The 144179-nt window shown below is 45.0% G+C and overlaps 4 protein-coding genes and 1 long non-coding RNA gene across 8 annotated transcripts in view; 2 read left to right on the top strand and 3 right to left on the bottom strand.

Annotated features, from left to right (window-relative positions):
* The window catches only part of GJA5 (gap junction protein alpha 5), a 26220-nt gene extending 21726 nt beyond the window's left edge, over positions 1-4494 (top strand). For 2 of the 4 annotated variants that reach the window (XM_050960436.1, XM_050960445.1), the window contains exon 2: positions 1268-4494. In XM_050960436.1, the coding sequence (XP_050816393.1) occupies positions 1292-2401 (1110 nt within the window). In that variant the 5' untranslated portion in view covers positions 1268-1291 and the 3' untranslated portion in view covers positions 2402-4494. The remainder of the gene's footprint in view (positions 1-1267) is intronic. The other 2 variants (XM_050960463.1, XM_050960454.1) reach the window with 2 other exon arrangements.
* Positions 4495-17060: 12566 nt separating this feature from the next.
* Positions 17061-19092, bottom strand: LOC127055138 (uncharacterized). The gene is made up of 2 exons (XM_050961786.1): positions 18695-19092; positions 17061-17675 (listed from the first exon to the last, which is right to left on the bottom strand). The coding sequence occupies exons 1-2, from the start codon at positions 19089-19091 to the stop codon at positions 17374-17376; spliced, it is 699 nt and encodes a 232-aa protein (XP_050817743.1). The 5' UTR covers position 19092; the 3' UTR covers positions 17061-17373.
* A 15451-nt stretch (positions 19093-34543) lies between these two features.
* Positions 34544-40267, bottom strand: LOC127055743 (uncharacterized). The gene is made up of 3 exons (XR_007775602.1): positions 40004-40267; positions 38166-39705; positions 34544-34814 (listed from the first exon to the last, which is right to left on the bottom strand). It is a non-coding gene; the product is annotated as an uncharacterized LOC127055743 (long non-coding RNA).
* Positions 40268-41063: 796 nt separating this feature from the next.
* Positions 41064-62869, top strand: ACP6 (acid phosphatase 6, lysophosphatidic). The gene is made up of 10 exons (XM_050959889.1): positions 41064-41708; positions 49526-49654; positions 49739-49869; positions 50393-50472; positions 51465-51552; positions 53156-53288; positions 61096-61196; positions 61883-61978; positions 62211-62376; positions 62696-62869. Exons 1-10 carry the CDS (start codon positions 41511-41513, stop codon positions 62831-62833), a joined length of 1260 nt encoding a protein of 419 aa, XP_050815846.1. The 5' UTR covers positions 41064-41510; the 3' UTR covers positions 62834-62869.
* Positions 62870-68565: 5696 nt separating this feature from the next.
* Positions 68566-142665, bottom strand: BCL9 (BCL9 transcription coactivator). The gene is made up of 9 exons (XM_050956605.1): positions 142333-142665; positions 83389-83471; positions 80275-80575; positions 78686-79002; positions 77337-77526; positions 76752-76851; positions 74049-76287; positions 71740-72000; positions 68566-70744 (listed from the first exon to the last, which is right to left on the bottom strand). Exons 3-9 carry the CDS (start codon positions 80325-80327, stop codon positions 69630-69632), a joined length of 4275 nt encoding a protein of 1424 aa, XP_050812562.1. The 5' UTR covers positions 80328-80575; positions 83389-83471; positions 142333-142665; the 3' UTR covers positions 68566-69629.
* Between the last annotated feature and the right edge of the window lie 1514 nt (positions 142666-144179).

Raw genomic sequence — 144179 nt, 5'->3', positions numbered from 1 at the left:
TTCCGGACTTTGGGACTCCGTTCGCAACCACTTTCGTGCGAGATGGATGAGGTCATACAATTGGGACCGCGGGGTTTTGTTTTCCTGGTACCTCTACTCGTGATACCGCTGGGCCCATACTGCAGTTGTTACCCCAGATCTGGCCAGGATCTCTGCTTTCAGCTGGGGGTAGTCTGCTGCAGCCTCTTCAGGCAGATCATAGTAGGCCTTCTGGGCCTCCCCACACAGGAATGGGGAAAGGATGCCAGACCACTGATCTCGAGGCCAGGTCTCCCGTAGGGCTGTCCTCTCAAAGGCCAGAAGGTATGCCTCTACATCATCCTCCCACATCATTTTCTGCAGCCAATGGCTGGCCCATATGATCTGCATCCCATCATGGCCGCGGTTCAGCTCTGTAAGGGTCTTTACCTGGTTTACCAGTTCCTGCAACATAGCTCGGTCTTGCGAAGCCTGGTCCATCAGCAGGCGATTAGTCTCTTGCTGCAGCCGCACTGCCTGAAAATGTTAGAATTAACTACACATAGCAACAACAAAATGAAATCTTAGAGCTTGGTTTAGGGAAGGGGGGGTTCCCTACACATTTATTTTAATGGTGGCACTCAATTCTGAAATGAAACCCAGCAGAATAAGAAGATGCTGCATGCATTTCAAACATCTAGCACATCTGTGCCACTGATGTATCCATTTAAAATAGGCTAGAGCAGAGGGCCAGCATATGCAAGAGGAAGTGAAAGGATACTGCTCAGTCCTATCTTTGGATTCAAATCTCACCTCTCAAAGTATCAGTACATTTGGGGAATCCCAGGAGAACAGTTCTGCTATCCATACAGCAGAAGGAGAACTATCTTAGATGCAGATTCCACAGAGGATAAATTTAAGCTCAGACCACAGAGTAAATATTTCCTGAACCAAGAATAAAGTCGGGTACATCTCAAATAGTTTAGCAGCCCAGTTAACACTCTGTAGTCTTTATACTAATGTACACTTTATAGAAGCTACCACAACCAGAACAGATCAATGAACCATCTAATTTTGTGTTCTGTCTTCAGCAGTGAGGCTCAAAGCCAGATGCTGAACTTACATAGCTATACTACCCTACTGAAGTAGGAGTAGGGAGAGTTTCTTTCACAAGGGTGTTTCAGTACACACATTCACAGCAGATTCCTGACAGACTCTCAGTGCCTTTCAAATGCAGCATTTTCTGATATAAGGAATGAGTTCCTCTCACCTGTTTCAGAACCTCTCTCTCACCATCCTTTCTCCACAGAGGCTGTGGCTCCACTGAGCAGAGATGGATAACTGGACCTTCCTGGGAGAGTTCCTTGAAGAGGTCCACAAGCATTCCACCGTGGTGGGGAAAGTCTGGCTGACTGTGCTTTTCATCTTCCGAATGCTGGTCCTGGGCACAGCGGCGGAGTCCTCATGGGGAGATGAGCAGTCTGACTTCATGTGTGACACCCGGCAGCCTGGCTGCGAGAACGTTTGCTATGATAAGGCTTTCCCCATCTCCCACATCAGGTACTGGGTCCTTCAGGTCATCTTCGTCTCCACCCCGTCCCTGGTGTACATGGGGCATGCGATGCACACGGTGCGCATAGAGGAGAAGAGAAAAATGAAGGAGGCAGAAATGAGGCCAAAGGGGATTAGAAGCAGTGGCGACTCTTACCACCAACAGGAGTACCCTGTGGCAGAGAAGGCAGAGCTTGCCAGTGGGGAGGAATCAAGTGGGAAAATAATACTCCAGGGTAGCTTGCTGAACACCTATGTCTACAGCATTTTGATCCGCATCACAATGGAAGTGGCCTTCATCGTTGGACAATACATCCTCTACGGGATCTTCCTGCAGACCCTGTATACCTGTCACCGGGACCCCTGCCCTCACCCCGTGAACTGCTACGTCTCGCGGCCCACAGAGAAGAATGTCTTCATCATCTTCATGCTGTCCGTGGCGGTGTTGTCACTCTTGTTGAGCCTGGCCGAGCTGTACCACCTGGGGTGGAAAAAAGCCAAGCAGAAGTGTGCTAAATCTTACAAACCCAGCCCCACTATGGCTGCTGGCAAACTGGAGCCTGCACCCCAAGTGGAGATGGCTCAAAGTTGCACTCCCCCTCCAGATTTTAATCAGTGTTTGGTCAATTCCAATGGGAAATTCATCAGCCCTTTCAGCAATAAAATGGCCTCTCAGCAGAACACGGACAACTTTGCCACTGAGAGGGTCCACAGTCAAGACAATGCAGCTGGAGAAGGCCAATTTATCCAGATCAGTTATGCACAGAGTCCTGAGGCACCCAATGACTCTACCCCGCACCAGGTCTCCAATGGCTATTTCAATGAGAAACGCAGGCTCAGCAAGACCAGCCGCGCCAGCAGTAAGGCTAGGTCAGATGACCTGTCCGTGTGACCTGTTGCCAGGTGGGGCAAGGAGGGAGGGAAAGCCTCAATGCTAAGCAAAACTTCTGCAGTGCGGCCTTTGAACTCCTACCATTCTGCTCTCTGTTTTATGTCCCTCTGCTCCTTTTTAGTGAATGGCACTTCCCTACTCCAGATAGCACTTCTTTTTAAAACAGGGAGGGGCAAACTTTCCCAATAGAGGGCAGACTGGCAACTTGCCAGGAGCCTGAACACAGCACTTAAATTGCAGAAAATACAGCAGATGGTAGCCAACCTCATATTTAATGGAGAGGCGCCACCTACAGGGACCACAGGACCTGCCATTCCTAGTCAGATAGAGATGGAACATTGGCTAGCAGGACCTGTAATCTCCAGAGATTGCATCTCCCCTTTAAAAATGAGGCTGGCCATGAGCTGCAATATTGAACTCACCAAGCCATACACTGGATACCTCACTGTTGCTTTGGAATTACTTTAACATGGAGCTAAATCCACTTTGCAAGCACACGAAGTTACAACTTTTCTCTCCTGAGAAAAACAGAAATAAAACACTAGGCCTTTGAATAAAATGCTTTATATTTTGCTCTCTCTTTTCACTTTTCTCTGCCTGGGCCCAGACACATTATCAGGGGTGGCTCCAGGCACCAGCGCACCAAGCATGTGCCTGGAGCGGCAGGACATGGGGAGAGGCTTGCCGGTCGCCGTGAGGGCAGCAGTCAGGCTGCCTTCGGCAGCATGCCTGCAGGAGGTCTGCCAGTCCCGCGGTTTCAGCGGCAATTTGGTGGCGGGTATGCCGAAGGCATGGGACTGGCAGACCTCCCGCAGGCATGCCGCCGAAAGCCGCCTGACTGCCGTGCTTGGGGCGGCAAAATACATAGAACCGCTCCTGCACATTATACCACCTTGCCTTACTTATACCACGTAAATGTGCAATGAATTCTACTTGAATTTTTGATACTATGTATGTAGCCCCTTCAAGATTTGACTAGTAGTTAAGAATTGTCTATTTTCCTCAAAAAAATAAAGTGCCTTAGTGTCCAGCTATGAAAATACCTTCATCCCAGGGTCAGGCCAACAGACAGACCCTGGCATCCCTGAGATATTATTCAGACTACCTGTTGAAGGGGCCTAAAGAATTTTCCCAAGATACATATTAGACTAGTTTCAAGAGAAATGTCCACTTAACCAAAATAAATAGATTTTCCCATGGATGAAAATATGTCACTGGAAAAAGGAGGGACTATGGTGTGGAAAGACATGATTTTTTTTTCTCTTTAACAAATGTTTTAAGTACATTTAGTTCTTTCGAAAGGGTGCTAGACTGACAGCCCTGGAGAGTGATGTCCTCTGTTCATCCTCAGAAGAGTTACAGCACAGGCAGTGGTTGTGCCAGCTTCCTCCACCTGACTAATGAACCCATTGCCCGGCCAATGAACCACAACTTCATTCTAGAGTGAGAGTACTCTCTGGCCTCCATGACTCAGTCAGTCCTTGGCCGCTCTGCTGAGTCTGCCAGTTCTTATGATAGGCAACTATTCATTAAGAAATTGACAAACACACCGATTCTTTTCACCATGCAGGTCACCCTGAGCCCTCATCAGATGGCAACACTGGCAATGAGATAAACAAGGATCCCAAAGCAAGGCTGTTCAAGCACCACATAGGATGGTTCCTAGTCCCCAAACCCAACCTTGACCTCCATTCATTTGGTCATTGCAGAACTGAAACAATTAAGTTTATCTTTCCATCTTTGGAGGATAAACTAGCCTAGTCCAACCTACTCCCTTGCATTTACCTTGCCCTTTTGAACATGTGCAGCTGCTTATAAATTGTTGAATTGTGTGTGTATGGGCTTGGAGTGATTTAAGACAGGACTGATCTATTCCTTCTGATACCTGCTGTTGAAAGTGATTGTCACTCCTTGAGTCCAATGCAGTGCATGGTTTGGTACAATTGCCTGCACATGAACCAGGAGGAAAACATTTTAATTTGTAAGTGATTTATGTACATGTATTTTTGAATCCGGAAAAGACGTATGCTTCCTTGAACAAGAGATTTTAAACAACTGTGCCTCGTTTGTCCTAATAAAGTTTTGATTCCATCTCTTGTTCATGTATCATCTCTTATGCGTCCAAGAATGAAAGCATGAGCTGCTAACATCTATGGGTTTCCATCCCAACTTCTGCCTGTCAACTATCACAGAGTTTCCCAAAACAAACGTGAGCCAATGCTTGGAATTCTGTGTGTTTGAGGGGTGGGGATGGGAGGAAATATATGTCAACTATAAATGTTGAAAAACTATTGTTTTACCAGCTGGTGGAGTCAAAGGAACACTCCATGCCCATTGGTTTATCAGAAAAGGGAAGGAACACAGGAAGCCAGCTAGGGACAAACAGCACTGGTTGTAGCTGTGCAAGGTGTTCTCAGAGGGATCAAAGGTAGCAAAATCCAGCCTGAAGACTTCAATTGTGCTTCCATCAAAATCAGTCAGTCAGGAAGAGGGCCTTAAGAGGCTCCTCTAGGCACCTGATCCTGAGAGGAATAGACCACTCACACTCATTGCTGTCTTCAAAGAGCAGTTCGGGGCACTCATCTCTCACAAGCTGGGCTGTCTGACCTACAAACTCCCCTTCTCTCCCCTGTCCAAACAGCTGACTTCTCTCCTTTCCAAATCAAACTCAGAGGTTCTTGGCCTTCCCTTGCTGCCACCTCTCAGCCCACAAGCTTCTTTTCTCCCCTGCTCCATCTGTCAAACTCAAGGGGTCTCCCCTCCTACCACCATCCCAACTTCATCTCCCAACCCATGGGACCTAGAAGGCTGGAAAGCAGAAATAAGGGGGATCATTGTATCCTGTTGAAAATGAAAGGAAAATTTAGGGAGCACATAATTACCCAAGCTGGAATTAAGTGAGGACACCAGGGCTACGACCTCCACCCTTCAGGAAAGATTTACGGTGTCTTTAAGACCACAAGTGGTCAGAACCTTGATTTGGCGACTCATCTGAAAGACTGCACCTTCTGCAGTGTCCCCCAGCACCATGCAGGAAGGACGAGTTCTAGTGCTCTGCATTTTCAAAGCAGTTCACAGGCATTTCTGAGTGTGCCCATCCGGAGCATGCAAACTGCCATTATGCACATGCATCGGGAGCTCTGTGTGCCTAAGTCAGGCTAATGCAAAAGTGCACACGTGCACTTGAGCAGTCACCTCTTTGAAAATTGGACCACTGAGTTATCACACCATGCCCTCAGTTTTCTCTGGAGATCTTCCATCCAAGCATTAAACCAGGCCCGACTAATCTTAAATTTATGAGAGGGAATGAATGCAAAGTGTAAAAGCCCCACTCTAATCAAATGCATCCCCAAACACATGGGAGTATTTGATCCTACTCATTATAAATATGGAGTAGAGCTGAGAAATTAAGATATGGATACATACTAAGATTTCAACCCTCCTAAATTCAGGGATGTTCACACCTGAGGACATGGTTCATGCCCATCTCTTTGACAAGATCACACCTCAACCATTCCCTAGAAAACATGCATTAAAGCCAAGTACCGAGCATATATTCTCCTGCTCCCATTCTCTTCTGCATGCCTCCCTGGCTGTCTCCTGGATATCACAGATGGAGGATGTGTGATGGATGGATGTTTGCATTTGCTGACAGTTCATATGCTTATGATGCTTGGAATCCATTGTAAAGACTGCCTGTCACATCATATCACAAAGTGAGTATTTAGTTCTAACTGCCAGTGAGCAGGGGAGCAAGAGCTGTCTTTTCAGGCAGATTTCTTGCACACTGTATTGGACTGGAAGGAAGGGAAGATGGCATTAAGGGTGTGAGCTAAGTTGATAATACTTACAAAATTCAGCATTGGAGCTGGCACTCAATCTTTGTCTTTCTCATAGCATAAGTCAAGGTACAGTTGTCATTTACTTTACAAAGCATTCAGAATAAAAGAACAATAGGATATAGATTTTCATTCTGCATCAATGCTAATTTACTGGTGCTTTCTCCATATTGTAGTTTCCTGTTCCCAATAACTCAGATTCCTGGAGCATCAGCTAGAGTTCATGGTTAATTTAATTAGAATGGACCAGCTCCGTGATGTCTTCTCCTCCTGTTGCGCTTCAAACCAAATCAGCATCTCCTCCTCTCTGACATACCATGTCAAATAAAGGGGCTGTCTCAACAATCCAGCAGTAAACCTCATTCTACAGTCTTTTGCTGCACAGCTGTTTGAGGTCTGAATTGCTGACTCTGAGCTATGTGCAGCCAGGCTCTTAAAGCAAAAGTACTTAATCCTATAAAAAGAAAATCTATATTTAAAAACTGTTTAAAAAGTTTCTAATGCCAAAACTAACAAAACAAGATAGTGATACCAGGACGAATTCAAGACTACAGTCTGCTCCTCTGCCTCCATCCAAACAGCAGAGAATGGGAGACAAATGAGAGAGGACCCGTGAGAGGTTCACAAAATAATGAATGGCCTAGACAAGGCAAGTTGAGAATTCCGCTTTCCCCTCTCATGAGAACAAGAGTCTAGGGTAAGGAATGGTGTCCCTAGCCTCTGATTGTCAGCGGATGAAGAAGGATGGCAGGAGAGCGATCACATGATCATTACCTGTTAGGTTCACTCCCTCTGGGGCAACTGCATTGGCCCCTGTCAGAAGACAGGATACTGGGCTGGATGGACCTTTGGTCTGACAAAGTATGGCCGTTCTTATGTTCTTAGGCAACAAAATTGAAAGACAACACATTTCAAAGTGATAAACTGGAAACAAAACACTGTTTCCCATGGAACTCGTTGCCAAGAGTTTAGTAAGAGGTCAAAAAAGAGCAGACATTTATCTAGATGAGAACATTACAGTTGCATAGGACACATACAAGGAAAATAAACCTCATGTTTCAAGACATTAGCCAACCACTAAGGCCCAGATTTTCAAAGTTGCTGAGCACTCACAATATCAGCTAAAGTCAGTGGGTGCTGTGAGTGCTCAGTACCTCTGAAAAGCAGTCTCGACTAGCCTACGATTAGGAAGATGCTTCCACTTTAAGTCACTTCATAATTGCATCTTTCTCTGAAGTTCCTGGTGCTGGTCAGTGTTGGAGACAGGGTATCAGATTAGGTGGGTGTGATGGCTTTGGGCCCTTTGGGGTGTCACCTGATATGCTGGGATGCCACTGAGTCAGCCTATTTTGCCAGCCTAGGTCCCCTTTACCTGGCCTTGCTGGGTTAGGCTCACATGCTTCTTCCAGCCAAGCATACAGGCAGGGCCACACCCAGCTGCAGAGAGAGACAGAGATCCTCTCTGGAAAGATTCAGCCTTAGGGGCTCCTCCCAACATTGTGGTGCCTACTCCCTTTGAGGGGTACAAACCCAAAGCTTTTATGAAATTTGCCCCCTCTCTAAATGTGGAAGGAGATATGCACATCTTGCCCCCTGCCTCAGTTAGAAATTATGTAAACTGGGTTATATTATAAACAAGAAATAAGTTTATTAACTACAAAAGGTGAATTTTAAGTGAATATAAGAGATAACAGACAGAGCACAGCAGATTACTGACCAAATACAGCAAAACACACAAACTAAGCTCAAAATGCTTAAGAAACAGGTTACAAAATGGAAATTCTCACCCTAAATGTTATTTTAGGCAGGTTGCAAAGTTTCTGTGGTTCAGAGTTCCAGTTATATTCCTTTTCAGACTAGACCCATGTCTCAGTTTGGACACTCCCCCTGCCTTCCCTTCAGGTGGCTTTAGCAGTCTTTCTTCTTGGGCAAACAGGCCATGAAGAGGAGTCGTCCGCTTGTCTTCCTCCCCACCCTTAAACAGGTTTTACATAAGGCGAAAATCCTTTGCTTTCCAAACTTGACCTCCTTCCAGTGGAAAGTTACAAGAAGTCCCAGGTAATGATTAGTATCAGGTGACAAGACCACCTGACTCTGTAGTATTACAGCATCCATGAATCAGTGGCCATATGGAAGTCCAAGCCTTTCCACAGTCCATTGTCCTCACTGATGGGCCATCAGCCCTGTCTGGCTTTTCCACTGTTGTACCCGATGTGTTAGCAGTGGGCATCACCCAAAGTAGCATAGCTGAAATACAGATACATAGTCAATATTTCTAACTTCAGATACAGAAATGATACAGGCATACAAATTGGATAATCACATTCAGTAAATTATAACCTGTCCAATGATATCTTACAAGACCTATCTTGCATAAAGTACATCTCAGTTATGTCATATTGATATCATAAGCATATTTCATAAATAATATAGAGTGAAACATCACAGTGGGCCACTGCCCTGATCCAGAAAGGTGACTCCTATGTTCCTGCTGGACTTCAAGCAGGCATTGGATGCAGCTGGTCATAGTGGTTAGAGTTTTCTGAGGTAATATCTTAGCCTTAACTATCTGACAACTTGTACTGCCATGATGATTGAAGTTCCTTGTGAGTCCATGGAAATTTCAATGACTGGATGTGTTTAAATTTTCCTCTGAACACCATGGTTTCAGCATCTCCATGGTGAATAGGGTGAAAGGAAACAGGTCAAATGAATTTACACCTCTCGTTAGTAGATCTGGGAAATTGATGTAAAAATATATCTTTTTTCTCCAATGAATATTTGTTCACATTTTTAGATTAATTTGATTTAACCTCTTGCACACCCATTTCTTTTCTACCCACGAATGTTTGAGAAATTGGATTTGACTGTCAAAAACGTTGATGAAAAGGAAATTTCCATCACATCTGAGCGTTCATTGAAGCCAAATTTTAAATTAATGTATGCAAACATTCACACTAGAGGTGTTCATCCATTTAGGAGACAGAAACACCACCGTGTGACTTATATGACCAATCACAACTAAACACCATAGCTCAAATTTTGAATATCTGCAATAAATCCAACAATAACATATTTGAAAAGACAGCTGTTGATTAAACTGGAATAGCAAATACACCTCTACCTTGATATAACGCTGTCCTCGGGAGCCAAAAAATCTTACCGTGTTATAGGTGAAACACCGTTATATCGAACTTGCTTTGATCCACCGGAGTGCTCAGCCCCGCCCCTCCAGAGCACTGCTTTACCACGTTATATCAAAATTCGTGTTATATCAGGTCACGTTATATCGAGGCAGAGGTGTACTTCTGAGGGACTCGTGATCTGCTTGCAGATATTCTACTTGCAGTAAAGTGGCTACATTTAACAAATTATTAGTTGCAAATTATTTACTCAGCCCTAATTACTAGTTCAGATAGTGGCCAGGAATCCCCTAAGTCTACCCAAGACTCACATGGAAGGATGAAATTAAGGGGAACACAGCACTCCTGCTCTCTCGGCTAGTTTGATCAGAGCTCCCTGCGACCCATGCTGCTTCCCACAGCTCCCAATGGCTGGGAACAAATATAAACAAAATGTTTCACAGCCTGCCAGCGGATTACCCTGATGGGCTGCGTGCTGAGGGTTGCTGACCCGTGATATAGAAGCACTTCCCATAAAAATAATAAAAACAATGATATTGTGCCTGCAGTTAAAAAAAACCACCTCACAGAGGGAATGTAGAAATCTGAAAGGCTGCAATATACTTTTCTTTTTTTTGCTTCCTGTCTGCAGTTGTGTAGTGCTGCTACATGCCATCTGCCCTGCTCCACCTCAGAGCTGACTGCATTTCAGTGGCACATGAGGTGATCCCTTTCTATTCTGTATGTTATATAGGCCTCAATCATGTAAAAACTCAAGCACATGGGTAACTTTACTCACGTAAGTAGTACTAATGACTCCAGGTGGATAAACTACACACAAGCTTAAGTGTTTGCATGATTAGAATTGACAGAAGAGGAAAAAGACTTGGATGTATTTTTTGATCACAGCATGACTTTGAGCCACCAACGTGATGCAGCCAAGAAAATGGCTAATGCAATCCTAGGATACATCAGGCGAGGTATTTCCAGTAGAGATAGGGAAGTATTATTGCCATTATACAAGGCACTAGCGAGACCTCATCTGGAATAGTGTGTGCAATTCTGGTCTCCCATGTTTAAGAAAGATAAATTCAAACTGAAACAGGTGCAGAGAAGAGCTACTGGGATGATCAGAGGAATGAAAATCTATTTTAAGAAAGGAGACTCAAGGAGCTTGGTTTGTTTAGCCTAACCAAACGCAGGCTGAGGGGAGATATGACTGCGCTATCTAAATACATCAGAGGGTTAAATGCTAGGGAAGGAGCGGAGTTATTTAAGTTAAGGGTCAATGTGGACACATGAACAAAAGGATATAAACTGGCCACCAACAAATTTAGGCTTGAAATACACAAAGGTTTCTAACCATCAGAGAAGTTCTGGAACAATCTTCCAAGGGGAGCAGTGGGGAGCAACAAACCTAACTGGCTTTAAGACTCAGCTTGATAAGTTTATGGAGAGGATGTTATAATGAGACTGTCTACAATGGCACGTAGTCCATCCGCGACTGCTAACATCAAAAAAATCACCAATGGCTAGAGATCGGATACTAAATGGGGAGGACTCTGAGTTACTACAGAGAATTCTTTCCCAGGTGTCCAGCTGGTGGGTCTTGCCCACATACTCATGGTTTAACTGATCACCATATTTTGGGTCGGGGAGGAATTTTCCCCAGGTCAGATTGGCAGAGACCCTGGGGGGATTTTCACCTTGCTCTGAACCATGGAGCACAGGTCACTTGCTGGATTAAAGTAGAGTAAATGATGGATTCTCTGTAGCTTGAAGTCCTTTAAATCATCACTTAAGCACTTCAGTAACTCAGCCAGAGGTCTATTACAGGAGTGGGTGGGTGAAGGTCTATGGCCTGCGATAGACTAGATGACCATGATAGTTCCTCTTGGCCTTAAAGTCCATGATTGGGGCCAGAGTTTGTAAATCAGTTTGTTAAGCACTTTATGATCCTCCAGAAGGAAAGGTGCTCTACAAAAGAAAGAGCATTATCACTAACTACTTCCAAAAATACAGTGGATTTTCATTCTTGGCTTCCCACAGAATAAAGACGATGCTCCATCTCCTCCAGACCTGCTTTGTTCTCCTTCTGCTATAGTTCCCCTCTCAAGCCAAAACAAATTCTCAAAACATGTGCAATTCCCGCTGATGTTAATGGGAATCTTTTGCACAAAAATGAGGATGGAATTTGGCCCATCAGTACTTGCTGTTTCCAGAACCATCAGTCTCCAGTACCTGGACTTCTCATGTCTCATCGATAGAGCAGGAATGGGTGGATGAGGAATATCTTAACTAGAAAATGGAGTTGCTCTGAGCCCAGAAAGAGAGGAAAGTAGAAGAGGACAAAACCCCAACAGTTCCTCAGCTTATTATCTGCAACAAGAACTATGTTATAAAATCAAAAGAAAACTATACAAAGGTGAAAAGGGGGTAACAGTGTGGCAAAGTTGCAACATGGGGAACTCCCTTTGCCTTCCACCCAGACCCCTTACTGCTCTAATCTTAGATTACATTAAAAATATGTTTAAAAGATTGAGGCAGGGGACTGCAGGAAAAGAAAGGACAGTCTCATGGCTAAGGCAGTTGATTGCTGCTCTCGTGAACTGGAATCCATCCCTGCCTTTGCCGGAGAGTTCCTGTGTGATGCTGGGCAAGTCACTCAAAGCAAACTTCTCCCAGATGGTCACTAATTGTGTGTTCCTCATTTTTTGGGTGCCCAATCTGAGACCCTAGGGTCTGGTTCGCGGAAGTGCTGAGCATTCACAGCTGCAACTAAAGCCAATGGCTGCTGTGCTTTGGACATATGAAGTGCCATATAATGTTAAATGCTCTGAAAAATCAGACCTTAGGAGTCTCAAATTGGGCACCTAAAATTAGCAAACATTTTTGACCTGAATGTCTTTGTGCCTCAGCTCCCCATCTGTAAAATGGAGATAAGCGCACTCCCTCATCTCACAGTGTGTTGTGAAAATAAATCCATGTTTATGAAGCATGCAGATATTATAGTGATGAGCACCACAGAAAAACCCATGAGGAAATTAATAATTCTGCATTCAGAGCACGGTCCGAATACTGTGCAGTAAATAAGGTCTGGGGCCACATATTGTATAAAGATGATAAAATAAAATATCAATTAGCTGCTTATTCAGTGAGCACCATCCATCCTGTGCACTGAATGAGGCAGCAGTGCTGTAGAAAAAACACTATGTGATCATGGAATTAAAGACTCATACACACAAAGTGGCTAAATGACAGTTGCACAACCTTAAATCTGGTATTCCCTAACTTTAAAGTGCTTGACTTTGCAACCTTAATGTTCTTTTAACATAGTTTGTGTGTGTAATTTCCTAGGGTTTAAAAAAGCAAACTGAAAACATTCATAGATTCCAAGGGCAAAAGGGACCATTGCGATCATCTAGTCTGACCTGTATAACACAGGCCATAGAACTTCCCCAAAATAATTCCTGGAGTAGATTGTCTCAAAACACATCCAGTCTTGATTTTAAAATTGTCAGTGATGGAGAATCTACCACGACCGGGGCCGTCCTTAGGCATACGCAGCGTACACAGCTGCGTAGGGCACCCGGAAATTTGAGGCACCATTCCCCTCGCTGGTCGCAGCTGGAATCCTATCTTCTCCGGCCCCTCCCCCATGCTGGGCCAGCGGGCTTCTCCCCGCTCCAACCCCGCTGGCTGAGGGCTCCAGCCTCCTGCTCTGCTGCCCCAGCCCCGGGGAGCCCAGAGCGGCACGGATGGTCACTGGAGGCCCAGTTTACTGCTGCCCGGAGTGGAGTCCCTCCCTGGATCCTGCCTGCCTGTGCCGCCAGGGGGCCAGGACATGAGGAGTGGAACTTCCACATGAGTCAGCATAGGAGGAGGAGGAGGGGGAGAGGCGGGCCAAGGGGAGAGGGAAGTGATAGTGTGCTCACTGTACCTCACACTTCCCTCACACACACACTGTCTTTCACACACAGACTGACTCTGACATCCACATACACTCTGCCTCTCACGAGTCAGAGTTCTGCAATACAGATTGTCGCATACACAGTCTCACACTCCTCAACACATACACTGTCATACAGTCACACACACACACAGGCGCTCTCTCCGTCTCTCTCACAAGCACTGGCTCTCTCTCACACTCACACATACACCTGTATTATTGTTGCTGTTATTATTGCTTGGTACCTCCTGTCAAAATGCCTGTGGTGAGCCTGGAGTGGCGAGGGCCTGCAGGAGGGCCATGGGCTCTGGCAAGATGCAGCCCCCATGTGACAGTGTGAAGTCTGCCTTGAGCCACTGTCACAGCGTCTGCTGCGTACAAAGCTTGGTGTGTGTCAGCAATGAGGAGGGTTCTGGGGGTCTGCGGGAAGAGGTGGTGGCTGTGCCCCCTCGACACACTGGGGTCAGCGGCGCTGGCTGGGGACTGCCTTCGGTGGAGCATTGGGGTATCAGTTTAATAATACTGCGTAGGGCCCCACAAAACCTAAGGACAGCCCTGACCACGGCACCTGGTAAACTGTTCAAATGGTTCATTATTCGCACCATTAAAAACTTATGCTGCATTTCCAGTATGAATTTGGCTAGGCTCAACTTCCAGCCATTGGATTATGTTACACCTTTCGCTGTTAGCTTAAAGAACCTATTATTAAATATTTTTCCACATGTAAGTACTTACAAACAGTAATCAAGTCACCTCTTAACCTTCTCTTTGTTAAACTAAACAGATTGAGCTCCTTTGGTATAATCCATGTTTCCTAATCCTTTAATCATTCTCGTGATTCTTCTCTGAACCCTCTCCAACTTATCAACATGCTTCTTGAACTATGAGCGCCAGAACTGGACACAGTATTCCAGCAGCAGTGCCACACACAGAGGTAAAATAACCTCTCAACTCCTACTTGAGATTCCCCTGTTTAAGGATCCTGGGCTTGCATTAGTACTTTTGGCCACAGCATCGCACTGGGAGCTCATGTTCAGCTGACTGTGCCTCACTATTCCAAAAATCTTTTTCAGAATCACTGCTTCCCAGGTTGGGGCTCCTATCGTATAAGTATGACCTACATTATTTGTTCCTAGATGTATACTTTTAGCCATATTAAAATGCATATTGTTTGCTGGCGCCTAGTTTATATCAAGTGCTCCACATTGCTCTCAAGCAGTGACCTCTCCTCTTCATTATTTACAATTCCCCCAATTTTTGTGTCATCCACAAACTTTATCAGTGATGATTTTATGTCTTCTTCCAGATTCATTGATAAAAAATGTTAAATAGTATAGGGCTAAGAATCAGTCCCAGAGGGGACCTGATAGAAACATACCCACTTAATGATGATTCCCCATTTACAATTATGTTTTGAGTAAACAGTTAGCCAGTTTTAATTTATTTAAAGCTTGCCATATTGATTTTATCTTTTTAAAATCAAAATATCAGGCAGTACCAAGTCAAATGCCTTATAAAAGTCTAAGAACATTACAAAATCCCATTATCTTTATCAACCAAACTTATCTCATCAAAAAAGATATCAAGCTAGTCCGACAGCATCTATTTTCCATAAACCCATGTTGATTGGCATAAATTATATTACCCTCCTTTAATTCTTTATTAATTGAGTCCCATATCAGCTGCTCCATTATCTTGCATGGGATCAATGTCAGGCTGATTGGCCTATAACTACTTGGATCATCCCATTTACCCTTTTCAAAAATTGGCACATTAGTTTTCTTCTAGTCTTCTGGAACTTGCCCAGCACTCTAAGACTTATTGAAAATCAATAGTCCAGCAAACTCCTCAGTCACATACTCCCGAGATACTTGTGGACTATAAAAAATGTTATCATCCTATGATGAGACTAGAACATCTCTTTTTCCACAGTCCACTCCTGACTTTTTGCACCACAAAGGGTATGTCTACACTATGGGATTATTCCGATTTTACATGAACTGGTTTTGTAAAACAGATTGTATAAAGTTGAGTGCACGCGGCCACACTAAGCACATTAATTAGGCAGTGTGCGTCCATGTACCGAGGCTAGCGTCGATTTCCTGAGCGTTGCACTGTGGGTAGCTATTCCGTAGCTATCCCATAGTTCCCGCAGTCTCCTCCGCCCCTTGGAATTCTGGGTTGAGATCCCAGTGCCTGATGGGGCAAAAAACATTGTCGCAGGTGGTTCTGGGTACAGCCTCACCCCTCCCTCCGTGAAAGCAGCGGACAACCGTTTCACGCCTTTTTTCCTGGGTGAACTGTGCAGACGCCATTCCACAGCAAGCATGGACCCTGCTCAGATTAAGACCGCAATCGTGGACGTTGTAAACACCTCGTGCATTCTCGCGCAGTCTATGCTGAACCAGGACCTGCAAAGCCAGGCGAAGAGGAGGCGGCTACGGCAGAGCGGCGACGAGAGTGATGAGGACATGGACACAGAATTCTCTCAAACTGCGGGCCCCTGCACTTTGGAGATCCTGCTGGTAATGGGGCATGTTCTAGCCATTGAACGTCGATTCTGGGCCCGGGAAACAAGCACAGACTGGTGGGACCGCATAGTTTTGCAGGTTTGGGACGATTTGCAGTAGCTGCGAAACTTTCGGATGCGTAAGGGCACTTTCATGGAACTTTGTGACTTGCTTTCCCCTGCCCTGAAACGCCAGAATACAAAGATGAGAGCAACCCTCACAGTTGAGAAGTGAGTGGCAATAGCCCTCTGGAAGCTTGCAATGCCAGGCAGCTACCGGTCAGTTAGGAATCAGTTTGGAGTGGGCAAATCTACTGTGGGGGCTGCTGTGATGCAAGTAGCCAAAGCAAACATTAAGCTGCTGCTACGAAAGGCTGTGACTCTGGGAAACGTGCAGGTCATAGTGGATGGCTTTGCTGCAATGGGATTCCCTAACTGGGGGTGGGGGAGGTGGCAACAGATGGAACCCATATCCCTATCTTGGCACCGGAGCCCCAGGGCACCCACTACATAAACTGCAAGGGATACTTTACTTTTCCATGGTGCTGCAAGCACTGGTGGATCACAAGGGACGTTTCACCAACATCCACATGGAATGGCCAGGATGGGTTCATGACGCTCGCATCTTCAGGAACACTACTCTGTTTAAACGGCTGCAGCAAGAGAATTACTTCCTAGACCTGAAAATAACAGTTGGGGATGTTGAAATGCCTGTAGTTATCCTGGGGGACCCAGCCTATCCCTTGATGCCATGGCTTATGAAGCCATACACAGCCAGCCCGGACAGTAGTCAGGAGCTGTTCAACTACAGGCTGAGCAAGTGCAGAATGGTGGTAGAATGTGCATTTGGCTGTTTAAGGCACACTGGTGCACATTACTGACTCGCTCAGACCTCAGCCAAACCAATGTCCCCATTGTTATTGCTGCTTGCTGTGTGCTCCACAATCTCTGTGAGAGTAAGTGGAAGACCATTATGGCGGGGTGGGAGGCTGAGGCAAATCACCTGGCTGCTGATTACGCACAGCCAGACACCCGGGCGATTAGAAGAGCACACCACGAAGCAGTGCGCATCAGAGAAGCTTTGAAAAAGAGTTTCATCACAAGCCAGGGTATGGTGTGACTGTTGTGTTTGTTTCCCCTTGATGAACCCCTCCCCCCACCTCCGATTGACTCATTCCCTGTAAGCAACCCACCCTCCCACTTCGATTACAGCTTGCTTAAGGAAATAAAGTCACTATCGTTTAAAAATCATGTATTCTTTATTAAAAAATCATTATAAAAAGAGAGAGAGAACTGACAAGGTATCCCGGGTGTGGTTTGGGAGGAGGATAGGAGGGAAGGAAAAGGCCACTAAAAATATTTCAAAGTAATGACAGCCTTTTGGTTCGGCTGTCCACGGGTATGGAGTGGGCGGGTGCACGAAGCCTTCCCCCACGTGTTCTTACATGTCTGGGTGAGGAAGACATGGAACGTGGTGAGTGGTGAGGGTGGTTACACAGGGGCTGCAGTGGCACTCTCTGACCCTACTGCTGTTCCTGAAGCTCCACCAGACGTCAGAGGATGTCAGTTTGATCACACAGCAGCCCCAGAGTTGCATCCCGCCACCGCTGATCTTCCTGCCTACACCTCTCATCTCGAGCATGTCTCCTGTCCTCACGTTGGTCCCTCCTGTCCTCATGTTCACTGGCATCTTTCCTGTAATTTGATACCATGGCCTTCCACTCATTCAGATGAGCTCTTTCATTGCGGGTTACTTCCATGATTTCTGAGAACATTTCGTCTCGCATCTTTTTTTTCCTCCGCCTTATCTGAGATAGCCTTAGGGATGGAGTAGGGAGGCTTGAAAAATTTGCAGCTGCAGGAGGGAGGGAAAAAAGGGAGAGAAGTATTTTAAAAGATACATTTTACAGAACAATGCTTATACTCTTTCACAGTGAACAACACTATTCACCTTACACGGTACATGTGATTTCACTACAAGGTCGCATTTTGCATCTTAATATTGAGCGCCTGTGGTTCTGGTGTTAGAGATCTCACAGACGCAGGTCTGGGCAGCAGAATTCAGCTTGCATGTGGCCATGGTAAGCTATTGTCTTTCGGTTTCTGCAGCCTTCATATACACAGTGCCCTCCTTTCCCAAATACCAAGCAAATCCCGTTCAGTGATGCTTCTTTCCTGTTAACATGCAGCAGCAGAAACCACCCCCTCATCCAATTCTGTGGGATGATCGCTTTACCCCTCCCCCCACCGCGTGGCTGGTATCATGGAAGATCACTGCTAATCACCCCCCTTCCCCTCCTACTGCGTGGCTGTTAGCAGGGAAGATCCCTGCTAGCCAAACGTGAAAAAGCTTAGCACCATTACCCCCCACCCCGCTTGGCTACCTGCAAGGAAGGATTTATTTTAAGCAACAGGCAAACAGCCCAGTAGGAATGGCCATCTCTGTCCCCTTAATTAAATTCCTGAATTTCAGCCAGGTTACCATGAATGATATCACTCTCCTGAGGATAACACAGCGAGCTAAAGAACAGATGTTGCTTGAATGCCAGCAATCACCGGGACCATATGCAGCTAGGCTTTGTCATGCAACGATACCAGATTACTTGCTACATGCATGGTGTGGTCAAGTGTCCTACCATGGTGGACGGAATAAGGCTGCCTTGCCCAGAAACCTTCTGCAAAGGCTTTTGGAGTACCTCCAGGAGAGCTTCATGGAGATGTTCCTGGAGGATTTCCGCTCCATCCCCAGACATATTAACAAACTTTTCCAATAACTGTACTGGCTGCGAATGCATCCCAAGTCCTCAGGGCAAATCAATCATTAAAAAACGCTTGCTTTTAAACCATGTCTTATATTTACAAAGGTACACTCACCAGAGGTCACTTCCATGGCTTCATTGTCTGGGCTACTGGCTTGGGAGGGCTGGGATGGTAATTCTGTCTGGGTGAGAAAAAGCTCCTGGCTGTTGGGGAGAACTGAGTGCTGTGTGCTCTCTGCAAGCTCGTTCTTCTCTTCCTCCTCCCCATCTTCCCCGTCTGCAGAATCTTCAGCCATGGCTGAGATTACCACCCCCACCTCGGAATCCACAGACAGGGGTGGGGTAGTGGTGGCGCAGCCCCCTAAAATTGCATGCAGCTCAGTGTAGAAGCGGCATGTTTTCGGCCCTGCCCCAGACTTTCCGTTTGGTTCTTTGGTTTTCTGGTAGGCTTGTCTGAGCTCCTTAACTTTCACTCTGCACTGCACTGAGTCCCTGGTGTGGCCTTTCTCCATCATAGCCTTGGAAATTTTTTCATATGTTTTTTCATTTCATCTTTTGGAACGGAGTTCTGTTAGCACAGAATCCTCTCCCCATATAGCGATCAAATCCAGTACCTCCCATGCGGTCCATGCTGGAGCTCTTTTTCGATTCTCAGGAGACTGCATTGTTACCTGTGCTGATGAGCTTTGCGTGGTCACCTCTGCTGATCAGCTCTCCACACAGGGCAAACAGGAAATGAAATTCAAAAGTTTGCGGGGCTTTTCCTGCCTACCTGGCCAGTGCATCCGACTCCAGATGGCTTTCCAGAGCGGTCACAATGGTGCAGTGTGGGATACCGCCTGGAGGCCAATACCGTTGATTTGCAGCCACACTAACTCTAATCCGATATGGTAATACCGATTTCAGCGCTACTCCTCTTGTCTGGGAGGAGTACAGAAACCGGTTTAAAGAGCCCTTTATATCGCTATAAAGGGCCTCCTTGTGTGGACGGGTGCAGCGTTAAATCAGTTTAACTCTGCTAAAATCAGTATAAACACATAGTGTAGACCAGGCCAGAAACCTGTTCAGACTCCATTAACTGGATCTCCACACTGTGCTGCTTTTAGGTTTCTTCCACCAACACCTTTGGGTTTGCGCAGAAATACTAGGTACAATGTCCCTTGTCTTGTATCCTCAGATCTTTTCCCAGGACCCAAGAGGAGGAGGGGATAGGTTTCCCTTCCTGAAGATCTCTCTGGCTCTGGACTCAGTTAGCCTGCTCCTCCCCCTTGCATTGCCTTCCTGTGCCTTATCAGTACTCATCTGATGGCTAATAAATCCCTTAGTTTACCCAGCCTGCTATCCTGATTCGTTTCAATCCCCAACCAGACCTCTCTGAGGGAGCTTTCTAGTGTCAGCGTGATCAGAGTGCAGGGAATTAACAGGTGAGCCTGCACTCTGTCACATTCTGTTCTGTATTTCTAAAAGCAGCAAAGAATCCTGTGGCACCTTATAGACTAACAGACGTATGTTAGTCTATAAGGTGCCACAGGATTCTTTGCTGCTTTTACAGATCCAGACTAACATGGCTACCCCTCTGATACTGTTCTGTATTTGGGGACATATTTATTGAACTCTTCTGCCTTATTATTGGTAACTCTACCATTTCCATCTAGTAATGAACTGTGATGCTCTGTACCTCAGAGGAACCCTCTATATCCCCATGTTCATCTTTATAAAAAAATTGTGTGGCATCCAATGCAAAGTTTGTCATGTTGGGTGTCTTCAGACGGCTCATGACGCACTAAGCACGGTTGTTACAGTGATGTTATAGTAACTGTTACAGTAATTGTTATAGTAATGTTATAGGTTATAATTTCATGTATGTAGTTATGAAGCTGAAATGTATCCTCATGGTTTAAAATAAGCCCAGGCAAAAACTCTCCAAGAGCAGAGAGGCAGTTCACACCTCATCAGGGCAGGTATGGGACAAACCCAGCCCAGCGTCACAGGAACAAAGGATGCTGGCCTAGACAGCAACAAAAGAATCTGTTGGACTCTCGAGGGAGTCACCCCCCTTCCTTTGGTCAGTTTGGAACTGCGATGAGGTGATGCTCATCTGACTCTGAAGCGGCGTGGGGCAAAGCCAAGAGGGAAAAAAGAACATGATAAAAGGGAGAGACATTTGCCATGCTCTTCCTCTCTCTTCCACCTACACCTACACACACCACACCAAGCAACTGAAGTGCTGATCAAAGGGAAGAGCCTGGCTGAAGAGCAACCAGATAGCCTGTGGCGAGAAGCATCTAAATTTGTAAGGGCATTGAAAGTGTTAAGATCACCGTAGAATGCATTTTGCTTTTATTTCATTTGACCAAATCTGACTTGTTATGTTTTGACTTATAATTACTTAAAATCTATCTTTATAGTTAATAAATTTGTTTATTCTACCTGAAGCAGTGCATTTGGTTTGAAGCATGTCAGAGGCTCCCCTTGAGATAACATGCCTGGTACATATCAATTTCTTTGTTAAATTGACAAACTCATATAAGCTTGCAGAGTCCAGTGGGCATAACTGGACACTGTAAGACAGAGGTTTTTAGGGTTCTGTCTGGGACCAGAGATATTGGCTAGTGTCATTTGCTTGCAAGCATCTGGGAGCAGCTTACATGCCAGAGGCTGAGCGTGAACAGCCCAGGAGTGGGGGTTCTCACAGCAGAGCAGGGTAAGGCTGGCTCCCAGAGTCAAGGTTTGGAGTCACCTAGCAGATCTGGTGTCCAGATAACACCAGAAGGGAATGTCACATGAACCAATGCCATTGTCAGGATTCTTTTTGTTCCTAATATATTTTAAAAACTCCTTGTTGTCCTTAACTCTGCTGGGCATAGATTTTACCTTGTATCCCTTGGCTTCCCCAAATCCATTTTCTACAATTCTTAACTTCTGATTTATATTCTTGACTATCAACTACCCCTTTGTTATATATAATTTTTATTTTTTACAGCTGCCTTCACTTCCCCTCTAAACCAGGTTGGCTTTTAACAAGAACAGCCTTCTTCCTTGATTGTGGTTTTTTGGGTCTCTAGTAAAGTGTTCTTAAATTATTCCAAATTATTATTCACATTTTTCTGATTAAATTCTTCCTCCCAGCTGATTTGACTCATAATTATTTTCATCTTTGTGAAACTGATACTTTTAAAGCACACATATATATTATTGGTCTGGATTTTATTCTGCTTGCACTTTATAAATGTGACCAAGTCATGATCACTTGTACCTAAGCTACCATTAATTTTTAGTTCTGTGATCAGCTTTTCTTTATCTGTTAGGCTAAAGTCTAACATAGAATTCCCCCATGGTGGTTGCAACACCTTTTGAGTTAGGAAATTGTCATCTATTGTGTTTAGAAATTCCAAGGATGTTTTCCTGCATGAGACCTCCAGTACATATAATTCAAACAGAAGTCCCCATGATCATAAAGCCTTTTTTTCCTGCATATCACAGATAGGTACGTAAAGAAGTGGTCATCCTGTTCCCTAGTGTGATTTGGTGGTCAGTAACAGACACCAGCTGATACCCTCATCTTGTGCTTTTGTGTTAGGATATTGATCCTTAAGCATTCAAGATGATTTTCTTCTGAGTCATCAGTGACTCAGAAACAGGTAATGCCATTTTTGATCTAGAGTACCATTCCACCACCCTTTTTGCCTACCCAATCCTTCCTAATAGGTTATAGCCATTAATTTTAACATTCCAGTTGTGCGAATTCTCCCATCAGGTTTCAGTAATACCAACTAGATTGAATTTATGCTCATAAATGAGCAATTGCAATTCCTCTTGTTTGTTACCCAGGCTCCTGGGACTGGTGTATAGGCAATTCAGGATTTTTTTCTCTTCATGTCATGTAACTTGGCTCCTTGATTAATTTTATTTTCAACACCTTGATTTTGTGCTGACTGAGAGCTCATATCTGCCCTCTTTTTACCCTCCCCTTTCGTTATTTGTTTTACCCCCTTTTGACTATTCTAGCCAGCCTGTCTCCAAGGAGATTGGTCCCTCTTCTACTGAGGTGGAGGCCATCCAAACTATGTAGCCCCTTCTCCCCACAGAAGGTGGACAAGTGTTCCACAAAACCAAAGTCCTCCATCCTACAAGACTAATTAGTCAACAGTTCACTTTCAGAATCTTCTGCCTTCTGTTTTTCTTTGCTTGAAGGACAGGAAGGATCTCAGAGAAGATGGCTTGGGCATTCTCTCTCTTCAGCATGCGGCACCAGATTGACACCCACATGAATCATCAGCAGGGCAGGAACCTTTAAATTCACTGCATAGAACTCTGCTGCTCGAACTAACAGAGGAACTGATAGCAGTAGTAGGTCTGGAGACTCTCACTAATAACCAAACTTCTATACAAACGGACTTCACTAGAATAAGACAGGAGATCTACATTACTCACTTCACCTCTCTACAAAGGAAAAAGGACTGTAAGCTGTCTAAACTCCTACCTGCCACATGGGGCCACAACCGTGGTACCCCTAACCCACCCAGCAATATCGTCAATCTATCCAACTACACACTCAGCCCAGAAGAAAAGTCTGTCCTATCTCGGGGACTCTCTTTCTGCCCTGCCACCCCCACCAACATGATACAGTTCTGTGGCGATCTGGAAGCTTACTTTCGCCGTCTCCGACTCAAAGAATACTTCCAGGACAACACTGAACAGTGCACTGATACACGGCTGCCCTCCCACCAACAGCACAAGAAGAAGAAGTCCACCTGGACTCCTCCTGAGGGTCGAAATGACAGCCTGGACCTATACATTGAATGCTTCCGCCAGCGTGCACAGGCAGAAATCGTGGAACAACAACATCGCTTGCCTCACAACCTAAGTCGTGCAGAACGCAATGCCATCCACAGCCTCAGAAACCACCCTGACATTATCATCAAAGAGGCTGATAAAGGAGGTGCCGTTGTCATCATGAACAGGTCTGACTACCAAAAGGAGGCAGCCAGACAACTCTCCAATACCAAATTCTACAGGCCACTTCCCTCAGATCCCACTGAGGAATACACTAAGAAACTACAGCATCTACTCAGGCACTCCCTACACTAACACCAGAAGAAATCAACATACCCTTAGAGCCCCGACCAGGGTTATTCTATCTACTACCCAAGATCCACAAACCCGGAAATCCTGGACGCCCCATCATCTCGGGCATTGGCACTCTCACAGAAGGACTGTCTGGATATATGGACTCTCTACTCAGACCCTATGCCACCAGTACTCCCAGTTATCTCCGTGACATCACTGATTTCCTGAGGAAACTACAATGCATTGGTGACCTCCCAGAAAACACCATCCTAGCCACCATGGATGTAGAGGCTCTCTACACAAACATCCCACACACAGATGGAATACAAGCTGTCAGGAACACTATCCCTGATGACGCCACAGCACAACTGGCTGCTGAGCTCTGTGCCTTTATACTTACACACAACTACTTCAAATTTGATCACAATACATATCTCCAGATCAGTGGCGCTGCTATGGGCACCAGCATGGCCCCACAATATGCCAATATCTTTATGGCCGACCTGGAACAACGCTTCCTCAGCTCTCGTCCACTCACGCCCCTTCTCTACCTACGCTACATTGATGACATCTTCATCATCTGGATCCATGGGAAGGAGACTCTGGAAAAATTCCACCACGATTTCAACAGCTTCCACCCCAGCATCAACCTCAGCCTGGACCAATCTACACGGGAGGTCCACTTTCTTGACACCACGGTGCAAATAAGTGATGGTCACATTAACACCACCCTATATCGAAAACCCACCGACCACTATGCCTACCTTCATGCCTCCAGCTTCCATCCCGGGCACATCACACGATCCATTGTCTACAGCCAAGCACTGAGGTACAACCGCATCTGCTCTAACCCCTCAGACAGAGACCAACACCTACAAAATCTCCACCAAGCATTCTCAAAACTACAATACCCGCACGAGGAAATAAGGAAACAGATCAACAGAGCCAGACGTGTACCCAGAAGCCTCCTACTGCAAGACAAACCCAAGAAAGAAACCAACAGGACTCCACTGGCCATCACATACAGCCCCCAGCTAAAACCCCTCCAACGCATCATCAAGGATCTACAATCCATCCTGGACAATGATCCCAGACTTTCACAGGCCTTGGGTGGCAGGCCAGTCCTTGCCCACAGACAACCTGCCAACCTGAAACATATTCTCACCAGTAACTGCACACCGCACCATAATAACTCTAGCTCAGGAACCAATCCATGCAACAAACCTCGATGCCAACTCTGCCCACATATCTACACCAGCGACACCATCACAGGACCTAACCAGATCAGCCACACCATCACTGGTTCATTCACCTGCACATCCACCAACGTAATATACGCCATCATATGCCAGCAATGCCCCTCTGCTATGTACATCGGCCAAACTGGACAGTCTCTACGGAAAAGGATAAATGGACACAAATCAGACATTAGGAATGGCAATATACAAAAACCTGTAGGAGAGCACTTCAACCTCCCTGGCCACACTATAGCAGACCTTAAGGTGGCCATCCTGCAGCAAAAAAACTTCAGGACCAGACTTCAAAGAGAAACTGCTGAGCTTCAGTTCATCTGTAAATTTGACACCATCAGCTCAGGATTGAACAAAGACTGTGAATGGCTTGCCAATTACAGAACCAGTTTCTCCTCTCTTGGTTTTCACACCTCAGCTGCTAGAACAGGGCCTCATCCTCCCTGATTGAACTGACCTCGTTATCTCTAGCTTGCTTGCTAGCATATATATACCTGCCCCTGGATATTTCCATTACATGCATCTGAGGAAGTGGATATTCACCCACGAAAGCTCATGCTCCAAAACGTCTGTTAGTCTATAAGGTGCCACAGGATTCTTTGCTGCTTTTACAGTAGTAGGTCATCTTCCAATATGTGGACCAGCCCTAAAGGAGGGTAAGCTACATATTTCGACACTGTATTACTCTGCCATTTGCCGACTCCAGAGGAATGGTTGAAACTCAGGAATACTGGGTTCAACTGCAGGTGCTCTAGTTGGCACAGAGTCTGGTAACCCTGTTCCCTCCAAGCCTGAACTCTTATGCCCACTCCAGTTTGTCTTTACCCTGCCCCCACCTTATCGTTCCTTTTCCAGTCTCATCAAGATAGTCCCAGGCACCATTCCCTGAGACTCCTCATTCCAGTTCCACACTCCCTGTCCAGCTAGTCGCATTGTACCCACTACCTGGGATCCTCATCCAATTACAGTCTTGCCCCTCACTCATCCCAGTTCCAGCTCTCCTCATAGGGCCCTTGTTCTACTCCCCTTGCCCACCTAGTCCTACCTCCTCCCTGCCACTCCAGCTCCTCATCCAATCTCAGTTTCCCATTCCCCTCTTCTCCCCACCCCTCCCAATTTCTTGTTGGCTTCTTGTTTCAGTATCATGGCCCAGACAGCTTCCCCCTGCAGTTGGGTCCTGATCCCAATCTCCCCTCCCATCCCTCCTCCTCAGCTCCTTGTCTGTCCCACCCACCCTCTGAGGCCTGACACCTCACACCTCTGCATTTGAGTCAGGCGGCTTCATCCACCACTCTGTCTGGGGCCCTCCAGTGGGAGCACTGACAGCACAGGAGCAAGAGTCTGCCTGCTCTTAGTTCCAGTGCCACAACAGCTTGCCGTTTCTAAGAGCAGGAATTGCAAGGAAAATTCTGCTCAGATCCTGCTTTGGAGCATGCTCAGTGAGAGGGATTCTTCAAGGAATTTAGCTGGCAAACTCTCACAACTTTCTACTGAGCATGTGCAAACTTAGATTTTTCAGAGGCTTATAACTTTGCCAAATTTGGGCAGCTTTTCATGAGAATAGTGAAAGGCACATCTGGGACACCAAAGTAATCCACTTGCCAAATTTCTAGTCCTTGCTCCAAAGTATGGGGCCTCTTAACAAAATATATGTAATAATTTTTAACATGTATTAATGTATTTTTCCTTAATCTCATTCTCAGAAACAGCTGAAATTTTTTTTTGCCACAGCTTCTACTCCTATCACATAATACTTGTGTGATGGGACATGGCATGGGAAGAGAATCAGCACAAGGGAATGAATATATTTGACAGGAGTTCAGGTGATCAAGCAGACCCACAGCCAGCCGAAACAAGTGAGTGTAGCAGTGCAGGGAAACAACTCATGTTCTCTCAGCTACCCTTTCCCACTTACAGGCCACAGAGAAAGCAAGTTCTTAGAGCACCAGAAGCGTGTCTTGGAACAATAAAATTGGTAAATGTGTGTCTTTGGGAAGGTGGAGGAGCTGAGCAACTGCCAGTGAGGACTGGGAATAAACATCAGCATATTCTGATGACAACCTGAATTTTTCAGTTCTCATTTGCACCAAAACTCCGCCAAGATCTACAGGTTAGAACACAATTCCATGCCCAAATCAAACTCCAGCTCCGAATAGATCAACTGCTTTTTGAGAGAACATCTCTCCATGACATGCAAAAGGAGTGGGGCTCAGTGGAAGAGAGGTTAGTCTGATCTGGACTTCACTAAATAAACCCACAGCTATTCATATCCAGCACCTCCACCCCCATGCAGGGCCAATTGGATTGAGCGTTTTGAGGCATGTGATGAATGGGACAAAAACCACAAAAGGGATGCAAAGAACCTACCACAGAGTTAGATTTCCTTAACCAAGTTTGTAATCCCTCTTGGATCAAGAAGTCATGCCAGTGACTCACAGTGGAGCAACAACGTACAAGAAACAAAAACACATACATTGACTTTTTAGGCATATCTTCACTGGAAATTAAAACAAGTCTCTCATTTCTCACAGTGCCACTCACCAGAGACAACACACTCATTCTCTGCTACGTGCAAGGACTATACTGAAAATTGCTTTAGTTGCCACCAGCTCCTATCCTTAAAAGGAATCAGATTAGCAGGAAGGCAGCTCTGGGTCAGAAGCATGCCTGCTATTTTTGTTCTGAAATAGATGTTGTGCCAGCTGTTCACTTCTGGAAACAAAGTTGAAGTTAACGATGAAAAATACCCTTAACCCTATCAGTTTGATGAGTGCCAGGCTAAAGCCAAAATTTTCAAAAATAGATGGCTAAAGTTAGGCTTCTAAATCCATATTCAGGCACTGGCAGGGCTCAGGGCTTTTGAAAACTAGGCCATCAACTTAGGCGCCTACATATGGATTTTGAAAATCTTGACCTAACTCTCTAATAGCTAGTAATTCATATATATAAAGTCGGTACGTACACACACAGGCAATCATAATATTTTCTTTCTGATCATAGATCTAGGATCAGTGAGGAAAGTTTGCAGTTCCTGAGAGAATTTGTATTAATCAGCCAGAGCATTTCAAGGCCTCGCAGGTCACAAGATACCAGATCTTAATGACAGTATGATCTAAAAGATATACTCAAAGCTCTGCCATGAGCTTACCGGGTGCTTTGGCCAAGATTTTCAAAAACAGGAGCCTCTTAACTCCATATTTAGATGACTATAAAAGTAGCCTGGATTTTCAGAAGTGCTGGGCACCCAGAATGCGGTACTAAGATAAATCCCAGAGCCACAGGGCGCTCAGCATTTTTTAAAAATCACTTATTTAGAAGTCTCAATATGGATTTATGAGCCTAGTTTTAGGCTCCTGGTTTTGAAAATTTTGATCTTAACCTCTTATATCTTTCAGTTTTCTCATCTTTGAAAAGGGAATGATACATATGCACTTCCCAAAGGTGCTGTGAGTCTTCATTAATTCTTGAAAAGTGGTGGCAAAATGTAAAGTGCAAGTATTATTTCAATAAAATCCACCTTGCTTTTTTCCTTCTTCAGGCTCCAATGCAGGAAAGCACTTACGTATGTGCATATCGGATGGTATTATCATCTCCCCACTTTATAACATTATGTAGAAGGCCAAAAATGCATTAAGTCTTCAGCTCCATCTCCCAGGGAATACACAGTTTAACTTGCCGTTTGCTCTCACACTAACTTTCTCTAAGTATTACTGTTTCTCAGCCTTGTCCTTCCCATTAGATCAGTGTTTTGGATTATTTTTCTCTAAATGTACGAGTTTCTCTTTTCCCAGGATCTTACTCATTTTTTATTTCCTCCCCATATTTCTAGCTTCTCTAGGTTTTTTTTTATTATTTTCTGATGTTTCCAATACTTCTCATTTGAGTGCTATCTGTGAATTTAATAGTGTGCTGTTTTACCTCCTTTTAGATCATCAATATATTTATTAACTATGCAAAGACCTAAAAATAATTCTAGCAGTATCCTGCTGGACATTGACAACTGAACATAAGTACCAGTGTATACTATAGCTAAGAAGGTTAATGTGATTCTTGGATGCATAAGCGGGGGACTATAAAAAAAATGGGTAAGAAGGTGATATTACCTCTGTGTATGGCATTAATAAGACCTTTACTGGAATGCTGTGTCCAAGTTCAGGAGTCTGTTCTTCAGAAAGAATGCTGACAAATTGGAGCGGGTCCACAGAAGGGCTACGAGATTGAATAGAGGTCTGGAAAACATGTCTTACAGTGAGAGCATAAAGCTCAATCTATTTAGTTTATCCCAGAGAAGGTTAAGATGTGACTTGATCATAGTCTACAAGAACCTATACTGGAAAGAGCAGATGGCTCTTTAACCGAGCAGAAAATGCATAACAAGAGCCAAATTCATCACAGAGCAGGTCATTAACCATTGGAACACCTTCCCAAAGGGATACAGTGGATTTTCCTTCACTTGCAGTCTTTAAATCATGGCTTATTTTTTTTTAAATAATACTATAGCTCAATCTGAAGTTATAGACTTGATACAGAAATTATTGGATGCATTTCTTTGGCCTGTGGAGTCAGACTAAGCTGTCACATAATGGTTCCTTCCGGCCTCAAAATCTGCCAGTCAATGAAAACCTCGTCTCAGATTGATACACTGTGGTTTATTATTATTGTGCTTTGTTTGCTGTGTTCCAATCAGTTTTCAATCCATTTGACAAGTGTGCATTAGCAATCCAATTTGAATTCATGTTATTGAGAGTAAGATATCATGTGATAACACCTTTACTAAAAGATCTACCAAGTTCCCTCCATCCATTCATTTTGTAATACTGTCAGATAACAGTCAAGTTTGGCTGGAAAACTTTTTTTGCCAAAATAAACTGATGGGTGTCTTCCTTTGAGACACTTTAAAGAGACCTGATTTTCAGGGGGCGGGTGCTCAGCACTTGATGAAAATGACGCTGCTTTAAGTTGTGTCAAGCTAAAAACCCAAAAACAGAGGGAACCAAAATCACTAATCTTTTTGGAAAATCTTGGCTGTACATATATCATAGGTCAGCAAACTGATTTTCATGAAAATTTGGGAGAATAAAAAATAAAAGTGTATTCCCAGATTGAGAGAACCCATCAGCTAAGAATAGGATGATGAGTTATAAACTTTTCAAAAAGGAGATTTACAATGGAAACTCTGACAAACCCTGAACTCTAGCAATATCTCTAGGCACCATCCTAAGCCACAACATCTTTCAAACTTGTTGGGGACTTTTAAACTGGGCTAAATATAAATGTAGAAATGGAGAAAATATATATATATATATATTGTTAAGGAAAGAACAGGTGCTCTTTAAAGGCAGAGTAAAAAAAAGAAGAGCCATCCATGCAAACACCAAACTGAGCAGACTTGACCAGCTGCAAAAGCATCACACGTGCCCTCCTTCCTTTCAGGATTCTCCTAGTCTGTCAGCCATAATCATCTCTCCCCAGAGAAGCTCTCCTGTGGCAGAGCCTGAGGACTCTCAAGCCTTTTCACCTCATTCACCCAATATATTCACACAATTCCACCCTCTGACCTCTCAGGGATTACTGAATTTCTGAAAATAACATGCACAGAACAGCTGGTGTGGACAGAAATGTCTTGAATGTAAATACCGTGGGCCCGGAGACAAGGTTTGTGTCCCTTCTTCTGTCCCCACCCCCGGCCTGATCCTCACCCACATCAAGCGCAGGAGTCTACTTTAAAACAGAAAACAATTCAGAGTACTAGGAGGAAGACAAAGGATTCAAGCACTATTGGCTATCATGTCTGAGTTTATACTGAAACCCACTATTCTGCCAACAACAATGGTCTGATCAATAAGAGGCCTTTAACATTTCAAGATTTACCTAGGCCTGCATCAAAATGAAGAGATGATGTTTTTTTCCCTAGGTTGCATTTGATCACTTCTCACCCCCTCTTGATGCAGTATATGGGTGGGCAGGTATAGGCACAGTTTGCAGGTTACACCACACACACCAGTTCCATTGTTCAGAAGCTTCTATCCATATATGAAGGCATATTATAATCAATTGTTAGACCAGGACCATCTTGTAATGCTCAGAATTCGGGCTTCCCACCCCTCCAAAGGCAGAGGAATAGTTATAATAACTGACTCATATACCATCACCTCTTATTCAAATCATCGCAAAACATTTTTTAAACTAGCACAAAATAGCAATTGAAGTGGCAGAGGTTAAGAATGTGAAACAGTTAAATATAGCTATTGGAACATAAATTTGCCATAGCAAGTCAGAGCTAAGTATTTTGCGTTTAGCAGTAGCCTGTATCTGATGCTTCAGTGAAAGGTGAAAAGTACCCATAGTGCACCTGGAGAATTTTGCTATCCAATCACCAGGAGTCAAAGTAGTATGGTTTTTACCATCTTGTCAAGCTAGTTTTTAGATGGTGCTACCTTGCTTAGTCCTTAGAGCATGCTACTTCTGAATCTAAACCTTCCTAGACAAAGAACCTCTAATTTTTATAACTTCCTTGCTGTTAACTTAGTGTAAACCACTGCTGTGCTGTGTGCCTGAGTCTGCAGACAGCCAGAAATAAGGGGTGTAAACTACCTCATTCATCTGAATGTCACGTTAGCTATGAAGCATAGTGATTTATTTTAGTGTTGACATTTACATTATTTCTCTGCTGATCAAATAAAAAAAGAGGATGAGTGATAAGCTGATGGTCGTGCATGCAGAGCATGCAAAAACCAGAGAGGGATACCACAAAGATCTGCTACCAGTGGTGTCTCATTTTGGTGTCTGAAGTGGGAGGGACCTGCTTTGCGGTGGTATTTAGGAGAGTACCATAATTATTTTTTCCAATTCAACCCCTGTGGATCATACAAGTTAGAAATGGCAACATTCCTTCCATTTCCAGACTTGACTTGCTCACAAAGGAGTTGGTTACAGACATTGCAATAGCCAGACTGAGTAGATTAAGTCGCTTACTAACTACAGCAAGATAAGATGCAAGACAGTGTATTATACTCATTTATAAATGCGCTTCTGCCCTCTATGGATGGAATACAGCTAATGTGCCTATGTGGTTATATTAGAAATCTTCAGTGACTGGAGACTTTAAACAACAAGGATATAGTTGTCAGCACTGCTGATGGGTAATAGCAGAAGTCCCATTTGGCTGCAGTATTAGAGGCCTGTGTTTTTGAAGCTGAAGACTGCAAGTTCTGTTTCCTATGCCGCATATGTGGTGAGCTAACAACCACAGTCACTGTGTGCTTATGTAGCCATGAATAATTACGAGTGGCCAATGGACGATGGGCAGCACTTAGCTATGTTATCTAATTAGCAGAACAGAGGGAGCTAGTCACTTCCAGTGAATTTGGGAAAATGGCATTAGAAAGTCAAGAAATCCTTTTCACCGTTTTGGTAATGTATTTACATATTGCAATTCATTCAAAGTGGACAATGAAATCCGTCTGATCAGCTTTCACTTTCTGCTCATAGTTAGTTTCACTTGCAGGTTTTCCAGCATTAGCAGGATGCTGTTATTGTTTTTGGTTTCCGAGTACTGCAGGAGACTATTTTAATCTGCCTCCTCTCTCCTCCCTACTCAGGGCAAACCACCATCCTACCTAAAAAGTAATGAAAGAAGCCCTTACGTCTTACAATCCCTCCACTTTCCCCTTACCTTTTAAAAACAAAACCTGCATGGGGGCCTAAACTACATGCCACTACATTTGGTTCAGATGCTTTCAGACAGGTTCATTGATTTTGTAGGTTAACACATAGGGTGACTATAACCCTTTGTCTGGGAGGAGGGCACTTCCTCCCCAGCAACCTACATGAACTCCTATAAGCAACAAAAGCCAGGCTTGAACTTTTAATGCTAAACTGTTTTTTTAAGCATATTTACATTGTAAATCATATTATAATACAATAATAATAATCAGGAAGGTTGGTCTTGTGCTCAAAGCAATGGACAGGAAGTCCTGGCTCTATTCACAGAACAGACACGCACTCACTGTGTGACCTTGGGCAAACCACAAACTCTCTGTGCTTCAGTTTTCCCCTTGTGTAAAGTGAGGATCTTAAGTCTCACAACTCCCCTGTAGGGTAGGTTAGTATTAATTCACTGTTTGGAAACTCTATAGAAAGACAAAAATATGTATTTAGTAATTAATAATAATAATAATTGAAGAGGTGCAGGTCTTTGCAGGGCTGCTACATTTCAGCCAAAGGGAAATTTGGAATCCACTTTTGGGAGGCAAGTTTGCCTGAAATCTGTTTAGTTATTGGAGTATACCTAACTCATACCACTAATACAAACCACATCAAAGTCGGCATTTTAAATAGCAGTTCCCCTCTTTCCTGGTCATATTAGTATAGATGCAGTGGGAAATATAGGTTAGTTAGAAAATGTTTTTGAAAATATGATGCATCTTAGAATAAATTTCTGCACAGTTGGATAAAGGAAAAAAGGGCAACACCATATGCTGAAAAATGGACAGCCGCCTGCTATTTTGGGGAGCCCTCCTGTAATTGCATGCACCTGCTGTGGCATGTTAGATTTTAAAATATACGCTTACCAGGAATGGTACAAAGCAGCAAAAGTCAAATCCCCAGAGGGGCAACATTCTGTTGTCTCTCTCTCTCTCTCTCTCTGCAGATTTACAGAGCTGTGGGCTATCTGCCAGGGAAATACTAGCACAGAAAGCAACATGAATTAAGGTGATTCACTAGTCTAGAAGCTGTGGGCCTGTTTCCTTGCTTTTCCTTTCCTTGTTTATATTTCATTATTCTATTCTCTCTGGCTTACTCTGCTGCTATTTTCTGTCTTTTTACTAATTCCTTCACACATTTATTTTCTGCCTAAAAACATAATACTCTTCCTTGAGCACACCCACAACACAGTTTGAAGCAGCTTCTTCTTTCTCCTTGTTTTGTTGCTTTAGTTTCACTTTCTTTTCTCGGTCTCTTTCCTCTCTCCTCCCCCTGTTCATTCCTTTTTGTTTCCTTCTGTTTTTTCCTCTCCCTTATGTTTCATATACTGCCTGCTGGGTTAATAGAATGCAAAGACTCCATGATTGTAAAACTAAGCTGGCTCTTCATTAACAGAACTATTCACAGAGGTGCTGCAATTGTAACTAGCATACTGGCCATCCACACACACACTGACTTCCTGGTACTCCCTCCAACCTGTCCTCCTTCCTCTAAATCGGGGTAGGCAACCCATGGCATATGTGCCAAACGCGGCACACGAGCTGATTTTCAGTGGCACTCACACTGCCCGGGTCCTGGCCACCAGTCTAGGGGGCTCTGTATTTTAATTTAATTTTAAATGAAGCTTCTTAAACATTTAAAAAACCTTATTTACTTTACATGCAACAATAGTTTAATTATATATTATAGAGTTATAGAAAGAGACCTTCTAAAAACATTAAAATGTATTACTGGCACATGAAACCTTTAATCAGAGTGAATAAATTAAGACTTGGCACACCACTTCTGAAAGGTTGCCGACCCCTGCTCTAAGTTCTGTGCAGGTTGCTAGACAATATCTTCAAGCCTGCCCATTCCCACATCTTTGTCCTGCTCCATGCACCCAAATCCTGCCAGCTTCATGAGAACACTGTAATGTATACCACCACTCTGCTTACTTCATCAACCCCTCCAATCAGCAGCATTGCATTGTGTGCTCTGCCTGAATTACACCAGCAGGGTAGAAAGCCATGGGGGACCATGTCGACATCAGAAAGAGAGAAGAGTGCTCCTCCAAGAGGTCCTTAAGTCCCTCACTTGGTCTAGGCAGTATAGGGAGCTGATGAAGGATGGTCTTGTGATTGGCACTCGGAAGCTCTTGGGTCCAATTCCTGACTTTTGCACCTGACTTTGGGCAAATCACAGTCTCTCTGTGCTTCAGTTCCCTATCTGTGAAATGGGAATAACAGTAATTGTACTCAGAGGGCTGATATGAGAATACGCTATATTCATTAATGTTTGCCAAGTGCTGAGATACTATGGTGATGGGGGCCATATAGGGAGATAAAAGTAAGGGGGAGAGAAGGCATCATCGGGCAGCTTTGGAAGCCCACTTGGGAAAGGGACAGTGGGGGGCATTGATACTCTCCCTCTAGGGCTGGGCTGGCACCCCAAATCTTGCTTTGTCAGCAGAACTGTGGTGGAAAGTTGCTAACGCAAGAAAATCACAGTTCAGGCACATGGCTTAGCAGACCTGTGAGTTTTAAACCAATGTAAACAGGAAGCTTAGGAGGATAAGTCAGGAAAGCCCAGTGTTTGTCTCTCTTTGTGGGAGTCAGACTCTTATTAAAGAATGTTTTTGATTAGAAAGATGATAAGGTTTATGAAGACCTTCTTAATCCAGATAACAAAAACATGGCCATATTATGAGAACCTGAAGATATTAATATAAGGCTGAGGTGAACCTCATTCCTCCATTTTCTTTAAGTCCTGAGCGCACAAGGCCTTACACTCAACTTGATGGCATTTTTCTGTATGGATGTTTGTTTGTAACATGATAACTTTAGCATCAGTGGACAGAATGCTATTGATTAAAATCAGAACACCAGAAGGGTGTAAATTGGAGACATACAGGATATGTCTACACTGCAATAAAAGACCTGTGGCATGGACATGGCTGGCCCAGATCAGCTGACTCAGGTTCACGGGGCTCGAGCTGTGTTTAGGCTCAGGCTGAAGCCAGGGCTGTGAGACTCCACATGGGGGGAGGGTCTCAGAGCCCATACTACCGCCCAACCCCAAATGTCTACACTGCTATTTTTAGTGGCTCCCTCCTTCCCCAGCCTAAAACCTGCAAGCCTAAGTCAGCTGACCTGGGATCTGAGACTCAGGGTATGTCTACACTACCCGCCAGATCGGCGGGCAGCAATCGATCCAGCGGGAGTCGATTTATCGCGTCTAGTCTAAACGCAATAAATCAACCCCTGAGTGCTCTCCCGTCGATTTCTTGTACTCCACTGCAGTGAGTAGGGTGACCAGATGTCCCGATTTTATAGGGATAATCCCAATACTTGGGGCTTTGTCTTATACAGGTTCCTATTACCCCTCACCCCCTGTCCTGATTTTTCACATTTGCTGTCTAGTCACCCTAGCCGCGAGAGGCGCAGGCAGAGTCGAAAGGGGAGCAGCAGCAGTCAACTCACCACAGTGAAGACACTGCGGTGAGTAGGTCTAAGTACGCCGACTTCAGCTACTTTATTCACGTAGCTGAAGTTGTGTAACTTAGGTTGATCCCCACACACACACACACAGTGTAGAGCAGGCCTCAGTTCTAAGGTTTCTTTAATCCCAGAGCCCCAGCCATCTGCATAGCAGAGCTAGCATCTTGAACCACCTCTGTAACTGTCTATAAATCAAAGAGCCCGCTAACGGCAGCCAGGAACGCTTCCATCCACCCGGTGGAGTTTAAAATTTGACATCCTGAAAGAGAAAGGACCAAAGGAGGGGAGAAAGAAGGAGAAAGGCATAAGGTAGCAGGGAAAAGCCTGGGTGGAATGGAGGAGAGAATGGTCACCGGGCCATGGTCACAAAAGGCTCATAGGAATTAATAAGAAATGAATCTGTGTGATTCAGAACTAAAACTCCTTTCCAAAAAAAAAAAGGAGAGGAAAGATTTATTAATAAAGATGCTACATACCTTTATTATATATTTAAGTTAGGTTCTTGAATATCATTTCAGCGTAAATATATACTATCTGTAGACTCCATGATGTGCTGCAAAACACCACTAAACAAGGGGAACTAAATGTCTGAAAGGATTAAAATTGGAATATGGAACATTTCATCTCTAGACTGAGAGTTCAAATCCACCTTTGTCAGCTTCTACCCTGCTTCTCCCCTTCCAGATATGCTTGCAATGCTGGCAGACAGGTGCCAGCTCATGCCAAGGTCCCCATGTCTCATTTGAACACTGACAAATACACAGCTGGAATCAGTCTGTCTCACCTGTGTGGTAGTATTGTTTAAATTGTTACATATAAGACTGTATTTAGACTTTATTGAATGCTTATGAGTTGCTGCATGCATTAATCTCACTTATAACACCTGTATTCCATATTGTAAGGTGGTATCTGAGCGGTTATATTGTGAGCCTCTGGAACTGTGTAAGTCACCAAACAGAAGAGAAACACTAATTCGTGTGTAGGACCGATCTTCAACAAGTGTTATGCCCTTCCCAATAAGAAAGGTCCACTGATACCAGACGGATATTGCAACTGGAATTTCCCTACATACTGTCAACAAGAGGACAAAAAAACACCTTTTATTGTCCTGTTCTCTCCTCTGTGAAGATGGGTCATGCATAGGGTGACCAGATGAGAGGAAGAAAATATTGGGACACATGGGGGGGGTCTGCCGGCAGAGCAAAAAAAAGCCGAGTGCTGCCGGTGGAGAGAAAGATCGGGACAAACATCTAAATATCGGGATGTCTGGTCACCCTAGTCATGCAAGTGGATTCTACCAGCAGCTGAGTTTGCAGCACAGATCACATGGCAGGAGGATAAAAACCCCAAACAAAAGGAATTTAATATTTTTATGCTGCTTGGACTGCAGGGGGGAGGGGGAGAGGGTACAGGAGGGGGAATGTTTCTAGGCATATGTGAGAGATCCCTAGCTGCTTAGCTTGGGTTAGTCCTAGAGGACATACAGAGCTTGCTGATTATAGAAACTTTTATTACCTTTTAAAATTTAAGACTGTAACTCACTTGTGTGTGTATGTTTACCTGCTTTAACCTTGTAAACAACTCTGGTTTCCTTGTTCTATTTAATATATCTTTATATAATTTATGACAGGATTGATTACAAGCCTTGTTTTTGGTGTGAGATCTAAGGTGCAATTGATGTGGGGTAAGTGACTAGTCTTTTGGAACTGAAAGCAACTGAATATTGCTGTGACTCCTGGTGTATGAAATTATCTATCACAAAGGTATGCTCACCTGGGTAGCAAGATAGACCAGAGTACCCAAGGACGATGTTTGTGACTCCACATTGAGTCTGTTATAGTGCCTGAAGAGTTTACATTTGATAATTGATTGGTGAAATCTAAGTATAGAACTCACAACCAGTTTGGGGTTTGTGCCCTAGTTCTTAACAATCCGCCCTGAGGTTGGTTCTCTTGAGTCACAGGAGGCAGCATTACAATGCCCTCCCCATGTTTTTACCAGTTTGTTTAATTAGGGTTTTCTGTTATAATAGTTCTGCAGCTAGCATAAATATTCAGTTAGTTTTCTTTTGTATTCCTACCTGATGATCCCCCATGAGGTGATGAAGCAGGATAGTGCAGCAGACCGCGAGCAGGTAACTGAAGCAGGGAAAGCAGGGAAGTGAGGATGGTCAGCAGAGTTCCAGGATGGCGGTTCTACTGTAAAAGTGTCTCCACGGCATGCCTGGACTGATCTATAAGGCTATAGAGACATTTCCCAGGAGGCTCTAGGACTTGGAGATCCCCAAGGCCCCACCAAGGAGTGGCATTGATTATGTTAAGAAGGGGACTCAGTGTTCATCAGAACTAAGATACACAGATCAATTTGGGGTCCAGGGCATTCCAATGGACAAGACTGGATTGAGAAAGCAAAAAAGGTGAGGACATTGGCTGGAGGAGGGAGCCGGCTCTCGTTGTCCTCTGTTGCCCGTTGTGTTTGAAGGCAGCAAGCTACTGTGTTATGCCTCATAGATTCTCATTTGAGACACCTCAATGCCAGGACGGCAGTGTATATGGTAGGCCCAGCATGGAGGCGACTGGGGCTATCAGAGAATCATAACACAAAGAGCTGACAGTAGAGCTTCCAACCCCGTTATCTAAAGGGAGGAAAGACCATTCCCCTGAGTATTAGCAGTAGTGGTTGTGGTGGACCCATTTTGAGCCACCACTTCCCAGATAACCCTTTTAGGCCCTTCTTCCTTCCTTTCTTCTCCCTGGAGGCTTCTGTCTCTCAGTCAGATGCTAGTGCACAGCACCATTTGCAGTCTCTCTTTTAAATGTCCCTGACATTGTATCTGTCTCTCTCACCAAACCATCTCCTACCAACACCCACACACTTCTCTGGTTTAAAAATATTTTAAAAGCAAAAGACAGAATACACAAAATACTCTCAACTACCTGCTGCTGAGACACTGTTCTTATCGGTGCCACCTTTCAAAATACAGTACCTGCAACAATCTCTCTCTCACAAATTCCCTTCACCTTATATAGGGAGATCAAACAGTACTTCTAGCTGACGACCCCATAATTCCTAACTCGGGGGATGTAAAATGTTGCCCTTCCAGATAAAAAAAAGTGAATGGGCTGTTTTCTCTGCCACAGTCACTTTCTTCATTACGCTCTCAGCAAGCAGTACAAATCCTTTCCAGCACTCACTATAGCCCTCCAGTGGACTGTGAGATTATTTGATTTTATTTATTTCTTTTTCAGACAATAAAACTCACTAGACTTCAGCATCTCTCTCTCATTTCAATCCTGAGGGCCAGGGGAAAGAGATATATTTGAATCATTTTTACAAGAACATAAGGAACTGGGTCTATAAAAAGGGTGATATTTGCATGGGAAAGGCTCTGTTGGTTAATACAAAGGCACCTAAAAAACTGCCCACCTGAGGGAGGTACATTGACAATTTGCCAGGCTGCCCAAAACCAGCATAAAATGGAACAGCTTGCAACCAACTTCATTCATAATATGGACATGTAGATTGTGGAGATGGCAAGTTCCAGCACACAATACAATCACCCTGCCTAGAGCTAGAGCATGGCATCTTAGCTCAGCTCAAGGTGTGCTCCTATCTTAGCCCTCGTCCAGACTAACCCGCGGCATCGGCGGGTTAAAATCGATTGCTCGGGGATCGATATATCGCGTCTAGTCTGGACGCGGTGTATCGATCCCCGAGCGCGCTTACATCGATTCCGGAACTCCATCAATCCGAACGGAGTTCCGGAATCGACGCGGAGAGCCGCGGACATCGATGGCGCCCCGTCCAGACTGGTGAGTATCTCGATTTTAGAAATTCGACTTCAGCTACGTTATTCACGTAGCTGAAGTTGCGTATCTAAAATCGATTTTAATTTCTAGTCTGGACGTGGCCTTAGACACCAAGGGTGAAATCCTGGCTCTGTGAAAATAAACAGGATTTTTGCGATTGACAAATCAATAGGATCACTGTATTCCACCACAAATGTGTAGTACAGGCCCTCCAAAAAAAAATATGTAGCGGTCACTAAAATGCATGGAATGGGAGGTACAGTTCCAGAGCTGGATGCAGATAGTTTAAGGGGTGGAGAAGTGCCTTGCTACACATTTGGTATCTAGGGATATGTCCAGATGAGCAAAAGAGGTCAATATTACCCAACATCAACCTAATATTACCCTAATCAACCTCTCTTTTCCTAAGTAAGGGCTCATCTGCTTGGGGAAATTAACCAACCCATGGGAACACTCTTATTTCAGAATAAGAATGTCCAAGCAGGGGACTATTCTGGAAGAGCTGTTGCGTTTTAAATTCACACCCTAACTTAATCTAAATGAACTTTCAAGAGTAGACAAGGCTTTAGACACACCGTAGGAAGCCGAGTTGGGGACTGGATTTGTCGGGGAGGGGGGCGTCCTGAACATCTTGTGGTGCACAGGAGACTATGGAGGGGACCTGTTGGGGGGTGTGGGAGAAGAGGATTGCACAGGGTGGGTGGCCCTGCCCTGGCAGGCACCTTGGGGGGGGGGTTATAATCTCCGAGGAGCACGGAAGGAAGATCTCTGCAGCGGGGCACGGGGAGCTGCTCACTGCGGACTACGCACGGGAAAAAGCATCGGCCGCTCTTCCCCAGCCTGAGCCCCGAGCCCAGGACACCCCAAGCGCTGCTGGAACTACAGGGAGCCCCGAGCCCGGCGCCCGAAAGCCCTCACTCCGCCCCCGCGTCCCGACCTGAGTCTCCCTTCTGCGCATGCGCTATCCTCACGGCGCAAGCCCAGTCGCCCTCCCAGCTCACTGGTGAGCGCACCGAACTCGTCCGGGAAAGAGGCTGTCCCCCCTTGCCGCGCTGCCTCCTGGGAGTTGTAGTCCATCCGCTGGCTCCCAGCAAGGGCATGTGCTGGTGGGAAAACTACATTTCCCATAAACCGGTGCGTGGTTCCGCTCTTGTCACTGTCTGGGGCGGTCGAACTGGCTCCAGGTCCGGCTGGGAGGCTCCGGAGCTTGTAGCGGGGACGGGCGCGCTCCTCCTCTGCCCGCCAGGAGAGGGGCTGCAGCAAGGAGGGGAGGCTGCAGCTCTTGCTGCGAAGTGAAGCTTCGCATCGCTTCCCTGCTCCTCTGCTCGCCCCCGGGCTGGGAGCGCAGCTGGCTTAGCCCTGGCACCTCGCTCACAGGTTATGCTAAAGGAGAAGCGCGGGGTCAAGAACCTCCTCCTCTCCCCGCAGCTGGGGTGACCAGACGTCTGCATGTTAGGGACTTTAGCTTATATACAGTACGCAGCTAGCGCCCCTTCCCCCTCCCCTCCGAAAAGTCCTGATTTGTGGTAGCTGAATTTCTGAGCTGAGGTGCAACCTTCTTCCGCCTCCACCCTTTCCCAGTATTACATAAACTAATCCACACGCAGCACCTCGGCATGGGTATCTGGGCTCGAGTGAGCGTCTTGGGCACCCTGGCTTTCTATGTGCACCAGAAGAGGGTAGCCCTGGCTGAGTTGAGAACGGACAAAACTCAGTACAGCAGCGATCGCCATCGGCTGGAGCTGAAGTTGGTCCAGGTCATATTTCGGCATGGAGCTCGCACTCCTTTAAGACCTATCCCGAAACCGGAGCAGGTGAGAAGGGGCTTCTGGAAACTCTGAATGTAAGGACAGCATAGCTGATCTGAGGAGCAGAGGAAGCTGCTGTCCCTGTATCTTGGGGGAGGGGGGCGAGTATCTGCAGTGACAAGGTGTGCAGTAGAGCAGTGGAATGCAACAGTGAAGTGTATTGTTTTTAAAAGTTTGACTTCAAGTAAAATCTGAATCCATCTAATTTTTGTTCCTAAATTGTACTATGTACTGGCAAGTAGATAAGTACTACTGTGCTAAAGTGTGAATTTTAACTCTTCCTGGTACAGCTGATTCACAGTCCCAGACTCAGCTCTGAACTCCCAGTTTTTGTACCATATTTACAAACAAGTATAGCTGACGACACTACAATAGTAAAATCTAGACCTTGACAGATCAACTAGGGTGGCAAAATTTCAGATCTAGCATTTGGATCCTTCTGGACCCAACTATATTTTGGTTTCAACATTTTACCATTTAATAATACCACTTCTCTTTTATTACTAGATTTTAAAGTGTTTTACAAAGGAGGTATCATTATCCCCATTTAACAGATGGGGGAAGCTGAGGCACAAGGCGCATAACTTAGCTAAGGTCTCCCTGCAGCAGAGTTAGGACTAGAAATCAGTTATTGTAAGCCCCAGTCTATTAGGCCTTGTTGGCTCCTTATAAACAACACTTATATACAGTGCCCTTGCACTAGAAAAGTCTGATTCCCAGTGCATTCTGGTGCAGTAAAGCTTGCGGGGAGAGGAAGGAAATCCACTGCTGAATCCACTTATTTTTTATTTTTCTCCCGCAACTCAAAATCATTTACTATGTATAATGACAACTAGTGTTAAAAATAAAATGCTTACCTGTACACTATTCTCCCCTACCTCCCTATCTGCTGTGTGCTTTACACTTATTTATGAGGAGAACAGCAGTTATCCTTCAGGGAAGTGGCAGTGTGGTTTAGCAAGCGGAGAAGAGATGGTGAACAGGATGAGTATGACAAAGTGAAGGCATGGCAGCCCTTTGTCTCAGGGAGCCTGGTGGTTCTGGCATCCAACACTGGGAAATGGTGCTGTCACATGGTGGGGCTTCTGGCCTAGACTCTAGGGGGTTTTTTTGTTCGTTTGTTTTATTTTGGGCGTCTCATTAAATCGTTCCTGAAGTCTAAACACTCCAAAAGACCAAAATGCCTTTGAAGGGTAACATGTATTTTTGAAGGTTGGCTTGCCCTTTGGTCATTGTGCTGAGAACAACTGCAATTTCTAGGTAAGGGCTTTGGACCTAAGAATCTAATGACACTATGTCTCTCAAACATAGGGTATGTCTACACTATGGGATTATTCTGATTTTACAGAAACCATTTTTTAAAAACAGATTTATAAAGTCGAGTGCACGCGGCCACCCTGAGCACATTAATTCGGCGGTGTGTGTCCATGTACCGAGGCTAGCATCGATTTCCTGAGCGTTGCACTGTGGGTAGCTATCCCCTAGTTCCCGCAGTCTCCCCTGCCCATTGGAATTCTGGGTTGAGAACCCAGCGCCTGATGGGGCAAAAAACATTGCCGCTGGTGCTTCTGGATACAGCCTCACCCCTCCCTCCGTGAAAGCAGCAGCAGCCAACCGTTTCGTGCCTTTTTTCCTGAATGAACTGTGCAGACGCCATTCCACAGCAAGCATGGACCCTGCTGAGCTCAAGACCACAATCATGGACGTTTTAAACACCTCGCGCATTCTCGTGCAGTCAATGCTGAACTGGGACCTGCAAAGCCAGGCGAGGAGGCGGCGGCTATGGCAGCGCGGCAATGAGAGTGATGAGGACGTGGACACAGAGTTCTGTCAAACTGCAGGCTCCTGCGCTTTGGAGATCCTGCTAGTAATGGAGCAGGTTCTAGCCATTGAACGTCGATTTTGGGCCTGGGAAACAAGCACAGACTGGTGGGACCGCATAGTGCTGCAGGTGTGGGACGATTCCCAGTGGCTGCGAAACTTTCGCATGCATAAGGGCACTTTCATGGAACTTTGTGACTTGCTTTCCCCTGCCCTGAAACACCAGAATACAAAGATGAGAGCAGCCCTCACAGTTGAGAAGCGAGTGGCAATAGCCCTCTGGAAGCTTGCAACGCCAGACAGCTACCGGTCAGTCGGGAATCAATTTGGAGTGGGCAAATCTACTGTGGAGGCTGCTGTGACGCAAGTAGTCAAAGCAATCACTAAGCTGCTGCTATGAAAGGTTGTGACACTGGGAAACGTGCAGGTCATAGTGGATGGCTTTGCTGCAATGGGAATCCCTAACTGTGGTGGGGTGATAGATGGAACCCATATCCCTATCTTGGCACTGGAGCACAAGGGCATCCACTACATAAACCACAAGGGATACTTTTCCATGGTGCTGCAAGCACTGGTGGATCACAAGGGACGTTTCACCAACATCCACGTGGGATGGCCGGGAAGGGTTCATGACGCTCGCGTCTTCAGGAACACTACTCTGTTTAAACGGCTGCAGCAAGGGACTTACTTCCCAGACCTGAAAATAACAGTTGGGGATGTTGAAATGCCTGTAGTTATCCTGGGGGACCCAGACTACCCCTTGATGCCATGGCTCATGAAGCCATACACAGGCAGCCTGGACAGTAGTCAGGAGCTGTTCAACCACAGCCTGAGCAAGTGCAGAATGGTGGTAGAATGTGCATTTGGCCATTTAAAGGCACACTGGTGCACATTACTGACTCGCTCAGACCTCAGCCAAACCAGTGTCCCCATTGTTATTGCTGCTTGCTGTGTGCTCCACAATCTCTGAGAGAGTAAGGGGGAGACCTTTATGGCGGGGTGGGAGGCTGAGGCAAATCACCTGGCCGCTGATTACGCACAGCCAGACACCAAGGTGATTAGAAGAGCACACCAGGAAGCGGTGCGCATTAGAGAAGCTTTGAAAACCAGTTTCATCACTGGCCAGGGTACAGTGTGACTGTTGTGTTTGTTTCTCCTTGATGAACCCGCCCCCCCCTTTAATTGACTCATTCCCTGTAAGCCACCCACCCACCCCTTCAAACACAACTTGCTTTCTAAGGAAATAAAGTCACTCTTGTTTAAAAATAATGTATTCTTTATTACTTAATTATAAAAAGAGGGAGAGAACTGACAAGGTAACCCGGGTGGGGTTTGGGAGAAGGATAGTAGGGAAGGAAAAGGCCACTAAAAAATTTCATAATAATGAGAGCCTTTTGGTTGGGCTGTCCATGGGGGTGGAGTGGGCGGGTGCAGGGAGCCTCCCCCCATGAGTCCTTACACGTCTGGTGGTTGAGGAGGGTAAGGAACATGGTGAGGTGGGAGGGTGGTTACACAGGGGCTGCAGCCACACTCTAAGATCCTGCTGCCATTCCTGAAGCTCCACCATACGCCGGAACATGTCAGTTTGATCACGCAGCAACCTCAGAGTTGCATCCCGCCACCGCTGATCTTCCTGCCGCCACCTCTCTTCTCGAGCATCCCTCCTGTCCTCACGTTGGTCCCTCATGTCCTCACGTTCACTGGCATCTTTCCTGTACTTTGCTACCACATCCTTCCACTCATTCAGATGAGCTCTTTTATTGCGGGTCACTTCCATGATTTCCGAAAACATTTCTTCTCGCATCTTTTTTTCCACCGTCTTTTCTGAGATAGCCTTCAGGACGGAGTAGGAAGGCTTGAAAAATTTGCAGCTGCATGAGGGAGGGAAAAAAGAGAGAAGTATTTAAAAAGATATTTTAGCGAACAATGGTCATCCTCTTTCACGGTGAACACCACTATTCATCTTACATAGCACATGTTTTCATTACAAGGTCGCATTTTGCATCTTAGTACTGAGTGCCTGCGGCTTTGTTGTTACAGATCACAGATGCAGGTCCAGGCAGCAGAATTTGGCTTGCATGCGGCCATGGTAAGCCATTGTCCTTTGGCTTCTGCTGCCTTCATCTATCCAGCGCCCTCCTTTCCCAAATAGCAAGCAAAGCCTGTTGAGTGCTGCTTCTTTCCTGTTAACTTGCAGCAGCAGAAACCACTCCATGACTGGTATCATGGAAGAGCACTGTTAAACACTCCCCTTCCCCTCTTCAACCGCGTGGTTGGTAACAGAGAAGATCCCTGCTAGTCAAACATGGAAAAGCTCAGCGCCATTCGCTCCCCCCTCCTCTTCCCCCCGCTTGGCTACATGCAGGGAAGGATTTCTTTTAAGCCACAGGCAAACAGCCCAGTAGGAATGGCCATCTCTGTCCCCTTACTTAAATTCCTGAATTTCAACCAGGTTACCATGAATGATATCACTCTCCTGAGGATAACACAGTGAGATAAAGAATGGATGTTGCTTGAATGCCAGCAATCACCGGGACCATACGCAGCTAGGCTTTGTCATGCAACGATACCAGATTACTTGCTACATGCATGGTGTGGTCAAGTGTCCTATCGTGGAGGATGGAATAAAGCAGCGCTGCCCAGAAACCTTCTGCAAAGGCTTTTGGAGTACCTCCAGGAGAGCTTCATGGACGTGTCCCTGAAGGATTTCCACTCCATCTCCAGACATGTTAACAGACTTTTACAGTAACTGTACTGGCTGCGAATGCATCCCAAGTCCTCAGGGCAAATTAATCATTAAAAAACGCTTGCTTTTAAACCATGTCTTATATTTACAAGGTACACTCCCCAGAGGTCCCTTCCATGGCTTCATCGTCTGCGATCGTTGCTTGCGAGGGCTGGGAGGGTAATTCTGTCAGGGTGAGAAAAAGCTCCTGGCTGTTGGGGAGAACTGAGTGCTGTGTGCTCTCTACAAGCTCCTCCTCATCTTCCCTGTCTGCAGAATTCTCAGCCATAGCTGCGATTACTACCTCCACCTCGGAATCCACGTACAGGGGTGGGGTACTGGTGGTGGACCCCCCTAGAATTGCATGCAGCTCAGCGTAGAAGCGGCATGTTTTCAGCCCTGCCCCGGACTTTCCGTTTGCTTCTTTGGTTTTCTGCCAGGCTTGTCTGAGCTCCTTAACTTTCACGTGGCACTGTACTGAGTCCCTGGTGTGGCCTCTCTGCATCATGGCCTTGGAAATTTTTTCATTTAGTCTTTTGGAACGGAGTTCTGTTAGCACGGAATCCTCTCCCCATACAGTGATCAGATCCAGTACCTCCTGTGCAGTCCATGCTGGAGCTCTTTTTCGATTCTCAGGAGACTGCATTGTTACCTGTGATGATGAGCTGTGCGTGGTCACCTGTGCTGATGATCTCTCCATGCTGGGCGAACAGGAAATGAAATTCAAAAGTTCACGGGGCTTTTCCTGTCTACCTGGCCAGTGCATCAGACACCAGATTGCTGTCCAGAGCGGTCAAAATGGTGCACTGTGAGATAGCTCCCGAAGGCCAATACCATCAAATTGCGGCCACACTAACCCTAATTCAACATGGCAATACCGATTTGAGCACTACTCCCCTCATCGGGGAGGAGTACAGAAATTGATTTAAAGAGCCGTTTATATCGATATAAAGGGCTTCATTGTGTGGACGGGTGCAGGGTTAATTTGGTTTAACGCTGCTAAATTCAGTTTAAACACATAGTGTAGACCAGGCCTTAGTCAGTGCCCTGCTTCCGAGATATTTGTACTTGCAGGGTTTCAGACTCAGTGCATCTTCCAGCTCCTGGATGTGGTATCTGGATCCTGTCAGAAAGTGTCCATTTTTGCCCCTACATCTTAGGTTTTTTACTGTCTATGTAGACAAGAAATGGAGCTGGTGAGGTGGAAGAAGAGGGGGAGCATCTTGTCTAGTGTTGTTCAGATCATATTTGATGTTAGTGTGTTCAGTGCAACTGTGAATATGAGTGTTTGGTTCCAAATGTGGTTCCAACTGTGACCTAGATTGCTATCAAATTTGTGGCTTTGGTAGATACATTAGGCGGGGTGGTGTAATGGCTGTCTTTAAAACAGGGATGAGAGAGATCTCTGATTCAAATTGACTTGTACACAAATCCAAGCAGTATAAAGGGAGTCAGAATTGTTAGGATACCATTTTGGAAAAAATAGCAATATTGGATAAAATAGTAATTAAAGTTAGATGCAGTTAACAATACCATAAAGCCTTGCTCATTTGGCATAACAACAGGGAGTCCCATTACCAAGTGCTGATTTTTTTTAATTAGTAAGTGAACAGAATAACAAAGCTATTTCATTAGTGTTCTCTATTCATTTATTGTGACAGCTGTAGTTTAATTTTAATTATTTATACAATATGGTGTAGTAGTAAACATACTCTCTAATAATGTGCAAAAGTAATGAAGTCTTGGCAATATGAAACCTCACTATGGGAGTCTGCTGTTAAATCTTTGCTGAGAAGAGGGTTCACACCATTTATTTAAACATAGGAATTAGGAAATTGCAGTTTAGCAAGGTTCTAATGTATTAATTTAAAACGTAGTTAATATTGAGTGTGCCGATATGTTCTATTGAAGTCCGTGTGGGTGCACAGCTGAGGGTAGAACTGGATCTTCTGTTACTCTATAAGTACACATAATTATGATAACTAGTTTAACTACATGGAAATACTATAAATTCACTTTTGTGTACTGAGAAGCTGCTGATGTCCTATCCCTTAGCCACACTCAGTGTCTGATATAAAATAGAGTTTGGCATCCGACACTCTCAAAAAGATGTCTGTCATACTTCTGACTCAAATAGCGTTATGTGCAGAGATCCAACGACAATGTCACATTTTCTCCAAACATATGTAACTACACATATCTGTTTAAGTGCACAAAGCCACTTTTAATTAGTGTTTGCCAAATACCAGCTAGATCTAAGTTATTGCTGCCCTTCTGAACCAAGATCTATCAGGGTCCATGCCTTCTTTGTACTGGTACAATGGGTATTGGCTTTGGTTTCTGTTGTAGGTGGTACAAATTTAGGGCTTGAAACAAAAAAATGGCTAGATCTAGGGTACCGACTTGGGGGTTTTAGGCCATTTTTGTCTACATGCATCTGGTTTTTCAGGAGCGTTGTCACTAGAGTGTACCTTTAAATAGGGTAACCAGGATAAGACATTGGGATTTGGGAACAAAAATTGGCTAGATCCAGCTTTTACCTTCTGAATTGCTGGCTGTTGTGCTGAATACAGAGGAAATGTAATGTTTGTAAGAAATCTGGCTGCGGGAGCCTACAGATTCAGAAGTACGTCCTCCCCCTCTGGAGTCCTATCCATTAATTGCCAATATAGCAGCAGCAATACAGATCATCCCTCTCACGCTTCCTGCCACTGAAGTGGCAAAACCATTTCTACTTGCCGCTTTAACCAAGTGCTCAACTCCCTGTACTCAGACACAGAGAGCTGTTCTAGGGCAAGGAGCACTTGCTATGCAGGCTGCTCTAGTAAGCAGGCACTACACTGCCCCACTTACCTGGGCATCATTGTGACTGACCCAGCTTTTCATGGCTCTTGAATCTGAGAGTATTAGCTCTACCATTTAGCTCAAGGAGAAATTCAGTTTGCTGTCAGTAGCAGGTGTGATCGCCTGTTATTTCTTCAGCTGCTAGGGGGGTACAGCGGTCTCAGTGCTGGAGGTTCTCAGGAGCAATAGTAGTCATGCTGCGTGTCTCAATAATGGAGGGTCTCAGATGTCCTAGGACCATACGTTTCAAGATGCTGTGCTATATAATAGGAGATAATGGAGTTATGTACTATATGTTACTTCACCCAGTCTCATTATCACAGAGGCAGTGCAGTGTATTCCCCCATGCCTGGGTGTAGCCTGGAGTAGTTCTGATGTGATTGGAAGATGATTATTTTCTACTGAAGCATTTCTCTTGTTTTTTTTGCATCAGGTGGAGTGGCATCCAACTCTGTTAGAAGTCCCTGCTCAAACCCAGTTTGATTACGCAGTAACTGACCTCTCTGGTGGGCCAAAACCCCACTCCCCTTATGAAGATCAATACAAAAAGACCACACTGAAGGTGAGAGACTTTTTCCCCTTGATCAGGCTCCCCTTGTGAGACTCGCATCTTTCCACTGAATGTGACTGCTGTTTCTCTCCCCAGGGTGGTGTCATTGCTGGGCAGCTGACAACAGTGGGGATGCAGCAAATGTTTGAACTAGGGGAAAGGCTGAGGAGAAGCTACGTGGAGAAGATCAACTTTCTATCTCCGATGTTCAAACCTTCTGAGGTCTTGTGAGTTTCTGAAAATTCCTGCATGAGTCCCCCGCAGCCCTCACTCCTACTACTTGGATGAAGGCTCCCTGACTGACATGCTCCTCCCCCAGTGTCTCTCACTGAAGGCCTCTGACCCCTCCCACATGGCCAGTACAATGTGGTACCAGGAGTCACTAGTGCATGGGTTCTTAAACAGAGGAGGGAGGGTCATGAGCTGTCAGCCTCTACCTCCAAACCCTGCTTCACATCCAGTATTTATAATAGTGGCAAATATAAAAAAAAAAGTTTTTAATTTATGGGGGGTCGTTGCACTCTGAGGCTTCCTGTGTGAAAGGGGTCACCAGTACAAAAATCTGAGACACTAGTGCCTTCAATGTCCGGATTGCATTTCAGTGATGCTAATATTGACAGTGGGTATCTGGAGCTGCTGATTCATGGGGAGATCAAGGTCCCATGTCCAACAGGTTGTTCTTGGATGTGGCCGTGTTTACAGGAGGAAGACCGTGTCACTCTGTTTCAGAAGCTGCCTTCTCTCTTTCAGCGTCCGTTCCACTAATATTGTTCGCAATCTGGAGTCCACGCGGTGTCTGCTGGCTGGGCTGTTCCAACAGCATAAAGAAGGTATGGGTGTGGGGGTCATGTCTGACTGTGCTTCCCCCCCTACCCAACCTACCCTAGATACATTCTCCTCTCACATATCCCAACTGCTCTGGTCCCCAGTTGCTGTCTCCCCACCACCCTTCTGTTGCTCTTCCTTCTCAACCCTCCCATCTAGGATCTCCTGCCTAGTGCATGAGTTGTCAGTTCGCCTTTTGCTCTGTCTCTTCCTCAGCTTCATGTTGATGCCCATCTTGATCCCTTGCCCCTGCTGCTGCAAGCTCAGCTTGACTGAATAGGGCAGCATTTACCAGTGTCAGAAACAGGCAATGAGAAATGAAGAGTAGGCCCCAATACATAGTCAGGTCTGAAATGTCTCTTGAGAGAACCTGGAATATTCTGCCCATAAGAGTCCTGAGCCCTGTTAAAAGTTTGACCATCCAGAAACACCTTCACCTGCACCCTGAAGCTCACCAATGTGAGACTAATGTCACAGGGAGCAGGCCCTATAGATATGACTGTCTTGAGAGCATCTCATTTGCTCTTGGTCCCTGGGCTTGAATGTCCTGGCAGCAGCAAAGTGACCTAACAGATGATAACACTCTTGATGGGTTACAGGGAGGGATATATTTTGTGGCACACAGTAATGCTAAACACAGCAGTAGGAAATACCACACACACCCCAGCTCAGTTAAGATTCCTACAGCAATAAACTCTTTAGGGCAGAGATTGCCATTTATGAGATGTATGACCACAACTATGCACAATGAGGCTCCAATCTGAATGGCTTCTAGGTGGTACCTCAATGTAAATACTGATTAACAAAAAGAATTGGCAGAGCCTTGGAAGGACATGAAAACAAAGGTGAGACCTTGTACAAGGAAACTGACTTTAATGAGAGATAGTCTTGCACAAAGGCCCAGTTCTGTATTCCTGTATTGGTGAAAACAGATCTAGTATAAGGCAACCCCAGCTGTGCTAGGGATGACAGAAGCCTCCTCTTGTCCATTCCATAGGACCCATTACTATCGTCACTGATGAAGCAAGCACTGAAATCCTCTACCCCAATTACGAGAACTGCCAGCGCCTGAAGCATCTGAGCAGGTAACCCCCAGTCACATGTCTCCTTCTGAGGTCCCCATCATGGCACATCACTGCTAATAACTGAAAGCACCATGTTTTCCTCATTCACTGAATTCTTCCTATTGCAATGGCTGTACTCCTTGTTTCTGTACAGTTGCATAAGGTATTAGTGACACTATGTGGGAAAAATATTTAATAGCTCTTGAAAGATCAGTTTAGTCTAATCACGACAAACACTTGTGCACAAATCATACTTGTATGGTTATAGCACAGCATCACTACACAGCAGAGTTAAGCTTGCTTGAGAGCTTTAACTCTGCAGTTCCATTCTTTAATGTGTTTGGATTTATTTTAAATTTAACCTTAACTCTGCCTGTCCAGGGTGTGTAGTGTTTTGGTTTGGGATCATTGCAAAATCTGTGTAATGTTTATACCCTTTACTGATTGGAGTTAAAGCTGAGCACCTGTTTAACAAAGTTTTTATCTGAGAATTTAAAATATTTCTTATAAAAATCTACATGAAAAGAACATTAAGGTTGCAAAGTCAGGCACTCATGTTAATAAATGCCAGATTTAAGGTTGCCAGTGCTATCTAACTCTGTCCCCTTTGTACATATGGATTGGATTACATGACATGCTTTTGCCAAGACCCAGTAGAGACTATCAGAATTCTCTCACACAAAGAGGCAACCTTAATTTTGGCGTATGAAAACTGAGTGCGTGGCTTTGCAATGTAGGGTGTATTTTGATGGGATAGGGAGTGGACAGGCAAGCTGGCTGACTGCTGCAGGCATCTCAGTGAAGCCTGAGAACATGCACACTGCAGCTAGGACATTCACACCACTAAGGAGCAAGCACTGAATAATTGCATATGTGTAAAATTTTTGGGAGGATTGCCAAATAGGAATGGATTTGTGAGGTGCTGGAGTTCTTGAAAGAAACGGTCAGACTTTTTTCTTTTTAACATTGATAAAGCTGTTTTACCCCAATTTAGTTCTGGGAAAAGGCTGAAGAGTTTTTGCTGAAACACCCTCCCCATCCCCATTTAGACTGAGGCAAAGATCCAGCATGGACATTCACAGCCCAATTGGGTGAAGTTTAAAAAGAATTGAAAAGAGAGGCTAAAGGCCAAGTTAACTAATGGCATCACTCTGCATTGCCCCTATAATAAATACAACAAATGTAGGAGTCAGTCCAGGATTTTTTCACTGCTCATTCCTTGTGAGGCAAGCTTGGCAAAGTAGTGCTCCCTGGAGGTACAGATGGGCTGAGTTCCAGTGACACCAACTATTAATTGATATGTAATCATTGCTGAGTGTGTCCTATGCTTTTGAACTGCTTGTGTCTCATTTAGATTTCCTCCTTGGAATTAACATCTCCTCCCCAGGTTAGAGTCCTAATGACAAATCTAAAATCTTGGCATCAGCTCAGACAGAGAATCTGTCACTTCTTGTGTCAGCATTCCAAGCGCTGGGACGCCATCCAGCACTGAGCAGTTTCCATTCCCTTCCCTCGCACTCCTGGAAGACAGCCCTACCCAACGAGCAGGGAGGTTCTCTTGCTGCTATCTTGTTGCTCTTGCCAGAGTGCCTGAAGATCTAAAAAGCCTCCTTTTTCTCGACAGGGGTAAAATGGAAAGTGTCTTGTTGCAGCCGGGCATCTCTGATGATCTGAAAATGATTCGAGAGGAGATGGGGATCAACAGTGAGAAGCCTGTGGATTTTTTTCTTCTACTAGACAACATCTTTGCTGAGCAGGTGAGGTTGGACATAATTGCAGCAATGTCAGGCTCCTGTCCTGCAAGCTGATCCACACAGGTAGACCCCTGTACAAGTGCAGAACCCCCTAAAGTCAGTGGCGTTCCACAGGCATCTGCACATGCAGCTCAGTTGGCTTGATGCAGCTCTTCAAAAGTAGCAGCCTGAGGAAGATTGTCTTAATATGAAGCAAGGCTCAGAGCACCCTCTTCTCTAACCAACAAGAGTTGGCGGCGTGTGGCAATGTAATAGAAAAATTTATTTAAATGGCAAGTTCTCCTCCACCCCTGAACTAAGTTATTCAAGAAATATTTTTCTTCATTCACTCAGCTTACAAATCTCAGTAAATAATTCAAACATTGACCTATATATTTGCAAAGTTTTTTCCTACTGTTATTTACCTAGCTCTAATCAGCATGCCAAGAACTGGGCCAACAGGCAGGCAGCATTTCCACTCGGCTCCTACCACATCCAAATTTACTGTCTTCCTGAGGTTTGCCTTTATTGTTAACTGATACAGACCTTGACCTATCCTTCCTCTTGAGTTTGCCTGGTTCCAGGGCTTTTTCTTGCAGGATTCTGTCCTTGCTCAAATTTCCCTGTCTCAAAGAGAGCAGCTCAAAATCCTTTTTATATCCCTATTCTACATTGGAACTAATAGGATTCACCTGGTCTGGCGGTCAGAATAGCTCTGTATCTCCATCACAGGTGTTAAGAACATGTTTAGTGCTCTTTATGTGCATGAAAGCTTAAGGAGGAATGTATATAAACCTTGCTGTCAAGGTTTCTTTCCCCACTTTGAACTTTAGAGTACAAAAAGTGGGGACCTGCATGAATACTTCTAAGCTTAATTACTAGCTTAGATCTGGTACACTGCCACCAGCCAGAATTTAGTGTCTGGCACACTTTCTGTTCCCCCAAAACCTTCCCTGGGGAACCCAGACCCAAACCCCTTGGGTCTTAAAACAAGGAGAAATTAATCATTCCCCTCCTTTCCCCCACAGACTTTTCCCTCCCTGGGTTGCCTTGAGAGGCTTCACACAGATCCAAACTCCTTGGATCTTAAAACAAGGAGGAATTAACCATCACCCCTCCTTTCCCCCCACCAATCCCTAGTGAGTTCAGACCCAATCCCCTTGGATCTTAAAACAAGGAAAATCAATCAGATTCTTAAAGAAAGCTTGTAATTAAAGAAAGAAAAAAAATAAAAATCATCTCTGTAAAATCAAGATGGAAAATGCTTTACAGGGTACTCAGATTCATATAGACCAGAGGGACCCCCACCCCTAGCCTTAGATTCAAAGTTACAGCAAACAGAGGTAAAAATCCTTCCAGCAAAAGAAACATTTACAAGTTGAGAAAACAAAAATAAGACTCATCCGCGTTGCCTAGCTATTACTTACAATTTTGAAACATGAAAGACTGATTCAGAAAGATTTGGAGAGCCTGGGTGTACGTCTGGTCCCTCTTAGTCCCAAGAGCGAACAACGAACAAAACAAAAAGCACAAACAAAGACTTCCCTCTACCAAGGTTTGAAAGTATCTTGTCCCCCTATTGGTCCTCTGGTCAGGTGTCAGCCAGGTTTACTGAGCTTCTTAACCCTTTACAGGTAAAAGAGACATTAACCCTTAACCATCTGTTTATGACATGCCCCCCAAATCTCAGACAGTGTGGAACCACACTGGTGGTGATTTCTTCCTAGAACTTTAGAATAAACAGATTAATAAAACACATGCACCTTTACATATAATACTAATTATGTAAAACTACAAGACTCTTCACATTTTAAGGACAATTTTTAACCAGTTGATTTTGGGAAACTTTCATGGGAGAGTGCATCAGCTACTTTGTTAGAAGCTCCTGAAATGTGTTGAATTTTAAAATCAAAATCTTGGAGAGCTAAACTCCATTGAAGCAGTTTTTTGTTGTTTCCCTTGGCAGTATGAAGCCACTTTAGCGCAGCATGGTCGGTTTGTAGGTGGAACCGCCATCCCCAAACGTATGGGCTTAGCTTTTCCAGGGCATACACAATGGCATAGCATTCTTTTTCACTGATTGACCAGTGGCTTTCCTTCTCAGATGTATTTCTCAGCAAGAAACACGTCTTGATGAAATTCTTTATCTGGTCCTTCCTGCATTAAAACTGCTCCTTCACCACGCTCAGATGCATCTGTGGTTACTAGGAATGGCTTGTCAAAGTCTGGGGCCCTTAGCACAGGGTCAGACATGAGTGTTGCCTTAAGCTGGGTAAAGGCCTTTTGACACTCATCAGTCCACTTAACTGCATTTGGTTGGGTCTTTTTGGTCAGGTCTGTTAGTGGGGCAGCGATTTGGCTGTAGTGTGGTACAAATCGCCTGTAATATCCGGCCAAGCTCAAGAAGGATTGGACCTGTTTTTTTGTCTTTGGGACAGGCCACTTTTGGATAGCATCCACCTTGGCCTGTAGGGGGTTTATTGTTCCTTGACCCCCCCTGGTTTCCAAGGTAAGTCAGTCTGTTTTGGCCTATTTGACACTTTTTAGCCTTAACAGTTAGTCCGGCGTGCCTGATGCGCTCAAAGACTTGTTCCAGGTGTTCTGCCCATGAATCAGAAAAAATGGCCACATCATCGAGGTAGGCAACTGCATAGTCTCCCAATCCTGCTAGGAGACCATCTACAAGTCTTTGGAAGGTGGCGGGTGCATTTCACAGCCCGAAAGGAAGCACATTAAATTCATACACCCCTGCATGGGTGACGAATGCTGACCTTTCTTTGGCGGGTTCATCTAGCGGTACTTGCCAGTACCCCTTGGTTAAGTCTATTGTAGAGATGAACTGGGCACGTCCCAATTTCTCCAATAGCTCATCGGTGCGTGATATTGGATAGTTGTCGGGATGAGTTACAGCATTTAGCTTATGGCAGTGCACGCAAAGTGTATTTCCCCATCTGGTTTGGGAACTAGAACCACTGGAGATGCCCATGCACTGGTAGAGGGGCGGATTATACCCATCTGTAGCATGTTTTGGATCTCCCATTCTATAGCAGCTTGGGCATGAGGAGATATCCGGTAGAGTGGGGTTCTAATGGGATGAGCGTTACCTTTGTCAATGGAGTGGTATGCCCGTTCAGTCCATCCTGGGATGGCTGAGAACATTGGGGCGAAGCTAGTGCACAGCTCCTTGATCTGTTGCCGCTGCAGACGTTCCAGGGCTGTGGAGAGGTTCACCTCTTCCACGCCACCATCACTTTTTCCTTCATAGTAGACACCTTCAGTCCACTCAGCGTCATCTCCTTCCTGGGCTGTAAACTGACAAACCTTGAAGTCTCTGGAATAAAAGGGCTTGAGAGAATTAACATGGTACACTTTAGGGTTGAGGTGGGAAAGGCTATGAGATAGTTAACAGCTCCTAGGCGCTCTTGGACCGTGAATGGCCCTTCCTATGACACTTCCATTTTATGGGCCTGTTGCGCCTTCAAGACCATAACCTGGTCCCCTACTTTGAAGGAACACTCTCTGGTATGTTTATCATGCCAGGCCTTTTGCTCTTCCTGAGCATCCTTTAAGTTTTCTTTAGCAAGGGCTAAAAAGTGTCGGAGGGTGCTTTGTAGGCTGCTTACAAAGTCCAGAATGTTAAGTTCCTGGAGAATGCATAAACCCCTCCCATTGCTGCTTCGCCAACTGTAATGGCCCCTTAACCTCGTGGCCATACACAAGTTCGAATGGTGAAAACCCCAAACTGGGATGTGGTACAGCCCTGCAGCCAAAAAGCAACTGCTGCAACACTAGATCCCAATCATTGGAGTGTTCATTTACGAATTTACATATCATGGCCCCCAAAGTTCCATTAAACCTCTCCACCAGGCCATTGGTTTGATGGTGGTAAGGGGTAGCAACCAAGTGATTCACCCCGTGAGCTTCCCACAAATTTTTCATGGTCCCTGCCAGGAAATTAGTTCCCAAATCTGTAAGGATGTCAGAGGGCCAACCTACCCTGGCAAAAATGTCTGCTAAGGCCTGGCACACAGTCTTAGCCCTGGTGTTGCTTAGAACTACTGCTTCCGGCCATCAGGTAGCAAAGTCCATGACAGTCATTATGTACTGCTTTCCTCTGGGGGTCTTTTTTGGGAAAGGACCCAGAATATCCACAGCTACTCGCTCAATTATGGGGAGTGGCTGGAGAGGAGCTTTGACCTGGTCTTGGGGCTTTCCCACCCTTTGGCACACCTCACAAGACCAGACATAATTAGCAACATCTTTGTCCATTCCCTGCCAGTGAAAGGACTTCCCCAACCGGTCCTTGGTTCTATTCACCCCAGAATGGCCACTGGGATGATCATGAGCTAAGCTCAAGTGCTTTACCTGGTACTTAATTGGAACTACCAACTGCTTTTGAGTACGCCAGCCTTCCTGGTGTCCACCAGAAAGAGTCTCCTTGTATAAAAGTCCTTGTTCTACAACAAACCGGGATCGGTTAGAGGACCTGAGAGGCGGTGGGGTGCTCCATGCCACCGCCCAACCTTTCTGAAGGCTGTCATCTGCTTCCTGCTCAGCCTGGAACTGTTCCCTTGAGGCTGGAGACGTCAGTTCCTCCTTAGACTGTGGACTTGGGCTTGGTCCCTCTGGAAGCGATGTAGGTGATGGGTTTGTTTTCATGGATTGTGAACTGCTTTCCGCTGGTGCACTGTGATATTTCAGGCTCTGGCTGAGCCTGTTGGGTAGGGTTGTCTGCTGCTTCTGCCAGTTCAGGCCCGCTGGTGCCCTCTGGCATTGGAGTGGTAGATGGGTTTGCAAGCGCTGGCGTCAGTGCTGGCAACGGTTCTGGTGCTGGTTGCTTTTCCAGTTCTGGTTCTGGGACTGGATGCACTATGGCTCTTGCAGTCATTGGCAGGGGATCCGGTTCCACCACCTCAGTCTGGGTCTCTGGTAACACAGACAAGGCCCTGGTGGACAGCTGAGGAACAGGGATGGGTGTGGAAGCTTGCTTGGCCTGGCAGCGGGTGACCATTCCCACCCTCTTGGCCAGCTTCACCTGGTTGGCCAAGTCTTCCCCCAGTAGCATGAGGATGGGATAATTGTCATAGACTGCAAAAGTCCACATTCCTGACCAGCCCTTGTACTGGACAGGCAATTCAGCTGTAGGCAAGTTTAAAGATTTTGACATGAATGGGTGAATTGTCACTTGGGCCTCTGGGTTGATAAATTTGGGGTCCACTAAGGATTGGTGGATAGTTGAAATTGTGGCCCGGTGTCTCTCCAAGTGATAACTTTCTTTCCGCCCACTCTCAAAGTTTCCCTTTGCTCTGGGGGTATTTGAGAGGCATCTGGGCCTGGGGATCGTTGGTGTGATGGTGGTGTAATGAACTGTACTCGGTTGGGGTTCTTGGGGCAGTTGGCCTTTATATGTACCAGTTCATTACATTTAAAACATCGCCCAGCTGACTGGTCACTGGGCCGAGGTGGGTTGCTGGAGACTGGTGAGGTGAGACAAAAGGGTGTCTGGGGCTTTCCTTAGGTTGTAGGTGGGGTCTTGGGTTGCCCTCAGTGATAGGGTTTATTTTCGGTTTGCCCCTTCTGATATTTGCTCCCCTTGCTAGTAGTTTTTTTCTTTTCTGCCACTTCCACCCATCTGGCTCCAATCTCTCCTGCCTCGGTTACAGTTTGGGGTTTCCCATCTAGGATAAACCTTTCTATTTCCTCAGGAACCTCTAAGAACTGTTCCATTTGTATTAGGCGGGACAGCTCTTCCAGAGAGTTAACACTTGCTCCTGATATCCAGGCATTCCAATTCTTTCCAATGTGATAGGCGTGTCGGGTAAATGACACATCTGGTTTCCACCTTAGGGCTCTGAACTGCCGACGGGCATGCTCAGGTCTTAGCCCCATTCTGATTCTGGCCTTGGTTTGAAAAAGATCGTAATTGTTCATGTGTTCCTTAGGTATTTCAGTCGCCACCTCTGCTAAGGGTCCACTGAGCTGTGGCCTCAGCTCCATCATGTACTGGTCTGTAGAGATGTTGTACCCAAGGCAGGCCCTTTCAAAATTTTCTAAGAAGGCCTCAGTATCATCACCTGCCTTGTAGGTGGGGAATTTCCTGGGATGGGGAACAGTACCTGGAGAAGGGTTGTTAGGGTTGGCTGTTCCATCCTGCTTAGCATTTTCTAATTCCAGGGCCTGCTGGTGGGCCTCCCTCTGGAGCTCCAAAGCCCTCCGGTGGTCAGCCTCTTTGGCTTTTTCTTTCATCTCTGTCTCTTTTTGTTTTATCTCTATAGCTCTCTTGTGGGCCGCTTCTTCCCTGGCTATTTCTGCATTAATTAGTTCCATCCGTCTCTCATGTTCGTTGTCTTTCTCTGTTGCTTCCAGCCTAGCCATTTCTAGTTTGTTAGTTGCTCCACTGGCACTCATTTTTCTGCTTTCTTGTGCTGGCCACACTCCCCTCTGCAGCTCCCTGGATCCTGGGATGCACTCCGCTCAGGGCTGCTTGGTTAACAGAGGATTTTCTAACTAGCTACATCCGAGAGGTAGAAAGAAAGAAAAACAATTCAACTTGTAAATTCCTTTTTGCTGTCTGCTTGCTCACAGCTTGAAGCCTCCTCTTAACAAAGACCTTTGTTAAAAAACTTAACACCTCTGCCCTCAGGCTGCTTTCCAAGCAGCTAGAAAGGAGAGAAAAAAAATCCTACTGGCTTTTGGTTCCTAAAAATCCCACACCGCTGCTCACCATGTCAAGGTTTCTTTCCCCACTTTCAACTTTAGAGTACAAAAAGTGGGGACCTGCATGAACACTTCTAAGCCTAATTACTAGCTTAGATGTGGTACACTGCCACCAGCCAGAATTTAGTGTCTGGCACACTTTCTGTTCCCCCAAAACCTTCCCTGGGGAACACAGATTCAAACCCCTTGGATCTTAAAACTAGGAGGAATTAACCATCCCCCTTTCTTTCCCCCCAGACTTTCCTCTCCCTGGGTTGCCTTGAGAAGCTTCACACAGATCCAAACTCCTTGGATCTTAAAACTAGGAGGAATTAACCATCCCGCCTCCTTTCCCCCCACCAATCCCTAGTGAGTTCAGACCCAGTCCCCTTGGATCTTAAAACAAGGAAAATCAGATTCTTAAAAAGAAAGCTTGTAATTAAAGAAAGAAAGAAAAAAAAATTCTCTGTAAAATCAGGATGGAAAATGCTTTACAGGGTACTCAGATTCATATAGACCAGAGGGACTCCTGCCCCTAGCCTTAGATTCAAAGTTACAGCAAACAGAGGTAAAAATCCTTCCAGCAAAAGAAACATTTACAAGTAGAGAAAACAAAAATAAGACTCATCCGCCTTGCCTAGCTATTACTTACAATTTTGAAACATGAAAGACTGATTCAGAAAGATTTGGAGAGCGTAGGTGTACATCTGGTCCCTCTTAGTCCCAAGAGTGAACAATGAACAAAAAAGCACAAAGAAAGACTTCCCTCCACCAAGATTTGAAAGTATCTTGTCCCCCTATTGGTCCTCTGGTCAGGTGTCAGCCAGGTTTACTGAGCTTCTTAACCCTTTACAGGTAAGAGAGACATTAACCCTTAACCATCTGTTTGACACTTGCAGTTGGTATAAGGGCCAGCTCCTTATATTAACACCCCACCCCATCCCAAAAAAAATACAAACAAAAACAAAAACCTGCAACACCCATCACAAGTTAGTTTCCTACAGTAAGTGCAGGCCTGTGGAGTGTACATATTGTGAAACAGCCCATGAACGCCTGTGTTTAAGTGCGAGTGTGTCATCGGTACCTGCTTTTGGGTGGCAGCACACTGGATCTTACACCCCACATGTTCTTTCAGGTACATGACTTGCCCAGCTGCCCTGTGCTGAAGAATTTCCTGAAAACGATTGAGCGTCGATCCATCGACTCAATGATTTACATCCTGGAACATAATTCAAGGTGATGTCTCATATCTCCAGCCCCCAGCCTGAAGGACAGTTCTGCACTTCACTAGATTGAAGGGGGAAACAGGAAGACTGGGTCTGGATGAGCAAAGAATCCCTTTTACAGGATGTCATTCCAGACTTGTGGAATCTGATTTCCATCAGGCAGAGAATTATCCCAGTAGTGCATCACCTGTAACGCACAGCAGGGCTGCAAAGAGTGGTTGATACTAGTGCGAAGAGTACCTTCTTGGCCTGCAGCACATGACTTGCAGAACATATCATCTGATATACACAGCTGAGTAACTTTCACAATTGTTCGTAGAAGATGATAGGCTAACTTACTGCCAAAGGAAACGGTGTTTTTTCCTTTAAAAAAAAACAGCCCCCAGCTGCAATGCCCAGCAGCTCTTCTCTGGTGATGGGGACGCTTCCCCTTTTATTAGGGCTGTGGTTCTAAACATGTTGGCCCTGCAATAAAACAAAAATGTTTCAGAATTCCCCCTTTCCTTCAAGCCATACAGAAGTGGAGGGTATAGTCATGAGACCAGTACAAGTCACAACCCCTAGGCTGAGTATCCGTATATCAGAGCAAACAAAATGGGGAAGTGAAATAAGGGACAGATCAAGAGTTCTTCAACTCTTTCTTCGTGTGGTCCAGAGTTTTTTGTTCAGGCTAATTTCCAATTCCATCTGTTCTAGGGAGGTTCTCCAGATGTGTGTTGGTCCTCTTCTCTATGCTGTACATGAGAATATAATGAAAGCAATGGATCCATCATCTCCTGCTACAGAGGCCAGGTACAGGGCAATATAATTGTCTCTCTAGCTACCATCAGTGATTGGCTGCACATGTAAAGAGCCAATTGACATAGACATTGAGTGTGTACGAGTAAAGGAACAGCTGTGTATTTAACTATTAAATGAGTTTTAAAAGCTAATCCATCATTAGCAAAGGCATGCAGAGTGGTAGCTAGATATCCAGAGAAATAAATGCAAAATGTTTATTTTAGTATCTCTCTCCCTCCCCCAGAAAGCTCATTCTCTATGCTGCTCATGATGTTACCCTCATTCCTCTGTTGATGGCACTGGGGATCTTTGATCACAAGTGGCCACCCTATGCCGCAGATGTGACAGTGGAACTGTATCAGCATCAGCAATCCAAAGAATGGTTTGTACATCTGTCTTACCATGGAGAGGTAAGGACTCAGTGGTGGCTCTGCAATACAAGTGGCTAGATAGAGGGACTTGCAGCAGATTTCCAGCCCACTAAGCTGTGGAATGAGACAGATTTTGATTGCATTGTTAGAGGGAACATGATAAAATACTCAGCCACAAGATGGGTAGGCAGGAGCCTAATTATCTTTCTGACCTGGCCCTTGATTCAGTGGGATCTTTTGGCAAAGTTCTTTAACCACTGCCTCAACTTCACCTGTTTGAGATCATACAAAAGGGGTTTTGGCAACATAAGAATTTGTTATTTATTAAATGTGCGTGAACTTGATTGTCCCCCTGCAGGAACAATTGGTGAGAGGATGCAGAGCAGGTCTCTGCCCGCTGGAGGAATTTCTAAATGCTCTATCACACTATGCTGTAAGTCCAGAGGAGTACAGTGTCCTTTGCTCCCAGATGGACAAGAACCAAACTAATTCATAAGTAGTATTTAAATAAAACTCAGTTTCCTGCCTTCAACCTTTGGTGTTTGAATTCTTTCCTCCCTCTCTCCATCTGACAAGTCGTTATGAAGGTGACTAGACCTGTTCATGCCAGATGTAGGATTCTGCTGGTCTGGTATGCACTGCTGCTAACTTGTGCATTTGCAGCAAGAGGAGGTAGTGTGCAATTATTTTGTGTGTGTGTACAGACACACACACACACAATCTCATAGAGCTGGAAGGGACCCTGAAAGGTCATTGAGTCCAGCCCCCTGCCTTCACTAGCAGGACCACGTACTGATTTTGCCCCAGATCCTTAAGTGGCCCCCTCAAGGACTGAACTCACAACTCTGGGTTTAGCAGGCCAATACGCAAGCCACTGAGCTATCCCTCTCCCTGAATAACTCAACCTCACAGCTGGGTAGTGCATCTGCCTGTATGAACTATTGTCTGAATACAAAGGCGTTTGGAGATTGGGTCTCACTATGAAGGTAGCTGAAGATAGCTAAGCAGGACGGAAGCTTTGGCCTGACCTGCTGCTGTGGACATGGAGGGGGAGTGACATTTTCCCCTCTAATAGCAAAATGCTGGAGTATGTCAGATAATCTGCAGCCTGTTTCTAGAGATGACACTCTCCATGGTGCCTCCATTGCTGTTTATGTTGAAAGCAATATACTGTTGCCTCTTTTTCTTATTCTCACCATGATAGCTTCTGTGCAGAGCATGGCTATCTTCCCCTTCCTTGTCTCACCTTAGTGCAAACATGCTGCTTGGGACTTAAGTACTCTAGTCCACTGATAGTGTATACAGTCCATGCAGACCTCTCCCATTTCCAAGGCAGTAAAGAGGCTGCTGAAATCCCTTCCTACCATCATGATACATATGGAAATGTGCTTTGAGCATACAACTACACCAAACCAAGATTAAGCATGGGAATGTACACTCAATGAACTCCTAGGTGAATTTGACTTCTCAATTTAACAGGGAAGTTTAGTGAACTACTCTAGCCTATGCTCGCGGCTTTCACAAGCTGGGAAGGATCACGGCAGCTTGTACTCAGTGAGAGCACTCTAGGAATACACTGGTTACTGTAGAAGTGCTGTTGATTTAAGTGGTAACACTCTTCTTCTCTGACCTCATTACCCTAGGAGAGTAGTAAGGAGCACTGCATTACCAGAGACGCCATGTTTTAGTTAGTATGTAAAACTCAGGCTCTTCATCATTTATAGCCATTAAGACTCCCTTAGCATTATGCAATAGCCCTCCTCTCCTAGCACATCTGGTTATTTACATGCAGTTTTCCTAAACAGCCGCTACAGTGTCACTGTGTAATATTATCCCTTTCCACCTAAAGAGAAGCAGTAAATAGTGTAGTGCTGCTGTAATTAATTGCTGGATATATGACTGGAGGTACTAGAGTAATTCCTGTCTGAGAAACATGGGCTTGACTTTCCTTTGATATGTCATTAAACTGCCCCCACCAACCACTATTTATGTTGACAAATGCACAATGGGAGGAATGATTTGAATACATGTATACATCACCAAATTCTAAACTAATTGCAATCAGTAGCAAAGAAAGCAAACAAAATATTAGTAATTTTTAGGGCTGTCAAGTGATTAGAAAGCATGAATAATTGCAAAATTAAAAAATAGAGTTTTAATCACACTGTTAATAATAGAACACCATTTATTTAAATATTTTGGGTGTTACTTATTTCTGTGCTGCTGCCGCAGCTTGTGGTGCCTGGCACTCGGTCTGCAGCTCAAGGCAGACTCTGTGCTGTTGCACAGGGGCTGCATCTTGCTGCAGCTCTCCGGCCAGTCCTGGCTCACCAGGGGCACTAGATGCATGCAGCAGCACTCCCCTGTGCATGGCACCTTAGTGAGTGGCTGCCCCTCATCCATCCTTAAGACTGGCCATATCTCCCAGCCACCAAGCCCCATCTCAGAGTTATGCAATTAGCATGTTAAAAAAAAAAAAGCAGCTTTTACTTTGAGTTAATCACGTGTTAGCAGCAATTAACTGACAGCCTTAGTAATATTTTATCAAACTTCTTATACCTCCTGAACCTACCATATAAGTCAATGGTACACTCATCTGGAACACCATGTTCAGCTCTGGGCTCACTAGCTCAAGAATGACAGTGCAGAATGTGTTCCAAGAAGAGCAATGGAAGTGATTACAGGGATAAGGATGAATTATTTATGTGGAGACTGAAGTGATGTGGACTATCTGGAAAGGGGACATTATAGAAGTCTATGCAATAACTAAAGATATACAGAAGGTAAAACATAAGCTTGTTTACCCCCATCATATAAGAACAAGACGCCATCTAGTGAAAGTGAACAACAAGTTCTGTGGAACTCATTGGCACAAGATACTCAAGAGCACAGGCAGATTTTGAAGAACTATACAGCTAACAAAAAGAACTGCTTACCCTAGGTAGCATAAAATACATTTTAGGAGTATAAAACCCTCATGCTTCAGCTCATAAACCTAGCTCTAGCTGACTGATTGGGAAGAAACTTCCCCTCTCAACAGTTATTCCATAATGTTATATATGGGGTTTCTGGCACTGGCCACTGTCAGATAAGATAATGGACTAAATGGACTACATGTCTAATTCAGTATGACAACTCTAATATAAGCACAAAATTACCAGGGAAGGGTGGTGGTGTGATGAAAGAATTAAGCCAAGATCTGCTGAGGAAGCTGCCCCTGTCTTTTGCTCATTGTTCATGACTAGCAGTAATATTCTCCTGTACAACACTCAACCAGAAGTGAGGCAGCAGAAGCACTGTGTGCTGGGGGCTTTGTCCAAGACTATATACACTTCTACCCCGATATAACGCTGTCTTCTGGAGCCAAAAAATCTTACCACATTCTAGGTGAAACCGCGCTATAGCGAACTTGCTTTGATCCGCTGGAGCACGCAGCCCCGCCCTCCCGGCGTGCTGCTTTACCACGTTATATCCAAATTCGTGTTGTATCGGGGTAGAGGTGTAGATCTCTAATGTCTATATGAAATCGAGCAGACCTCTAGACACTATAAATAATAGTTTTGAAAGGAATACTGATGGGAGATTAGTGTACTTTTACACAAAGACAGAAATACCAAAGGAGGAAGTTAAGAGCTGTAAGTCTACAAGACTGGAGGATACTGCCAACTGCTAAAAAACAAATACAGGTATGAAGTAGCTGAGGTACTGATGCCAACATGGATAATATTTTTCAAGTCATCAACTCCAAAACAGGGAACAGGGCTTCTCTCTGCAAGAGTCAGTAAAGAGGAATCCCGCTACTCAGTTCTTGCAATGTATGTCTAAGGATAGACTAGTAGAGCCAATCGCTGTATCTAATATGATTAACTGAGAAGTTTCTAGAAAGCAAAACTATGCCTTAATGTAATACAAGTTCATTTCGGATATCCAGTCCATCTCCCTGTCAATGCAGCATCCAACATTTTTGTTTGGTTTTTTAAACTAGAAGTCCCTCAAACTTAAGAAAAAATAACTATGGGGAAACATTTCTGATGTTGATTTAAAGACGGTGAACAACGAGCAGTTAAAGTAAAGAACTGGTTTTCATGCAGAGGAGTTGGTAGGGAGAAGGTCTTAGAACTTGGTGTGGAAGTTTCATTAGAATAGCAGAAGTGGATACTGAGTTGAAGTAGGGCCTGTGGCTCCAACACAGTAAATGTTAGAGGACTTTTCTTTTTAAGGATTAAAAAGAGACACCAGCTGTTTAAAACATAGTATATAGCACAAGGTGTTGAAGTGTGATGTCTACAATAGGCAGCTATAAAAATAACTGGAAATTATCTACATTGGCTGGCTCTGAACCTGGAGGATCCGCTGCTGAAAGTGGGAGAAAAAATGAACGGAGCAGGCCAGTGGCAGAAGTGAGATGAGATCTTTTAAGAGTCACAGCTACCAAATTGATGTAGCAGACCATGGTATTTCTCTAACTGGAGTCTTGCCTTCTAACTTTGTTCATTTCTCTTCAAGAAACACCAAATAGTGAATAGATTTGGCAGAGGAGGACTGCATATATTTGTGTGTGAAGACATGAGTGTGCAAAGATTACAAGTAGAAAAGAATATTTAGATTAGACATGATTGATGTATTCAAAATTATGAAGTGTGGTGAAAATTAATCAGCTGCACTTCTTTCTGCTGTCAGAGAACAGGCAGATTCTTGATTAAATTATTAGTGCTGGGCTTATTGACTAAATTAAATCTTTTATGCAACATATTTGCAATCTGTGGCCTACAGTGCCTTAGTAGTTCATCATAACAGATGCTACATTTAAGAGGTCTAGATAATTTGTCTAGGAGTCACATTTATAATTACGAAAAGTAAGATATGTGGATGCCTAAATTCATATCAAAGAATGAGGCTTAGGCACTGATGCCACTCAGGTAGTAACCTGTCCCAGTACCTTCTGATTCAACATAGGTTAGATCCCAAGAGCATAAGGAATGTTGTAAATCTTCCTCTGAAGCATCACTTAGTGGGTACCACCAGAAGACAGATATTAGCTAGCTGGTAGGATAATTTGTATGCAAGATACAGAGCCTGACCTGCATGGTTGAGTAGATTAACCTGTTATATGGTCTGCAACCTGGAGAATGTACTGTCTTTTAGACCTTGATACTGAGAATTGTGTGTGTACTTTATAGATGAACTGTCTGCAATACCACAATCTACAACTTTAAACAGATTTCAAATATTTACCATGTATTTGTGATATAGGAGGGATGTTACCATTAAGTTTCAGAAGTTCACCATCTGGGGGTTACCTTTTGGGCTTTTCTGCCATCAGGCTGTGCAGCGATTTAAAATGAGAGTCTGAATAGCAGAATGTTTCCTCCCATGTTACTAAAGAGAAAGAGCAGCCAAGCTTGTATAAATAAAGTCTATCTCATACTTTCAAACAAAGCAGGAGGAGGAGTTGAGAATAAATTGCTGTTTTACTCTAGAGAAAGAACTATGTTTTAGTATCCAGTCTCTCTCCCCATGCATGTTACGTAAAACTTCATTGCTGAAATTCTCTCAAAAAGGTCTGAAAAAGCAGAGATGGAATTAGACAGGGATCAATGAAACAGCAGTAAGGCAACATTTACCCAAGGTTGTCTAGATAAAAAACCTGCTCACTGAACACCTTTGTCATTTAATTCTTCCCTTTACCTTAGCTTCTAATCCACACGTCAGAGACCCTACCTCACTCATCAACAACCCAGTGTGACAAAGAACCATCGAGTGTTGCCATTTCGGCAGAGACACTTTGGCAGTGAACAGACTTTGCAAACAGTGTCATACTTTCTCCCTGTTGTAACAGGAAGGAGACACTCGCCTTGCAGTGGACCAAGAACCACTAACCCAGAAGGATGTCCAGAAGCAGGAGTTTTTAACCAATTCTCCAGCCCTCAAGGTGTTGAAAGAGGCTGTGGATACCATCTCCAGGGTTCAGGTCTGCCCCTTTGAGATAATGCCAAACTCAAAGAAACAATCAAGTTCAGCTCAGGCCAGGTAAAATGAGTAAAGGAGAAGTGAATTGAAAGAGGCACACAGCAGCCAATCCAGTACCTTTCATAAGATACGAAAGCTAGTCCCATGTAGCGGCTAATACGACTGTGACGCTAATGAGTGAACAAACAAGGAGAAGCTTGTCAGTCACCTGAAGCACACAGGACACCACTGGACTGGATTTTAAAAAGAGACAGTCCATTTTTGTAAGAAACAATATATTTTATTTTTCTGACACCACAGCCCTGGCGAGTGGTTTTGTACCAAATTTAATGGAGGTTACACAGAACGTCTTACGCTGGGGAGGAAGAAAAAATAACCACAAAAAAAAAAAATCCTGGATAACTTTTAGTGTCTGTTCCACTCCCACATTAATAAAATCACTTGGGGTTTCTAAGAAAAGGAGAATAGGAAACAGTGAGAGAAAGACTACTGTAGAATGTAACAGTGTCCAAGTCCAGCCCCTTCCTGAAAGTGGGAAAACTCCCCACACGAGGAGAGGCTCTCCTAGATTTACTCCCCAAAATAATACATTGTATTGCAGCTGCCAAAGGAGGAGACAAAAGGGGACGGAGAGAGAAGCCTATTTAATAAGGAGTGGGAGGGAGAGACAGAAGGTGCTGGACAGCACTCCATAATTTGAAAAATATGTCCTTAACTTATTATTTCTTTTAAAAGATTCCCCTCACTGAACTTAAGTTCCTTTTTTGTGCTTTTCATTAATACTCTGCTCTGAGGTCGTAGTTTGGTTTTCTATACATTAGAGTTGAAGGAAAATAGTCCGAAGTTCTGAAGATGGATTCTCCACCTAAAGTAAACAGCCTAGAATCCCATTCTCCTCTCACCCCAAAGACAAAAGTCTCTGCTAAAATCCCTTTTACAATATAGTACAGTACACACAAAAAAAAAAATAACCGAGAGTCCTGGGAGAAGCCAGTCCAAAGGACGTAAACATACAGAGAATGGTGCAACTTGTGACAAATGGCAATTCTCAAAATACAGCTACAGATTCTCAAAGCAGGTGCCATCATGGGATACTGAAGTCCACAAAAATAATTTTTAAAAAATAAATCTTAAAAAAAACCTGTTAAAATGAATAATTTGTTTTCAGGTAAATTCCATACATTCGAGATTTCCCAAAGCAACCTCTGGTCTCTTTTCACCTATTGCATGGCCAAACTGTACTCCTGAAGCTCCCCAAAAGCCGTCAGGACTTGGAATCTCATCTTGACAAGGATCAGAACATCCAGTCTTATGGTAGCAGCTTAAAACATCATGTTCCCCGGATTTCCAGGGCCTTGGCTAAATCCTCCCATTCCAACATCAGCAGCCATACCTCGGGGTCTCATCTGGGGGGGAATCATGATGTTCTGTTGGGGTCCCATCATGCCCTGCATTGACATCATCATACCAGGTGAGCCTACAGGACCTGGGTGGCTATATAGCCCAGCAGGGGCTCGGTCCTTGCCTGGAATCATACCCACTGCAGCTACTGGGTTACTCATTAGCGTGGGCTGACCAGGCATTGCTGTTTGTGCTGGTGACATCATCCGATGATGAGGTCCCATCATGCCTTGCTGCAGAAAGGCAGGTGGTCTCATTGGGTTATGACCTGGCATAGATGGAGCAGTTCCGAGGGGGATATCAGCAGTTCCCACTGGCCCTGGGCCCCCCATTCCAGGTAATGCAAGTCCCATTCTTGGAGTCTGCTCTCCTATCATTCCCTGCATATGAGAAAATCCAGGCCCGGGACCCTGCGGCTGCTTGCGGCCTGGAACTTCCCCACGAGGGAAATACTGCAGTGTCTGGCTAGGCTTCTCTGATGGAATTATCCTGGACAGGTCAAACTCTGGTATTCCAGTGGCTCCAGGGCGGATCACCTCCTGCAGGTCTGGATCAGTGAAAACCGAAGGCATGTTTCCTAGAACAGTGAAGGAGTCTGGACCCCCAGGACCTCCAGTCTTGCAAAGTGCTGGATCTGTTGAACTTTGGGGCAGGTTCGTGGGACGCCCCAGAGGTCCTTCTCCATGGAAGCCCATTCCAGCAGGGAAGTTGCTTTGTCCTCCACTGGGGCCATTGTGTGGAAAGGGCACCTGCTGGGGCGGGGACTGTACTGGAGGAAACCCCTGTGGGAAGCCCAGGCGTCCTTGAGGTACCATTGGAGCATCTTGGGAACCATGCCCCATCATTGGATTGTGTGACATCAGGCCAGGTCCTACAGGTACCCCATGAGGAGGTATACTGGATCCCATAGCATTTGGAGAGGGCATCTGATTGGTATGGGAAAGAGGCTGGGTCATTCCCATTGGGCTGAGGGTTGGCATTGGACCCACTGGGTTTGGACCTGAAATTCGAGGATTCTGGGAATTAATGCCCATTCCTAAGAAAGAAATAAAAAAAATCAAATTTAGATCAGACAATCAATGAAGACAGAAGAACTGTGTGTAATATTCCTGGCTCCAATTTAAAAAACAAAATTAGTGCCAGTGAAAGATTCTGAAACTTCACTTTCTAGGGCTACGGTTCTATTTAACCATAAAACTTACACAGCACGGGCTTCAGCAGCCCTACCTTGACCTCACACTGTTCCAATGTGACTCAACAGGGCTCTTAAAGCAAGAGAAGTGGTCACTCTAGAGCTAATCCATGTTGTGACCATTTTGTCAAGACTGTCAACAAGTGGGAAAATTAGCGGCACGTGTGTGTGTAGTGGGTAGGAGTTGTTTTATAAACATCCAGTGGACAAATGTTTGTGTAAGTGGACTGAATACCTCCCTTCCAAACATATGGCACCTGCATGTCAGACGGCTCTCATTGCTGTTGGACTAATTAATTTGACCAGCTCTATGAATGCTGCAATTTGCCATCAAGTATTTATTTAACAAGTCATTTTTTTCCAAGTACATGATCAGCTCCAATCACTACTGTCCTGGGCAGACTGTAAACCAGTAAACTACAGGCAAAGTCTTCAAATACCTGTTACTAGACTCCCGGGCCTGAGAGTTATCTTTTTCAATTGTGTTCTTATCCCACTGGCTTTTTTTTTTTTTTTTTTTTTTAAACACAAAAAAAAAAAATTCTATTGTGTTCCAGTGAACAACAAACAATTTGGGACAGGGGCTTATAGCGTAAACACATTTCACTCATTGTAGAGCAGGTCACTAAGCCCAAAGGGACAGGAGCTTTCATTTCTCTTCTCCCCTAATGCCTGGATAAGGAACAGAGCAGCTTCTCCCTTATTCTGGCACAGGCCAGACAGTCACCATGCTCTGTCCTGTGTGTAAAAAGAGGGTGCACGTTTCTGGGAAACATTCCAACCATTTCTTCTCCAACACAGACAGAGCACACAGAAGGCTGGCTGGGAACCTGCCTTACCTGGTAGATTGTTCATCGGTGGCAAATTTGGGGAGCGTGCTGGAGGGGAGTCATCATCCGAGCTAGCCACAGTCTTGATGGCATCATGGTAGAGTGGCGTAGAGCTGGGCATGGCAAACTTGGACATCCTAGACATCATAATGGAGAGGGGATTCTGGGACAGCGTGGGCTCTGGAGGCATCGTGTAGGGACTGCTAGAGGGAAGATTTCCAGGGAGAGTCACAGGAGCAGACTGGCTGACAGTGGAAGGTGGTGGGCCACCTAAAAGAGGAAAGGATTTAGGTGGGTTTTTAACCCTTTTAAAATAAACCCCTTTTCTCCCAGAAAACCCCATCAGTGGTTCCAAATAGTAGTAGTGAGGCAAACAGTTAAGTATGGTTGAAATACACATTGTACTTTTAGACAGTGGACTTCTATCCATGTGGTTTCTTTTGGGAGGAAGACAATACTATTCCCAGAAGCATGGTCAACTAGTTGGAAATTTTTTCCCGAACTTCCATTGTAATTCCCTTTCCATTTATGCCTCAAATGTGAGCACAGAGACAGAACCCAGAGGACATACAGCCATAGTGGGTCATACATTATAGGCATCCATGCTGATTTCTGGAGAGCTCTATTAAAAGTTTATACAAAGTTTCCAGTTTTGATTTAAGCTTAAATCTTGCATATAAAAGCTCATTACAGTTACAGTCTCAAGGAGTCTCTTTCCCTATTAATTTAAAATATCCTTCCCTCTTCCAAAAGTGTAAACACTATTTTCTGCTGCTCCCAGTCCCCATGTCTCCACACCAATAAGCTTCAAGATGCCTGGCTCAGTTTTGGAGCAAGGGATCATTGATTTCAGGAAGAAGTTTAAAACACTCTGTTGTCAGCCAAACAAAAGCCACCACCAAAAAACCCTCTGTATTAAAGACCCCTCTCGGCACAAAAGTAGCCACAGATTGGAGAGTCTGGGTCTAATTGCAGCAATTCAAGCCCAGATTCAATGCCAAACTTAACACTCAGCCTCAGAGGCCACTCTAGACAGAAGTATCCAGATTCTTCCTCCTTCCCAGTGTGGCACTTTCTAGACATAGGACGCAGAATAAGATGGCTAAATGGCAGATATTAGCATACAATGGACATGAAGTGTCTATAGTTAGAACCATTGCTGCCACAGGAGCTCACAACTCACTAGCATGCGTTTCTGAGCCACAGGAGCAGTCTATTCACTTTGAACAGGAAAAAAGCCTGCTGGTCCCTTTCAATAGCTATCATTCTGCAACACTAGATGGCAATGTAGTCATGCATCTTTCACAGTCTCCTCCCAAACTCCTGCAATAAGGAGGAGGTTTCACAGGCTGAAAAGCTCTTGAGAGCTGGTTCCATCACACTGCTGCTTGGAAACACTGCACACCAGGGATTTACATATTAGGAAGCTTGTAGGAGAAACAGACTCAATCATGTATAAGCTCTAAATCTATGAAGGAGAGATGGGACTAGTGCTGCTGAAATGCCAAACACACAGGTTTCTGGATTCATACGATCTACGTTCTTAGATTGTACAGTCTTTTGTGCTAGACACTGGTAGTCCCTGCTCCAGGCATCCCCGTCCATGACTGGGGCTCTCAGGTGCTAGGATAATACAAACACCACCACCGATACACTCCACAGACCTGCAGCACATCTCTGAGGACCAGCTGCAGAGAATCCATCTGCTACCTCTAACTATACATGAAATAGACAAAATCTGAATTTATATCAACAAAGTGCCTCCTAGGAGGATTTGTAAAGTAAAACTATACCTGTGTCTGAACAGATTGTGAACAATAGCTCCTGTGGCCAGTACACATCTGTTTACAGGTATATCTTTTGTTTCTCCTCTATTCTAACAAACCCATTTATTTTGAGGCACCTTTAGGATCTAAAAAGCAAAATTTCTCCCCAATGCTACAATATTTCAGTTAAGGACAGGTTAGCAAACAAACTGTTCTAAGCTCTTTCATAAAGAGTGACTTCCTCCTCCCAACCAATCCAAATATATTTGACAGTCATCTCTGGAACAAGGGCAGTATTCAACATGTGCACACGGGCAAGGTAAGATGAGAGGAGGCAATCTGTTATGGAGCTCACCCACATGTTCCACTCACTTAGTTCTGAGCCTAGACACAACTTGTTTCAAACTGGCAGGAAAAGCTCCTTGTTCTCTCTCCTCTTTGCACTCCCTGCCTCAAATGGTAGCCTCTGTGAGCCCTCATCTCACACCACACTTCAAGATGACCATACGTGAACCAAAGAATTTACGTTTGGATAGAATAGGAAGCACTGACCTGACTCCACATTCCCCAGCATGGCTGGGGAAGACATGGTGAGAGAGGCTTTGTGGTTCGGGGGAATCCCAGGACTCTGCAGTGGGGGCTTTGGAGAAGAAGTCCAGCCAGGAGAAGGTGCAGGGAGGGAAGGAGACTTGAGGTGGACTGGTGAGGCAGCAGCAGATCCCAAAACAGGGGGAGACTTAATGGAAGCAGCAGCTGCTGCAGCAGTTGGGCCTGCAAGCATTCCTGCCAGCTGGGATGGAGTCTGAGGAGATTTAAGGTTCCCCGAGGGAGAACCCAGCATGGGAGACTGGACCTGCCGCATCGTGGGAGACTTCAGTGGGTTGATGCCCGGTGAATGCACCTGACTGGCTGCAACAGAGATATCCAAGGGCTTGCGTCCTAGGCTGCGCTGAACAGGGGGAGCTGTATTGAGGCTATTAGGGTTACTGGTTGGGTTGAGAGGTAGTGGCGGCATGTGGCTGAGCCGGTTGTTAGTCCTTTGGTCAGGCCCAATCTGCTCTCTGAGATTACGGAGACCACCTCCTGGGCCCTGAGACATGGGAAGGAAAGGCCTGGGACCCATGCCATACTCCTGTTGGGGATGCTCTCCAAATGGCAAGGACACCATTTTCTGCTGAGAGGAGAGCATCTCTGAGACACCTGGACGCAGTTTCATCATCTCCTCTGGCCCCACTCCAGCTTCCCTCATCTTCTGAGGTATCATGGATGGGTTGGAGCCCATGCTAACGTTCAGACTAATGTCCCCCTTCATGCTGCCAGGGCCCATCCCAAACTCCAGCTCTCTACCAGGGCCCATCTGAGGTGGCATTCCTTTTGGGAAGTCCCCCCTGGAAGGGCTCAGGGGCCCTTCAACAGGCATGCGAGAGAAGATGGGGTTATTCCCAGGCTCCATGTGTCTCTGGGAGGGAATCATTCGGTTCATCTCTATGCCAGGCCTGATGCCTTCTATGCTCAAACCAGGGGGCAGGCCCAGCTGCTTTTCTGCCAACTGCTGTTGAAAGATCTCCTCTGGCAGGCCCTGGGGATTTGGGAACCGCTCCCCTCGGCCAGGGCCACTGAAGACACCCTGGCCTGGAGGGAAGTTTCGGCCATCTGGGATTTTTGGCACATCTTCTGGCCAACTGACTCCTGAAAGCCCGGGTCTGGATGTGGGGTTTGGGACACTGGGGCTGTCCATGTCAGGATTCATCATTCCTGCAAATCCAGGCAGGCGCATCTGGCTCCCAGGCATATTGGGATGAGGGGCCATGCCTCTGGGGGGTAGAGAATGAGACACATTCATGTCATCAGCAAAGGATTCTGGACCGCCAGGACCCCAGCCCTCACCAGGGGTCATCTGGTAGGGAGGTGGAGGGCCTCGAACCACCCCTCGAGGCCCGTGCTGGTGGACCATCATGTCCTGCAGAGAACATTGCTGCACCACAACCTGTTCTTGCTTCCTTCTCTTCTCCTCATAAAACTCCTGCTGTAGCTTCAGCCAGGCCACTTGCTCGGGAGTCATGTGATCCAGGTGGTCTGGTCCTACGGGTCCAGATTGGGAGTTCAAAGAGGGTGGCACCATTTCGTCTGGTGAGAAGGGCATGTCTCTATGTCCTTGAGGGCCAAATGGAGCCCCTCCATCTGTCCGAGGCCCTGGCCCTTTGCCTAAACTTTGGGATTGAGCCATCATGGCCTGTATTGGCCCTTCAGGTTTCTTTTGAGGACCATCCAGAACTCCAGAATTCTGCTGAGGCCCCCCACTTTGCCCTCCAGTGAATTCTTTCTCATCAGGGAAAAGCATGCGCTGTATATCTCGTAGAGTTTGCAATGAGCGCTCTCGATGTTCCAGCTGCTCCTGAGACAGTCCATCTGGGTTCTCACCTAAACTGGATGGGTCGCCACCGGATACCTGCTGAGTGGGACCTTTGGGGTCTGCAGTGGAGCTATTGCTCCCCTGGGAGACTGGGCTGACTGCTCGATTATTTGGGGTTGAACTCTGCCCAAATCCCTCAGTCTGCAATGGGGTGGAGTTGGCAGGGCTGCCAAGAGACATCACTTTACTTTCTACTCCAGGACTGTCCTGATCCATGGGACATGGGGGGCCAGTGGATTTAGGTGCTGGTGCCGAAACAGGTGGAGTTGGCTGCATTTTGGCATTCTGGGGAGGATTGTGTTCCTGCGAAGCAGGGGGCTGCGGCTGAGGTTGTGGCAGAGGCTTGGTTTCATTCCGAAGTGCAGTGACCTGGGTGTTCTGAAAGACAAAGCAGAACATTTTAATCAGCTCTTTTTACATCTGTGTGAATGGAGAGAGGGGGATAAAGATCAAGATGTGCTATCTCGTCCCCACCTTAGTCACACAAACCCACTACAAACACTTTCTGCAGGAACTGATGCCTTGCACATATATTTTGCAAACTAGAGCCTTGGACAAAGATGAAGTGTTCATTTCGCTCACGTGTAACCCACAGACCCAAAGAGTGATGTTTGACACCCCCTCCTATATCCCCAGGATTACTCCACCCAAAAATTATAAAGCTGAAAAACTACTCTGGAAGCGCTAAAACCTTTCATTCACTCTGCACAGTGCTCCCTCCAGCCAAGAACATGTTTTTCAGAGCATAAACAGCCACCCTCCCCTGCCCCACACCTCTTCCACCGGTGTATGCATGTACACACCACTACATCTCCCCCTTCTTCCAAGTAAAGGCTCCCTACCAGGGGTACAGTGTTTCGCTCTGCCTTGCTGTTTGAGATGTTCTGGATATGAAAGGACACAATGGTTTCTGCCTGTCCCTTCAGCACAGCTTCTGCAGCCCTGTAAAGACAGACAGACAGACATAGGTGAGGCTGCAGTTAGATGATTATCTTTCTTAAATCCTCCTCTCCCCCAACTACTAGGGGCAGGGAGAAAAGAAAAGTGAAAGGCTGGGTCACCTGTCTTTTGACCCCAGAGGTCTGGGAGAAGAGAAATCAAAGGAGAAGAAAAATCCTCACATCTACAGAAACTTGCTAATCAGTCTTTAGGGTTCATGTCACCATTTAACCCAGCCCTAACTCATCCACCGTGTAGCTCATGAAACAAGGGGCTGTCTGCCAACATGTGCCAAAAACAAAGCTAGGGGGGAGAAACTGAAAATCCTCCTCCAAGCCTAGGTGTCAGTAATGCTTCCCCTTGATCTGTAAATGGCTGTCCACCTCACAAAGGATTTGAAGGAGGAAACATGCTTTTGAATTTCATGTAATGAGGTGCACACAAATGTAGGGAAAGGACACGAAGGACACATTCAACCATTTACGTACTTATTGGCCATGTCAGTAGAAAAGACATAAACCACTTTGGATGGAGTCTTTTGTCCACTAGCTGGCTCCGAAGTGGCAGTGAGGCCATGGGAGGGCGTGGAAGACCTTGGGGCTGAAGCAGTTGAAGGAGTCACAGAGTGTGGTGTATGCTGGGAATCCTGGGTCTTCATATGATCGGCAGAGTTGCAGTCTGGAAAGGAAGAAGGTGTGAGGGAAAGGTCTCACTAGCGTGGAAGTTGTGAGGAAGTTTGACTCTCAGTTGGCATCACAACGCCCAAATATTCCTATAAAGAAGGCTCAGACTCCTCTCTCAATTAGTACTAAGGAAGCTGTCCTGTTACACTGTGATTCCCACTCACACTCCAAAAAACTCTGCAAGCACCGCTGAGAGGAAGCTCATACTGTCTCAACTCTAGCTAGTTTCCTGGCTTTCACAAATGACTAGGTCAGAGAGCATATGTGAGACACACACACACGAGCAGATAAGCATTTAAGTTCTTGTAAGGTGGGGAAAGTTTTGTATGAGACCTTTTTTCTCTCCCCTTACTCATGTCACCTAAACCCTAGTCTGCTATACTGTAAGACTGACCACACAGCTGCTAATCACACCAGTTGGAAACTAACTCAAACTGGACCCAGGTCCTTTACAGCCAAAGCTCTCTTGTTGCCACTTTGTCAAGAAGTCTATCAAATGCAAACCCTGGAAGACCTAATATCACAGGGAAGTAATAACTCTTTGCACTTCTGCACCACCTTTCACGTGAGAATCTCAGAGCAATTAATCAAATATCACAACTGAGACACACAATAAGTAGCTATTTATACTGCACCTAATTTCATGGGTTAGGAAAGTGAAGAGTATGGTAGTGACATGTCCAAGGTCCCACAATGAATCAGTGGCAGAGCCAGGAACAGAATTCAGAAGTCTTGTTTTCCAGTCCTGTGTTCCTACCAGTCACAGCAGTGTAAGTGATATATCATCACCCAATACACCTTACTCATCTGTATTCACAAAACTGGCTTGCATGCTGGCTTTGACACTCCAATTCAAACACAGCAGCTCCTGGGAGGCCAAAGGACAGAGTGGGGTGGAAGGAGACAAACAGCTTTTATTTATTTTCCCAAAACCTCTTGGGGAGCTTCAGTGTTATCATGAAACAACTTTCCAATCTGTACTTCAACAGAACATGGAGACATACATTTACCATTACCAGCTGGGAAAATCCTCCCCTCTCTACAGGACATTTAGACTCCTTCAGCTGGCACACAGTCACCACCTCAGGCAGACAGATGCTTTCGCTAACACCCACAAGCCAAAGGATCATCTCGCACCAATACTTAGCACTCACCTTTGATTTCCGAATCATCGCTGGGAGTCCCAGCATCTCTCTGTTCGAAGGAATCCGCTGAAATGCTCCTCTCTCTCTTTCCCTTCCCCTTGGCACCATTTCCAGACCCATTCTTCAACCCCATGCTCCCACCTGGGCCAGGGAGCACTTTGGGGGGGTGACCTCCACTCTTGGGGTCACAGGGAGAGGGCTGCGATTGGCTGGTTGAGGCCCCCTGTTTACCCGGGTTGGAAAATTTGGAATCCAGCTGGGGGTTGCCAGATGGGGACATCACTGTAGGGGGACGGACCATCACCTCCTGCTTTGATTTGGGGCTACTGAAAAAAAAATTAAAAAATAAAGATTAAACTGTTGATTCACTCCAGTAGGAATGGACTAGAGAGAAGCAGCAGCAGCAGCAACCACTGCTGCTGCCACCTTTACAGAGCAAGGCAGTTGCTGCTGAGTAAGAAATGCCTACATGCTTAGCTTCATCCAGCTGCTCTTTCAAAACAGGCCTTGAAAAGGTTATTATCCAATATGGGATCACAGTGCTCAAGAAGGCACAAGAACAAGCAGCAGGCCTGCTAGATCCCAGGAATTGCTCAGTCACATGAGGAGCCACCTCTGGGGCTTCTGTCAATAAAGACAACGGTTTCTATGTACACAGAAAAGCGTCTCACACCAAGACCAGCTCAAAGTAAACAAACAGGGCACCATAAAGTTCACCACACTACCCATCCAGACCCAAATGACACAGTACAGCTGTGATCACAAAGCAGAGAAACCCAACACAAGCCAGCCCAAGACAGCATAAGGAAAATCCAGCATTATTACAGCACTCATCATAGATCAAGGAAACTCGCCAGAAAAATACAAACCTCTGACCATGAAAGCAATTAAACCAGCTACAACCTGCCTTTGAATGAGGAAAGAAGAGGATACTGTCTCCACACACTCTCCTGCAAAATGGGGTGGAGGAGACTGCATTAGAGTTTACCAAAAGAAACTCAAAAAACCCAGTCTTTTCCCACTCACTGACCCATTACACAAACTACAGCCTAAAACTCCGTCTCCTTAGATTCCACTCAGAGACAGTCTTCCTTCCTCCCTTTATTTTAGCCACTGTCATCCCCCTTTCTTTCTTCTGCAGGAATCTGCTGGGAGCTCATTTTACCCCCTAAAAGGCAGTGCACTGTAGCAAGCCTCACTATGGAGCCTGTTCTTATTGCTCCTTCAGTTCGCCAGACAGCTGACTCAGAAGCACTCCCTCTAAGTTACTGTTGGCTCTCGCTGACCCCAGGAGTGAATGGTCAAACCTAGGTGTGCTCTCAATCACACCATACATCCAGTGCATCACCTGTCCTTCAAGCTTTTCCTTTTCCAAGTCAATGGAGGATGTCGTTTGGCACAGGCAGATGAATGACATGGACAAGGCTTGTGCAATGATAATCAGTTCCATGCTGCTCCGGCCAGCAGCACAGGGAGAACTTTGTGTGGGAGCGCAAGCCCAAAGATCATCTGTGCTTGACACAGGCCTTTGATAACACTGCAGCAGAGCAGGGACACCTCCCTCTCCATACCCAGAACAGTTCACTGAAGCGTCTCACCTCTGTGTGTTTCCTGATGGGGAGTTCCTCACTTTGGGGTTACTGGAATGCATTGACAGAAATCCTGAGCTCACACTCTCACACAGATGGGCTCTCGTCAAGTTCCTCTAGGGGGCCTGCTGCTGCTGGCAGCTTCGAAGCACCTTCTGCCGCACGCTTCTCTCACCGCTGTCCGTTTGCTTGTCTTTTTTCTCTTTGTCTCTCTCTGTCGTTGCACTGGGCCCTTCCCTCCTGCAGCTCCAGCATTCTCTGAATGTGTGCCTCCTGCTGCTGAGGGGAAGTCTCGCATCTCCAGGGCACACTGTGCCAAACCGCCCCCAAAGAAAGAACAGAAAATAGGTAAGGTACATTCCAAACCCTGGAATTAACTGAATGAAACAGACCAGCGGATGGCAATCCTTTCCCCTTCGTTAAACAGGCTGAGGGACTGGCATTTTCAGCTGGCTGGAAGATAGCTGAAATGTACAGCTAGGAGGAAGCTCTGGGCAGGTATTAAAAACTCACAAGTGGTAAAGCCAGTCTCCCTTCACCCAGAACAAGTTATGCTGGATTCAAAAGAGCAGGGAAGAAAGAGGTAGGGAAGTTCTTTTTACCCAGACTCTTTGATCCAAGTCCTGGAAGAATTCACATAACTTATTTAAAGCATGCCATACACCAAATCACTAGGAACTAGACAGACCAGATCGCTAGTCCCGATGGTCCAGAATTCCCAGTATGAATGGCCATTACCTGATTTCCCAGAGGAAGGTAAACTCTTTTCCCCCCATGACAATTAGCCATTTATGCAATGCTGTGTGGTGGAAGGTGCACAGGAGGGAGGTAGAGACACAGAAAATGCCTTCCTGATCACCTGTAAGCAACCAGTTTATGCCATGAAGCATGAAACTTGATTACTCTGAGCACACAGAGGAGAACTTGTGGTCAGTTACTGTCTCTAACAAAGGTTGATAGATCATTAGAGAGCTGCCCATCCAAATTTGCTCAGCAACATCACACTAGCTATCTAAAAATATTTTTTAATTTAACCTGAGGACTTTTCAGCTTATTTCTAAAGAGAGGCAACATGCACAATGCTGGCCATACATAACAACATAATCATTTCTTCTACATTACTGGAGGAGGAAAATATTGGATTTTTAGGTTTCTTAGGTCCTTTGAGATGAAGTATTTTGGAACAATTTTCTGTCTCGTTTATATTTTAACAGAAGATCTTCTGTTCATCTCATCTACTCAAGATGTAAATCCACATAATTAACAATAAATGTTATATTCTGAATGTATTAAATATTGCTAGTCAAAAATTATTCAAATGTAAATATTCCCAGTATTCCTTCTCAGCAATGAAGCAGCAGTTTCTTGTATGAAACAATAGAAACAAAATAAGATTTAATCAGACTGGCAGGGTCTTGCCTCTTATGAAGGAACTAGTGTTTTAAGGATATTAAGAGGACACGAATAGATTCACTGATGTGTCGCTACTGGAGGATTAAGAAATACCTTCCACCATATGATCACATTGCTGCCAGGAGAGACTGGCTAGTAAGGCATTGGTATGGAGCTTTGTGGCTCTCCAGCTCCTCAAATGATCTTGGTATGTCGTCACACTTGTCGATATTATACCAGTACATTTTGATGCAACATCAATCCAGTGTCAGGACACCACAATGTAATGATTTTGTGGATCTCAACAACTCCAGATATTCTCCTTCCACAGCTTCTCCTGCTGCTTGGAGACAAAAAGAGGGATCCTGGTGACCCCAGTAAGTTTGCTCAATATTCCTGTCTTCACTGCCCTGCTTAAACCCACAAATGCAGGGAATATTCCTGGATTAAGAGCTTCATTTGTTCTGCCCTGATATTGGGCAGAGCAAGATGAGTTCTGATCAGACCCACAGACTCCACATGCATCTCTAGGGCCACAAGCAAAGCATCTCATTCATTTTGAGGTTTGAGAGCAATGGAGTGTTACTGTTATTTCTAGCATGCCACCAGTGTGCATGGTGCTTTACAGGCATACATGAAGAGTTAATTTTGAAAAGTTTCTAAATCCCACTGACTCTCACTGTGTCTTAGGCTGCTACGTCCCTCCTGAAAACAGGACTTCAAATTTTCAGAAGACTTAAGATCCTGTCATATTGGAAGTCACTGGGACTGAGGCACATTTGAAAATTTTACTCATGGCCACTCTTAAAACTGAAGTTAGACCAAAGCACAACATATCATGGCAGGAGAGGGAAGAATAATGGCATAACAGTGAGCACAATTTGCTGCAAAAAACAGGATATAGAGGTCTGTGTTGTGGATTTCTTGTTATTTATATAGTTATTTCCATTATACTGTTTTTCACTCAAGAATAATGCCTTAATTCTACCCCTTTGTGCATTTGCATTACGATACATTATATGAGCACACGTTATTTTTTCTACAGGACCTCAGTATCATTCAGTGCACAGGACACACACAAAAGGTAGCAGAATTAAGATTGAACAAGCAACCATAAATGCGACATTTCTTAACTTTGACTGCTTTATTTGGCAACCTGGATATTGTTCTTTTAACATGTCTTTATATATAATACACAAGACACACACTATCTTTCAATGGATTAGCACTGAAACTTCGCAGGAGTGAATTATAAGGAGAGATTTGAATGGAGGGGGTAAATATTAACAGAATTTTCCATTTTTCTAAGTTTTGCTCTTTACTGGTTGATGACAAAATGATTGACAACTCTTATTTTTCCCCCTTTGCTTTCCTCCTCTGTGCAATGGAACTGTACAATACTGTGAGACTCAAAATGGAAAGCATCACAATTTTTATTTGTGGGAGTTCGGTGTCCAATAAATTAAAATTCCCCTTCATTTGTGTTAAACTTGGATATGCTCTTCCCTTGCTGTCATTTAGGTTTCAGGGAAAATGGACTTCAGTCCACATAGCTGGAGTCTCTCTGCCTTGCAGAACAATTCTTGTTCTAGTGTCAGAGACTGGTGCCATTGTGGGTGATCAAACCATGTTTTAAAACGTTTCAGCAAAGTGTCTCAGAGACCCATGTAGATGAGGCCAAAGTTTTTGAAAATCTTATACAACCCAGCATCTTCCCTGTACACAACTCACCAAGACCTCTGGTGTCACGACATTGCAGTGCTCATCGTAGAGGTGATAAGTTCAGGGCCCCTTCTCACACAAGGAAAGATTACCTGAAAAAGAAGAAAAGGGAAGAGCTCCATCACAGCGAAGTCACAGGAATTTGTGGGCCCCTCCCAGGCCACAAAAAGGAGACCAAAGCTTTCTCTGAATAGCTGACAAGAAAGCCTCAGCTCAACTAAGCAAGATTTGTCAGTGTTAAGATAGCCTTTACAGGGAGAAAGCTGCAGTGAGGTTTAACTGGTTTGCTATAAACAAATGCAGCAAGGGACAGCTTAGACCTGCTTTGGCACACCTCCTGTTCAGCTAGATGAATTCCCATGAGCCCATCTGTACTCCCAAGAACTGGCACAATGCCTACATAAGCATTCTCCCAACTTCCTTGTCCACCTAACCTTAAGGGTTTGCCTTCCACTCACTTCATGAGCCCGGCTACCTGTGCAAACCCCTGCTCTTCACAATTATACAGTGCCTGCCTCCAAGGCCAGACAGCCTGCCTGCCCACGTGTGAATGAAAATGCAATAGTCTGGTAATGCTGGATACTTCTCCTGACTGATCATAGAGAGTATCAGGCCAATGTCAGAATAGGAGACAGTAAGGCAGCTTCATCTACTGTTCCATTGGCCACCATTCCACTGCAAGACACCACCCTACATGTGGATGTTTATCCATTTGAAAGCATGGCATGCTGCAGTTTTGGTGGTATCTTTGAGCATCAGATGCTGCCAGTTATTCCCCATATTGCCAAAGAGGTCACTGCTGAACTAATCAGTTCCACTCTCCCTACTGTCAGTACTGAGGAAAACATCACATCAGTTAATGTTCAGTTCTCATGTAGGAACCATTGTGAACCACATCATCTGGCAAATTTTACTTTATAAAACGAAAACTTAAGATTCCGCAGCACAATTCTACAGTAAGTGTTGGATTCTAGGATAAATTCTGTGTCAAGGCAGAAAAACACAGAACTCCTGTTACAGACTTATTTCTTCTACCCACTCAATCCATTCTGACCACCAAGATACACCACTATACTAAGTTCAGTTGAAGACACAATGTGCCTCTTACTGTTTACACAGGAAGGATGGCACTGTGGTTAAAGCACAACTGGGAATCGGGAGACTTGGTTTTTATTCCCAGCTCTACCACAGACTTCCCGTCTGACCCTAAGGAACTCTGTTAACCCATCTGTGAAACAGGGAACATGAGTTGTGATTTGACATTAAAGTCATTCAGAGTGGTGAAAAATTGTACTTCTATAGCCCCTTACCTCCACCTCAAAGTATCATCCATTCCAATTTGACCTAAACAGTGTAGCAATATCTAGACCAATGAAGCCATCACTCTAGTCAGCCAGTCCTAAATAAAGGGTTGCATCCTCCACCCAATCAATGAGACCATCAACAGGATAGACTGTCCCTATAAGTCACACATATAAACAGCATCTTACAAGACAACTGATGCCATAAACCATTTAATCCAGCAAAAATGTAGCCACAGCAACACCAACATCCCTTCAAAATCCCCAGTTATAATCCCCCCTAGGCCAAACCAGTGCCAGTACAGCGACACCTCTCTACCTAACCTTACGTTTTCACATGAGTAAAGAGACTGGAATCACAGAACTAGAAGGGATCTCGAGAGCTCATCTAGTCCAGTCCCCTGCACTCATGCCACAACTAAGTGTTATCTAAACCATCCCTGACAGGTGTTTGTCTAACCTGCTCTTAATCTCCAATGATGGAGATTCCACAACCTCCCTAGGCAATTTATTCCAGTGCTTAACCATCCTGACAGTTATGAAGTTTTTCCTAATGTTCAACCTAAACCTCCCTTACTGCAATTTAAACCCACTGCATCTTGTCCTATCCTCAGAGGTTAGGGAGAACAATTTCTTCTCTCTCCTCCTTGCAACAATCTTATATGTACTTGAAAACTGTCAATGTCCCCTCTCAGTCTTCTCTTTTCCAGACTAAACAAACCCAATTTTTTCAGTCTTCCCTCATAGGTCATGTTTTCTAGACCTTTAATCATTTTTGCTGCTCTTTGGACTGTCTCCAATTTGTCCACACCTCTCCTGAAATGTGGTGCCCAGAACTGGACACAATACTCCAGTTGAGGCCTAATCAGCGCAGGATAGAGCAGAAGAATTACTTCTCGTATCTTGCTTACAACACTCCTGCTAATACATCCCAGAATGATGTTTGCTTTTTTTGCAATAGCATTCACTGTTGAGTCATATTTAGCTTGTGATCCACTATGATCCCTAGATCACTTTCCGCCTCCTTCCTAGGCAGTCATTTCTCATTTGGTATGTGTGCAACTGATGGTTCCTTCCTAAATGGAGTACTTAGCAATTGTCCTTATTGAATTTCATTCTGTTTACTTCAGATCATTTTGAATTTTAATCCTATCCTCCAAAGCACTTGCAACCCCTCCCAGCTTGGTATCGTCCGCAAACACTGTAAGTGTACTCTCTATGCCATTATCTAAATCACAGATGAAGATATTGAACAGAACTGGACTCAGAACTGATCCCTGTGGGACCCCACTCATTATGCCCTTCCAGAATGACTGTGAACCACTGATAACTACTCTCTGGGAACTGTTTTCCAACCAGTTTTGCACACACCTTATAGTAGCCCCATCTAGGTTGCATTTCCCTAGTTTGTTTATGAGAAGATCATGCGAGACAGTATCAAAAGCTTTACTAAAATCGAGGTATACCACATCTACCGCTTCCCCCCATCCACAAGGCTTGTTACCTTGTCAATGAAAGCTATCATGTTGATTTGACATGATTTGTTCTTGACAAATCCATGCTGACTTTTACTTATCACCTTATCTTCTAGTTGTTTGCAAACTGATTAGTGCCTGACCCAGCACAGACTGCTGTGGAATCCCACTAGATATGCCCTCACGGTTTGACAGTGAACCACTGATAACTACTCTCTGAGTACAGTTTTTCAACCATTTGGTCACCTTATAGTCATTTCATCTAGAACAATTTCCCTGCTTTGTTTATGTAAATGTAATACGCAACTGCATCAAAAACGTTATTAAAAAAAAACCAAGATATCTGTAGAGAGGGGCCATGGTCTCCCGCCCTGAGAGACCGACAAGCCCCTCCTGGTGGACAGAGCTGGGACACCTGCGGTCACCCTGCTGGAAGCAGAGGGGTGAGAAAGGAACCGGAACTACAAAAGACCAGCCCTCTAGCTCAGTTTGGGGAGAGCTGTCGGAGGACAAGGATGTCTCTCCCCTGCTGGTGCAGCTTGAAGCCGATGGAGGCTGCCACCATGCCCGAGACCTAGAAGGGCTGCCAGAGCTACCAGACACCAACAAGCTGATGGGGCTGCCACTTGCTGTTTACCCAAGCGAGACAGAGGACAACCCCAGAACTCAGGTACCCCAGGACTGGGAGGGTAGGAAGGAGTGCAGGGAAGCTGAATAGGGTTTGGCTGTGGGACTGATTGTAAGCCAGCCAGCATGTTGTGGGAGGATCCCCGCTGACCCAGTGGCAGACCACTCTGCCATTCATAGTGCCCTGGGCTGGGACACAGTTGAGTGGGAGGGCCTGCGTCCCCCTACCCTGGCCACCCATCCCTGGAGGGTGGCAGTCTGCTCTGTTAGGCCATGAGGCCTGCATTGGTTTGGCACCTGCCAGAGATAGGGCACCAGACAAGTTTGGCTGTAGCTCCTGCCAAGAGCTGATTCCCCCTGAATAGCTGTGTTGCTCTGCGTAGACCCAACTAGAACTGTTAACTGTGGATTGCCTGCCCTGACTGAGGGCCCCGGGCAGATAAATTGCTGCTTTGACTAATTATCACCCAGGACCAGTAACTGCTGGCTGCCCCACCCCGATTGAGGGCCCTGGGTTTATAGACTCCCTGCTGCTCAGTCAGCTGCAGGATAGAACCAAGTGACTCCTCCCACCCTTGCCTCCCCTCCACCCACCCCCCCCCGAATGAGTTGCTCCAGGAGAGATCCTAGTAAGGGGTGTGGTCTCCCACCCTGACAGACAGGGAAGGACCCATGAACACCCTACAATTTCACATCTATTGCTTCCCTCCTATCTACTAGGCCAGTAACCCTATCAAAGAAGGAAATGGATTTGGCATGGCATGATTTGTTCTTGACTAATCTATGCTCACTATTACTATCACCCTGTCATCCTCTAGGTGCTTACAAATTGATTGTTTAATCATTTGTTCCTGTATCTTTCTAGGTAGGTTGACTAGTTTATAACTCCCCACTATGTTTGGTCTTCTCCAGTCCTCTAGGACCTCACCTGTCCTCCATGAGTTCTTGAAGATAAAATTGCTAATGGTTCCAAGACTGCTTCAGCTAGTTCCTTAAGGACCCTAGGATTAATTGTGTCAGACTCTGCTGACATGAATACATCTAACTTATCTAAACATTCTTTAACCTGTTATTTCTGTTCTAGCTTGTGTTCATTCCCCCTTGTTAATATTAATTGTATTAAACATCGAGTCACCACTAACATTTTAATCAAGACTGAAGCAAAACAGACATAAAATACCTCAGCTGTCTTGTTGTTGTCATCCATTAGCCCTCCTTTCCCACTAGATAGTGGACCCACACATTCCTTTGTCTTTCTCTTGCTCCTAATATATCTACAGAACCTATTCTTATTGCTTATTACCAGCCTTCCTGGTGTAATTCATTCTGTCCCTTAGGCATTTTGGATTTGTCTCTACATGCCCAAGCTACTCTTTTGTGCTCCTCCTTCGCAATCTGTCTATGTTTCCACTTTCCACAGGATTCCACTTTCCACAGGATTCCTTTTTGATTTTCAGGTCACTAAAGAGCTCCTGATGGAGCCATATTGGCCTCTTACTATTCTTTCCTTCACATTGGGACAGTTTGCTTTGTGCCTTTAATACTGTCTGAGAAATTGCCAGCTCTCCTAAACTCCTTTTTACCTTAGATTTCCTTTCCATGGGACCTTACCTACCCATTCTCTGAGTACATTAAAAGTCTGCTTTTTGTTTAAATCTGCCATATTCAAGTGTCCTTTAAGGTGGGAAGACAATGGGCATGTGCACTATATGGATGGGCAGCAGCGCAGTTCAGGAACCCAATTTGTCACCAAGTTAATTTCAGGGATGTTAGCAATGTACGTCACCCTGGGTAAATAACTGCAGCAGTAACTGCTCTTCAACCACAACAGCACCAAACAGTCAATTTACCAATATCAAACTGGTTAGCCAACCAACATGTAACAGTCTTCAGTAGACGGCTTTCAAATGGACTGGCAGGGCCTCGCCTCCCCCATATGATTGTCCTGGCACTAAAGGATCAAGGCAAGCTCTTCACACTGCTCCATGAACATAGCTCTCCTCATGAGGAAATTCTAAGCCCTCCCAGATCTGCATGATAAGGTATTTCCCCCAACTCTGTGCTTGTGGTCTTGCAAAGAACCACCAGTCTACAGAGGGGAAATCCACAGCTACTGCAACCCATACCAGCTGTCTCCACCATCATGTCAGACACAAGCCACTGCATCCTCTATCATGACCACCATCTACAACCTGCTGCATGAACAGTGCCAAATGCAGGAACAGGTCTTTGCCCACAAACTGGATCCATGCCTTGGCACAGGTGAAACAGACAAAAGTGAGCAGCCTGCAGAACTGGAAATACTTTAGTGGCAGGCTAACACCATTTCCACACAAGGGCTTGGGAAGGACAGAAGTTTTCTCACAAGACACTGTGAAATAATTCCTAGAGCAGCTCAACTCAGTGCAATTCTAAGAACCATGGGATATATCCCCAGAAATATTAGCACCTAACCTGGATTACTGCAGCACCAGTGTGAATTCAACTAGATGGGGCTGAGTCAAATGTGGCTCCACAGTGTAGACGCTGGCAGGTGGGCTTGGATTACCCAGGTGTACTCTGCAGGGAAGACATACCTTCTGCCTTTCTTCTAAGTCTTCCTTCATGTTTCTCACCCATTCTCTGCTGCTTTTCCTATGTGTAGGGGCATTAATCAGAGGACCAACCTTCCCTCATCCCTAGAATCCATACAGAGCAGATGTGGTGGCTGGGATTCCTATAACCACCCCGACCCTGAGGGAAGTGCAGTCATCCCAGTTGCTGATGCCACATCATGCAAACCGGAAAAGTATTGATAAATATGTATACTATGATATTTGTAACGTAACTATTCCCTTCCCCTACAAGGGTCTCTTCACTGCCTACTCTCTCATCTCTTCAAGCCATTTGCCCAAGTTGTCCCATCACATACTGCCATGTAGACACACAGAATGTTTTCCCTTTTGTGAAATGCCTTAGAGAACACAGCCATGGATTTAACCAACTTCCATTTTGAGCTGTGCATGGTGATGTATTGGTGGCAGTGGGGCGGGAAGGTTTGGATGGAACAGGAAGCCCAGCACAATAATCATTGGATTTAAGACTTGGCTGTTATTATAGTGCAGCTTTTCTCAAAGTGGGGTTAGTGAGGGTACTCCAGGGGGTCTGCGGGCCCTGCTGATCAACTCCTCCCCTTTCCTCCCTCAATTCCTTCTCCTCCCTACCAGCGCCTCCTGCACACCAGGGACCCGCTGTTCCCCAGCCTGCAGGAGGTGCTGGGAGGAGCAAGGTGGGGTGCGCTGAGGGGAAAGGGCAGAAAGAGGCACGGAAAAGGAAGGGCAGGGGTCGAGTGGGGGCAGGGTCTGGGGCTGAGCGGGGGTGCTTGGGGGGTCCATGAAAAATTTTAAATCAAAATGGAGGTCCTCAGGTTGCTAAAGCTTGAGAACCACTATTGTAGTATCAAGACGTGTGCTAGATGTTGTGCGGTATAGTAGATAGATTGGGTCCCTGCCCAAAAGAGTTTACAATTCAGGACTCCAGTCCTGAAACTTCATACATGCAAAGACTTTTCTCACAAGCACAAGAATTTGCCCACATGTAATTTTAGATGCAACAGAACAGATGGAGGTACCAAACAATAGGGAGTATATTGTGTAAGGTAGGACTAAGGAGGGGGCAACAAGATCATGCATTTACTAACTATAGGTATGTGTACAGCTTGATAATTAAAAGAATATAGAACAAGCTCTTCTGAACTAAGTGAGTATTAATTATTTTCTGCATATTTTCCTCTAATCTTCTAATTTTCAGTAATATTATTGGTAATATTAAAAGGTATTGCTTGCAATAGCAGGTAAGATGATGTTTTTTAAAACAGGTCTTTTAAAAACTGTACATTTTACATCACTAACTGTATAGGACAAAGAATGAGCATGACTGGACAGTTTCTCTACACGAGAGACAGATATCCGAACACCTAAAAAGACACAAAAATTGCCAAGCGATTCAGGGGTAGGAATAGTATCTACAGTTACTTTCAATTCATTTTGAAGTTACTAGATTTTGAGTTGACACTATCCCCTGTAATATATTGTACAATTATCACATCAACAATATGCTCACACTATCTCCCAACAACCACTGATGCAGTTTACCTGCTCCAGAAGCCACCTAAGGTACATCTACACAGCAGCAGCAGCAGCAACAACAAAAACACATAGCAAGTCTCAAAGCCTGGATCAACTGACTTGCTCATGCTGCACGACTAAAAGTAGGGCTCAGACTGGAGCCCAGGCTCTGAAATCCAGGAAGTGGGGCTGGGTCTCGGAGCCTGGGCTACAGTCTGAGCTTGAACATCTACATTGCTACTTTTAGCCCTGCACCATGAGACCAAATCAGTTGGCCCAGGTTCTGGGACTCTCAGCCACAAGGGTTTTGGGGGGTTTTGGCTGTGTAGAAGTGCGAGCCAGGCTACAATACACACTCATCACGTCTGCACCAAGTAAGTTCTGCAAATGTTTCCCACTGTTACTAACTCCATTGCAGTTCCACCAGTGTTAGCTATGTTTTGAAACTCATGAGCAGACAAGCAGCTGCTAGCATTTTTAGGCCCAGTGTCACCTAACCATCCTTAATATCCCAGCCTTAATGGACTTCAGTTGCTGCCAATAATGTTAACATCAGTGGAACCAAACTGCTATTAGCAGCAAACAGGAAAATGTTTGTTACATTTCCCTACTGCAGACAGGGCCTCTGGGGCTTAACAAATTATGTCTGCAGCTCAAAGTTAATCTCAGTCAACACAATACATAGATGTCCAGCAGGTAGCCCTGGTCTTTGAACAGTAGCTCATCCAGAACTAGGAGCTATGCAAATATGTTGCCTATGCAGGCTTCTACATCTTCACCTCCAAATTCTAGCTCCTCCTTCACCATGAGGCAAGAAACAGGCTTGAAGCCAGTGGTGACCTCTTTTTGCCCCCAGAAAGGAAGTCACTCACCAGATATTTAACATTTCAGCTCAAACTTCAGGACAGGTCAAAACTACATGGAAAAGAAAAAAACTATCAGCTCAAACATGAAACATTGGTAGGAACCTAGAGTCAACGGAACAGAATAGGGCAGTGGTGCTCAACCTTATTACACAGGCGGGTCGCATAAACCTAAGCGCAATCTTGTGTGGGCCAAACTGATTTTACCTATTTTAATAAGATTTAAAGTCACTTGTATTGATTTATATTTTAAGTTCACCTTGTTTTATATGTATTTGGATAGACAATGCTCTACATAAGAACAACCTATTTACATACTTGTATAACACGACGACAAAACGCTAATGAATCAGCCATTAGTATATGGTATTGAAGCAGGCTGCGGGCCTCATGAAATGCTCTGGTAGGCAGCGTACGGCCCGTGGACCATAGGTTGGGCACCCCTTGAATAGGGGATGTGAGGGTGGGAGCAACTGAAGTGAAGAAGCCTCCTTGTTCCTCAGTATGCAACACAACACCACTGCATTGTTTAAACAGAAGGAATGAGGCACTTATCAGCCAGGTATGGAAAGTGGCAAGTGCTTTTGCTATTCATTTTGGCAGCCAGTCACTAAGTTTCTAGAACGAAAGATATGAAGAGAGTCTGCAGGCATAACACATCAAGCTGTGATCTTGTCATCTCTCACAAGCCACAAAGGCGAGGGATTGATCAGCTTGTGGACAGACCACCTCCTCCAATGAAAGTCCAGGTGTTGCAGTAAGTGGTAGGGGCCATTAATTACTGAACTAGTGCCCCAGTTTGCTGCAAGGATACACTGCATAATACACATGCACAGCAAAACCTGAAGTACTTCAAAGCATCAACTGTACTGCATACACAGAGTGCTATTTTCAAAGGCAAGGCAAAACTAGTTTAAGGGGAATATTCAGAAGCATTTCTGCTCAATGGCCCTATTTCTCTGACAATTTCAACTTTCTATTCCTAACCAAAAAAAGGTTGTAAGATTTTGTTTAAAAAAAAGAAAATATTTTTCTCCTCAAAAGCAGTTTAACCATTTTGTCTCAAATTCTCCACCCCACCCCCAATATAAAAGAACAAAAAGTCTGGAAAATTTCAACTCAATAGTTGAAATTTTTGAAGAGTAGTGAGCTACTCAAAAGAAAGTTGCAGCAACTTTTCCAGTATAACAACCCCTACTACAGAGAGGTTTTTACTACTTCACCAATGAAATAAAGCTGTCTTTTCAATTAACTGTGCAAGCACTTCTAATTAATCCTCAAACACACCCAGATGTGTATGTCAATAAATATTAATCACTGTTTAAGACAAATGGGGATATGAAAACACTTCCCCAAGGTCATACAACAAATCATGTCACTATCTGTAAAATGGGCCTCGGAGTTAACTCTTATGCAGTGCTTTTAATTTTCATGTGGCATAAAATATATAAATCATTAAAGTAATTAATGCTCTGGCATTAAGATTTTCTCATCTGTAGAATTCAAAGCACTTGATAAAAGGGAAAACGTACTAGTTGCTCCATTTTACAGACAGCCTAACTAAGCACACAGATTTAAGGTATTTTTTCTGGGGCACTGTGGTCTAGTGGATAAAATATGAGCAGAAACTGCCAGGGACGGCCTAGGTAATTGTCCAGCCACATCTCTCAATGTCCCTTCCAGGTCGACATTTCTAAGATTCTGTGATTCTATATTACAAAAGTTCTGGGTTCTGTTCACACCATTACTAATGAGGTTAATCCGAGGCGTGTTTATTGCTAGTTGAAACCTTCCTATGTAACCCTGGCTAAGCAAAAGTCTCTGGGCCTCACTAACCCTGTCTATACAATGGGGTAATGATAGCTGGGCAAGTGCAAGAGTCATGAAGTACAGAGAATAAAGATCAGCCAAGTGAAAAGATGAGCCAAGAACTTAGAACTTCCTGGCTCCAGATCGTATGCCTCAGGCAGGTTAAGGACACGTTTTGGGGACACAGTCAGAAACCTTTTCACCAGGCCTATAGCTCCCTGAAACATACGGAAATGGAACAAAGCCAGTTCAGCGTATTCCAAAGTTTTAAGAAAAGCTGAGTGCATAGCTAATTTAGCTACATCTGCACTGCAGCTGCTCTGAACTTCACACGGATTGAGGCAAGGGCTCTATTCAATATGAAGTTGAGTTACTAGTGAAGTCTATTATAGTCCTATAGAACACTGGTAAGAGTGTTTAAAAAAAAAAAGTATTACTATATATACTCGTTCATTAGTCCATTCATTTATAAGCCAACCACCAAAAATGGATAGGTAAAATAGCAAAAACTGTATGACCCTTTCATAAGCCAACCCTATATTTCAGGTGTTGGAAAACTTTGGCTTCCGGCCCATCAGGGTAAGCTGCTGGCAGGTCAGGATGTTTTGTTTACTTGGACAGTCTGCACACATGGGGCCCCTCCGCTCCCTGTGGCCATGGTTCGCCGTTTCCAGCCAATGGGAGCTGCAGGAAGTGGTGCGCCAGACGCTCCAAGTAAACAAAACAACAATGTATTAGATATTCAATTCAGTGATTCCACAGAATTTAAAATCACCAAATTTTGCTGTAGAACCATTTACAAGCTGACCCCCACTCTTTGATGCGTCACATTTTACCAAAAATATTTGGTTTATGAACAAGTATGTTCGGTAAGATGAGAAAGCATCCAATTTTCACTGAATACTTAAAGGCAATTTCCCTCAAAGGAGGGCATTTATCTGCCAAATTTCAGCCCCATGGTTTTTGCACAAAATTTTGTAATAGGTCAAGTGTATTTTTCCATTCTCAAAAACAGTTGACTGTTTCTGCTCAAACTTAAGAAAAAAAGTCAAACAAACTGCTCCACTTTTCCCCACCTCTTTCCAGACAGAAACCAAGCCTGAAAAAATTCAGATCTGCTATTAGAAGCTGTTTGTTTAAAAACAGAGGGCTTAGAACAGAAACATTTAGGCTAACTTAACTATAGACACCACTCACTCTCCAGCTGTAATTTGTAAATTTGGTGGCAAAATTTGCAGAGTATTTTTGAGAACCTTCTTCATTGAGAGTTATGTACTCATTTGATCATAATCTTTATATTGTAATCAGGATTTCAAGAGTAGGCAGAATATTCCACAAAAGGTGTACAGAAAGCAAATTCAAAATGCACCTGGAAACATTTACTTTTTATCAAGAGCAGCCGTTTAAGACCCGGGAGGGAACATACTAATTACCACACTGGATCAGGCCAGCAGTCCAGTATCATCTCCAATAGTGGCCAGCACCACCTACTTCAGAGGGTGATATAAGAACTATGCAGTAGCATATGTCCCCCATTTAAATTTCATCCTGATTACTAATAGAGATTGGCTGAAGCAATGGCTTGCTAGTGCATGGCTTGGTAGCGCGTCCAAAAAATGTATTGTCAATGATCACAACTCTGGATATTTTTGATATCCATACAAATATCCAATCCCTTTTTGAATCTCTAATTCTTGGCCTCAACAATTTTGTGGCAATGACTCCCACAGCTTAATTACAATTGCATCAAATATTCCACCAATTTACACTATCTTGAAGTTCCACATTCAGTCAGTCAGTAATGGGACGATACAAGCTTTTCCATAGTTATCACAGAAATCTGGTTACAATTTTAAGTCCTATTTTTCCCCTCCCCTCTTTAACCTGACGTAAATTGAAAAAGCTGTTTGAGCTAGGGAAGTTGGAAAATGTAGGTGTAAATAATATTTGGCAAGTTTTGCAGGTTCTTAGAACAAAGCAAAAGATGTTATGCTTCCAAAACACTGAGGTTAGAAACTTAAACATGTAACCCTACTTCTACAGCATATGAATAACCCTAATTTTAAATTATTCGTTGCCAAACTAGAAACATCAGAATGGTTAATCAGGACTCAGCTGACTTCATGAAGACCATCCTAATTTTTGCTGAGTTGTATGAAGTCTGCCAGCACTTTTAAGAACTTTGCCTGGTCTACAAAAATGTAGGACTTCAGAAAAGTTTCAAAAGGTGTAACAGGTTTATTTGTTTTGTTTACATTGCACAAAACAATGATATTGGGGAAAGATTCAGTCCACATAATGCCTCCTCCTATCACACACAATTTGGTCCCAGAACCTGGGTTTAATGCACTCATCTCTCTAGCAAAATTCAAACTCCACAGGGACTCAGATAAAGCTCATAAGTAAGGACTCGAAGTCCTTAGCAAGTCTGCTTGGGTTAAAGGATTTCATATCTATGGAGATAAACCACAGATCTTACTGAAGCACGGACTTCCAAAAAGGTCAAGGCCAAGCCAACTAGGCTGAAGGATTTTAAGGCTGCTTGCATTCCTCTGAAAAAATACGGATGCAGTTTGAGCAAGCGAAACACCAAGGCCATACTTACACTACAGACTTCTGATGGCAGAGCTATACTGGTCAGGGATGTGAAGAGATGTGATCCCTGACTGACACAGCTGTGGCAGCACAAGATCCTAGTGTAAATGTAAAACTGTGCTTTTGCCAGTATAGCTTGTTTTGTTTGGGGGTGGAATAAACTAATACTAGTAAAGCACAGCTGTGACCAGGGGTGGCCAAACTGTGGCTCCAGAGCTGCATGCAGCTCCTTGTATAGGCTCTGATTCCGGGGCTAGAGCTATAGATGCTAACTTTCAATGTGCCGGGGGTGCTCACTGCTCAACCCCCTGTTCTGCCTCACTCCACCCCTTCCCCCAAGACCCCTGCCATGCCCTCGCTCCTCCCCCCATAGCCTCCTGTGCACGTGAAACAGCTGATTGCAGTGGGCGGGGAAAGTGGGGAGTAGGTGCTGATTGGTGGGGGCTGCCAGCAGGCAGGAGCCACTGGGGGCTGGGGAGTGGATGGTAGGCTGCTGACATATTACTGTGGCTCTTTGGCAATGTACATTGGTAAATTCTGGCTTCTTCTCAGGTTCAGGTTGGCCACCCCGGCTTTGACAGCATTAGCTGCATCCACACTAGGAATGTTTTGCTGGTAAAGCATATTGGTACTTCTCTACTAGTAAATCACTCCTAGTGTAGATATGGCCCAAGGCATGTCGGTTAACATAGCAGGACATAAATTTGCATATTTGGTCAAGATTATGGTCAGGTCTACACTCAAGAGTTAAGTCAACCCAGCTATGTCACTCAGGGGTGTGAAAAATCCACATCTTTGAGCAATATAGTTCAGATGAGCTAACACCTGGGGTATGTCAACAGCACTGGAATTCTTCTACTGACCCTGCTACAACTTCCTGGTGAGGTAGATTAACTATACCAAAGAGAGAACCCCTCCCATCACTGAAATTAGTGTGTATACTTGAAAGACTACAGTGGCACACTTGCAGTTAGAACCCTAAGAGTCCCATATGAAGAGGATACCAAAATTTTACCCTTCACTTTGGGTTTGGGTTTTTTTTTGGTAAACAAACACCCACAAAAACCCTAAAGAAATTCCTACACTCTTCGTACCCTATCCCCCTTCCCCCAAAAGAGAGACAGTGAAAGACTTTTAGGATTGAAAACATGTCTCAATAAATTAAGAGGAAAACCTTTAAAGAAAGATTTATAAAGGCAACTATGAGAAAGCCCGGAAGTTGGAGAGTAAGACTTTAGACAGGTAGCTTGGAAATGCCAATTTAATCCAATACAGGATTTTTGTTTCTATGAATATGAATCCCATAACCAGTTGTTACTTTAAATTCTGTATTCGTTGGTCATTAAGTCTCAAACCGTGTTGCTTTGGCTATGGACTAATCCTAATATGAATTGAGCAGAACATACAGGGTTTAAAGGTGATTTGCAAAGGAGGAAAAATGGAGTCTGTACACTTTGTTTCTTTATCATGTATGCAGGAGACCTGGAAGAGGCTTTTTTTTTTTTTTTTTTAATATAAAGCATTTTTTGCTTACTTTTTACATTAGGGATTCAAGTCCAGCCTAGCCTAGAAGATTATGTTGACTGGTGAACAATTAAATTATGAGCTCACAAGAGCTGAGAGTGAAATGCTAGGTCTACACTAGAAAAGATTTGCCACCACAGTCAAACTGGCAAATGCCCAGTGGAGAGGCAGTTTACATCAGCAAAAAAGTGATTTTGCCAGGAAAATTTAACTGGGAATGGTATAAACTAACGATTCTAGCAAAAAGACTTATGCTGGTTAAGTGTGTCTATAGTAGAGCTTTTGAAAATATAGAAGCATCACAAAAAGCCCTACATCTAACTGATTCTGCTATCCCACCAAATATGTAGACCTGCCCTGGCCAAAGATGAGCAACTGAGAGGGAAGGGGTTTTACTGAATTGTTTAAAAAAAATTTTTTAGTTTTTTTGTTCGGTTTTGTTTACACTTGTTAATCATTAAAGTTAAACATTTTGTATAAAAGAGGTCTTTGTTAAAGATTCAACCTCTCCACCCCTTCATTTAAGGTGTTAAGAGTTAACAATAATGCTGAGACTCAACCCCACCCCACAACACAAGTTCTTCAGCAAAATCTGGGAAACACAAGCCTGAAATTTTTGATAGTTCCAAGTTTAAAAAAAAGCAGATTTTGTTTTTGTTTGTTTTGATTGGTTGGTGGGGGCATACACAGGAGAAAGGGAGATACACATAAAGCAGCAAAAGAGCACTCAAGCTCAGTTTAAAATCTCTGGAGGCCACCTTTAAAATAACCATAGCCATCAGACCTAGTTGGCCAGGTATACATTGGACAACAGTTATATATCACCAAATCAACTACAATAACACGGTTTCCAGGCAAAAGCAGATTTACATTGCAGGCAATGGGCGTCAGTGAATAGGCACTGAAGACAGTTTAGTTGCAAATATAGACAAAAAACAAACTATGTTTATACAATTTCCCAAGCGCAAATTACCAACACTGTTGTCAGCTATGGGTAGTTTTTTCCCTAGGGTAGAGGAGGCCTAATTGTATGAATAATAACATTAAGTAGAAGCAGGATGGACGTGAATGGAGTCAGAATTAAGGCTGTCTAGGGGATGTTAATGCTATATTTCCATACTTTCCTGTGTGGTTTTTGATTAATTTAGGTGTTTCTGGCTTTCAGTGTTTGTCTTCATGCTATTTTAAGTTGACATGCACCCCAGGTCACTGTTTACAAAAATAAGATAGTTATTCATTTCTTTTTCCTTTTCTTAACTTTGTCCACTCAAGAGTACTATGCATATAGTCAGTTTTCTGGGATATTTGTGTGGGTCTTTCATGTCTTTTACACAGCAACCTGGGAGAGAACCACCTTTTTTCAGAATAAGAAAGTGAGATTGTAAACCCCACCCAAAAATAAATTGTTAGTGTGGACCTTGGGGAGGTGTAGTACCTACCTCCACTCCCTAAAACGAATATCTGAAGAGCTAATAATTAGAGAATTTAAGGTGAAAAGCCCCATTCAGGCATGGCCATTCTCCCCCCCAAACCAGTTTGGACACTTATTAACATCACCAAGGAGTGGCAGTTTCTTCCCAAGATAGAGCCAAGAGAGTTCTTCTCTCTTCTTTCACAAGAAAGGTCCTTGAATAGTAGGTTAGTGTCCCCAACTTAATCCATTATCCTGGAACCTGTATTATGCACATTTACTCTGAAAACACTATGCTTTCTTTGCAATACAATCTTCCTCATCTGATGGAGTATCAATTATTCCATGATCATCTCCTTAGGCCTTGGCTACACTGGCACTTTACAGCGCTGCAACTTTCTCGCTCAGGAGTGTGAAAAAACACACCCCTGAGCACAAGTTACAGCGCTGCAAAGCGCCAGTGTAAACAGTGCGCTCCCAGCGCTGCAAGCTAATCCCCACAGGGAGATGGAGTACATGCAGCGCCGGGACCGAGCTCGTACTTCAAAGCACTGCCGCGGGAGCGCTCCCGCGGCAGTGCTTTGGCGTTTCGAGTGTAGCCAAGCCCTTAGTCCGCAACTCTATCACCACCAGCTGCAACCATCATTTCCCAACCATAACTCTTTCCCTATCCCATGCTTCCTAACCTGAAAAAAAGAACAGGCTCTCTGATCCCCTCTAACCTTAACCACTTAATCACCCACCATCTCTTTCAAGTCCCAAATTATTCCCCAGGATTCATCTCCTATCCTTTCCTGTCTATACTTATATCGCCAATACCTGACTCTTCCCACCTGCCACCTCATGTAATTTACCCTATCCCGGTATTCTGACCCTTTAAGCAGCCTCTTCCTCCCTCATCAACATGCACATTTTTACCCATAGCATTATGAGGAGATCCCCTCACCTCCCAGTCACCCATGGGTGGAGAATCAGGATCAGCTACTGAGAGGGGATGTTGTCTCCCAGTCTCCACCAGGAATCCCAGATATGGCATTCCCTTCACTTTCCTCCCAACAAGAAATCCTTCCTTTTAACCTCCCAACTCCATATGTGGGGTTCTCCCCTGGATTTCCTGACTCCCTTGCTCCAGCCCCATGCAACTCCCACCCCCTATGCCTCCCCTGGGATTCAGCACCTGCTTCTGGCCTGCACAGTGCTATGAGAGTGCACCCATCCACCTCTCTGTATGGACCCCCAGACTGGGTGCTTCCCTCCCCATCCCACAAGCCCTCCCCCCACACTGCCTCATAAGCCCACCACACCCACACACCCCTCCCCCACACGGTGCCCCACAAACCCTCCCCATACACACCTCTGCCCCACAAGCCCTCCCCCCACAGACTGCCTGAGCCCACCGCCCCCCACTGCACGAGCCCGCCCCACACACACTGCCCCCCCGCGGAATCTCTGCCCAGCCCTAAACTCTGAAACTTTCCCCGGGGCGGGCGGGCGGCTCAGCCCCGCCAGGACCCCCCCAGCCGCCGGCAGCACGCGGACCCAGCTCCCGCACACACGGCGCCACTTACCGAGCGGCGCCTGGCGGGAGGGGGCGGTTCTCAGCTCCGGGCGGGAGGGGGCGGCGCAGCGTCTCCCCCCGGTGGCGGCGGATCCAATCCCCTCCAGCAAACACACACAGGATCCATTGTCCGCCAGCGCTCCCCCTCCACATACATGGTATCGCCCGTCACTCCCCCCCATGCCAGCAGATGCATGGTACCACCCATCGCCCCCTCTGCCCCGCCCCGGCAATGGTACTGTCCCCTACTTACTCAGGCGATGGTGCCGCCTCTCAACCCCGCCTTGGGAATAGTACCGTCCCAACGGAGGAGACTGTACATACCCTTCCCCCCTCACACACACAATGGTATCAACCAGTTTCTTAAAGAGGCAGGCCTGAATCCATAAGCCCCTTCCGCGCCTGCACGAAGCACCGCCCTTACATTCCCCCATTCATCTTGGTACCTCCCCCTCAATTAACATAGCTCATCCCCCACCTCTCCGTGGCACCACCCCACCTTTCTCCTTTAAAGAGACAGGCACCCAATTGTGCTTCTTAAAGGAACACTCTCCCATTGCCTCCCTCTCTCGCTGCCCCTTCCCAGTGGCGACGGGGCCGCCCCCTTTCCTCACCCTCCCACTCCCCCCCCCCCCGCCCCGGAGCCAGGTGAAAGCCCGGCCCAGCCTCCCGCTAGGGGCTCCTCGCAAAGCCCCAGCAGGCCCCGGCCACGCTGCGCCCGGAGCTGCCCCAGCCCTGCCCGGAACGCGGCCGCCCCGGGAGCTCTGCGGGCAGCGCCCCAGGGAAGCGGGGCACCCGCCCCCCCGCCAGCCCCACTGACCGGGGGGGCACAAAGCAGCACGGCCCCCCAGCAACGAGCGCGCCCCCCGCCGCTGTGGCACGGAGGCGGCGCTCCCAACCCTGGGCTGCGATCAATTGTCTCGGGCAGCAAATTGTCAACAGTCCTCGGCCTCCCACGCCCAACGCTGCCCCTGCGCTGGGGGCACAAGAGAGACGGGGGTAGATATTTAGGAGAATGTATCTGTGCTCACCTGAAAAGGGCCTTCCTTAGAAATACTATTACAATAGAAACTCCAGCCTGCCTGAACCTGGGGGCAGACCCAGACCTGTCAGTCACGGGCAGCAGGAGCATGCCCTGCCTCCTGAAGTTTCCTCCACTTACAATAACTTCCACAGCCAGGATAATTCTCATCTCTTTCCCGAAATCACAGATGGTGATAACTATCATCTGAAGGGGAAAAGTACAGTTTCATCTTCCCCTCGACAGGCTATACACACAGAGACGAGAAACTGCTCTGCCCAGGACGGAAGTTGATTTTCATTCTTGGGTTAGGCTGATGTGTTCTTTCTAGTTTATTTATTAAAGCCCTCGTTAGACATGTTGACTGTCAAGACCAGAATAGAAATGTTATACATGGAAGGAAGAGTGCTTCAAGAGCTCAGTAAATCACTGTGTTCCAGCCAGTGGAAGGATCTCTTTTTGGTACCTATTCCCCGCATTGAATCACGTCCTCAATGAGCCCTCTCCATTATCCCCTGCTAGCTTCTGACATATGAATCACGGCTGCCTGGTTAACTCATAGGTGGACCCCTTCAAAAAAATCTGATTCTCTACATTTACCAGTTGAGGGAACGGACAATAGATAATAGGCACTGGACTGCTGCAATCGATGTGATAGTGTGAGATCCAGAGGGGATAACAGAATTAGGGGGTAGGAATCACATGAATTCTGGATCACTGATACATGTGTGTGTGAAAGCAGCATTCTCAGTAGGTTACCCTAAGAATTGTTTTTTTGTTTCTGTGACAAAGTGAGTAGGGGAGCCAAGCACTGAGGATTATCCACCATGCTGCATCCATAAAGGTCAGAATACAAACAAATACTTCTTTATATTCCCCTTTGGATGATTGTCCCTATCATGCTTCAGTGGAGGGGGTGAAAGTGGGCTCAGTCTTTTTCCCCAAAATATTTCAATTGGATAGCGATCACCCTGCCCTCAAAGAGGCCAGACTTATTGTGTTGTGAGCCCAACAGGAGCCTCTTCTGGGGTTCAAGAACGGACTTGGCAGAGGGTCTACTTCTTTTTATTGGGTGGGGTCCACATGGGTCGGATTTCTCCTGGAGGCCTCACTATGAGTAGAGAATTCCTTGGGGAGGGAGATGAGACCTTTGGGCCCAGCTTCCTATCACACACTCTGTTGCTTCCAGTGTCCATGCTCTGTGCAATACCCTCCATTCATGATTCATAGGGAAGCAGAGAAGGAAAAGGTGGCTGAATTCTGCAATCAGAGGCATGGCTGCAGGTATGAGCTACTGGGACTCAGGCATGATCTTCCACTTGGCACGCTGTCTTTCTGGCTTCACTCCCATCACAGAGATAGGGGGCACTGCCTCCCCTCCAGCCATTTTATTCCCAGTACTGCCTGCCTCCTTCCTGGCAGGAGAAGGGATAAAGGTGAGTCAATCTGACCTGGGTTGCATCTTGCCCAGCGGAGTGCCCCCCCTCACCCTCACTCCCTCCAATCCTACCTGGCTCTGTCTGTCTTCTCCTGCTCAAGCAAGGGAGGCAGAGGTAATCCCTAGCTAGTTTGTAAGAGGGAAATTATCTACCCACAGAGCTGGGCAAGCTCCCCAGTGAAAGGCTAGATAAAGTATCTGTGTGGGGGACGGGGGGAAGAGCAGGAGACTGGCCCGTCCATTTAACCTCTGGCTTTCTCAGCCTAGCTGGCTCCTTGAAGCCTGCAGGGGCACCAACTGCTGCAAATACCTCACCAGGGAAGCAGAGCTAAGGGGATATTCACCCAAAAAGGCAAATGAAGCCCTGGGACATGGCAGGGAACTGACATGTTATTGAACCAAATAATTAGTCAGTAATACACCACCACATCCGGAGTCTCTCTCAGACAAACTCTGCAACAAGGAGGCAAAGAAAATTTCAGGAGGGGGGCATTCCCAAGCAGCCAGTAACTGGCAGGTCTGGGTCTGTTCCCAGCAGGCTGAAGTACCCATAGCAATGGATCCTTAGACCTTAGCATGAGGAAGAAAGCACTAGGTCAAGGGCTCTCAAACAGGGGGCCGGGACCTCTCAGGGGATCACAAGGTTATTACATGGGGGGTCACGAACTGTCAACCTCGACCCCAACCCCGCTTTGCCTCCAGCATTTATAACAGTGTTAAATATATTAAGTGTTTTTAATTAATAAGGGGGAGTCGCACTCAGAGGCTTGCTATGTTAAAGGGGTCACCAATATTAAAGTATGAGAACCACTGCACTAGGCTATGCCACTGTCCACAGCTAGATTAGAAGGAATGGACAAGAATGACAAATAAGCACAGCCTATCAACCCCAAAAGTGCTGGAAAGCCTCATCCCAAGCAATGCTTGATGTTTTGGGGATTAAATGCTAATGCAACTTGAAACCCTCTTGTGGCCAATGTTTTGAAGGTTTGCAGTGGTTCCCCCCTCCTTCCATTCTGTGGATCATTTTGAGAAAGATACAGATTCTCACAAAGACTCACCTGTCCTCCCAACACACTACCTTCCCTCCACCACTGCCACAAAAAAGTTCTCAAAATATTTAATCCTGCACATCATGAGATGAGCACTGACCACAGTGGATATATTGCATCAATCACTGAGAGAAATCCAAATTTTGGCATTGTCACACTTTTGCAACATTTAGATAGATTGTTACGCCAATAAAGTTAGTGTACTGAAATGTAGCATTTTCTCTCCCTTCCTCACTCTTCAAATGACACCACTCCTTTTCCTCTCCAACTCCCCACCCCCCTTAAAATAAATTCCTGCTCTGTGGAAGCAGCATAATTATAATGGAATAAAGGCACTTATTCTGGAACAGTGTCCACATGAAGAATTATACCGGTATAGTTACAGTAGTATTATTCCACTATAGCAACACCAGTCAATTTCCCCATGTAGACAAGTGCTAGTTTTATACTTTTCCCTCTCCAGCCCTTATTCTTAAAATGTCTCCTCCTTGTTCCCTCCCACACAGTCATCTATTGGGAATTTCTTCTCCTTCACTTACCCATCCCCCACCTCTTGAGAAGGCTGAAAGCAGGCCCTCTTTTAACTCTTTGCAGTTGTAGTTTTCCATTTCCAGCCCACCAGGCTGAACTCAGAGGGGTAGCCTATGTGAGTCTTTTTTACCTACAATGTCCCACTGTGGCTGCTACCAAAGAAGCTCCATTGATGGTAGCAGCAGTCGAACACTTTTAAAAAGATCAGTCTAGTGTAGACAAAGCCTTCCTCCTAAACTAATCTCTGCTTCTTTACCCATCCATCCCCACCCCAATCGGTACCAACTTTTAAACCTTGCCTATTTTGGCATTTATTATAGTTGTTGTTGTTTTAAATTAACATCCACAATCCCTCCTCCTCCAGACATTCCACCATTTTCTTCCCCTTAAAGAAAAGCATAAATTGAAAGCTTTTTGATAGGATTGTTGATTAATCATAGTACAATCATACAAATTAACTCAAAAAATTAATCGTGGTTTAAAAACTTAATTGTGATTAAAATCGAAGTTTTAATTGCACTGTTAAACAACAGAATAACAATTGAAATGTATTACATATTTTGGCTGTTTTCTACATTTCAAATATATTGATTTCAGTTACAACACAGAATATGAAGTGTACAGTGCTCACTTTATATTATTATATTATAAATATTTGCACTGTAAAAATAATAAAAGAAATTGTATTTTTCAATCCACCTCATACCAGTACTGTAACGCAATTTCTTTGTTGTGGAAATGCAACATACAAATGTAGATCTTTTTTGTTACATAACTGCACTCAAAAACAAAACAATGTAAAACTTCAGAGCTGACAAGTCCAGTCAGTCCTACTTCTTGTTCAGCCAATCGCTAAGAAAAACAAGTTTGTTTGCATTTACAGGACATAATGCTGACCATTTCTTATTTACAATGTCACCTGAAAGTGAGAACAGGCATTCGCATGGCACTTTTGTAGATGGCATTGCAAGGTATTTACATGCCAGATATGCTAAACATTCGTATGCCCCTTCATGCTTCAGCCACCATTCCAGAGGACATGCTTCCATGCTGATGACACTCGTTAAAAACAAAATGCATTAAATAATTTGTGACTGAACTCCTTGGGGGAGAATTGTATCTCTCCTCTGTTTTACCTGCATTCTGTCATATATTTCATGTTATATCAATCTCAGATGATGATCCAGCATGTTGTTCATTTTAAGAACACTTTCACTGCAGATTTGACAAAATGCAAAGAAGGTACCAATGTGAGATTTCTAAAGATAGCTACAGTACTCGACCCAAGCTTTAAGAATCTGAAGTGCTTTCCAAAATCTGAGAAAGACGAGGTGTGGAACATGCTTTCAGAAGTCTTAAAATAGCAGTACTCTGATGCAGAAACTACAGAACCCAAACCACCAAAAAAGAAAATCAACCTTCTGCTGGTGGCATCTGACTCAGATAATGAAAATGAGTATGCATTGGGCCACACTGCTCTGGATCGTTACTGAGCAGAACTCATCATCAGCATGACGTCCTCTGGAATGATGGTTGAAGCATGAAAGGACATATGAATCTTTAGCGCATCTAGCACATAAATATCCGGCGACGTCGGGTACAACAGTGTCATGTGAGCAACACTGTAAACAAGAAGTGGACAGCATGATCTCCTGCAAATGTAAACAAACTTGTTTGTCAGAGCGACTGGCTGAACAAGAAGTAGGACTAGTGGACTTGTTGGCTCTAAAGTTTTACATTGTTTTGGTTTTGAATGCAGGGGTTTTTTGAACATAATTCTACATTTGAAATTCAACTTTCATGATACAGTACTTGTATTCGGGGAATTGAAAAATATTATTTCTTTTGTTTTTTACAGTGTAGATATTTGTAATAAAAAATAAATATAAAATGAGCACTGTACACTTTGTATTCTGTGTTGTAACTGAAATCAATATATTTGAAATGTAGAAAACACCCAAAAAAATTTAAATAAATGGTTTTCTATTATTGTTTAATCATGTGATTAAAAAAATTAATTGCAATTAATCACTTGACAGCAGGAGCATAGCTAGCGGGGTGCAGGGGAAGCAGCCGCTTCCCCTCAGCACATTTTCAAAAAGCGGCGCCTGCCAGGCTGGCGCTGGCGGCAGCACAACCAGAGGAGCCGGGGGGAAGGGAAGGCAGGTGCAGCCGGAGGAGCGAGAGGGGGCTCCTCAGCCATCGCACCCCACACTCAGCACAGCCCCAACATCGCCGCAGCCACCTCCTGCGGCGGCTCAGGGCTCGGCGGCCAAGCGCTCCCTGCCCCTTGCTAATGCGGCGAATGAGGGAAGGCAGGGGGAGACGAAAGGGCCTCTGCACCTTTAAAGCCGCCTGGCTAGCGAGCCCCGCGTGGAGCGCACTGAGCGCCGGGAGCAGGCCGGGGACAGGCAGCAGTGCAGGATAGAAGCTGAGCGGCGGGGATCCGGTGCCTTGCACTGAGGGGGTCCGAGCAAGGGGCTTCCCGGGGCCGGGCCTCCAGGGGAGGGGTGCAGGCTGTGCTGTCTGGACGGAGGGCCCTGGTTCAGCGCAGGAGCCTGGAGCGGGAGGGACAGAACCCAGCAAGTGGGGCTGGGTGGCACAGCCCAGCGGGGGACACCAGCAGGGCGCGCTGGGCAGGAGAGACTTTCCAGGGACCGCGGGGAGACGGGGGTATCCACACCCCCGGGAAGCCCGCAGGAGTCCTGAGCCAGACCCCGGGGTTAATCTGGGGGGGAAATGGGAGGAGCCAGAGGGGCGTGGCCAGAGGAGGAGCCAAGGGGGGCTGCCTTTTTTATGTTTGCTCCCCCTACACTTAGCACCTGGCTACGCCATTGCTTGACAGGCCTACTTTCTGGAGGCAGGGCCTGTCTCTCACTATATGTGTATACTCGATAATATGGAGCTGCACTGTGGTTGGGGCTTCCAAGTGCTACTGTAATAAACAATGAAGAGCTGTGCAACACTGGTGATTCGCATATAGGACCAGTCCTGCTCCTACTGACATCATGGACACAATCTTGGTCTCCTTAAGAGACCAAGCAGTTTAGGCTGGGATTTTAACAAGTGCCAGAGGGAGTCAGGCACCCACTTGCCGTTCAATTTAGGTGCCTTTGAAAATACCAGCCTTACAGATTAATCTTGACAAAAAACAAAATTAGCAACAGGTTAACAGGTGCACTTTCCCTGTGCATGGTTCTCCACTGCCTTGCCCCCTGTGTATGAAATGGGTGTAAAACACTACTAGATCAGAAAGGTACCAGGTCATACAGGCAAAAATGACTGGCCAAGCTGCATGGCAATGGCAAATCATTCTTTCAGTTTCAAATAACCCCACCAAGCCACCATCATCTCTTTTTTTTCCTCCTCCCATCTCACCTTGTGTCTATTCCTTCCTCTCTTTGGGGGGGGGGGGGGGGGGTTCTTGAAATTAGTTATCAGAACATTTTACTTTACTCTTAGAGTTAAGTTGGTACTTTGCCCTATCCCCTCTGGGAATTATCTACAGTAAAATGCCAACCGGAGTGAATTCCCAAGGCAGGAATTCTCAACTGAGAAATCCCTACTGCTGGCCTTGAAGAGTTTCACCATGGGAACTGACAACAAAAGCCTCCCTGCTGATTTTAATAGCTCTGACAGGTTGTAAGGTGGAAAGGCAGTCTCTCAGGTGGCCAAATCCCAGACCATTCAAGGCTTTAGAGGTTGTCAGCAACTACACTACACTCAAGGAGGCCTTCACCTTCCCATTTATATTCTTACAAGCTGTTGCAAATAATCCAACTCTCCTGGTTCTTTACAGTATTAAAACAAATCCAAGAACACCCAGAACATCACAACTGTCACCACCCTGTATACCATGATCTTAGAACTTCATAGCAGCAGCAGGCAAACAACCTCAATCTTTCTGCTCAAAAGCACAGTCCTCTACAATTTGGGCTATGATGCACAGCTGAGGAGCCCCAGTTCTAGCCACAGAACAGTAGTGGTTCACATGCCTACCAGCTGAATACATTTATGTTCTGCTTTCTATATATGGTTCAGAGCTTTGCATATCTGATAGCTGCTTTCATGCTTTTAGCCCCCAATCCTGAAAAAACTTATACAGGTACAGTACTTATTTTACACACGTAAGTATAGACCCATTGAATTCAATGGGGCTACTCAAGCAAATACAATTAACAGCATAAGTGTCAGCACATGGGCTTTATTCTCTTCTAAAATTATATAGTAGCCCCTGCCCATCTGTCATTAGCTCCAGTCAAACCTCTTCCCCCACTGTAGATACACATTGCTGTTCCAAGTAAAACATGAGTTTTGCTTGAAAATGAGTAGATCAGGCCCTTCGGGTGAGTAAGAGCCCTACTGCTTCAGTCCTAAAATTATTCTGCTTCTTCTTCTTCTTTACAATGGACTGACCATTATTCCCAGAGCAGAGACAGGCAGTCACCATTAAGAACTCATTATTTACCAACAGTTACCACACAGATCATTACAGATCTTCCTTACACTTAGATGATATAATTATTGCATTAGCAGCCCTTTGGGCCCTAATCCCACTCACGTCTACGGACACTCTATCATTGACTTCAACAGGAACAGAATGGGGGCATATAAAACCCTTCCTATCCTTTTCAGTTTCTAGACCATTTTACCTCCAACAACTGTCTGTTAGAACATATGTGGCATAATTTTATCTGCTGAAGTACGATTTCCCTCTTTCAAAGTGGTTATACCTTTAGGGTATGTCTACGCAGCAATTAAAAACTTATAGCTGGCCCATGTCAGCAGACTCAGTCTGACAATGCTGGGGTTGTGGGGCTGTTAATCGCTATGTAGACATTCAGGCTCAGGTTGGAGCTCATGTTCTAGAACCCTGCGAGGGGGGAAAGTCCTAGAACCTGGACTCCAGCCTGAGCCCAAATGTCTGCACCTGAGTCAGCAGGTACAGGCCAGCTGCAGGTGTGTAACTGCTGTGGAGATGTACCCTTTTAGCACTGAAGCACCACACACTACTTAAGAATCTAACCTCCTCTTCCTTGCACTTCATGCAGTCCTGAGTACATTTCTGCAAAGTGGGTGTAAAATGCTCCACTGTTGTGAATGGAGAATTCCAATTGGCAGGAGGCTTTTTTGGGTGTTCCTTCCCCCAACTCACTTTGCTCAAGTGTAAGTTATTAAACAAGGTGCATGTACCATACAGAATCAGACACCATGACTTTTTCTCCTCTAAGGTTGATATTTTACATGGCTGTCTGTTATAATGAGCCTTCCAGAAAGGTAACAATAAATTCTGTAAGAAACCACGGTGATTAAAGCTGTAATACTGCAATGAGCTCTGCATAGGCACAGGGGGCTGCCTGCATGAAACTCACTGCAGGCTGAGAGTCTAAAACAGGGAAGTGTAAAAGAGGCAGTTAAAGTTCCACTATCAATTTAAAGGCCACTCTTCTATCTGAAAAAAATGTTTTAGTGATTACTGCTACAAGTAATTCCTAAGATTACTATAATAGCTTACATTTTTTGCTATTTTTTCCAGTTTGGTCACTCTCTGCAATTGGCAGCATTGTGTGTCCAGTCAACCTCTTTGTGCCACCAGCAAAATCAGGTATGCCCTATTACTGCAAACGTTTAAGCACATACTTAACTTTACTCATGTGAGTAGGCCCACTGAGTTTCCCTTGTTCGTGTGGAACTTCATATGGCCACAGAAGAGCAAAAATACATTGTTAATATTAGAACATTATTGTAAAGATTGTAAAAATTGGCAGAGGATCTCAGAGGTAGTTTTAGTACCTGAAACTATTTAAAAGTTGTTAGGTCTCCAATCCTGCAAACTTCTCTACAATTCTGGTACTCCCTATGCCTCCAGGGAACCCCCTGAAATAAATGGTGTTCTGTGCAGAAACAGTGGCCTGACTTCTGGAACAGTTAGCAGGATTGGTGCCTACATTTCTGATTCATAGATTCCAAATCCAGAAGGGACAATTGTGATCATCTAGTGTGATCTCCTGCATCACAGAGGCCTGATCTGCCCCTTTCAAGAGAGTAGTCCACATCTAGACATCAAATAGACAAAACCTCCCTGATCCATAATAAAAATGCAACTGTAGGAAACCCTCATCTTATAAAGAAAGCAGCCTCAGCAGTTACTAAGCAGGTACACTGCAAACTTTAGCTAGCAATATAGATAAAAATTCAACATTACTGTATCTCCCATGTTAAAAAAAGAAGCTATATTAAACCAGGAGGAAAATCAGATAAACATAATATGGAAAAATATATGCTCATGAAACACATGGAACAACATATATTCATGCAAAATTAAGATTGAGAACTTGAATGTACAAAAGTTAGAACATTCAAAAGTTGAAGTTTGCACAGGAACTCAGCTACATTGGACATACATTACATAGAGTATTTGTTTACACACGCAGTTAGATGTGGACAAGCCATGGGAGCTTGGCTTCAGAATGTCCTGACTTTTGTGCATTTAAGTAGAGCCCTGTGTGGATATAAACTTTATATCCATGGATGTGGATATCCACGGAGCTGCAGAGATCTAGCAACAATGACTGAGACCAGCAGGGCCATGGCCAGCGACCAGGCCAGGAACCGCAGCAGCAACAACAGCAGCATGTCGCACACCACCGTTTGGACAGGACTCCTGTCCAGGAGCGTTCCAGCCACTACACACACTAGAGTGACCAGGGACTGCTGCCAGTAAGCCTGGTGCCTATCCTAGTGGGCAGGGCTGGGGGCAGCACAGCCAGATCGGAGTACCTGCCAAGACTGGGCGCTGCCTCTTGCGAGTGACGGCCCAACATTCTGCTGTTTTCGCCACTGCAGTTCCTGGCCCAGTTGCGGGCCATCGCCCTGCTGGTCTCGCTTGTTGTTGCTAGAGCCCTGCGGCTCCGTGGATATCTGCGTTATATCCGTGGATATACATTTTGTGTCTGCGCAGGGCTCTACATTTAAGTTAAACTATAGTCTTAGACTTTTTTATTATTATTATTTTAATACCTTTAATTTTTTTTAAAAGTATTCTCCCACAGCCCCACAAGTTGCCAACTACCCACATCCTGCCTCTATCCAACTATACCATATGCCTAGTCCATGACAACAATCCCCCCACCAAACCACCCTTATTGCACCCATCAAAAAGCCGATCAATTGCCCTGACATACACCTCTGTATTTCCCTGGCCTGAAACAAAGCAAATGAAATTTCAGCACAGAAGGAATATTTCTGAGATTATTATGAACATCTGAAGAAAAGAGTTTTCAGTAGGAGTGTCCTTTTTCTTACGTGGCATCTCCATTACTGGGGGTTTACAACTATGGTAGTCCATCCTGTGCAATCCTCTGCTAATCTCTTTGTGGATGAATGAGTATCTCACTCAGCACTAATAACTATGGGAGGCTCAATTCTGTCCTCAAATAGAAAAAGACAAGAGAAATCGTCCCAGCATTAATACAGAACACACTTCTTGGGCTGCCAGGGGTCCTTTGGCCTCTGGTGCTACTGTAACTCACACCTGGCTACCCTAGACCCCTTGGCTTCTGGGGAAAGCCCTCTGAGCTGGAGTTGTACCCTAGGGTGCAACCCTGCATCCTGGCCCAAAGGCACTGATGAATCAGGCCCACAGACTATACTTCCCTCTGAAATCAATGGGAGTCGTGCACAAGCCTCCAAGGGTGGAATTTGGCTGCAATATCTCTATTGCAATGCTATAATAAAATAAAAATAACTTTAGCATGACTTCCTCTTTACATTGTACACGAAGGAGAAAACCAATCTCTCACTGTAGTCCAGATTGATCCATTAAAGTGAATGGGAGTCACATGCTTAAATGCCTGCCATGAAAATGTAGGCGTTGTTGTCTGTTTTGTGAGGCAGAAATCAATATTCCCGCCTCCTCTCCTTCTGTTATTTCACCTTGAGATACTCATGCTCAGATAGATGAAATATGAATTCTATTCACTGTTACTGCAACTTTTTTCTTTCTAACATTTCACAGGGTCGCAGAGGTTCTTGGAGCACTAACCAGACTGCAGTTTGCCACTCAGCTCCCTAAAAGGTGCTTGAAGTGCACTCATCTCCCACTGGTTCTTGAAGGACACTTATTTTCCTTACACATCACATATCCATGACTATTTCTAACTATATTACTCAACCCTCTATCCAGTAATTCTGTTCTGTGTGTGCTTCAATAACAACCTTCTCTAACATCACAGCCTCTATTCTTCCCCGTATCCCTATAATTTACTCCCCAATGCTAGCCTCTTCCATAAAGCAGCCACTCCAGTCCATGCTTCATTCTGTAATACATTCAATACTCCCTCTTCTCACTCTCTCTTTTTAATTTATCGACTGGCAGTTGCTTGGTTGAGACTGGGACATAGATGAGAGCTAGTTGGCTGGTGTTCAATCCAGACAACTCTGAAGCAATGCTGATTGCGGGAAACTACCAGAAGATGTAGCAAATATAATCTAGTTGAAGATAACATCTGCTCCTTTGACTGGGGATGTGTGTTTGGCTTTTGTTCAGATTTAGGGTCTGGTTAGATTCCCAGATGTTACTAAAGGATCAGGTAGCAGCAATGTCAGGACAGCTGGTTTTTTAAAGTTTACATATGGCCAAGAAGTAGTGACAGTCTCTCTCCAACGCAGATCTGACAACTGTCATTTATGCCTCTGTCATCTAAGGATTAGAATACTGCAATATGTTCCACATGGCACTGCACTTTAAATCCATTCATAAACTGAAGCTGGTGCAGAATTCAGCAGCCCACTTCGTAAGCCATGCATCCTACCACGAGCATTTTTACACTGGTGCTCCATGATCTGCACTGGCTGACTGTTGGCTTCTGGGTAGATTTTAATATGTTTCACTTGACATATAAAGCCCTAAGTGGCCTGGGACCTGCCTACTGGATCACACCTCTCACCTTGCCATACTGCTGCAGTTGCAATCAGCAGAAGCATTTAAACTGGCAACCACTCGGTATAAGAGAGCTGCTGACAGGTCCTTCTGGGGGAAGCCCCCTTGATTTCAGAACTTGCTCCCCCTGCTTAACCCAAACTAGCTTGCTTTTGATTATTGTCATGGCACCTGGAAAGCTCAGTTTTCTTCTCCACAGTATGAAGAAGGGGGAAGCTTATGTGGGTGGTTAGGAGTGAGAGAAGGATGGTTCAATCTTTAATTTGCCTATGTTTGCTGGCTGGGGGTCTAATGGAGTTGCTGAAGTTATAATTAAGGAATTTTCAGCATCTGTAGATTAAACGACGTCAAGGGAGCCTAGAGTGTATGGACAGCTGCTTTTTAAAATTTTGTATATACAGTAACTCCTCACTTAAAGTCGTCCCGCTTAGTGTGGTTTCATTGTTACGTTGCTGATCAATTAGGGAGCATACTCATTGTTCTGCAATGCTCCACTCTTACGTTGGTTGGCTGCCTGCTTTCTCCACAGCTGGCAGCCTCCCTACAGGCCCCTCTCCTCAGCGCCTACCACCCACCGGCGGACTCTGTGGATCAGTGCCTTCCCCTTCCTCCCCATCTCCTGCCCACAGCAATCTGCTGGTTTGCCGTGTTTCAGAGGCAGAAGGGAGGGGGGAAGAGTGAGGACTCACCACGCAGGCTCCCCCTCCCTCCCGCCTCCGCGTCAAGCCAGCTGATTGCCCCAGGCAGGAGGGCAGGGGGAGGAGCGAGGACTCAGCGCACAGACTCCCCCTCCCTCATGCCTCCTGCCAGCAGCAATCAGCTGGCTTGCGGCATTTGGGAGGCAGGAGAGGGAGGGGGGAGGAGCGAGGACTTGGCACGCAGGCTCCCCCTCCCTCTCGTGCCTCCCGAACACGGCAAGCCAGCTGACTACCCCAGCAGAAGGGACAAGGGGAAGAGCGAGGACTTGGCGTGCTTCCCCCCTCCCTTCCCTACGAGGCAATCACCTGGCTTGGCATTTAGAAGGGAAGGGAGGGAGGGGGGAAGAGCCTGGATGCAGGGAACAAAGTAAAGAGGGAGGATGTAGGGGGGAGAAGAGGTGGGTCAAGGGTGGGGGCTTGGGGGAAGGAGTAGAGTGGGCAGGCTGAAGGTTGAACCCCGCGCCTCTGGTACTTGCAGAGTAGGGGAAGCTGCCCTGGAACTTAATGTAAATTGGCGGGGTTAATTCTTATGAGGAAATTGGATTCGCTTAACACTGTTTCACTTAAAGTCGCATTTTTCAGGAACATAACTACAACGTTAAGTGAGGCATTACTGTATTTAATTCAATTAAATGAATTTCAAAAGCACGAATCACTGTGATATTTAGGTGCTGTATCAGGGCTCTATAAAACAAAAGAACTCCATCCAAAAGGAAAAGGCAGATTTCCCCCTCACTCTTTGTTTTATTCATTGGCCTATGTTTCAGAGCATGCTATGGAGTTTCTTCTGCTGTGGCTTACAAGCACTTTGGATTGGATCTGGTTCTTATCTACAAGGTCCTAGATAGGATAAGCACCTACTATCTCAAGGTCTGCTTCTCCTTCTGACAAGGGTAGGATTTGTACAGCCTCTCAAAGCAGATCAGGAAGAGTACTACTCTTGTCAGAAGGAAAGGCAGTCCTTGAGATAGTATATTCCCATCCCATCAGATATCATAGACCAGAACAAGCATTTAAGACTGGAGCTGGTAATGCACAGGGGTCCAGCACAGGTCATGAAGCACAGAGGTGATACTCTCTTTGGCTTGTCTGGTTTAGGAGACAGACTGCTGCACTATTTATCAGCTGCAGCCTTTCGTATCCTTCCAATCCAAACACAGGCAAAGTGAATGACAATAGTCGGGCCTAGAGGTGAGGAATGCTTCAAGTGCTGGGGCTAACTCATCTTCTGAACAAAAAAGACAGAGTCATTTCTCTAGCCAGAGCTGGTGATTGCTCTTTTTTGAGTATCTAACATCAAGAAGGAGGCCAGCAAGACCCAGCATCTGTAAACAATATTTTAATTGCCAGTGTGCAGATGCCTTCAGCTGAGGGGAACGTGGTGGAGGTTTCCCGGGCTCAGTTATGTTCTTTATTCAAGTTATGATTTCCTCCCTGCACTGAGAAATGTGGAAGACTGCACGATCTGTGCTGAATGCACATTGCTGGCATCACAATCCATGGCATCTTATGATGTTTCCTAAAGATTTGCTGTAAAAAGATGTTAAACAGGAGTGGAGATAGGACTGAGACCTACTGTAGGACTCTGCATGTAGGGAAGGAAGCGCAGTGGCCATTATGAGTCTCTAGGACCTGCTAATTTCTGCTTTTAGCTGGTATCATGTCTTCCCCTCCATTAAAAACTATGTTTTGCAAGCTGTTATTTGAACCACTCCTATAAGTTACTCTCCAAAGAGGATTGCTGTTTCTTTCATTGACTCCTTGTTTTGCATGTAGGGTGACTGAAAAATCATATGACTTGGTGGGAGTCTCTTCTGCATTTTGGAAGAATTACAGGGACACTCAAAGGCCCAGCTTCACCACTGGCACAAGCAGGCACAAATCCTCTGACTTCAATGGAGTTGCACTTTCTGAGGACCAAAGGCTATAGTAAATTAGGTCAATTACCGTAGTCCAGGTGCTTGGCATCTGGAACTGAATCTGGGATTTCAATATACTACACGTATGACCCATCAACGAGAGATCGAACTCACATCTGTAGTTCACTAACCAACAACTCTTCCAGATATAGCTCTGCCCCCCACACCCAGGCTGCCGTCCTTGGGCTGAGGGATGAGTGAATGAATGCTGACCCTGGAATTGCTGCCCAAGGGTTCTCCTTAATAAATACAGGAATCCTGGCATCCTAGGGTACGTCTACACTGCCCAAGTTACAGCACGGGCGCGACAGTTCTGTGACATAGGCAGTGAAGTCACGCTTTGTTACCGGGGGACAGCTCTCCCAGTGATAAAAAATAACCACCCCGAACAAGCAGTAGGAGCTTTATCGCTGGGAGCACGGCTTCCGACGATAAAGTGCTGTCCATACTGGTGCTTTTCAGCACTAAAACATTTGTCGCTCTGGGGGGGTGTTTTTTCACACACCTCAACGACTAAAGTTATAGCACTGAAAGTGGCAGTGTAGACAATCAATGTCACCAGTGTTAGTCTCTGGTAGCAGTGTAATGACACATAAGTTCATGTATTCGCAGGGCAAAGGATTTGAGAGTTTCTGTTAAGAGTTGCACCTCTTAACTGTCCATTGTTCGTGACTGTGGGGCCAAAGATGACCTGCTGGTACCAAAATCTTAGTTTCATCTCCAAATTAGTCTTAACTGACTCAGATTGCTAGGTCTTACTATGAAACTGTGCGTTAACCCATTAAACCTCGCCTTTCAGAGAAACATTGCTAGTTGCCATTATAGGGATGTAAGGATTCCCAAAGTGGTGGTGAAGGAGGAAGCTCAAAAACAAATGCACATACTGAGATTACTTCTCTCACTCTAAGAGAAAGCAGGGCACAGGGTCTACCCAGCTCAGATTTTGGATCCATCTGCAGACTTTGCAAGTGGACCCACAGCCCTAGCTAGATGACAAGGCATCTTTTGGATTGAGAAGGGAGTAACACTGGGGGAAGTCCTGGACTGAAAGAACATGAAGAGCTAACAGTCTTTTTAGCCTCAAAAGTGGTCCCTAGGGACCACCAGTGAGGTACTCTAGCTTTACAGTACAGGCCAGGGTAGGAACTGTACACATGTTCAGTTGATAATACTGGAAATCCATAGTCGAAGGAAAAGTTGCAAAACAGAGGGGAACATTCCTCTTGAAATCAATACTGTGAAGGTCTCTTAAAGGAAACATGCTGCAAAAAAAGGACTCATTCGCCACAAATAAATCTTTAATGGTATCTTGTATTTCCAACAAAGCCATTTTTAAAACACCAGATAATATAACACACCTGATAGAGCAATAATCCCCACATGGCAAAATCTGATTTCACACCTGGTAAGTGAAATGCCTCTGCTGCGTCCCAAGGTCAGGGTTAGGCGTTAGGGTGAGCTGTTAATGGAAGGTTAGGGACTACATAACACATAATGGCTCTTCAGGGAATAGCTTTCAAATACTTTTGTCTCGTACAATAATGCGGTATCATCAGAAAGCACAGGTTGCATAAAATAAAATCACTGTCAGTGACAGTGGCTAGGTGTGCTGTATCCAGTTAACAGCTTGGGTTAAGGGGCCTGGTTTGCATTCCAGAACTCAGAGTGGTGGTTGCTCAATGTTAGTTCCCTCTTAGTTCACTATCCTACATTCTTTCATCTGTCTCCTGGTATGTCTTCTGCAGCACACCAGGTTCAATCAGCCACTCCATCCTAACACTCTAGCTCACTGTGATTGAGAGCAAAGCTATGGAAATCCATGAGAACTTACAATGACAGAACAAACATTTCAGCCAGATGCAGCTAAGGCCTCTGATCCATAAACAAAACAAAACACACAGTGAAAACTAAAGGGAAACATCAGCAACACAGAGTACAGGAATCCAAATTCATTCAGAATCTGCCCTAAATCAACAAACAAGTCAGCCAGACATAGCTGGGATAGCTGCAGAAACTGTCAATCACCCACAAACAACGGAGAGCTGAAATCTATGCAGAATCTGCAGTAAGCCAACAGACTGGATAGGTGAAATTTGAAATAAAAATCCAGGCAGAACCAACACTGACTTGGCAAATAATTAGTGCTAAATCTAGCATCACGATAAAGACATGACTCAATAACAATTAAAGGAGAGGTGGAAGGACTAACCCAAGGGCAATACAGAGTGGTCAAAATTAAATGATATGAAAAATTTAACACAACTTGCATACAATTCCAAAACTTCAGGACAAATTCTGTACTAACTTGATTTCAGGTAATCCCACTGATTTCCAAATATGGCCCTTGATGTTCTTCCAAAGAGATGCTGACTGTAAGTCAATAAGAGGGAAAGAAACAAGGAGAACTAGTTTCTGTATGACAATACATGTGTTTTAAGCTGGGGACTGATTTAATCAAAGTGATTTGAAATCAGCAAGCAGGAAACCTTGATTTAAATAATCAATTTTAATCTTGTTTTCTTTTGGTACTTTAGTTATTTGCCTAAAGAAATGTTGCTTCTCATTGGCTGGTAACCATTAAAATATGCTCATTTCCAACGAAATATAATCTTACATTTGGTATATACCAGGAGGATAAACTATATCTGTACACATTTATTTAAGCAATTATAGAACTTAACATACATTTAGTATTAATTTTTACATTTGTATAATGTTAGATAGTGAATGATGCATTTCTTATTCATTAGATTAATTTTTTACTTGTGATTTGTGTCAAGCTTGTGTGATTTGTGTTTTGGATGGAAATTGGAGTTCAATTAAAAATGCACCAAAACAACATTTTAAAATTGTTTTTCATTAGTTAAATACAGTATAACTACCTTAAATGTGCTGGATACATAATGGGGGGGAAAGCTTATCAAAACCTCTTTTGCATTTAAAACTAACTGATTTATTAAACAAAGGAAGTATTATCTGTAGTGAGTGAACTAAACTGATTGTTTCTGATCACCGTGTCCTTCAATATTTTAGAACTAGTAGATCTTGTTCTCTCAGACCTAGTTTTTATTCATAGATTGGAAGAGGTACACAAGCTTTCCTGTTTTTTCAACTTCCAGTTGGTATCTTAACTTTTAATTAACTAGTCATTGAACTGAACTAACTGAATACACTGAAATGAAAATATTCTCTCTGCACCTGCAGAAGAGGCTACTGCTGTCAAAAGCTGGTTTAGCACTTCAACAAACCCTGGTTCCGGGTGCTTAGCCAGTGACTTCCACCAGTTCTGTGGTTTGACTTTTAAAAAACTTGGACAACAAACATATACTGCTTAATATTTAATTTAAACGATTGTAATAGATTATAGTAAATTTAGGCCTTAGTATAAGTTGTCATATTTTAAAATTTAATTTTAAATAGGTTTATTTATAAAAATAAACCTGAATTTCATTTACATTTTTAAAAATGACTGAAATAAAAAACATTTCTTAAAGAAAAAACACTGATTTTTATCTACTGTAGCCTTAAAAATAAATTTAAAATTTTTGAGGCTGCAAACTAAACCATGAACCTGATTCCGAGAGGTACTGAGAACTCATAGCTCCCATTGACTTCACTGGACATTGCAGATGTTCAACATGTGGCAGGACCCAGCCATAAGTCTGGTGTTTCTCTAGAAGCTGTATAGTGATGAATGTGCGCCTAGAGGAAGACTGAGCTGCAGCAAGGCCTTCAGATAAGCAAGAGTAGAACCATCTACCCACAGACAGGAAAGTGGTAACCTCCTTCACTTCCTTTGTGGCTTTAACCTAAACCACAACTCTTCCCTTTCGGTTAGAAGTCTTTTCTATACATTCAGATATCTGTCAGCTTTTCTCTATCTAGTATGCAACACCATTCAGTGCTGTATGGAAAAGTCTCTTCCTCTTTTCCTCTCTTCCATGCCCCTGCACAGTTTCTCTCAGATACAAAAATGAATTTCAGCAGATGGCACAAAACAAGTCTATTCTTTAGGTTTTCACTTATTATGAATGACAGCAATCTTTAGGCACTTTGGTATAAAGGGTGTGTAGATATCCAGTGCCGATTATGAGAGAGAGGGAAACCATGTTGTCCTTCAAAAGAAATGACAAATGAGCAAGATTCTGAGGTCCTTACTCAGACAAACATCCAATAAAAAGCCCAGTGCAAGTAGGGCCTGAGTAAAGGCTGAGTAAGACCCTCAGGATTTGACCTTGTATTGTGGATCAGCCACTTTTACAAAAAAGTGATATAACATTAAGGCTTCAGGGCCAAATCCTGAAAGTTTTGCTCAGTTTTTACTTAGTCAAAGCCATCATTGGTGACAATGGAGTTTTCTTGAAGTAGCGACTGAGCAAAAACCAAATAAGCACTTTAGAATTTAACTTTAAAAATTTAAAAATCTTATAACCCAAGAAATCTACCTGGCCCTCATAAGGGATTGTGCCAGGTGCTGCCTTCATGCCCCAACACAGGAGCCGAGCACAACTGCAGTCCTTGCCCTATCTTTTCTCACAGAACATTTCCATTTTGCAGAACTGCATTTTCTACCAGAAAATCAGTCTGACAAATTCCCAACCAGATCTAGTTGTGCCTGCCTAAGGCACAAAGAACAGGAGTACTTGTGGCACCTTAGAGACTAACAAATTTATTTGAGCATAAGTTTTCGTGGGCTACAGCCCACTTCATCAGATGCATGCAGTGGAAAATACAGTAGGAAGATGTGTTACCACACACACTCGAACGAGAGTCTGTATGGTAACACCCATTGTTTCATATTCTCTGTGTATATACATATCTTCCTACTGTATTTTCCACTGCATGCATCCAATGAAGTGGGCTGTAGCCCACAAAAGCTTATGCTCAAATAAATTTGTTAGTCTCTAAGGTGCCACAAGTACTCCTGTTCTTTTTGTGGATACAGACTAACATGGCTGCTACTCTGAAACCTAAGGCACAGTTTATTCCACAGATCCTACTGAGACAATGCAGTTCTGTTTCTTCCTAACACCAGGAGGAGCTGTGCCTTCCAGGTACAATTCAGCCCTAAAGTCCATGGCAAACTTAATTTAGACATACTGAACATATATATATTAAAGTATCCATTTGACATCATAAACAGTCATTCAAAACAGCATATATGCAACATGGCCAAGTTAATATTGCCATGGGAACCTTAACTTTTGAATGTCCTGGTGTTGAGGCTTTTAAATTCTCACCCTTACAATTGTATATTTTTATGCATTTAATTTCCTTGTTTAAAAAGAAAGAGTGAAAAAAGGAGGGATGGAAGGGAAAGAAAAATCTGTCAGCGTCTGCATGAAGGAACCAATATATACACACTCATTATACTGAGCTTACCCTTTGGTATTACAAGTGTCATCCTAACAGCAATCTTGAGGAGGAGTGTGGGTGCAAGCTACTCTTTAGTGTGTAATTGTCTTTAGAAATTGTTTAAAATCATGGTTACAAGCTAAAGCCAGCTCCCTCCTACCTTCTTCCTCTCCTCTCAGTTGAGTAAAAAGATGGTCTTGTGGTTAAAGCACAGGATCTCAGTTCTATTCCCAGCTCTGCCTGATGCTTGCTATGCAAGATTGTACAAGATACTTAACCACTCTATGCCTCCATTTCCCCATCTGTGAAATGGAATCATACACCAGGGTGTTATTGTGAGTCTTAATTTTTCAGTGATTGTAAAGCACTTTGAGATCCTTGAATAAAGGCTGGTTTAGAAATGCAACTTCGTTATTATTTATTGTTTGCTGTTGGTGCAGAGTAGTATGGTCCACCACATGTCTATGATTACAATCTCTGGGATATGTTGAAGAATCGAAACAGTGCACTCACCCATTCCATAATTTGGTGCATAACAAAGGAGATTATAAATGAAGCACTGCATTTCCAGAGTTCCTAGGAGGTTGTTTCTTAAAGAGACACAGACAACTTGAAAGCTTTGAAGCTGACTAATTTCAGACAATTACCATTTCTAATATTTTTTTTAATTTCTTTTTAAAAATGTGTGAGTTTTTCTGCTTCTCTGATGTTTACAAGCGTGTTTGCAGCAAGGGAGAAACAGACTATACACAAAGTAACAATGCTGAAAGAAAGGGGAACAATTTTGTTTGCCTGTTTGTTAATTTCTACTCAGTTGTAGTCATCTTAGGTGTTACTTATAACTACAGTAGGTACATTTCCAGACAGAAAATTGTTGGCACCCTTTTAAGCGCTGTATGACATCAGGCAGAACCAATTTCAAAGTCTGCAGAGTTCTGAGGGGCAAAGTGCATTCTGGGACGCATGGCACCACAGCATGCAAACTTTGAATGGAATGTGCAATCTAAAGATCACACAGCAATCACCTAAACTCACACCTGCAATACAGTGATCACAAACGCAGATTAAGTCACTTGCATTTATCTGCATGTGTAATTGCCAAAGTGCATATTCCAATGAATGTTTAACTGGGTGTTATACAGATCTAGTTTAGACACTCCAGGCCAAATTCATCTCTTTCACAATGTCATTAATTTCAGGAGTATTACACCAGGAATTATTTGGCCCACAGTGTTTTATAGTATACATGATTCATTGCTTCTTTCCTACGACAAGGCGTAATGCACTATCTCAATCAGTGCTGAAGACCTGGCCTCCTTGAGGCTGCTGGACTCCCTGTTTAATCAGACATAAAACAAATCATTTGCTGAGGCAGAGGCGTATAAGCGTGCTTTAATTACAATACTGTAACACCAATTAGAGATCTATCTAATCGAGGACTTGGTACTTCCTACTCGGGTATTACTCCCATGTTGGGATAATTACTGCTAATTAAGCTTGGAACTAATTAGGCCAAATGATCTCATTTATACAACATAGATGACTTCTAGGAGTTCACAAGAAAAAACAAGGGTGATTTTATCATTCCTGGACTATTCAGAATTTTGCTTTTGAAATGGAACATCTCTTCTGAAGAGATAACCCTTCTAAAAGTCAACTCCCATTTCTCTAATAACCCCCACATTCTTCGGCTGAAGGGAAACCTCATTCCTAAGGAATTCTGCCCCATCAGTCTAGGGGCTTGGCTACACTGGAGAGTTGCAGCACTGCAACTCACTCACCAGCCACACTTGCAAGGCACATACAGCGCTGTAACTCCCTGGCTACAGCGCTGGTTGTACTCCACCTCGACCTGAGGAATAAGGACTATAGCGCTTGTCATGCAGTGCTGCGCCGCCAGTGTGGCCACCAAAAGCGCTGTTATTGGCCTCCAGAGGTATTCGGAGGTATCCCAGAATGCCTGTTCTAACCACTCTGCTCATCAGTTCGAACTCTACTGCCCTGGCCTCAGGTGACCAACCATCAGACTCACCCTTTAAATGCCCCAGGAATTTTAAAAATCCCCTTCCTGTTTGCTCAGTCAGGTGTGGAGTGCAATCAGTGAATCTTTCCAGGTGACCATGCCTCCACGCACCAAACAAGCCCCAGCATGGAGCAATGGCGAGTTGCTGGACCTCATCAGCGTTTGCGGGGAGGAAGCTGTGCAGTCCCAGCTGCGCTCCAGCCATAGGAATTACGATACCTTTGGGCAGGTATCAAGGGCCATGCTGGAAAGGGGCCATGACCGGGACACGCTGCAGTGCAGGGTTAAAGTGAAGGAGCTGCGGAGTGCCTACTGCAAAGCCCACTAGGGAAACTGCCGCTCCGGCACTGCCCCCACGACCTGCCATTTTTACAAAGAGCTGGAAGCAATACTTCGGGGTGACCCGACCTCCACTCCGAGGATCACGATGGACACGTCACAGTGGGGGGTGGGGAGGAGGAGGAGGAAAGCGAGAGTGAGGGTACTGGGGTGGGGGGAGACACCCCGGAGTCCCAGGAGGCTTGCAGCCAGGAGCTCTTCTCAAGCCAGGAGGAAGGTAGCCAGTCGCAGCAGCCGGTACTTGGTGAAGGACAAGCAGAGGAGCGGGTTCCCGGTAAGCGGCTTTTATTTTCAGGATGGAAATTTTTCGGGAGAGGAGAGAGGGTTAGGGCTGCATGCATGCATGCCTAGATGTGGAACAGCGCATTGATGTGGTCTATCACGCCGCGGTAATCGGCCTCAGTAATCTCTTCAAAAGTTTCAGCCAGAGCGTGGGCAATGCGCTTGCGCAAGGTTATTGGGAGAGCCACTGTGATCCTTGTCCCAGTCAGGCTAACGCAGCTGCGCCACTGTGCCGCGAGGGGTGAGGGGACCATTGCAAGACACAGGCATGCTGCACAGGGGCCAGGGCAGAATCCGCATTGCAGCAGAAGACCCTCCCGTGCTTCCCAGGTGACCCGCAGCAGCGAGATATCTTCCAGGTTAACCTTCTGTGGAAAATGTTGGGATAGTGTTCAGTGTAGGTGCCCCCTGCAGCTGTCTGTTTTCCCCAACTCACAGAAACCCCAGTACAGCCCTGAACCAGTCCCCCTTACTCACCATTTCGGGGCTCCAGTGGGTTATGTGCACTCTCTTTGGCATGGGAAAATTATGCTATTGTGAAGACTGTTACTGTGGGGGAATAACTCTGTCTGGTATAAACAATGCTGCCTCTGTTAAGTGTTGCATTTTGGCTTTACAGATGCAACCTTGATATCTCAGCTGTCCATGTTATCACCGGCTGAGAGACTACAAACCTCGGGAAGAAGCCGCGAAAAAGCAAAAAAGACATGCTGCAAAAAGTTATGCAGCAATCTCTTACAGAGAATCAAAAAGCACAGGACTGGAGGGAAAGGGAAAGCAAGATCCGCCAGAAAAACGCAGCGCAGAGGAAGAAAAGCACGAAGCAGCTGATAAGGATCCTGGAGCGGCAAGCGGACTCTATCCAGGCACTTGTAGCCATGCATGAAGAGCACTACCGTGCCCGCCCCCCTCTGTACCCCTTGTCCCAAAGCTCTCTCTCTTGTTCCCTCATGTCAGCTGAAAACCCCCTTCCCCAGCATCCAGGTTCTTACCACCACCAGCTGCCTCCAACACCTGTACGTTCACCAACCAGCCCTGAGAACTACGACTCTTACCCTCTGCACTCAACCCCCCTCACCATGCAGTATAGCCATCTTGAAGTGCAGCGCTCATTGCACTGCACTCCAGACAGGACATATTCAAGCCTGTGACTGTACGATTCCCCACCCCACCCCCTTGCCCTTTTAGGTTCCCAAAAAGTTGTGTGTGTGTCAAGAAAGTAATTTCCTTTTAAATAAATGAATTCTTGGCTTCGAAAGGAGTCTTTATTATTGCAGAAAGTCAAAGATACCTTAGCCCAGGAAAGAAATAGGCACTGCAAATCAGTAGGACTCTGTGTTTGCTAAGCTAACATTGTAACCTCTGCACTTCACTCCCGTGCAAGGCACCAAACATTACTGTTGGTTTTCAGCCTCAAATTCCCCCCTCAAGGCATCCCTAATCCTTGCAGCCCTGTGCTGGGCCTCTCTAGTAGCCCTGCTCTCTGGCTGTGCAAATTCAGCCTCCAGGCGTTGAACCTCAGAGGTCCGTGCCTGACTGAATCTTTCACCCTTCCCTTCACAAATATTATGGAGGGTACAGCACGCGGATATAACCACGGGGATGCTGCTTTTCCCCAAGTCCAGCTTCCCATACAGAGTTCACCAGTGCCCCTTTAAACGGCCAAAAGTACACTCCACAGTCATTCGGCACCCGCTCAGCCTGTAGTTGAACCGTTCCTTGCTGCTGTCAAGGCTCCCTGTGTACGGTTTCATGAGCCATGGCATTAACGGGTAAGCGGAGTCTCCAAAAATCACAATGGGCATTTCGACATCCCCTATTGTGATCTTCCGGTCTGGGAAAAAAGTCCCGGCATGCAGCTTCCTGAACAGGCCACTATTCCGAAAGATGCATGCATCATGCACTTTTCCAGGCCAGCCTGCATTAATGTCAATGAAACGCCCACGGTGATCCACAAGCGCCTAGAGAACCATAGAGAAATACCCCTTCCGATTAACGTACTTGGATGCTAGGTGGGGTGGTGCCAGAATAGCCCCTCCACAGTTAGGGAAACCCATTTGTGCAAAGCCATCCAGAATGTCCTGCACGTTCCCCAGAGTCATGGTTCTTCTTAGCAGGATGCGATTAATGGCCCTGCAAACTTGCATCAACACAATTCCAACAGTCAACTTTCCCACTCCAAACTGGTTCGTGACCGATCGGTAGCTGTCTGGAGTTGCCAGCTTCCAGACTGCAATAGCCATCCACTTCTCCATCGGCAAGGCAGCTCTCAACCTCGTGTCCCTGTGCCGCAGGGTGGGCACGAGCTCCTCACATAGTCCCATGAAAGTGGCTTTTCTCATCCGAAAGTTCTGCAGCCACTGCTCATCATCCCAGACTTCCATGACGATGTGATCCCACCACTCAGTGCTTGTTTCCCGAGCCCAAAAGCAGCACTCCACGGTGCTGAGCATGTCTGTGAATGCCACAAGCAATTTCGTGTTGTATGCATTACGTGACTCGCTATCGTCGGACTCCTCATTGTCACTTTGAATCTTAAGGAATAGCTCAACTGCCAAACGTGATGTGCTGGTGAGACTTGTCAGCATATTCCTCAGCAGTTCGGGCTCCATTTCCCGCAGACCAAAACGGAACACAGAATCGTGCTGCACAGAAACCGTTGAAAGATGCAAGATGGCGCCAAACATTGAGGGAAACACAGGGATTGCTGGGATGTGAAGCGATGCATCATGGGGCGTTGGGACAGGAAGCAGAATGACCCGCACCCTCTGCCCCCTTGCCACAACCCACGGCGCCAGAATGGGAAGAGGTGCTCTGTGGGATAGCTGCCCATAATGCACCACTCCCAACACCACTGCAAATGCTGCAAATGTGGCCACACTGCAGCGCTGGTAGCTGTCAGTGTGGCCACACTGCAGCGCTTTCCCTACACAGCTGTACGAAGACAGCTTTAACTCTCAGCACTGCACAGCTGCAAGTGTAGCCAAACCCTAGCTGTCACACTGGCCTAGCAATGTGGCATCCAACCAGAGTCAAACTCACACAAAGTCAAAAAACAGAGGGATTTCTCACTCAAGTTCATTTTTACCTCCTCAGTGAGCTTACCAATATCTGGAGATTCTTACTACTACTTCTATTGTAACATGGGGCAATAAGCATTGTCATACAGAACACAGATATAAAAGGGGTTCCCTTTAAAAATTATTACAAACCCTAAAAAAGGGCAAGGTCTTAAACAGTTTTCAAATACAGTTATGACAATGTGTGGTTGTAATATGGTTTGCATCAATGCTGAATATAATTAGAAATTACATCCTAACTATATTTAGTAACTGTGTCTGAACCTTGCTCCGTGCGATGGGTGGGAAAAGAGGGTGGTTTTGGCTAACACCGTCATTTGCAAAGTGCTCCCTATGCTACAAAACCATGTTTATGATCTAATCGCATTAGCATACAGTTTTAGTTGCCCCTGTGGATAGAAAAAAATAAATGTATAACCCTATTAGGCTGTGTATATAATATTTCCCCCCTTAGGTATTGAACCACTTCAATGCTGAGAACACTAGTATAGATAAGATATTCAGTGGTAGCAGTTGCCTTAATTACCGTGTCATCAGATCTGCTCTGAGAAGGACTGGATAAACCACCATCGCTTTGCCTACACCAGCACAACTAAACTGGTGGGGAGACAAAATTCTATAAACAAGGCCTTAGAGAAACATATTTTAGCCTGGATATTTTAAGAACTACAAGTGGTTAGGATTTTACAATTTTAACTCCTCATCTGAAAGATGATATCTCTTGCAGCATATTTCCCCCCTTCTAGTATTCTTTGGCAGTGGTTCAGTATTGACTGAGAGAAGAATCCAACCTATGAAACACCAATATCACTTTCTGCAGCAACTGGCTTTTTTTTGAGGGGGGAGGGGAAATGGGGGAGGGGAGAGAGGGAAGGACTCACATCCGAGTCTGATCTGGGTCCATCTATCTATCATAGATACCTATATGGCCCTCAACCCTGCAGTATCTGAGAAATTCAAAGTCTTCTGCTTAGCTTGTCATACCAGATAAGATCAGAGCCTGGTGGCTCATGGCTGCAGTGTAGACAAGTATACATTCCTAAGAGAATCTTAACTTTTGGATATACTGATTCATATTTGAGAATTCCCTGTATGAATCTCCTCTGCTAGGATAACCTTGCCTAAATTCCTTTAACATGTCACTACCTTCTTCAGATCCCTTCTGTGGCTTCCCCTCACTATCTGCACCAAATTTAGGCTCCGCAGCCTTAACTTCAAACTCCTGCACAACTCTGTACACAGTAAAATCTGTTCTCGCTTTTCTTCTTACTCACCCTCTAACTCCCACTTTTTTTTTTTTTTTTTGCTTTCTCCCACTTCAGGGTGAAAGCTTGGAGCCAAGATTTTACCCAGGATCTTCATGCCTTCTTCCACATTGCCCCCTATCCTTGGAAAGGTCACCACGTTTTCATGAATCACATATCCTGCCTCTTCAAATGTCTCAACATTCTGCTCTTCTACAATGCCTTTTAAATGTGAACCCTGCAAAATTCCAACACCAACTTGAAGTGCCTGCTTTATTTTTCTTTTTTGTCTGGCCAGCATTGTCAATGTGTGATTAACCACAATAATAATGTAATTAATGGTAAATAAATTAATGTACAAGGCAGTCCCAAATCTGATATCCCATTCCAGTTGCTAAACACATCCAATCTCCTCCCATCCATGATGATCTCTCAACCTCATCTCAATCTACCAAACTTTCTTCCACTCCCTGGCAAGCCTGTCACTCCTTTCCAGTTACTAAACCCTTTCACCCAGGCAGCCTCTCCCAGAGGCCAAGTGCCATCATAGACAAAAATGCATCCATATAGATACCATATATACTCATTCATAAGCTGAATATTTTTGGTAAAAATGTGATGCATCAAAGAGCGGGGGTTGGCTTATAAACGTGTCTACACCAAAAATTGATGATTTTAAACCCTATGGAATCATTGAATTGAATATCTAATACATTGTTGTTTTGTTTACCTGGAGAGTCTACAGGCCTGGAGCCCCTCAGCTCCCTGTGGCCGCGGTTCGCCGCTCCCATTGGCTGGGAACAGCAAACCACAACCACCAGGAACTGAGGGGCTCCGTGTAACAAAACATCCAGGCCCAATAGAGGCTTACCCTAACGGGCTGGAAACCAAAGTTTGCCAATCCCTGAAATATACGGTTGGCTTATGAAAGGGTCATACAGTTTTTGCTATTTTTACCTAACCATCTTGGGGGGGTTGGCTTATAAACGAACGGGCTAATGAACGAGTACATAAGGCACATGCTTTCCTACATTGGAGGAACTATCCAATCAAACACTGAAATATATGCATTTGCTTACATTAGGACACCAAGAAGATGGGGGGGCGGGAGAAGGATTTCTATACATGGGACCGTAACCAGAGGATACAAAATCTGAGTTAGATGGTGGTAGAGGTGTGATTGGGTGGCGTCCAGCAGATCATGACACCAGATCTGCTGGGTCTCTTTTGACGTCATCTTTAAGTTTTGAGGGGAGGAATTCAGGAGTTTTAGATTGGGAGCGAACATCAGCTTGATAAGGGGAGGGTCCTGAGGCTGAAATCCACAGGTACACTGAAACTGATAAGGAAAAGTCAGTAATAAATAACGTATTTATGCAATGCCTATGTCCCAAAGTACTGCACAAGTTCTACCGACAGGAGTCACTATGGGAACTGGAGGACAAAAACCAGGCAAACAAGCCACAGGTCAAAGAGGGAAGAAAGGGAAAATGTTGGTGAAGCACATCGAGGCAAAACCCTTAATCTTACAGAGAGCATCATGGGCTCTTTTGTTTTAGATTGTAATCACTCAGGGCAGGGATTGTCTCTTTTCTGCTTTTTTACCCTGACCAGAACAATGGGATCCCACTCCCAACTCATCATGGTATACATATTTACTACCATTACTACTCTGCACGCATGGCAAACAGAGCCTTGTTCTTCCAAAAGACCAACTCACAGTAAAGTGCACAGAATTCAGCTGCCTCCCTCAGATCAAGATTGGGCTGACCCTGCTGGGATACAATCCTGTAGTCCTAGGGAGCTTTATAAGAGTGGCGGTTCACAGTGTCACCCCTCCAGCCAGGCTCATGGTGTCATTTTCAAATGTTCCAAGACTTTGTCCTTTGAACAGACTGTTTTTCAAACTTAGCAATGGCCATACTCCTCACCCAGGGCAACCGATATGCTGAGGATATGAAAATGAAAGGGAGATGATGTATGGCAGTGGTTCTCAACCAGGGATCCATGAGCACATTTCAGGGGGTCCGCCAAAATAAACTAGAAAGTAAAGCTGGCACTAGAATCACTGGAGCCCAGGGAAGAAAGCCTACATCTGAACCCCACTGTCTAGGGCCAAAGCTGAAGCCTGAACCCTGTTGCATGGGGACGAAGCCAACTTAACTTTGCGAAGCCCCCTGTGGCATGGGACCTTGGACAATTGTCCTGCTTGCTATCCCCTAATGCTGGCCCTAGCTTTTAATTGGATATGCAAAAAAGGCACAGGTGGGCCATGGAGTTGTTACAGTATGTTGGGAGGGAAGGGCGCCTCAGAAATAAAAAGGTTGAGAATCCCTGGTGCATGGAACCCAATGAATGGGCAGGGGACCGAAACAATCCTGATGCTTGCTCTCCCTGAGTACAAGTACCAGGAGAGTACTAGTGCTGCCAGCTGCACTAAACACCCCAAACTGATGTGGTCTGAGGTAAGACCGTTGGCCTTGCTCCCCTTCCATAATGACCTGCAGACATGGGCTGGCACAGACTGCACCTCCAAAAATAAAGTGTAGGAGCTGCTATGGGTTGCATGCTGCCTCCAAGGCCTGACGCTGTTGACTTTGCATCCTTTCCCCCTCCTCCCCAGCCCAACCCAGACTCTTGTTGTACGAAGCTAGAACAGAGCCCTAAGTTTGTGGTTTAAAACAAGGTCTTTTTTTGAGTATTCTGAGTGCAGTAAAGGTCAGAACAATTAGTTTCTGGGTTTGGTTTCTACTTATGCTCATGTGACTCATAAACAGCTGAATGGATTTTATGCAAGCTTTCCAAAAAAAGCTCACCTATTGGGCTGAGACCAGACATAAAACATTTCAGCCCCTAAAGATAAGCTTTGAGAAAATTAGGACCCACTGAAATGTAGGGGTCTGTGGATGAGAAGGGTTAGAAATGATAAGAGGTTAGCCATCTCCAGCTTTCACTCCCATGATGCTAAGAGACATGAATGAGAGAGCAATGATTGCCATTGTTTTCACAAGTTGATCCTGGGGATGAGTAATGATACTAGGAACTGAATTCTGGGTGACAGCAGCCAACGACGCTATTGCATGTACTGTGGGGCTGTTACATAATCCCCAAGACTAATTTATACAGAATATCCAGAAAGCAATAAGTGGTTTAATTAGCCTTTTAGAAATAGGTTAGTACTGAGGTGGAGGATACCTGGAAAACAAAAGGGTTATTTAGCCACATGCTGCTAAAGATGCTCACGTAGGAGGTCAGGGAAGTACGGTGAATTGGGTCACTTGCCTGGACTGAGTCCCAATCTCCCCTACCTCTCTGCTTTCAGGGGCCCTCACTGATCTCTGGTCTGTGCTCTCAATGCCACCCACCTTCTGGCTTGTGGTTCTCAGCCCAACCATCCAGCTGGGAAGCAAGACAGGATAGCAGGCCAGGCAAACGAACATGATGGCAAGGGTCTGGCAGTGACCTAGCATAGAGCCACAGTGGGACTGAATGAGCAGGGGAAACATGTATGAAGAGGGAGAGAAATGGCTGTGAGAGATATGAAATGTGCTGGGGCACTCCATTGGGGATGAGGGGAGTAGGCTGAGAGGTTTGTTACAGGGGCAGAGGAGGAGGGATCAGGAGCAGTTTGGATGGGAGAATGAAGGTTGAGAAGCTAAAAGAGCCCCCTATGAATAAATACTCTCTGGCAGGGATGATGTAGAGATATCCAGAGATGAGATGAGATCCCGAGAGGCAGAGAAATCACACCAGCCCTTCCTTCAAAATGGCTGTTGAGTTTTAACCCCCACCAGCACACTCTGGTGTCTCGCCCACTTGACTGATCCCCTTTTGGCTGACTGATGGACCAGTGTGGGTGAACTGTGGAGGGAGCCGCATCTAGTCTGCCTTGCCGGACAAGAGTGCCTCAATACTTAAGCACTCTGAGGAAGGCGGAACAGTTAAAGGGGAGGGGGAGGGGACTAGGCTATGCAAGAAATACAATCCCTCACCAGCTGTTTCTGGCCAATCTTCCTTCAACAAAATCCCTGTCACTCCAAGGAGGTGAAGGAGCAGGTTTTATCCACTCCAGCTTTCTTGGAGGAAAATGGAGATACAGGATGTTCCTTAAATTGTATCAAGGGGCTTTCTAAAGCAAGTGCAAGAACAATTATGCCTAAAGTGGCTCTGCTGCTTTGGTTGTCTAGACTGAGAGGGCAGGTCTCTTCCCTCGGTGGTGGTGGATCTCTTAGGCACAGAGTGTAGTTCTCCTGCCCTGCTGCATGTGGTTCTTGCTGGCAGAATGTAACTCTCCAATGGCCATGGAGGAGAGGACACTTCCATAATCCATTGGTGCTGTTTCTCTGCTTTCTGGGTGTGTATTTCCTTAGGAAAGAGAGACGTTTCCTGACCAACTGACTGTGGGACTCCCTGGGAGAGATCGCTGCTTCATGTCCCCACTGGCTCTCTTTCAGACTTAATTAGGTACCACAGGAGTTTATCACACTGCATCCAGCTAGGCTAATGATCTGTGTTTTTAGCATGGAGTGCAGATAAACTGAGACAGGGACCGGAAGCTGTGGGAAAGGAAAGGGTGGTGATTTCGTGATATTAAAAGAGGGAAAGCTCTGTGGCTGTGTTCCAGAAGAAGCAGGCAGGGTGAGCTCAGGAGGCAAGACTTGGGACTGAATCAGGCACTCTAAAGGGAAGTAGGTGCTCAGATACTCTGGTAGGGTGTGCAGTAAAAGAACCTATATAGAACAGAACAGAAAGGGATCACAGGAAGCACAATCAAAAATAGCCGCCTCACATGCAGCGGGGTCTCACCCTGTTTTGTCAGAGGGAAAGCTCCACTCTCAGGTGCTAGGGGCCTGCACTGTAGCCTCAACTGGGGTTTGTTCATCCAATTCTACGTATGCAGATAAAGTCTTTGTTTCTCCACTAATACCCACGGATGCTAAGGCTCAAGAGTAAAGCACTAGACAGAACTATGATTTGTTTGGTTTTTGGGCCACAGGCTGCTTGCTAACCATCCTGGACTTTTAAATTCAGTCCTGGGTATTCTCTGTCCTGAGAAGACAACCAAGTGTAATAAAAAATGCAAAAACTATACAAGTGGACTCCTGAAAACAGAGGGTGCTTCCATACAGAGCAGGCAGCAGGTTGAGTGCTGCCCCAATGCAGTTGTTCTGTGTGTAGCAGAACACCGGTGGCGGAACAGGCTGAGGTAGGGAAAGGATAAGCTTCCTACCTGCTTTGTACAGTCGTGGGAGCATTGTCCTTTCCTCAGAGAGCACCAGCCAGTCCTGCAGAAGCAGCTGTCATCTCCCAGGCTGCGGGGAGGAGGAGACATACAGAGAGAGGGAACACAAAAGGGGGCCAAAGTGGAGAAACACAGTTGGAAGCATTTTAGAGGGGATGGGAACAAACAAAAGAGAGGAGACAGGAGAAGAGAGTGCTACAGAATAAAGGGGGCATGCAGAGAGAGAGAGAGAGAGAGAGGAAAATGACATAGAAGAAGGGGAAGTGCAAATAAAAGGCTACAGAGAAAGGATAGATAAAAGAATCACAGTAGAAACTGAGGAGACCTGAAGGGGCAGAGAGTAAGGTAAGGACCCAGAAGGAGAAGCACTTCACCCCCTCATGAAAAAAAGAGAAGGGGGAGGTAATAATAATTACCACAATTAACACTTAGCACTTTACATCCATGGATCTCAAAATGCTTCACAAAAGGTGGGTAAAGCACTATCTCCATTTTAAAGATGGGGGAACTGAGACACAGACTTGAGTGGCACAGCGAGTCAGTGACAAAGCTGGAAAGAGACCCCTGCTCTTCCAACTCCTAGTCTGATGCCCTCTCCTTAAGGTGCTGGGGGAAGGAACAGACCTGACATTCTCCCTCCAAACACATCTGAGAGGGCCTCCCCCACAATATTGGAAGGAGAAAAGTCTGGTAGGAGGGAAAAGAGATTGTGGGGATGGAGAATCATAGGTTCTCTCAGGGGCCTCCATAGGTTTGGATAGGGACCTACACTTTCTGATATATAACCAAACCCAATTTTAGACTCTGAATTATGGATATTCATATTAAATTAATCTAAAAAACAGCAAAATAAACAACATCTGGCTGCTAGGGATGCTTGCTTAGAGAATTCTCTGCAGAGGCAGGGGGAGTGTTGACAATGCTGGTACCACTACTGGCCCACGCCAGCTGCTTGAAGGCTGGTTTCAGGGAAAACAGGGAAAGACTTGGTGTCTACAGAAACTTGTGCTATGAGAATCTTTAAGTAAATCTAACTAGTAAGACTTGATTGAAAACAAAATGTTATATATTTACAGTTTAATTTGTACTGTATACATTTCAACTTGCACTATTGAAAACATGTTTTTTGTGCCTATAAATAAATATCAAACCCCTACGCCATACACACTTGAGCCACATATCCACTGTAAGACCACAAATAAACCAACCATCTATTGCCAGTTTGCACAAACACCTACACGAGGCTCCCCAATTACTCACCCACAGGAATTATACCAAATCCTGTGTACTCCTAACCTCAGCCAACACTACATTTAAGACTCGCTTGCACAGGAACTGCCCAGCACCCCCTCCCAGATCAGTGAGTGAGGTCCAGCTGCTATAAACCTATGTTAATGGCAGGGTGCGCATGTTGTTTGTTTATTGCTGAGGAGGAATGTTTGTCACAGCTGTCAGGATTATACAAATATTTCTATGACTTCAGACAGCTTGGTATTTTTACATGCAGCTGACAGAGTGCGTAAATGTGCAGGTGAAAAATGAAAGAAACTTTAGTAAGAGACTAAAGAGAATATTCCACAGGACTGTTGAGGCTAGGCGAGGTCAGGGTCAGACACAACACTTCTAACACATACTTTGCACTTCTACAGCACCCTGTGGCCCTCAAAAGAGTTTGCAGTAAATTAAGTTTTGCCCCTATGAAGTAGCTAGGTAAACAGACGCACAGAAAGGTTAACGGGGCTTGCCCGTAATTATATAGTAAGTCAGTGGCATGGATGAGAAGAAAACCCAGTCTTAGCTTCCAGTATCCTGCTCTAGCCACTAGACTGAAATCCAAGGCAAAGAAACAGAGCAGAGGGAACTTGTGGGGTTGAGTTTCAAGCATGAGACTGAGAACAGTACAGAGCAAAAAGGAAAAATGGTGAAATTAAAGCATCCACTATAACTTAAAGACAACATTTGTGGAAACAAGTAACAGAAGGCTGAGATCTGCTGCCTAGATACTCAGGTGCTGGGTGCATTAAATATATATTGATAGATTAGATTACAAGGAAAGGCAGGTAAGGTGGAAATGGTAGCAGCCAGATACCCAAGAAGTCAAGAGGTATCCAAAAACATTTTTAAAATTCAGTGTAAGAGGAACTGAATAGATGAGAGGCCTTGCATGGCATATACAGCTTTTTACTTCAAAGCCAGCCCAGGTAAAGACAAAAACTGCTCCTCTCTCATGGCTGTTGAGAGGCATATGTGAAATGAGTTTAGTGGTCTCTACTCAGCTGAGAGAGATTCTATCACCTAGTACTGACTGGCCCTTTGCTAGCAATGTCAACATAGAAGCCAAAGAATGAATACTCGGGAAAACTGAACTACTCTCTCACCCCCAGAGGTAGTCCCACCAGGCAAGGTTGAAATCCACTGGCAGGGCAGTGTGAAGGAAACTTGCTCTGTGGCAGTCTATGCTTTATATTGTTTGGAGATAAATAAATTATTTCAGGCCTCACAGTTGTCAGTCCATCATCAGTGATCAGCACTGTGTCCAAACACAAACATATATTTTATAATTAGGCATCTCCAAAAGGCGCAGTTGGTTCTAGAAGCCAGGGCCCGGCTCCTCCAGCCACTGAACTCAATGGCTAAAGAAAGTCCTACTGACTTCAGTGGAAATTGCCCCTGCATGTTTTCATAGTTTCTCCATGATTTGTAAAATTCTCACCATAACTCCCCTGTAACTTTTCTCTACATTTACCATGAGAAACAAAGACCTAATAATCACTAATTACTTAGTTAACCCTTTCTTCCTGGAGTGAAAATATGAATGACAACACTGCAAAATGTCCAAACAAGCATTCCACTCAAAAATGCAGGTGAGTCCAATTAAACAGAGATGCTCACATTTTTAGTTCATTTTTGCACATGGAAGGCCAGATCATCAATATTTTACATGGACAGTTGTATACCTGTGCGTGCAGTTACAACATTTACACAGTCAGTTATGGCAACTGCACAGGCAAATGGGCAATGGCATGCCTAATGACCATTTGCATACACAATTACAACTAATCATATAAATTAGGCACAAAACTACATAAGCAGAATACTAAAAATCTGGCCCACATTCCTCTGTTGCAGATAAAGGTGTATTAATTAACTACCTGCCCACAGTGCAAATGGTACTGCATCATATCTTCTTGCATGTATGCTTGCAAATTGATTTTCACATTCATTTGAACCATACAGTGATCTTAAATGTATATAGTACATTGCAGCCAGAAGTATCCCAAAAATGCTTTACAAATTATACACAAAGAAAATGCTTCTCCCTGCAAGGAATTGTGGCCACCTCTAGGGTGGAATACAGCAACTGTTTAGGGCTGCAGAGAAACACTATATGACAATTTAGCACAGTGAGCGATGAATACTGTATTCAATAAACTATAGGGGAAATTTATCTAGATGGAATGCAATTTCCTGAGTTTGAATCTGGCCAAGAGCCCAGGGCTAAGACCTCACTTTTAAAAAATTGCCATGGAATCTTTAATGGTCATAAGTGGTCAGGATTTAGATTTTATATCTCATCTGAAAGACACTGAGACAAAATCATCCTGGGAATAAGCAGACATGAGATCCATTGACTTCTGTGGGAGTTGTGGCTGCCTATTGCAAGGATGAAATTGGTCCCTCACGTCCTGAAGCACTGTGTCCCCTCACAACACACTGAGAAATTGGTTCGGTACTGCCTCAGAGGGAAGCATACTGAATCACAAACACACACCACTCTCCCCGCACCCCATCATTCCAAGTTTATAACCCAGATATTGACCAGACCTTGGTTAATATGGGAGATCACCGTCTGCGGTGATATTGCTTCAGGCACTCATACTTTCTTAATCAATGTCTTGCTGTGCCTGGGAATGCGGACAATAGTTGTTATATCAAGTGTACAATAGGTTCATAATATTCTCGCTTGGGTATATATATAATGCATATCACTGAAAAGTTGTTTTGTTCTTGCTGAATGAATAGAACATCCTGGAGTACTCAAGATAACACTGAGTGCATGCATAGTTAATTTATATTAGAATTTATAACAAGTGAGTCTCACCTGTTTGTGTGTAAAAATGGATGCTTTGCATGTTTGTATAATGTTATATGATTTTGTAATACTGTACACCCCCAAAAAAACACTTAGCACTTTACAAACTTTTATCCTAGCAACCTAAAATGCACCACTTCAGGAGGTAGGTAAGTATTTAGCCCCATTTTACAGATTGGGACTGAGACACGCAGAGGTTAATGCTAGATTTACCACTGATTTGCCTAAGGCTACACATCAAATCAGTGTCGAGATCTCAAACGTTCTTAGCTTTCAGTCCCCTTGCTCAGTCCACTAGAACATACTGTCTCTCAAGTGGGCCCAGCGAAGCAGAAAGTAAGAACACTATTAGTTGAGTTGCTTATGTCGCTGTGTAGCAAAAATGTTTGGGTCTCTAGAGTGCAGGAATGGTGCTTATGATGGTCAGTATGTCTCCAGAGCTCTGTGTGTGTGTGTCCAGAGCATAAAAAAAGTGTTTGTGATTTACGTCTTCTTGGTATGTAGACAGCATTTGAGGTGTGCAAATCTTCAGTGTGCAGGAATAGTGTTTGTGACTTGAGTGTCTCTGCTATATAGAAATAATGTTGGTGGAGCAGGCTAGGAAAAACCCTGGTTTGGCAGCCTTAAACAACCAAAAATCTTGTCTGAAGAAAATAAAATATAACCGTTTACTGCCAACCCCCACAGATCCTAAACTGCACATGAAAATCCTGCAAGCACCAACTGACCAGGGCAACTCATATAAGCTTAAAAATTAAAACCAAATTGCTACTTTAGTCTCCTTTTAAACATTACCAAACAGCAGAAAAGAATGACCAATTTGCCCCCATGTCCTCCTGACACATTGCCATTGTTTGCCTCTGTCTCCATCCAGCTAGTTGCATTCTGTGTTGTACTTTAGGAGGGGCACACATGGTTTGTTCTGCATGTGCTCTCCCTTAAAGGCATGATAGGGTGTAACTGACGTCCACAAGGAAACAAGAGGCAGGAGGCCACTGCTTGTAACTGGCCTCAGGTCATACTTACTGATCAGCGCATCTACGATTTTAGAGTGCAGATCTGATCAAATCAGCAGTTTGTCCTGAAAGGAGGAAAGTGACATAAAATATGCACAAGCCTTCCTTCTGTGCTGACAGCAGATTGAGTCATCAGATGATAAGAGGAAGCAGCATCTTGTTCTCCTTGCCCCTAGCATGGACTGCTCTGACACCCGTGATGCAGTGCTAGTTTTGACTTTTGTCATCTCCCATTCACTGTTCACTATGTGCAGATTCTCAACATTTGGCCAGTGGGTTCACCACCCCAGTTTTCATGCCCATTCAGTCCTTAGCCTTTCTGCTAAGACTGCCACCAAAGGGCCAATTAGTGCTCCCTATTGTTGGGTTTTGTTTTGTGACCTGACCTTTATCCACTAGGAACTAAACTGAAGCTACACAGACATGGACAAGCCATCAGGTGGTAACTTTCACTCACTGCCGGTCTGGGCTGACTTTAAACAGGTGCCACACTGACTGTGTGTATTCCTTGTGTGCAAAAAGTGTGATATGCACATATCCCATGAGCAGAAACTGCCTTTCCTCCTATTTTACATCTTAATAAGGAGAACAAGTTGTGGTATGTTTGACTCCTGGAAAGGGGGAGGTGTGGTGTAAAAGTTTTGTAGTATGGGGTTTGTGTGTGTGATGTCTGTTTCACAAATGTGCAAGACAGCAGCTGTGGTGAGAGTCTTCTTAGGTGCACAGGACCATTGTAACGTACATAGTCACTATAGTACAGAACACATGGATCAGATTCTCAATTGCCCTTCAGCTTGTGCAGACATTTACACCGGCGTAAAGTGGATATAAATGGCTATCATTCTGATGTGACAGCATTTTGTATCCACTGTGCACTGGCGTAAACTATCACATAAGTTGCAGGGCAATAGAGAATCAGGCCATACCTGTGTATGAACTAAGTGCATTGTCCCTTTTGCAGGAATAACATGCTGTGTAGATACATGAACCATTTGTGGTTATGCATGTGGTGTTGCTGTGAATGTATGTGTGCAGAGGAGCAGTGTTTAGGGGCATGCACATAAAACGATGTATTTAATACACATTTATTTGGGGATGTGGAGTACAGGATGATCATTTTTTTGTTACCAGGTTCCAGCATAAAAACAGAAATTCAGCAACAAATCACTAACATGAGAGGCAGACCTTGAGGATCTCTGTTTATCCAGATACTTGATTTGGCCCCTGCTAAAAACCTCACCGATGCCTTCATCTCCACCTGCCTTGACATAGTGACACCTTTCTCTATGGCCCGCCTAAATCCCACCATATGCGGAATGTTGCTCTCTCCCTTTTCCTATCTGCAATGAAGTACAGCTACATCACACTTGCCCTCTGACAACTCCAGTGGCTCCCTATTCATGTCAGGATCTACTCCAAAATTCCCTCTTTTTTTAAAAAACCCTTCATTGAATTGGTCCAGCCTGTCTCTTGGATCTCCTCTCTCCCTGCTTAGTCTGTTCATCAAGCAATGGGCTCCTCTCCATCTCTTCATCCAATCTCAATGCCGTAAGTACCAGAGCCTTCTCCTCTGCAGGTCCTGCCACCTGGAACCAGGCTTCCTTAGTCCCACTGCCTCACTGTCTGTCAGTCTCATTTAAAATCTGACCTGAAATTTTTTTTTTCCTCCTCTGACTAGACGTTTCAAATTCTCCCTCTGCTATTATTTATTTCCATAACTGTGTTCTTTAATGCTATAGAGTGTATGAGACAGAGCTAGTGCAGCACGTTATATCAAACACCAGTTTTGGTTTAGTGGGGGGGTTGTTTTGTTTTGTTTTTACATGGAGGAGTGAGGCAGAGGGAAACTGAATGGAATTTCTCCTTTACATTTTTTTGCAGCACCATACAGAGCCTCCATCTTCCTAGCTAGACTGAGGAGGGTCTCAGGCCAAATTCATCTCCCTCCCACATCTCCCATTCTGCTCAGATTCTTTAACACATGATGTTTTTCTCCAGGCCTTGCTTGGAAAAGCATGAATCCCCCCCCCCCCCCCATTCCAGTTCCTATATGTCCTAGCTTGTGTCAAGACCTTAGGCTGATCAACATTTGTGCAGTTCACACTCCTGTAAATTACTTTTCAACAAATAGCAAGAATCAGGAAAACCCTAGAATTATAGTAGGTGATAAAGTTAAAAGACATCAGGAGGATCCACCTAGAGCCAAAGTTTTGCTTCAGTAAAATATCAGAATTTATCTCAAAAGAAAGAAAATTCACAAAGTCAAGAACAATTTCTGATTTTAATTTTGTAAGGATTGGGAAACAGGATTCAGGCATTACCCTCTTTTGCTATTTCACACCATCACCTCAGCAGCAGTAGGTTATAGCCACAAAACCACTAGTGAGTAAACAGACCTCACACACAGACATATTTACTCACTGATAAACAGCAATTGTAAATAAATCTCATTTAATCTCCACAATCCACAATAAAAATCTCCCAGCCCTATGGCAGTTTACAGATCTGCTTTGCTTCAGTTAGTTCCAAAAAACACAAGGTCTGGGATACACAGTGACAAAAGACCCAGGGTTTCCCTCTCCCTGGCATCTCACTATTTTTCTTTAATAGATGTACGGGGGCGGGGGGGGGAGGCGGAAGAAACCTCCAATCCCTCCTCCCACCTCATTTTCACTATTAATCGGCCAATAAATCTTCCAAAAAGACACAAGGACAGAAGCCAACAGGTGGGAAAAGCTTTTTGTTCCTTTAGACACGCTGAGACACTGGGTCGGCGCTCTCTAGTCTTGTTCTGCCAGGGTCTCTTTAATAATAAATATGTTATACTTTGTCCTTCTCTAGCACCTTCCACTTGAGGCTCGCAGGGCAGGCTACAAACATTATGGATTTTCGCCCCTTTCAGGTAGGTCACTATCACCACGTCCTGTTTGCAGATGGGGGAAAACTGAGGCACGGAGGGCGAGCGATCAAACTCTCCACCGAGTCCCCCCAGCCCCGGCAGTGGAAAAGTTTCGGGCTCCCCCCAGCTCTCCCACCGCCTGCCACGTCCCCGTAGCCCAGGGGCTGCGAGCGCCCCAGCTCTCGTGCATCGCCTCCCCAGCCCCCGGGACGCGGCAGGGTGCGATGCAATCGCGGCGGCTCCGCAGCCGAGCCCGGAGAGGCAGGAGGCCTCCAACAGCCTGCAGTGCCCCGCTTCCCCCCGCCAGCCTCCCCTTTGCCCCGGTGGCTGGAGCGGGGGGGGCGCCTTTCGGTGGGGTCCGCCCGGGGGGTCCCGCTGCGGGGCTTCTCCGGTGGGGAGCGCGGGGCCGGCCCCGCCGCCGCCACTGGAGCGGGCTCCGGCAGCTGCGGAACCAGCCCTGGAGCACGGAGCGCTCGGGCCGGGAGCAGGGGCTGCGGCTGCCAGCTCTTACCTTGCTAGGCGCGGGATTCCTGGGGAGTCATTTCGCCCAGCGAGGGGGGGGGCCGCGGCTGCCAACACAACGAGCCCCTGCGCCTGCAATCCCCGGCCTCCTGCTACCAAGACACTAGGACAACATCAAAGCAACTTAGGGGGAACACTTTAGGGGCCTATTGTCTGCTCTGGCCTGATCTGTTTTCCTTCTGCCTCCCCCTCTCGCTGCCGCGGCACTTGGTACAGCCCAGGCATTCATGCCAAGTAGCTTTCACACATGGAAGCTTGTCTCAAGCAATTGCTGACAAGCCACAAACAAGACATTCCCCCTCCCTCCGCCTCCTTTCTTCAGCATGCAAACTAAAACTCCAGTGACAGGCCTAGCTGCACACACACACCAGGCAGGCAGGCAGCTCAGTTCGCTCCTGTACTGGCGGAGCTCAGAGACAGGAAAGAGCCCAGGCTGAGTTGGGGGCAGGGAGAAAGCTGTCTGCTGTGTCCCAGTAAAATGGCAGAGGGAGAAGCTGTGCAGACAGCACTGTGCAATCAAAACCTTTTCTTTCTTTTAAGGATCCCAGTGCGAGGAGTAATAATTCAAATGAGCAACGGGGGAGAGGGATGGGGAGGGGGAGAGATAAAAAAATCAGATTGCTTACTCTGTATCTTGAGGGGGGCAGGATTTTTTGCCTAATCAAAATTGTCTCCACCTCAATCTGTTGAGATTTTAGCTTAAACGTAAACCATCCCCAGAGTTAAATAACACAATGCATTGCATCTACCACCTAAGCATTGTAAAAGTCCTACCAATCTTAATTAATTAAGCCTCCCCATACCCATTGTAGGGAAGTATCATTATCCATATTTTACAGATGAGGGAAGTGTATAGAGAATTTAGGTGATTTGTCCAAGATTACACATGGAGTTAGTAGCAAAAGCTGGGAATAGAACTGAGGAGTCCTTTGAGTTTCAATCTTCTGCTCTAACCACAAGTCCTCTCACATGGGATGTAAGAGGGCAGGTGTGCAAGCACTGGGAGGAGATGGTTTTCACTTCAACCTGAAGGATTATAACGATCAAGCCACTTTTGGAGGAAAAATTGTGAGAATCACAAGTAGTGTAAACCATAAGAGTCAGGAAGTATGGAGCTAAGGTTACACAGTGCTAGGCTCTCATTGGCCACATCCCTGTCCTCTATACCCAGGAGAGAATCAGAGGTAATTACATATGTGTATTGAGGGCAGGATTTGTAGTAGAGCTGTGCATAACTTGTTGGTTGTGGTTCACATGGGTTTGGGCAAACTTTTTTTGTTGGCTTCAATTCACAGGGTTCCTCACCCCTTGAAATTCAGGTTTATGCAAACTCAGTTCAGTAAAAGGCAAACCAAAACTTAAGTGGTGTGATTCATTAAGCTCTGTGCATTGTGTATGAATTCATGAGGGTTCATTCAGCCCAGAAGACAGACCATGTGACCAACTGTCATAAGTTTTGTAACAAAACCACAAAACTCAGTCTTGAAAAATACATGCCTGTCCAGAGACAACAAAAGGTTTTGCTTCAAGTCTCAATGGAAAAGTTTTGCACATGACTCAGTGAGTTTATTCCATAATTTCATTTGAAATAATAATAATATTCACCATCCAAGGATCTCAGAGTGATTTTACAAAGGTGGATAAGTTTTATTGTCCTAATTTCATAGGCAGAGAAAGAGACAGAGAGAGATTAAATGACTTGTCCAACGTCACATAGTGTTTCAGAAACAGAAGAGAGAGTGCAACTGTCCTGATTTAGAGCTGACTCCCCAAACACTAGCCCATGCTGTCTCTATATTCAAACTCCAAAACAAGGTTTTGCCTGGTTCAGGGTTT

This window comes from Gopherus flavomarginatus, chromosome 1 (assembly GCF_025201925.1).
Source record: "Gopherus flavomarginatus isolate rGopFla2 chromosome 1, rGopFla2.mat.asm, whole genome shotgun sequence".
Classification (NCBI taxonomy): Eukaryota; Metazoa; Chordata; order Testudines; family Testudinidae; genus Gopherus; species Gopherus flavomarginatus.
Note: the sequence above shows the minus strand (reverse complement) of the source record. Positions and strands in the feature narration are given on the sequence as shown.

Bases quoted from the DNA above. Each gene is read 5' to 3' on its own strand.
- LOC127055138 (XM_050961786.1), bottom strand. From the start codon at position 19,091: ATGGAGAAAGGCCACACCAGGGACTCAGTGCAGTGCAGAGTGAAAGTT. The intron at 17,676-18,694 runs GTGAGTGTACCT...TCCCTCCTGCAG, and splicing joins AGCCATGGAAGTGACCTCTG to CTGCAAATTTTTCAAGCCTC.
- ACP6 (XM_050959889.1), top strand. From the start codon at position 41,511: ATGGGTATCTGGGCTCGAGTGAGCGTCTTGGGCACCCTGGCTTTCTAT. The intron at 49,870-50,392 runs GTGAGTTTCTGA...TCTCTCTTTCAG, and splicing joins TTCAAACCTTCTGAGGTCTT to CGTCCGTTCCACTAATATTG. The intron at 61,197-61,882 runs GTGATGTCTCAT...CATCTGTTCTAG, and splicing joins ATCCTGGAACATAATTCAAG to GGAGGTTCTCCAGATGTGTG.
- BCL9 (XM_050956605.1), bottom strand. From the start codon at position 80,327: ATGCATTCCAGTAACCCCAAAGTGAGGAACTCCCCATCAGGAAACACA. The intron at 79,003-80,274 runs GTGAGACGCTTC...TTTTTTTTTCAG, and splicing joins CCATCAGGAAACACACAGAG to TAGCCCCAAATCAAAGCAGG. The intron at 77,527-78,685 runs GTGAGTGCTAAG...CTTCCTTTCCAG, and splicing joins CGATGATTCGGAAATCAAAG to ACTGCAACTCTGCCGATCAT.